This window comes from Amblyomma americanum, chromosome 1 (genome assembly GCF_052857255.1).
Source record: "Amblyomma americanum isolate KBUSLIRL-KWMA chromosome 1, ASM5285725v1, whole genome shotgun sequence".
Taxonomy (NCBI): Eukaryota; Metazoa; Arthropoda; class Arachnida; order Ixodida; family Ixodidae; genus Amblyomma; species Amblyomma americanum.
In genome coordinates this window covers 452,286,835-452,402,446 of record NC_135497.1, presented here as the reverse complement: position 1 = coordinate 452,402,446, position 115,612 = coordinate 452,286,835, and the positions used below count along the sequence as shown (strand labels likewise).

At 45.4% G+C, this 115,612-nt stretch overlaps 3 protein-coding genes, 2 long non-coding RNA genes and 1 pseudogene across 12 annotated transcripts; 2 read left to right on the top strand and 4 right to left on the bottom strand.

Annotated features, from left to right (window-relative positions):
- The first annotated feature begins 9,952 nt into the window (after positions 1-9,952).
- On the top strand, positions 9,953-15,322 carry LOC144125773 (uncharacterized). Its single transcript, XM_077659461.1, has 4 exons — positions 9,953-10,132; positions 12,316-12,358; positions 12,467-12,540; positions 13,571-15,322. Exons 1-4 carry the CDS (start codon positions 9,953-9,955, stop codon positions 15,173-15,175), a joined length of 1,902 nt encoding a protein of 633 aa, XP_077515587.1. The 3' UTR covers positions 15,176-15,322.
- A 375-nt stretch (positions 15,323-15,697) lies between these two features.
- LOC144115976 (uncharacterized) lies at positions 15,698-17,737 on the bottom strand. Its single transcript, XM_077650618.1, has 3 exons — positions 17,102-17,737; positions 16,643-16,848; positions 15,698-16,482 (listed from the first exon to the last, which is right to left on the bottom strand). The coding sequence occupies exons 1-3, from the start codon at positions 17,714-17,716 to the stop codon at positions 15,981-15,983; spliced, it is 1,323 nt and encodes a 440-aa protein (XP_077506744.1). The 5' UTR covers positions 17,717-17,737; the 3' UTR covers positions 15,698-15,980.
- An 18,580-nt stretch (positions 17,738-36,317) lies between these two features.
- LOC144115975 (uncharacterized) lies at positions 36,318-74,876 on the bottom strand. Of its 6 annotated transcripts, none has more exons than XR_013311638.1 (4): positions 74,472-74,876; positions 45,158-45,285; positions 42,132-42,293; positions 36,318-38,279 (listed from the first exon to the last, which is right to left on the bottom strand). It is a non-coding gene; the product is annotated as an uncharacterized LOC144115975 (long non-coding RNA). The 6 variants fall into 6 exon arrangements; XR_013311637.1 differs by lacking the exon at positions 74,472-74,876 and adding an exon at positions 64,777-66,734; XR_013311635.1 differs by lacking the exon at positions 74,472-74,876 and adding an exon at positions 64,772-66,732.
- LOC144115972 (uncharacterized) lies at positions 36,318-109,730 on the bottom strand. 3 transcript variants are annotated; one of them, XR_013311632.1, is made up of 5 exons: positions 109,433-109,730; positions 108,705-108,832; positions 105,667-105,828; positions 101,284-101,799; positions 36,318-37,753 (listed from the first exon to the last, which is right to left on the bottom strand). It is a non-coding gene; the product is annotated as an uncharacterized LOC144115972 (long non-coding RNA). The 3 variants fall into 3 exon arrangements; XR_013311631.1 differs by lacking the exon at positions 36,318-37,753 and having other exon boundaries at positions 92,586-101,799; XR_013311630.1 differs by lacking the exons at positions 36,318-37,753; positions 109,433-109,730 and having other exon boundaries at positions 92,586-101,799; positions 108,705-109,276.
- Positions 55,308-56,127, bottom strand: LOC144104387 (uncharacterized; annotated as a pseudogene).
- A 4,061-nt stretch (positions 109,731-113,791) lies between the features above and the next one.
- LOC144104383 (uncharacterized) lies at positions 113,792-114,399 on the top strand. Its single transcript, XM_077637351.1, has 2 exons — positions 113,792-114,020; positions 114,187-114,399. Exons 1-2 carry the CDS (start codon positions 113,822-113,824, stop codon positions 114,327-114,329), a joined length of 342 nt encoding a protein of 113 aa, XP_077493477.1. The 5' UTR covers positions 113,792-113,821; the 3' UTR covers positions 114,330-114,399.
- Positions 114,400-115,612: the final 1,213 nt, after the last annotated feature.

Here is a 115,612-nt window from a genome sequence, read left to right as displayed (position 1 = left end):
AGGCGAAAATACGTCCCCGAATCGCTTTCTCTGCAGCGGCTGCAGAAATATGCCCTAGCCGCTGAGGTTATAGAAAAGAAAGGAACGGAGCGAAGAGCGGAACGGCTGTGAAAGAGAACAACTAGGCGAGGAGGCGGAGGAAAAGAGAAAATAAAAGGAAAGAGGAAAAAAGAGGGCGAGGAGGGTACAGGAGGAGGAGAGGCGCCGTTGCGAGAGGGGTTATGCAACGCCAACGAGGAAAATGATGTAATCAACACAGCAGCTGCAGTACGCGAGACGATATGACGCAGGATACCAACGCTGCTACTTGCACCGCCGCTACATTCGCGCACTCGCTTTCCTGCACAATGGCGTCGTAGCACACTGTTGCCAGAACACGTTACAGCTTTTCTCAGTGTTGCTGGCATTTATGCAACTCGTCTCTTGCGTGGGTTCGCTCCAACAATTTTGTTTTTGCCATCCGCTTTATTCTTGTCGCCTGTACCTTAAAATACACAATTTCTAGATTCCAATATAGCGATGATTCTATGGGATTAATGCGGCCACCGCGATAGCAGCGAAGAAGCGCGCGCACGTACCGCATCTTCGCACGCTCCAGGCATGCTCCCTTTTCATTGCTAAATCCCTTTCCACAGACAGCTGCTCAGGCTAACCGAGACTCATCGCAGTGCGTTTCTGAAGGACGGTATTTGCTTACGTCAGCTTTGTCCCTCTTTCCCTTATACAGTATTGTGCGTTTTTATCGCTGACACTTTCAAAAATTTCCCCGCCTCAACCGCTGGCTCGTTTGCGGTGAAACTGCACACAGAGCTTGCGTATTATGGTAACTTTTGTATCGTAGGAAGTTTGACAACGGTACTTACTTAGCTGAGCTGTGCATGATGCGAAAACATAGTCGTCTACGTAGAGATCGGCAACCAAAACCCGCAGACGACGCTTTTTCGCTAGATAGATAGATACTTGAGGCCTTGCCCTTTGTAACGGGTGGGCACCACTAGGTTGGGCACCCGGCCAAAAAAAAACAAAAAAAAGCAAGAAGATGGAAGCACACAAGGAGAGAAAGATAAAACGCACAAAAAAAGGAAAAAGAAGAAAAAAGAAAAAAACACGCAAAGGCTAAAGTCAGGAGGTTGGGGGGGGGGGGGGGGTTCGCTCATCGACCTCGTTCACTTCCGACTCTGCGGCTTCGCGCTTTTAAACACAGTGCTCCACCAAAGAGTTAGTCGACGCTTGGTTCGCAGCACCCCCTCGCTCTTGACCTTGGAGCTGTCTCCTTCGTCGTCCACTGCAGGACCGTGAAACCCGAGCGCCTGTGGGAATGTGGTGCCCTCTGTCGGCATTGGATGGAGTCTCTGGCACATCACCAGGTGCTCGATGGTTTCCTCCGCGTCGCCACACACTCGGCATATTGCTGCCTGTGCTTCTGGTGTTGCGTCGAAGTGACGGCGGTACACCAGTGTTCGCAGCGCTCCGGCACGGGCCTCAAACAGCAATGCGCTACCCAGGCCGTTGTCAAAAATCTTTTCAGGTCCGATGCTGTTTTTGCACTCGCGGTACACTGCCAGTGTCGGTTTTTCCGCGAGCGCCTGCAGCCATTGGCGATTCTCTTTTTCCTGGACCCGTCTCCTTGCCTCCTGTTTCCATGCCGTTGCCGATTCGGCACTTATGGGTGTCTGGAAAAGTCCATACTTGCCTTCTATCTTGTGGAGGCGCTTCACCCATGTAGTGCGTAGGCATGTCGCAGCGAGGTATTCAAAGACCCGCCTTGCCCATCGGTTGTGGCTCATGAACTGCAGTCGACCGCGGTACTCCAGCTTGCTGCATGCCTCCCTTGCCTCAAAACTAGACCATCCCAGGTCGCCTTGAATGGCTGCATTGGCCACCCGTCCATGACATCCGACTGCAGTGCGGCCGACCTCTGTTTGTCTGCGCTCTAACCAATTTCTGGTGGCTGATGGGAGGCAGACCACCGCGTTGGCGAACGTGAGTCCTGGCACGTGCGCGAGCTTCCAGAGGTCGCGGACCATGGTGTACTGGTGGCACCCCCACAGGCACCGACGTCGGAGGATGCATTGCGCTCGAAGTGCAGATTGACGGACCTTGGCCTCGTGCAGTCTGAACATGTCAGTCTCAGCACACAAATTTATGCCCAGGTATTTATACGATCTGTCGACTTTCAGGGTCTTTTCATTCAACGTCAGCGATAGCTGATCATTCGCCTCGCCTGCCAGCTGAAGGGTGGCAGTGGCGTCATCTGTTTGCGGTAGTGCAAAGCGTAACGACAAGGCCGTCGAGGAGAGCGTTGCAAGGAGCGCGGGCCGTTTGAATATGCCGTTCCTGTCGTTTCGTCTGCTTCTACTGAAGCGCTTACAACATTTTCGACTAATTAAGCGGAAAAATATCAGAACAAATGATTTAACGAGGCTTTACCTTTTAAAGAATATTGTTTGCAATGCTCGCCTCGGCGGCCTTGTCGCGACGGTTTCCACTGCCCAAAACAGATGGCGCCACTGCCGGTTCTCAGCGCAAAAGCGTCGTCTACGGGTTTTGCTTAGCCGATCTGTCGTAGACGCTTACGTTTTCGCATCATGTGCGCCTGAACTAAGTAAGTACCATTACTTGCTACGATACAAAAGTTACCATAATACGCAAGCTCTGTGTGCAGTTTCACCGCAAACGAGCCAGCCGTTGAGGCGGGGAAATTTTTGAAAGTGTCAGCGATAAAAACGCACAATACTGTATATCACGTTCATTCTACTTGATCGCCATTCATTGGGGGCTTTGCCATCCACTACCATTTTGTTCACTACCTCTACTAATGTTTGCTTGGCTTTTGGTCCAAGCTTTTATATTAATATAATCGGAATACCATCTGGTCCTGTCGACGTGTCACTAGCAACCTTTTCTTGTAACGCGAGCGCATGGTTGCGCTCTCTGGAGGGTCACTGCGTCCGACATGGCCGCGCATCGAAGCGAAGTGGCAGATGACGCGAAGCGCCACGCCCAGGTCAAACTTCTGCGCCACTCGGCTGCGATGAGTGGCCGTGTCGGACGCAGTGGCCCTCCAGTGAGTGCAGCCACGCACTCGCGTGTTCAGAGTGGACGACCCTGTACGTATGGGACCGCTGCTCGCTTCGACCGACGGATGCCTCGGGGACTGCAGAACCACGTACCGTGCCTGATCGTATTTCTGACCATTGCCACGCGTTGTAAAGAATTCACATTACTAACTTGCCTATACTCTGCGCAAATCAGGACGAAAGCTCGGAACGGATGAGCGCACATATGGCCACTCGATCAGCCCATAAATTACGCGAAATGAAAGCGTATTTTCATACGGTCAATTACGACAAGATTTTCCTGAGAAAGCTTCGAAAAGACTCATTTTTCTGGAGCGCCTTCGAAGGCACAGGCACTACACAAGTGCGAGCACACAAACCACACAAGCGTCCTTGCACAACGAATGTGCCACACCACATGTCCAGAGCATCCAGAGGCCGACCAAACAAGCAGGTGATGCAAAAGGCCCGCACGACCGCGATCCACAAATCTCAAATGACGCCAAGCCAATCTGTAAATCCATGGGTGAAAATAACGACCTGACATTCGCCGACGCGCGATTAGAGTAGCGCAGTCTTAACAAAAGACGATGGCTAGGCTTATGGCTAGTCTTATACCCCTGTTACACGGGCGTTTTCAACGGCAGTTCAGTTGATTCTCAGTTGAACTGAACGGCAGTTAGCGGTGTTACACGGCAGTGCTAACTGCCGTTGAAATCTCAACGGCAGTTGAGTTCGACTGAGATCGGGGACCCCAGTTATATTCTAGAGCACTGTACCCCAGGCTGCGTTCCAATACTCTAGACGTCTAACAAGACGTCTAGTGTGACGTCTAGGAAGCCGTCTACAGAATTGGAACGCGTCCCAAGATGGCGGCTGTCCGGCTAGACGTCTAAGTAGCCGTCTACTTGGGAGTATTGGAACGCAGCCCCAGTTGAACGGCCAACTGACAAGATGGCGACCTACAGACCGAAAAACTTGCCCTCTTACTGGATTGTCTTGGCTCAGTGTGCTTCGAACCCGCAAATTTCTACCGCAAAGCAAAAAGTACACAAAAATAATTGTCACTATAGTAAAGAATATATACACTACGATCATTTACAACAAGAAAAAATGCACACTGCATTTTTTCTTATTTAAACTTCGCTCTAGACGCGAGGACATGTGGTTAGAATGCGAACTGAACTGAACGCGAAGTGCTCGTGTAACAGCTGGCGATTCCAGTTGAGTTCAACGGCAGTTGAAATCCTCAACTGGCGGTTAACTGAACTGTCGTTGAAAACGCCCGTGTAACACGGGTATTAGCCTTTGATGGATTCTACGTAACTTTGCAACGCGATAGTGTATTTTTTCTACTCGTTTTCCATTACTTTAAAAGTAATGCAAAACGACCTCTTAACAACACAACTTAAGGCCCATTGCGTTTTTTTTTTTTGCACTTCTCCGATACGATGCACTGGTTACTACTATTACCTTTGAATGGGTGTCTTCCGTGCGGGGCGACAGAGTAAAATAAAATATCTTCCCGTATGATTACTTAGCGATGCAGCGCTGGCCAGACACATTTACGCCAATCAACCAAATGATCAGGCAGGTTTTCGTAAAGGACACTCAACAATAGACCATATTCACTCTCAATCAGACGATAAATATGCAGATTACAATAGCCTAAGCTTCATTGATTACGAGAAAGCATTTGACTTGGTGGAATTGCGGAATTAGGGTGTGGAAGTCTGAAAATACGGAGATACCTGTAGCGACTGCATAGCTACTGCTGTCCCCCATAAAGTCACCAATTAAATTCCGATAAGGGCGTTGGGCAGGGAGACAACCTCGCCAGTGCTATTCATTGCCCGTTTGCAGAAATTCCGAGGCCTGCGTCGAGAACAGGTGGGTATAAGTGCCAATGGAGAATACCCAAGTAATCCAAGATTCGCTGATCACATAAGTCACTCAGGAGATGAACTGCATAGCATGATCAATGACTTAGGCAGAGCAGAACGGTGGGTCTAAAAATTAACACGCACAAAACTAATCAACAGCCTCACAAGGAAACAGCAGTTCACGACTGGTAGCAACATGCTGAAAGTGGTAAGGAAATAGTGTACTTAGGGCTGGTAGTGCCCGCTGATCCAGATCATGAGAGGGAATTAACTAGAATAAGTATGGGGTGAAGCGCATATGGCAGGTTTGCTCAAAAAATGAATGAGAGTTTACCAATATCCCTGAGGAGAAAGGTATACATCAGCTGTATCTTAACAGTACTCACCTGTGGGGCAGAAACACGGAGGCTAACTAAAATGGTTCAGCTTAAAGGTGCACTAAAAAGGATTCTGAGCTCATCCCTTTACCGCGGGAACTCGACCTACACTCTCCGAGCACTCTTAGAAACCTCGGATTATTGTCGTCTGCGACAGATTTCTCCACTGAATCAAATAAAAAGTCCTGGATCCCGACCTTTTCTTGAAGTCGCCCACGAAAGGAGGAGGAGTCAACCAATGCGTGGAGGACCTTTCAGCCAGCCGATTTCGCTTTTATTTTGTTCTTTAGGTTTTCACGAATAGTTTCAGTCGCAGAGAACATAGCCGCTAATTACGACCACGAAAAGAAAATTAAGCGTGGACTCTGTTTTGTGTATCAGTCCGCCGATGGCAGAGTGGCAAGCCACCACGCGATTGGCTGAGAGGCACACCACGCGTTGCTTAACTCCTCCCATCCTCGTAGGAGAGTTAAAATAAAGGCGGCAGCCGGGAAGCTTAATTTGATTTAACAGGGAAGTTGTCTGCACAGGACAACAATTCGAAGTTGCTAAGAATGTCTGGAGCATGCAGATAAGAGTTCTCGTGGCAAAAAGATGAGCTCAGAATCCTCTTCAGTGCACCTTTAAGTTAAGAACAACGCAGCGAGCTATGGGAAGAAAAATGATAGGTGTAATGTTAGATGACCGCCCCCCCTTTGTCACTTGGTGGCTGACTTCTGGCCGAGCTTGCCACACTGAGTGGAGGGCATCTCCGAGACTGAAACCACCACCCCCACATGCTCTAAGGGTGTCTGGAAGCACATGCAACAAGTATGCATCAGTGACAGTGTGCCCTTGGGAACAGAGCGCTGTCACCATCGTAATCGCTATAGGGAGGAGGGAAGAGCTTCCTTGGCCGCCGGCGCTGCTGCACGATGCTTCCTCGTGTAAACGCAGTTTCCGTCCATTTGTGTCTTCTTAAGCTGGGCACGCAGTGTAGGCCTTGGCAGCTTGTCACACTGATGTGCGCCGATAACGTCACATCACGTGCTCATTTTTTGACAGGAGCTCTGGCAGGTGTGGCATGCTCGGCAAACTTGGCAGAGCGCCAAGACACTGTGTGCCCTGAACAGAAAAGTCTGCGGCAGTGGCTACATGCATGGGGGAATACGTGGGAAATGTGGGTGTGTTCTTTTGGCATTTTTTTTGCCAGTCTAGATATAACAATTGGTTGTAACGATCGGATTTTTCGATTTTGTCAATATTTTTATAAGTCGATTGCACAGTACAAGGAAACAGAATATCACACAAGAGTAGGAACACCAGCAAACATCTGTTTGACACATAAAAAAAAACTTAACACATAAAAACATGTGTTGCCTGCTTCTCAACAGGTGTGTATACATTTTGAAACGATGTGATATTCTTAAAAATCTAGGGAGGCCACGCTCCGTGAAGCAGGCCTTCCGTGGGAGCCAAGAGGTGGCTGCACTGACGCTCACGAACGCCCCTCATTGGTCTCTCCGCTGGCGTAATGTTGGTGTGTCCTTTTGGCATTTTTTTGCCAGTCCAGATATAACAATTGGTTGTAACGATCGGATTTTTCGATTTTCTCAATTAAATAAGTGGATTGCACAGTACAAGGAAACAGACTAGCACATTAGAGGAGTAGAAACACCAGCAAACACAAATATGCACCCTATTCACGAGTATGCCTGTAGCTCCAGAGACCCTTCAGATACGTCAGACGAAAAAAACTTGAAACATAAAGGAATCTGCTGCCCGCTTCTCAACAGGTGATTTAACATTTTGAAACGATGCGATATTTTTAAAAATCTAGGGAGGCCTCTGCTCAAATCAAGACAATACCTGCAGCCACTTATCAGTATTTCACAACATTCTATACTCTAGAACAAGAACCAATATTTAAAAACCTAACTTATACATACATTCACATGTACCAACCATTTTTTAATAGTTCATGAATACACTTAAAGGATAGAGAACGGTCGTCACACAACTGCAACAAGGTCATGGAGGAGTTGTGGCACTTTTGTGCTCTCTCTCTTTGTGGCCTTTTAAGTGGTGCTTTTCTTTATAACGCATAGGGCAGAGGTCGCACTGAAAAAGTCTTTCACCAATGTGCGCTCTCATATGTCTCGCTCGGGTTGAGTACTGTGCAAAGGCCATGGGGCACATCGAGCACACGTATGGCTTCTCCTGCGTGTGGGTACGTATGTGATCGACAAGCTCACTTCTATGCGCAAAACGTTTTTCACAGTAATCGCACTTGTAGGGCCGGTCACCTGTGTGGGTGCGGATGTGCGTAATCAAATTGGTCTGCTGTGTGAAACTGCTGTTACAAAAAGTGCATTGGTAAGGACGGTCACCTGTGTGTGTACGAATGTGTGCTACAACGGTTCCCTTTTTCGCAAAGTCACAGTTACAGTAATCACAACGGTATGGGCGTTCACCAGAGTGGGTGCGGAAGTGTTCCAACAGCTTGCTTCTTGAAACGAAACTTTTGCCGCAGGAGCTGCACTCGTGTCGCATCTTGCTGCCGAGGTCATGTCCCTGCCAACGTAAATTTCCTCCAGGAGGTCCACCATGCTCGTTCACGCTTCCCAAGCCTGCAACTGAAAGGCGGGGTATTTTTAGTAAGGCACAGGATCTTAATTATCAGACATCACCTCACCTGCACCTTAAACATGTAGTGCCAAATTCATTAGGCTGACTCAAGAACTGTTTTGGAACAAAACTGCACTTTCTAGGGGCTCAGGTCTCGTGCTCTCATGAGCATTATGCGATAGTACCAAAAAGCAGGCAGCATTAAAGGAACCTTTCGGAAATATTTTCATCCCACAGCTCTGCAACAAAACTAAAGAGCACCTAAGGATGTTGGCTCAGGGTTCATTCTACCACCTTGGATTGCAATGAATACATGACAGCTGACATATATGAGCACACAGCACTGAAATACATTTTTGAAGAGAATAAGAAAAATTAAATCAGACGGCAACACTTTCTCTTGATGCACCCTGCTTATTGTGCAATTCATCAAATGCCTAAAGGTGGGTTAGAATATCTGAGGGTGGAAACTACAAACCTAAAGCAACAGACAGTGTTATGGTGGTGCCAATGTTATGTACATGATCAACTATAAACATCAGTTGCTGATGCTGAACCACAACAAAACAGACTACTCAGTACAACCAAATGCAATAAAATGCACAGAAGGAACATGCTTCGGTTCCCACTAGTTTGCAAAACAAAAGTGGATTCAGGAAAATGTACAGTTACTACGTTTATGGGCGAGGTTTATCATTAATGCCAAACTAAAGCACAATAGGAAAAAACGGCAAAGAATTAAGCTGGAAGGCAGTAAAACCACCACAATATAACAAGAAAAGACATTTGCAGAAACTGCAGCCCCTGCAGCACAAGAAACAAGCTCAAAGATGATACACAAAAGGTACAGACCGCCAAATGGCTACTTATTCCTCTGCATGCGTCTTTCTACTAAAGCCTTTTGCATTTGGTGAATAAACATGGAGAACCACTGTGCTGTGCCAAATGATCATAAATATTGCTGTACACTCATGCCGTTTTCTGCATACTCAGACACAATATTGCACACAGCATTGTTCACAAAGCTCATCATTCAAGTGTAAGAAATGGCGTAAGGGGACACGGCCTCATGCAGCACACAGTGTGCACAGACATTAGGCATCGAGATCATTGTTTCCACTACTCTACAGCTATCAGTAATAAGTTATTGGGGATCAGAATGCTGGGAGAAGTTATCTTGATTCTTCCAGTGACAGCTTGTGTTATTTGGCTTGCCAATGATGACCTGCAAAATGAAAGAGGAAAGCAGTTAAGCGCTACAAAAAAAAAGACAATAGAAGCAGTGGTACTAATATCTTCACAAATTCAACAACCATAATTTAGCAGCCTTGAATGGATTTGAAGGGCAGATTAGTTAGCTACAATGAAAGTGGTACTAAGGGACCTAACAGGGTGGTAGCGGTGACCGAAATGCATTTGGTAGCAGAGAGGAATGGTTCCTTTGTACAACAGGAGTATATTTGAATTAATGCCTAGCGAGACTTTACAGCATAAACAGCTAGTCTGTGCTATTTCAGAATGTAAGGACTACTGACCATAAAAAGATTGATGGCAGAACACATGTAGCACACACCATTTCAACCACTTCCTTCTTGAAAGCATGATACTATGCAACGTTGATTCGCAGCAGTTTTTCTACCCTATAAAACAGCAGCGCATGCAGAGTAACTTAACTCATGCAGACGTGAATACCAGAATCAGACCACACATTAGATTTCAAATGTGTGTGCGTCAGTGCGTTTTAACTTCCTTAACACTGTACTTTGAGTCTCAATAAAATGCCAGTTTCACACATAAACATGACTCACAACCAAACTAGCCCATTTCTGGAAAGTTTGAGTGCAACAGAGTTAATGACTAAGCTGCAAGAACCATTTACACACTCTCCCAACAAGGAAAAAATGAACGGTCAGCATGTCTGAGACACCTAGATGCTCTGGAGCTCCTGCAAACAAGAAAAAAGCAATCAATCAGTACCATGCTTTCCTTACGCTGTTATGCTTAGTGGCTTAGTACGAGCAACGTAATGGCAGCAGAAGGCAGCGGTTGCTTGTCAACGCTGCCGCAACAGAAAAACACAAGGGAAGGAACCAGCGAGGAATTCCCTGCAGATGCATGTAGAGAGCTCACAGAGCGACTCAAGCGAGGACAGCCTCTGCTTCCTACTCGAGATGTCGCAGCATTGGCTATGGTCGGCGGCTACTTGGCAAGAGCTGTACAAGAAAATATCGATTGTGAGGAGAGCGTCAGCAAAGCCAAACGCCTCGGCGCCCTAGGACTCGCTGATAAAGCACCAAGACCGCGGTGGACTCGCCTACCCATCTGGACAACTTTTAGCGGTTCTCTACGCATTAGAGAAATTTATCTGCGTTCTTCTCGCAAGAAGGCACATGAATCACCCTTTGAAGGAGGCTGTGAGTAATGCCGCTGCAATACTCCGCGAGCGCAAAACCTTCATGTGCTCGACGCCAGGACACCAAGAGAACCTGCTACAACTGTTGCTGACGAAGTTTTTTCGCCCAATTTTCACAAATTTTGCAATGAAGGCGACAGACAAACACGACATGGCTAAAGTGTTTGAAATAAAACCGCTGTCACGAAAGACCCTCAAACTGTGAGCTATGATCTCACAGTTAGGCACTTTTTGGTGAAGGGCTGGCTCTCCACAACATGTTTTGTGTTGCTTACTTCCGGTGCACATTGTGTACAAACATCAATTCAACGTGCGATTTTATTTAATAGTTCCATGTCAAATACGAACGCCAAACGTGTCTCCACGCGCGCGCGCAAGCAGCGTTGTCGCGTCGTCTACTCTGGGACTGGGTATGTCCAGTGACTCTACTGGGTATGGGTTGGCAGCGCGATCTGGTGGCGGGCGCATGAACTAGGCGGTACGGACGGCGCGCTTTGTTCCTCCCCTCAGTGGGCGGGCATGAAAACATATAGGAGGCTATGGCCCGATGTAAAGGGTTCAGCCGTATCCATCCATCCATCCATGCATCCATCCGATAGTGATAATGGCTGACAACATGGAGGAAAGAAGGAACAATAAGGAAGACCTGAAGAAGTTGTTAGACATATGCAGTACAGAGGGAGATAGATTAGGCTTCAAGTATGGAAAAATCTGCAGTCATGATATTTAATGAAGAGGGCGGCGAGCATAGAATACAGGAGTTTGTGCTAAAAGTAGTGAATGAGTATAAGTATCTTCGGGTGTGGATAAATAACAGTGCTGAGTATCTGACAGAGCATGAAAAATATGTAATGAATAAAGCTAGTAGGAATGCAGCTGTCATGAAAAATAGGGCACTGTGGAATTACAAACGGTATGAGGTGGTAAGAGGGATCTGGAAAGGGGTGATGGTCCCTAGCCTGACCTTCGGTAATGCGGTCCTGTGTATGAGGCCAGATGTTCAAGCAAGGCTGGAAATTAATTAAGCAACGGGGAGTAGGGAGGTTAGCTTTGGGAGCACATGGCAATACACCAAATCAGGGGGTACAGGGTGATATGGGATGGGCGTCTTTCGAGAGCAGAGAGGATAGGAGTAAGATAGCATTTGAGGAACGATTGAGAAAGATGGAGGAAAAGCAGTGGGCTAGGAAAGTTTTCAGATACCTGTATATAAAGATTGTTGACACGAAATGGAGAAAGCGAACTAGAAAATTGACAAGCAAATATCTGGACAGCAGTAAGGGGGCAAATCAGCAATTATCTGTTAAGAAAAAGGTTAAAGAAACAGAGAGAGCTCTGTGGAAAACGACGAAATCTGCACTGGGAACATACCGGACCTTTAAACAGCAAATTGTCAAAGAAAATATCTATGATAATTGTAGGGGAAGCTCTTTGTTGTTTAAGGCCAGGACTGGAATTTTGCGGACTAAGACGTATAGAGTCAGGTACCAGGAGATAGACACTTTGTGCACTGCGTGCGGAGAGGAGGAGGAAACGGCTGAACACTTTTTTCGGGCTTCGAGCAAGAACATTTAGTTCATTAACGACAAAAAAAACAGGTTTTTGGATGTCTCAGAGTGTAGAAAATGCTTAAAAAGTCTAAGCTGACTTCCTGAAAGAGGATTATCAGTTTCGATTTCGAAATCTAAAAGCGTGCTGTGCAGCTCGTTCTATTATGCCGCTAGGACCTTTCGTCTGCTGCATAACCAGTAGCTCATGGATGGTTTGCAACAAAAGGAATATGTTCGAAAAATCCATATTGGAGGAGGAAACGATTGAACACTTTATACTTTTCTGTAAAGAGCTTCACCCTACATTGGAAAGCAGCGGGGCTGATTTACCCAAGGCATTGGGGTTCAAGGACAGTGATTGGAAAGTAGATTTTAAGCGAGTAGAAGTAACCAAACGAAGGTTATCTGATTGGTGGCTTTCAGTAGCACTATGGCCGGTCGGCGGGAGGAGCGTGCGATCGTGTTGCACGTGAGTAATTTGTTTTTTCTATCTTTTGGTATGCACATACTGAGTGATTGTTATCTGACACTCGACATTCCGTTGTCAACTTCCTTGCGCCCGAATATTTTGTGTTAGCAGATAACCCAGGACTAGCGCTGAGCCCGCTTGCCCGGCAGTGGACCCAAAGGGAAAGACTCATCTGTTTTTTCGTAAGTTCTGCTCAAAAGCTCTGTGCAGCTGTTCAACAGAAAAGAGCTTGCGCTGAGCGTGTTTTATATATTTTGTCAACCCAGCCCAACGTAGCTCATGCTCATGAATTACCAGCTTTTGCGTGCTCCCGAAAATGGCGGGAAACTTTTGACAACAGTCCAGTTGAACTAACCGTTTGTGCGATGAGTTTTGTACGCGGTCCGATTTTTTGTGGCCCCGCCGCTGGGAAAGTCTGTAGAGTGTTGACTTAATGCTGCACTTTACAATTGTGTGCTGCTGTTACAATCCGCCTTCTAAAACAGGTGCAAAAATGGCGGCGAGATAAGCGGTTACGCTTTGGTGTCTGCACCGCGAAACATGTTCTTTTAAATTCAAATTTATTTCACAAAACAGGACTTTAAAAACTAAAGTTTGTTTGTTTATTCAATTTTGTTAACTTTTTTATAGTTTTATACTTTGCTGTAAAAAGTATTTGTAATTCATATAAAACGAATTGAAATGAGCCACTTTATTAATAAAGATGTACACATTAGAAGTGATTGACTGCATTAAAAAAGTCTGTTCATACTGTTTCAATGCTAGTAATCATGCTCATGAACAGAGCTCAGTCAACAATTCATACTGTGGCACGATTGGTTTAGGTTACTGAAATTAAACGTTTTAAGGCTGGGTATGAAGGGAACGAGCTCAGCCTCACTGTGCTCTACATAACGTCCTAAAATTGAAGAGTTTGTCAGAAATCTGATCCGAGTGCAAGAAGTTGGAGACTTGGGGGGGGGGGGGGCACTGCTCCCTCTGGAGAAATGTTGGCGGGCAACCGGCCCCCCTGTTCCGGAGTCCCTCTGTTTCAAACAGTGAGGGAAGTGTCTGAGAAACAAGGTATGCATGGTGCAGTTAAGTTGTTGTTTGCCTATTGTGTTTCTCTCACGACATATGCGGTCGTGGTGAAAAGAAGGAGAGAGGGATGTTTGTGTGCAATGGACAGCTGAGAGTCATGACAACAGACATTAAATAATGTTTTATTTTCAGGTCTCCTACCACCGGTTTCCAAAAGAGGCAGACACCTACAGGAAATGGATAGCAGCCATCAAGAGGGATGAAGGGCCACTTTTTACTGTCTCAAAGGCGACAAGGGTGTGCTCTCTCCATTTTGTTGAGAGCGACTTTGTTGCTAATGTTGCAAATGGACACCGGCATTTGCACCAGGCCGCTGTACCATCAGTGTTCCCATTTAAAGAAATGAAAGCTGCAAGGAAGCCACCAGCCAAAAGGGCACCATTGCAGAATGTGCGAGCACCAAGAAGGAAGAGGCGAGTCGTGGATGTACAGCCTGCACAACGCAAAATGCATCTGAGCGTGAACAGCTCGTTAGATGAAGACTTGGTTGACATGCAGAATAAGCAGGCAGCTTACGAAGGAACGGATGACTTCACTATACAAGAAAACTTGAGCCACATTGCCAACAGACAGCGGGAATCTCCTGGGAAAACAGTGCGGAGCAGTGTTTGTACCTGCAATGAAACAATTGCACTCTTGGAAGAGCGACTGAAATCATCCAAGGCAAGAGAACTGGAAGCCAGAGCAGAGGTCCAGGACCTGAAACTGCAATTAATATCGAAAAACAGTGAAGTAGACCTGCTTCGCAGGGAACTGGTTCTCGCGCAGAAAAACATCCAAAAGCTGGAAGAGGCACCTCCATTTGGTATAGAACAATTCAAAGATAACAATGACGATATTGAGTTCTACACAGGCCTCCCAAGCTACAATCATTTTCTCTCCCTCCTGAACTTCCTGGATGTCGGCAAACATGGAGAAAACATCATTCGCTACGAAGCCAACAGCTGTGGGCTTCGAAGTACTGAAAATGTTGGAAGGCCGCACAAGATCACTGTGGAAAATCAAATCTTCCTGGTACTTGTGAAACTTAGAGTTGGCCTTTTGCATAAGCACCTCGGCCATCTGTTTCACATCTCTGTCAGCACAGCGTCAAGAATTTTCTCCACCTGGATTGATTATATGTTTTTGCAGCTGACAGAGATGACACTGTGGCTGTCACGGCAAGCAGTCGACGCAGCCATGCCACCAGCCTTCAGAGAAAGGTACCCGTCCACACGCGTAATATTAGATGCAACAGAAATAAGATGTGACGTGCCTACATCTTTTGTCACACAGTCACAAGTCTACTCAGCATACAAGTCAACCCACACATTGAAAGGACTTGTAGGAATTTCCCCTCACGGCGTACTGACATTTGTTTCCGAACTGTACACAGGAAGCACTTCCGATAGAGAATGTGTGGTACAGAGTGGATTTTTGAACATGCCATTTGATCCAGATGATTCTGTAATGGCCGATAAAGGATTCAAAATAGCAGACCTTCTAGAGAGCAAGAATATTAAGCTCAACCTGCCGCCCTTTCTCACACGCGGGCAGTTTACTCCTACAGAAGTCGAAGAAACCCAAGAAATCGCTGCCATCAGGATTCATGTGGAACGCAAGATAAGAAAAATCAAGGGCTACCATATATTTGACCATTTAATTCCAATCACCTTGGTACCCTTAGTAAATCAGATGTGGACGGTGTGTGCAATTCTTACGAACTTTCAGCCACCACTCCTAAGGGACGCAGAGTGATATGCGATTTCAAGTGTATTGTGCACAGTATCTGTGCATGTTACTGCACTAGACAAATGTATTAGGGGAATCCCCCAAGGTGGAGTAAATTTGTAATAAGGGAGTAATTACTCATTGTCATCCACCCAAGCGTAGCCATACGGCTACGAAGGACTCGGAAACTTCGTAGTTAAAGAAAAATTCGTCCTGGTCCGGGGTTCGAACCTGGGACCACCGCTTTAACGGAGCAGTTGCTCTACCAACTGAGCTAACCGGGACGGTAAGCCTATGGTAGGGCGAGACTGAATTGATTAATAACTCGAAGTGGGAACAGTGTTAGACAAATGTTTTAGGAAATCCCCCAAGGTTACCCAAGGACGAATTTTTCTTTAAGTACGAAGTTTCTGTGAAAGCTGTATAGCTTTCCTTTGTAGCCGTATGGCTGCGCTTGGGTGGACGGCAATTAGTAATTACTCCCTTATTACAAGTTACTGCACTGTGGCAGTAGCTTCCTGAACAGTTTTTCATGTGGGCAATAAACAATGCTTTTTCCAAACCACTTTATTTACTGAATGGAAGTTCTGTCTTGTCTAGGCAATACATCCTCTGCAAAGTGCGTTTCCTCCACATTATTTCAGCTGGAAAATTAAAATGTGCGTCATTACCCGCTGCAGTGGCTCAGTGGTTACGGCGCTCGGCTATATTACAAGTAGCCGTGTTGGTAATGGCAGATATCATTGACTGTATCCATTCTCTCACACTGAGAGCCAACCTGCTTTTTTATATTTATGCACAGTGAGTGAATTCAAGGTTTTGTTGGCTTCATTCACCTCAGACTAAGTCCAGAGAGATATGGCAGAAGTGTAGTGAAGTAGAATTCGTCCAGTACCCGTCTGACATTCTTCCACTCAGTCGGCTCGAACCTTATCCTTTCAATGAGAATGAAATGCCTTCCGAATACCACAAAGTCACCCCAACCTAACTGGGAAATACCCATCTGCCCCGAGAACTGGTAAAAATAATCGTGATCTCTTTTCAGATGTGGCACATTGTCAATCAAGCTGCTACAAAAATCAGCCGCCAGAAGTTCATGTGCCTTACAGTCCCGCAGACTATAGGGGCACTTAATTTCAACAGCTCCATAGGAGCCTTCTACTGAATCATATACGATCGAGGCGAGGCACCCAACCATGTCGGGCGAGGCACCCAACCATGGGAAGTCCGGGTTAACAAGGAGCCCGCAGCTGGTAACAACAGGAGCGTGGCCCATTTTTCTGAGCACATCTTCATACCGCTGAGCAGCCACAGCTTCCATTTTGACTCCGTAGCTGAAAAGAATTGTATAATTTAGATGATGTACTGAAAATAGATTTAATTTTCTTCTTAAGTCCTTTTTACCATCAACATGCATGCAAATATTATACTACACAATATATGTCATCAATATTATAGACGGATTCATGTGAACCGAAAGAAAAGGATACTTACTTGACTGCAGGGACCCTCGAAAGTTCTCTGGACGCCGTAATGTTCTCAAGACCCTTGGTAGTCCATGGCGACTTTCGCTTCATTACGTGCCCAAATTTAGATGACGTAAGGCGGAGTTTTCGTTCTTTCTGCCACGCTGCACTTTTGGCTTGTTGCCGAGTGTTTCTTTCCAGGGCTTTTGCTGCCTCTGTCGTCACAATGATTTCCTGCGTTGTGATAGGCCAACCCATGCAAGAGCAACACATTTTGGTTCCTACTGTTGGTGTAAAATGGACTAGATGGCTTATCACTAAAGATGTAGAAGAAATACCTCACATTCACCTGTTACACAAACAATAAGGGAATAGTAACATTCTCTTGCATCCACACCTTGAAAAATGAAGCGCTGGCTAGCTAGTGCTCTGAACATAGCAGCCGCCGCACCAAAAGACACTAATATGTCAATTAGCACTCACTGACCTGCACAATGCTGTTTCCATTGAGGTATGCTGGAGGAAGCCATGCAGTTGTCTCCTCGAAGCATTTCCAGGCTGGGATATTTTCGACCGTAGTTAGTGCAGCATTTTCCAACCCGGAGGAGAGCACATCGAATCCGTGGGGCACCAAGGACATCTGGTAGCTCTGCGGCGATAGTGACGAAACGACCCCGAACCTCGACTGTCTTGACTCCCCTTCATCTGTTAAGAGAAGGCCTTTAGCGAAGTCGTTATCGGGGTCACACGCGAGGAGGTCCAACGCTAATCGCCTCTTCGCGTCCTTCTGCTGGGGGCGAGTTCGACGCTGCACACGACGCTCCTTTGGCAGAGCAATCCTCGGAGTGCTGCGTCCACCCTCCTTCACACTGCGCCAGTCGACTGACTGAACAGAGCACCCTTTGACTGCGCTGCCCCGAGGTACCCTCCACTGCTGGGGCAAGTCTGTACACGCCAACGAATCTGGCGCCTCGGTGAATCCCCTTGACTGCAGTAGCATGATGGTGCGCAAGACGGCGAGCAGGTGGTTGCAGGCGAGCTTTCCTGCAGGGCACTCACAACAGCCGTCGACGATATGAGCCGTGTCGTCGACCGCAGCCATCACGGCGTATGGCGCCGAATTTTTTTTTGCGCTTTTTTCCCCCTCAGCACCAATAACCAAACCACAAGCAGCAATTTTCAGGGGGAAAGTTGGCAGTGCCTTAACTTGAATAACCCTGGAATTCAGCGGGAAGCTTCTGCGCGCATGGTTACCCATCACGTGGCTTCACATCACCCCATCGGGTGCTCTTAAGGTCAACCCAAAGGGCACCCCAATGTCAAAGGTCAACTGAAGGTCATGGGTAAAGGTTCGACGCCATAACTGTGCCACATACGTGACCCACTGCTGTCGTTGGTTGAGGTGAAGGTCGTTGTGCTGCCTATCCGAAAACTGCTTTACTTAGTATAATGATGTTTTTCGATAAAAAAAATAAGTGAAATGAATCATGTGACTTTCGTGTCTGAGTAATCTCAAGGGTGATCACAGCAGCATCGCCTTTCCGGAAAACGCGCTGTTGTGGTCAACTAATCACTGGCAGCCGTTCTGTTTGGCGATAAACTTGCACTGTAGTGCGATGTAAGCGCCCCGTCATTTCCACACTTTTCGAACACAGTCATGTAACTGTGCTCCCATTTAAGATTTGCATCGCTTAAAACAGGACGGCGACGGACGGATTTTTGTTGGGTAAGAACACCCGTGGTGCCGTAAAAAACCCCACAAAGTTAATTTTCAATTTTGTTCACCCTCAGTGGTCGTAACGCCAACTTCTCTACAGCTCTCAAAAAGCACGCCTCAGCTGCCTTGTTTACTGCAGTACCGAGACGCGCGCGAGCCGACGGCACGCGAGTCCTCGTTGGCGTTCCATAACCCTCCTCGCTGCTCCGGCCCCTCCTCCTCTCCCCCACCCACTCCTCTTTCCGTTTACACTGCGCCAGCTCTTCCGAGCCTACGGCGCAGGCCTGCCAACCCTAGGGATTTTCTCCTATATCTAGAGAATTTAAACGTTTAGGGGAAAAATAGATTAATATATTATTGTTGTAATGTAGGGAAATTTTACTTTCTGTATGGGTCATTTTTATTTTTCCGTGTGAATAGGCTCCTTATTCACACTTTCTTGACCACCTTGATTTTGAGAGTCTACCAATGCGCCATCTGCACGTGCGGAAAGCATTGATGGGATCGAGGTAGCGGGGTCGGGCAGGGTGGAGGTACGAGGATGACGGGACTCAGGAAGACATTGGGGGACAACAATATATTTATTCTATTTACATGGTGAATCAAATGCACGGACTGTACAGGGATGATGAGGGAAGCGCTGCAGAGAAGAGCTCTAAAGACTCAATGAGGCAGACGGGCGCCCTGAAATAAGGCTTTGCCTCTACAAGCTTCCCTGTTCGCCGCACTGCAGTGCAACAGAGTTTTCTCTCTGATCAACCTGATGAGAACAAAGACTAGAAACAGATTGGCGACGCAAACCCTGGAAGCTACCCTTCACGCCAAGCGGCTTCTAGGAGGAGCCAACTCTTATGACTTTGCAGTGAAGGAACACTTAATTGGCCTTCTGAAAAAAGACATATGTAGATGCATGAGTGAAACGCAGTCGGAATGTCAACTGAATTACGTGCCCTGTGCACAAAGTGGATTTGCCTCGCTGTTTGACTGCAGTCGGTGAGCGTAAGTGTTCACGGCGAGATTTCGCGGGCGTAAGTACGTCCGCAATAGCTTTCTCTACGCGACCTATGTTTTTTTTCTGTCGCGTGGTGTATGCTTGGCCCTAATACTTGACTACGGGTAGTTTGTCTCGCGTTATTGCTCGTTGGACCACGATTCGAACGCGTTCCGAAGGCGAAAATACGTCCCCGAATCGCTTCCTCTGCAGTGGCTGCAGAAATATGCCCTAGCCCGAAGGCGAAAATACGTCCCCGAATCGCTTTCTCTGTAGTGGCTGCAGAAATATGCCCTAGCCCGAAGGCGAAAATACGTCCCCGAATTGCTTCCTCTGTAGTGGCTGCAGAAATATGCCCTAGCCCGAAGGCGAAAATACGTCCCCGAATCGCTTTCTCTGTAGTGGCTGCAGAAATATGCCCTAGCCCGAAGGCGAAAATACGTCCCCGAATCGCTTTCTCTGCAGCGGCTGCAGAAATATGCCCTAGCCGCTGAGGTTATAGAAAAGAAAGGAACGGAGCGAAGAGCGGAACGGCTGTGAAAGAGGAGAACAACTAGGCGAGGAGGCGGAGGAAAAGAGAAAATAAAAGGAAAGAGGAAAAAAGAGGGCGAGGAGGGTACAGGAGGAGGAGAGGCGCCGTTGCGAGAGGGGTTATGCAACGCCAACGAGGAAAATGATGTAATCAACACAGCAGCTGCAGTACGCGAGACGATATGACGCAGGATACCAACGCTGCTACTTGCACCGCCGCTACATTCGCGCACTCGCTTTCCTGCACAATGGCGTCGTAGCACACTGTTGCCAGAACACGTTACAGCTTTTCTCAGTGTTGCTGGCATTTATGCAACTCGTCTCTTGCGTGGGTTCGCTCCAACAATTTTGTTTTTGCCATCCGCTTTATTCTTGTCGCCTGTACCTTAAAATACACAATTTCTAGATTCCAATATAGCGATGATTCTATGGGATTAATGCGGCCACCGCGATAGCAGCGAAGAAGCGCGCGCACGTACCGCATCTTCGCACGCTCCAGGCATGCTCCCTTTTCATTGCTAAATCCCTTTCCACAGACAGCTGCTCAGGCTAACCGAGACTCATCGCAGTGCGTTTCTGAAGGACGGTATTTGCTTACGTCAGCTTTGTCCCTCTTTCCCTTATACAGTATTGTGCGTTTTTATCGCTGACACTTTCAAAAATTTCCCCGCCTCAACCGCTGGCTCGTTACGGTGAAACTGCACACAGAGCTTGCGTATTATGGTAACTTTTGTATCGTAGGAAGTTTGACAACGGTACTTACTTAGCTGAGCTGTGCATGATGCGAAAACATAGTCGTCTACGTAGAGATCGGCAACCAAAACCCGCAGACGACGCTTTTTTGCTAGATAGATAGATACTTGAGGCCTTGCCCTTTGTAACGGGTGGGCACCACTAGGTTGGGCGCCCGGCCAAAAAAAAAACAAAAAAAAGCAAGAAGATGGAAGCACACAAGGAGAGAAAGATAAAACGCACAAAAAAAGGAAAAAGAAGAAAAAAGAAAAAACACGCAAAGGCTAAAGTCAGGAGGTTGGGGGGGGGGGGGGGGGGTTCGCTCATCGACCTCGTTCACTTCCGACTCTGCGGCTTCGCGCTTTTAAACACAGTGCTCCACCAAAGAGTTAGTCGACGCTTGGTTCGCAGCACCCCCTCGCTCTTGACCTTGGAGCTGTCTCCTTCGTCGTCCACTGCAGGACCGTGAAACCCGAGCGCCTGTGGGAATGTGGTGCCCTCTGTCGGCATTGGATGGAGTCTCTGGCACATCACCAGGTGCTCGATGGTTTCCTCCGCGTCGCCACACACTCGGCATATTGCTGCCTGTGCTTCTGGTGTTGCGTCGAAGTGACGGCGGTACACCAGTGTTCGCAGCGCTCCGGCACGGGCCTCAAACAGCAATGCGCTACCCAGGCCGTTGTCAAAAATCTTTTCAGGTCCGATGCTGTTTTTGCACTCGCGGTACACTGCCAGTGTCGGTTTTTCCGCGAGCGCCTGCAGCCATTGGCGATTCTCTTTTTCCTGGACCCGTCTCCTTGCCTCCTGTTTCCATGCCGTTGCCGATTCGGCACTTATGGGTGTCTGGAAAAGTCCATACTTGCCTTCTATCTTGTGGAGGCGCTTCACCCATGTAGTGCGTAGGCATGTCGCAGCGAGGTATTCAAAGACCCGCCTTGCCCATCGGTTGTGGCTCATGAACTGCAGTCGACCGCGGTACTCCAGCTTGCTGCATGCCTCCCTTGCCTCAAAACTAGACCATCCCAGGTCGCCTTGAATGGCTGCATTGGCCACCCGTCCATGACATCCGACTGCAGTGCGGCCGACCTCTGTTTGTCTGCGCTCTAACCAATTTCTGGTGGCTGATGGGAGGCAGACCACCGCGTTGGCGAATGTGAGTCCTGGCACGTGCGCGAGCTTCCAGAGGTCGCGGACCATGGTGTACTGGTGGCACCCCCACAGGCACCGACGTCGGAGGATGCATTGCGCTCGAAGTGCAGATTGACGGACCTTGGCCTCGTGCAGTCTGAACATGTCAGTCTCAGCACACAAATTTATGCCCAGGTATTTATACGATCTGTCGACTTTCAGGGTCTTTTCATTCAACGTCAGCGATAGTTGATCATTCGCCTCGCCTGCCAGCTGAAGGGTGGCAGTGGCGTCATCTGTTTGCGGTAGTGCAAAGCGTAACGACAAGGCCGTCGAGGAGAGCGTTGCAAGGAGCGCGGGCCGTTTGAATATGCCGTTCCTGTCGTTTCGTCTGCTTCTACTGAAGCGCTTACAACATTTTCGACTAATTAAGCGGAAAAATATCAGAACAAATGATTTAACGAGGCTTTACCTTTTAAAGAATATTGTTTGCAATGCTCGCCTCGGCGGCCTTGTCGCGACGGTTTCCACTGCCCAAAACAGATGGCGCCACTGCCGGTTCTCAGCGCAAAAGCGTCGTCTACGGGTTTTGCTTAGCCGATCTGTCGTAGACGCTTACGTTTTCGCATCATGTGCGCCTGAACTAAGTAAGTACCATTACTTGCTACGATACAAAAGTTACCATAATACGCAAGCTCTGTGTGCAGTTTCACCGCAAACGAGCCAGCCGTTGAGGCGGGGAAATTTTTGAAAGTGTCAGCGATAAAAACGCACAATACTGTATATCACGTTCATTCTACTTGATCGCCATTCATTGGGGGCTTTGCCATCCACTACCATTTTGTTCACTACCTCTACTAATGTTTGCTTGGCTTTTGGTCCAAGCTTTTATATTAATATAATCGGAATACCATCTGGTCCTGTCGACGTGTCACTAGCAACCTTTTCTTGTAACGCGAGCGCATGGTTGCGCTCTCTGGAGGGTCACTGCGTCCGACATGGCCGCGCATCGAAGCGAAGTGGCAGATGACGCGAAGCGCCACGCCCAGGTCAAACTTCTGCGCCACTCGGCTGCGATGAGTGGCCGTGTCGGACGCAGTGGCCCTCCAGTGAGTGCAGCCACGCACTCGCGTGTTCAGAGTGGACGACCCTGTACGTATGGGACCGCTGCTCGCTTCGACCGACGGATGCCTCGGGGACTGCAGAACCACGTACCGTGCCTGATCGTATTTCTGACCATTGCCACGCGTTGTAAAGAATTCACATTACTAACTTGCCTATACTCTGCGCAAATCAGGACGAAAGCTCGGAACGGATGAGCGCACATATGGCCACTCGATCAGCCCATAAATTACGCGAAATGAAAGCGTATTTTCATACGGTCAATTACGACAAGATTTTCCTGAGAAAGCTTCGAAAAGACTCATTTTTCTGGAGCGCCTTCGAAGGCACAGGCACTACACAAGTGCGAGCACACAAACCACACAAGCGTCCTTGCACAACGAATGTGCCACACCACATGTCCAGAGCATCCAGAGGCCGACCAAACAAGCAGGTGATGCAAAAGGCCCGCACGACCGCGATCCACAAATCTCAAATGACGCCAAGCCAATCTGTAAATCCATGGGTGAAAATAACGACCTGACATTCGCCGACGCGCGATTAGAGTAGCGCAGTCTTAACAAAAGACGATGGCTAGGCTTATGGCTAGTCTTATACCCCTGTTACACGGGCGTTTTCAACGGCAGTTCAGTTGATTCTCAGTTGAACTGAACGGCAGTTAGCGGTGTTACACGGCAGTGCTAACTGCCGTTGAAATCTCAACGGCAGTTGAGTTCGACTGAGATCGGGGACCCCAGTTATATTCTAGAGCACTGTACCCCAGGCTGCGTTCCAATACTCTAGACGTCTAACAAGACGTCTAGTGTGACGTCTAGGAAGCCGTCTACAGAATTGGAACGCGTCCCAAGATGGCGGCTGTCCGGCTAGACGTCTAAGTAGCCGTCTACTTGGGAGTATTGGAACGCAGCCCCAGTTGAACGGCCAACTGACAAGATGGCGACCTACAGACCGAAAAACTTGCCCTCTTACTGGATTGTCTTGGCTCAGTGTGCTTCGAACCCGCAAATTTCTACCGCAAAGCAAAAAGTACACAAAAATAATTGTCACTATAGTAAAGAATATATACACTACGATCATTTACAACAAGAAAAAATGCACACTGCATTTTTTCTTATTTAAACTTCGCTCTAGACGCGAGGACATGTGGTTAGAATGCGAACTGAACTGAACGCGAAGTGCTCGTGTAACAGCTGGCGATTCCAGTTGAGTTCAACGGCAGTTGAAATCCTCAACTGGCGGCTAACTGAACTGTCGTTGAAAACGCCCGTGTAACACGGGTATTAGCCTTTGATGGATTCTACGTAACTTTGCAACGCGATAGTGTATTTTTTCTACTCGTTTTCCATTACTTTAAAAGTAATGCAAAACGACCTCTTAACAACACAACTTAAGGCCCATTGCGTTTTTTTTTTTGCACTTCTCCGATACGATGCACTGGTTACTACTATTACCTTTGAATGGGTGTCTTCCGTGCGGGGCGACAGAGTAAAATATCTTCCCGTATGATTACTTAGCGATGCAGCGCTGGCCAGACACATTTACGCCAATCAACCAAATGATCAGGCAGGTTTTCGTAAAGGACACTCAACAATAGACCATATTCACTCTCAATCAGACGATAAATATGCAGATTACAATAGCCTAAGCTTCATTGATTACGAGAAAGCATTTGACTTGGTGGAATTGCGGAATTAGGGTGTGGAAGTCTGAAAATACGGAGATACCTGTAGCGACTGCATAGCTACTGCTGTCCCCCATAAAGTCACCAATTAAATTCCGATAAGGGCGTTGGGCAGGGAGACAACCTCGCCAGTAATTAAATTCCGATAAGGGCGTTGGGCAGGGAGACAACCTCGCCAGTGCTATTCATTGCCCGTTTGCAGAAATTCCGAGGCCTGCGTCGAGAACAGGTGGGTATAAGTGCCAATGGAGAATACCCAAGTAATCCAAGATTCGCTGATCACATAAGTCACTCAGGAGATGAACTGCATAGCATGATCAATGACTTAGGCAGAGCAGAACGGTGGGTCTAAAAATTAACACGCACAAAACTAATCAACAGCCTCACAAGGAAACAGCAGTTCACGACTGGTAGCAACATGCTGAAAGTGGTAAGGAAATAGTGTACTTAGGGCTGGTAGTGCCCGCTGATCCAGATCATGAGAGGGAATTAACTAGAATAAGTATGGGGTGAAGCGCATATGGCAGGTTTGCTCAAAAAATGAATGAGAGTTTACCAATATCCCTGAGGAGAAAGGTATACATCAGCTGTATCTTAACAGTACTCACCTGTGGGGCAGAAACACGGAGGCTAACTAAAATGGTTCAGCTTAAAGGTGCACTAAAAAGGATTCTGAGCTCATCCCTTTACCGCGGGAACTCGACCTACACTCTCCGAGCACTCTTAGAAACCTCGGATTATTGTCGTCTGCGACAGATTTCTCCACTGAATCAAATAAAAAGTCCTGGATCCCGACCTTTTCTTGAAGTCGCCCACGAAAGGAGGAGGAGTCAACCAATGCGTGGAGGACCTTTCAGCCAGCCGATTTCGCTTTTATTTTGTTCTTTAGGTTTTCACGAATAGTTTCAGTCGCAGAGAACATAGCCGCTAATTACGACCACGAAAAGAAAATTAAGCGTGGACTCTGTTTTGTGTATCAGTCCGCCGATGGCAGAGTGGCAAGCCACCACGCGATTGGCTGAGAGGCACACCACGCGTTGCTTAACTCCTCCCATCCTCGTAGGAGAGTTAAAATAAAGGCGGCAGCCGGGAAGCTTAATTTGATTTAACAGGGAAGTTGTCTGCACAGGACAACAATTCGAAGTTGCTAAGAATGTCTGGAGCATGCAGATAAGAGTTCTCGTGGCAAAAAGATGAGCTCAGAATCCTCTTCAGTGCACCTTTAAGTTAAGAACAACGCAGCGAGCTATGGGAAGAAAAATGATAGGTGTAATGTTAGATGACCGCCCCCCCTTTGTCACTTGGTGGCTGGCTTCTGGCCGAGCTTGCCACACTGAGTGGAGGGCATCTCCGAGACTGAAACCACCACCCCCACATGCTCTAAGGGTGTCTGGAAGCACATGCAACAAGTATGCATCAGTGACAGTGTGCCCTTGGGAACAGAGCGCTGTCACCATCGTAATCGCTATAGGGAGGAGGGAAGAGCTTCCTTGGCCGCCGGCGCTGCTGCACGATGCTTCCTCGTGTAAACGCAGTTTCCGTCCATTTGTGTCTTCTTAAGCTGGGCACGCAGTGTAGGCCTTGGCAGCTTGTCACACTGATGTGCGCCGATAACGTCACATCACGTGCTCATTTTTTGACAGGAGCTCTGGCAGGTGTGGCATGCTCGGCAAACTTGGCAGAGCGCCAAGACACTGTGTGCCCTGAACAGAAAAGTCTGCGGCAGTGGCTACATGCATGGGGGAATACGTGGGAAATGTGGGTGTGTTCTTTTGGCATTTTTTTTGCCAGTCTAGATATAACAATTGGTTGTAACGATCGGATTTTTCGATTTTGTCAATATTTTTATAAGTCGATTGCACAGTACAAGGAAACAGAATATCACACAAGAGTAGGAACACCAGCAAACATCTGTTTGACACATAAAAAAAAACTTAACACATAAAAACATGTGTTGCCTGCTTCTCAACAGGTGTGTATACATTTTGAAACGATGTGATATTCTTAAAAATCTAGGGAGGCCACGCTCCGTGAAGCAGGCCTTCCGTGGGAGCCAAGAGGTGGCTGCACTGACGCTCACGAACGCCCCTCATTGGTCTCTCCGCTGGCGTAATGTTGGTGTGTCCTTTTGGCATTTTTTTGCCAGTCCAGATATAACAATTGGTTGTAACGATCGGATTTTTCGATTTTCTCAATTAAATAAGTGGATTGCACAGTACAAGGAAACAGACTAGCACATTAGAGGAGTAGAAACACCAGCAAACACAAATATGCACCCTATTCACGAGTATGCCTGTAGCTCCAGAGACCCTTCAGATACGTCAGACGAAAAAAACTTGAAACATAAAGGAATCTGCTGCCCGCTTCTCAACAGGTGATTTAACATTTTGAAACGATGCGATATTTTTAAAAATCTAGGGAGGCCTCTGCTCAAATCAAGACAATACCTGCAGCCACTTATCAGTATTTCACAACATTCTATACTCTAGAACAAGAACCAATATTTAAAAACCTAACTTATACATACATTCACATGTACCAACCATTTTTTAATAGTTCATGAATACACTTAAAGGATAGAGAACGGTCGTCACACAACTGCAACAAGGTCATGGAGGAGTTGTGGCACTTTTGTGCTCTCTCTCTTTGTGGCCTTTTAAGTGGTGCTTTTCTTTATAACGCATAGGGCAGAGGTCGCACTGAAAAAGTCTTTCACCAATGTGCGCTCTCATATGTCTCGCTCGGGTTGAGTACTGTGCAAAGGCCATGGGGCACATCGAGCACACGTATGGCTTCTCCTGCGTGTGGGTACGTATGTGATCGACAAGCACACTTCTATGCGCAAAACGTTTTCCACAGTAATCGCACTTGTAAGGCCGGTCACCTGTGTGGGTGCGGATGTGCGTAATCAAATTGGTCTGCTGTGTGAAACTGCTGTTACAAAAAGTGCATTGGTAAGGACGGTCACCTGTGTGTGTACGAATGTGTGCTACAACGGTTCCCTTTTTCGCAAAGTCACAGTTACAGTAATCACAACGGTATGGGCGTTCACCAGAGTGGGTGCGGAAGTGTTCCAACAGCTTGCTTCTTGAAACGAAACTTTTGCCGCAGGAGCTGCACTCGTGTCGCATCTTGCTGCCGAGGTCATGTCCCTGCCAACGTAAATTTCCTCCAGGAGGTCCACCATGCTCGTTCACGCTTCCCAAGCCTGCAACTGAAAGGCGGGGTATTTTTAGTAAGGCACAGGATCTTAATTATCAGACATCACCTCACCTGCACCTTAAACATGTAGTGCCAAATTCATTAGGCTGACTCAAGAACTGTTTTGGAACAAAACTGCACTTTCTAGGGGCTCAGGTCTCGTGCTCTCATGAGCATTATGCGATAGTACCAAAAAGCAGGCAGCATTAAAGGAACCTTTCGGAAATATTTTCATCCCACAGCTCTGCAACAAAACTAAAGAGCACCTAAGGATGTTGGCTCAGGGTTCATTCTACCACCTTGGATTGCAATGAATACATGACAGCTGACATATATGAGCACACAGCACTGAAATACATTTTTGAAGAGAATAAGAAAAATTAAATCAGACGGCAACACTTTCTCTTGATGCACCCTGCTTATTGTGCAATTCATCAAATGCCTAAAGGTGGGTTAGAATATCTGAGGGTGGAAACTACAAACCTAAAGCAACAGACAGTGTTATGGTGGTGCCAATGTTATGTACATGATCAACTATAAACATCAGTTGCTGATGCTGAACCACAACAAAACAGACTACTCAGTACAACCAAATGCAATAAAATGCACAGAAGGAACATGCTTCGGTTCCCACTAGTTTGCAAAACAAAAGTGGATTCAGGAAAATGTACAGTTACTACGTTTATGGGCGAGGTTTATCATTAATGCCAAACTAAAGCACAATAGGAAAAAACGGCAAAGAATTAAGCTGGAAGGCAGTAAAACCACCACAATATAACAAGAAAAGACATTTGCAGAAACTGCAGCCCCTGCAGCACAAGAAACAAGCTCAAAGATGATACACAAAAGGTACAGACCGCCAAATGGCTACTTATTCCTCTGCATGCGTCTTTCTACTAAAGCCTTTTGCATTTGGTGAATAAACATGGAGAACCACTGTGCTGTGCCAAATGATCATAAATATTGGTGTACACTCATGCCGTTTTCTGCATACTCAGACACAATATTGCACACAGCATTGTTCACAAAGCTCATCATTCAAGTGTAAGAAATGGCGTAAGGGGACACGGCCTCATGCAGCACACAGTGTGCACAGACATTAGGCATCGAGATCATTGTTTCCACTACTCTACAGCTATCAGTAATAAGTTATTGGGGATCAGAATGCTGGGAGAAGTTATCTTGATTCTTCCAGTGACAGCTTGTGTTATTTGGCTTGCCAATGATGACCTGCAAAATGAAAGAGGAAAGCAGTTAAGCGCTACAAAAAAAAAGACAATAGAAGCAGTGGTACTAATATCTTCACAAATTCAACAACCATAATTTAGCAGCCTTGAATGGATTTGAAGGGCAGATTAGTTAGCTACAATGAAAGTGGTACTAAGGGACCTAACAGGGTGGTAGCGGTGACCGAAATGCATTTGGTAGCAGAGAGGAATGGTTCCTTTGTACAACAGGAGTATATTTGAATTAATGCCTAGCGAGACTTTACAGCATAAACAGCTAGTCTGTGCTATTTCAGAATGTAAGGACTACTGACCATAAAAAGATTGATGGCAGAACACATGTAGCACACACCATTTCAACCACTTCCTTCTTGAAAGCATGATACTATGCAACGTTGATTCGCAGCAGTTTTTCTACCCTATAAAACAGCAGCGCATGCAGAGTAACTTAACTCATGCAGACGTGAATACCAGAATCAGACCACACATTAGATTTCAAATGTGTGTGCGTCAGTGCGTTTTAACTTCCTTAACACTGTACTTTGAGTCTCAATAAAATGCCAGTTTCACACATAAACATGACTCACAACCAAACTAGCCCATTTCTGGAAAGTTTGAGTGCAACAGAGTTAATGACTAAGCTGCAAGAACCATTTACACACTCTCCCAACAAGGAAAAAATGAACGGTCAGCATGTCTGAGACACCTAGATGCTCTGGAGCTCCTGCAAACAAGAAAAAAGCAATCAATCAGTACCATGCTTTCCTTACGCTGTTATGCTTAGTGGCATAACAGCTGACACAAAAATGCAGTTGCGTTCAGCCTATCGCATCAGTTCACAGCCAAGTAACGGCTTCAGAAGGGCATTAAGAAGCACTTAGTTTTTGTTAAAGCCACAGACTAAGTTGACGAAAGTGCATGTATGCAGATAAAGTAGCATGGCAGTATTTCTCAACTCAAAGTAATGGCCACTTACTCCATGACATTAACTCAAGGCTGCTATACCGAAAAGATGCATGGCCCCACAGTTAGTTTCCCCAGCGGTAAAGATACAAACACACCGCAAAGTCTCAATGCTAATGTGAGTCAAACTGCAGAGGCATGATGTATGACAAAATTGTGAACTGACAAAACACAAGAGAAAATTTTCTACCAGCAAGTGCAATACACATACACATAAATGATCCATCATGATGCCACACAGCAACAGACATAAAATGGCAGATGACAATAACTTGAACTTCTGAGTTGGGTTTTTAAAACTGCAATTGTGTAAGCTGCAACAAGTGAAAGGCTTGCTGTAACCGGTAAAAGGCTAAACATCTGAGAGCAGTGGCCAGCACAGCAAGTGCTATGGATGTGAAAGCTGACATGAATGTGCAGTCTTGCATTGATAACAGTGAGAAGAAGTGAGTACACATGTTGAAATGCCACCAAAGTTTGGCAACACTACAATCCTGATTATTAAACAGTGAAACTGCGTTAACAGGATTATAGAATTTTCAGAAAACGTTACAAACATGAACAGTGACACACAAAAAATGCCGATTTTTTAGAAAGTGAGAAGGAAAGAAATGGAAGAATAGCATGGTTATCCCTTTTCTATCTTTCTCAATAAAAATTAAGAGAGCTCCTGAATCGGACACACAAACCATGCCACACCAGATTCCGGCTACGGTTCTGTGCCTACTTGCACTCCCCACTAATGCCACTAGAGCACCCACATGCAAAGGGCATTACAAAAACAGCTTGCAGGCTAATCCTTTATGCTGCAGGGTACCTTCTTGTTGCACTCCTTTTCACGGAGCTCCCACAGAAGCCCATGCATTCTTGGAGGCTATCATCTCATATGTGTGCCTAAAATCCTATAGTACACCGCTAGCTGTACAAGAAGTGTTGACGACATTTGGCACCTCGTGCAGTAGCAACTGTGCACCAGATGAGCACAGGTGCAGAGAAGGGGTAGACTGACCTTTACACAGGTGGTGCTATGTACTCTAATGGTTGGACAGACACAGCACTCCAGACGTCAAGAGACTACACTAAGGTCAAAAGGTAACCATACAATGCATTTTATACATTATAAAATGCAACAGCTCTCTTGGCATTATATGCGAATTCATTTACCAGAGCCAAATAATGTTTTCCCACAAAACTAACTTGCTGTAAGAACAGTAAGGCACTCTGTTTTTTCCCTCTAAATGTATGCACCAGGCACACATGCAGAGTTTAAACAGGTCAGCTTTGTTCGTAAAAGCAATAGTTTAAATTAACCCAACAAGCACTGCCCCAGTGGAACAACAAGCAGTGTCAGCCACACGTCACAATTTATATTTCAGCCATGCACGTGTGAGGTTCAGCTGGCTAATGTCCTGTGGGCAGAAAATATTTAAACAGCACCTGTGTGCCCTTGTATGATAAATATGCATAGATATTTTTAACAAGGAGCTTGTCGACACAAGAGGAAGGTGGCCAAGTGAACCACTGACACAGCTCAGCTGGCAATGCTTGTCAAATTTAACACTGCTAAAAGGCATCTGAGCTTTGTGGAAAAGCGTGCTCTTTCACTTTATCGGATTTCAATCTTTTTTTCACTTTATAGGATTTCAAATATTTCTGCTTGCACACCTTCAAAAGTGGCACTGACATGGGTTTTCACCCGTGTACTAGCATGTGACAACAGGTGTAAAGGTGAGCCAACAGGCTGCTCCGTTCCATGGAAATAAGTCTCAATAGCATGCACGGTCGTCACTGCGGATGTGTTGTCAGCTGGCTTCTCATGTTCAAGATTCCGCTGCACTGGTCCAGCTGCTTTCCTGCATTAACCTGGAAATTCTCACAGAGGTATTCTGTCACTGCAAAGTGAGATAACGAAGCCTGTGTTAGAAATAAAGAACTATTTCCCTTATGCATTGTTTTTTTTTTTTCTGTTTGAGTCAATAATTTTTTTTATACATCAATTCCGTCGTGTCTGGTTCTGACATTTGCTTGGAATGCACTTGTGTTTTCTATTTTGTACCTTTAGTTCCAAGTTTGTGTCAGTTACCTTCGTTTTTGCACATCTCCTCTCCAATGTACAAGTGCACCTTGATTATAAACATTTTCAATGAAACGAGCTGCCGCAGTGGCTCAGTGGTTATGGTGCTCTGCTGCTGGCCCGAAAGATGCGGGTTCCATCCCGGCCCCGGCGGTCGAATTTAGATGGAGGCAATATCCCAGAGGCCCGTGCCATGCGGGGTGGTTGAAATTTCCGGAGCCCTTCACTGCAGCTTTCCTCACAGCCCGAGTCACTTTGGGATGTTAAACCCCCGTAAACTAAAATATTTTCAACGAAACGTGGAGCTCCTCCTTATCACTGCTAACTTTGCTCAGCAGCCACAAATGAGTAAACGCAGAACCATGACACCATGTTTAACGTCTCAATTTTGAAACAAAAGCGATAATTTTCGTCAATGATGGTATGCAGCTTATGGCAGCAACTCAGCTAACAAAGAGCTCAGCAGCAATGAGAGAAGTGGGTAGACATAGTGGCCAAGTCAAAGGTTAAATATTGCCACTGATGAGCAACACCACCAGCATGAGACAACAGTAGTACGATGTCACAAGTCTGCTCCAAACAGAACTCTTTCTCAAGGACAACGGATCAGTAGAAAGTTGCGACTTGTGCAACAATACGCGGTCATTGGTTGCACTTGCACTGTCAAGTAAGCTCTCCCGTGTCCATTATCAAACACACACACACATAAACAAAACAGAGAATTGTTACCACGAAACAACTGCAGAAGAAATTGTCTCACAAGCCTACTCACAACTGCATGCTAATTTACGATAAATTGGTTTGGTTTAAGGGGCTCAACATCCCAAAGTGAGTACGGCTATGAGGGACATCATAGTGGAGGGCTCCAAATAACTTCAACCACATGAGGTTTCTCAACGTGCGCTGACATCGCACAGTACATGGTCCTCTAGCATTTCACCTCCACTGAAATGCGACCGCCACTCCAGAGATCGAACCAGAGTCTTTTGGGACAGCAGCCCACCGACACAATCACTCGGCCACCTCGGTTAATTTAGGATAAATGTTCATCTGAAGAGTAGCCGAAAAGTTCTACGCAAATCTGTACAGTAGCCAATGTAATCATAGCGTTAATGAGAGAAACAGTAGCGCAGAGCAATGTGTCATCCTGCCAGTAACGAAAGAGCAAGAAATCCTTAGGAGCAATGCAAAGGGGAAAAGCAGCTGGGGAGGATCAGGTAACAGCAGATCTGTTGAAGGATCGAGGGGAGATCGTTCTAGAAAAACTAGCCACCCTGTATATGCAATACCTTATGACCTCAACCGTACCAGAAGCTTGGAAGAATGCCAACATTATCTTAATTCACAAGAATGGAGACGCCAAGGACATGAAAAATTATAGACCGATCAGCTTACTATCTGTTACTTACAAGGTATTTACTAAGGTAATCGCAAATAGAGTCAGGGCAACCTTAGACTCGTAAAGGATATTCCACAATAGATCATATTCACACTATCAATCAGGCGATAGAAAAATGCGCAGAATATAACCAACCTCTATATATAGCCTTCATTGATTACGAGAAAGCATTCGATTCAGTGGAATCCTCAGCAGTCATACAGGCACTGCGTAATCAGAGTGTAGAAGAGCCTTATGTCAAAATACTGGAAAATATATATAGCAAATGCACAGCTACCATAGTCCTCCATAAAGTCAGCAATAAAATTCCAATGAGAAAAGGCGTCAGGCAAGAAGACATGATCTCGCCAATGCTATTCACCGCCTCTTTACAGGAGGTATTCAGAGGCCTGAATTGGGAACAGTTGGGAATAAGAGTAAATGGAGAATACCTAAATAATCTGCGATTCGCTGATGACATTGCCTTGCTGAGTCACTCACGGGGTGAACTGCAAATCATGATCAATGAGTTAGACAGAGCAGAATGCTGGGTCTCAAATTAACATGCAGAAAACCAAAGTGATGTTCAACAGTCTAGCAAGGCAACAGCAGTTCACAATTGGCAGTGAATGCCTGGAAGTGGTAAAGTACTTAGGGCAGGTAGTGACAGCTGATTCGGATCATGATAGGGAAATAACTAGAAGGATAAGAATGGGGTGGAGCGCATGGGGTGGAGCGCATATGGCAGGTTCTCTCAGATCATGAATGGCAGTTTACCAACTTCCCTGAAGAGAAAAGTGTACAACAGCTGCATCTTACCGGTACTCACCTACGGGGCAGAAACGTGGAGGCTAACGAAAACAGATCAGCTGAAGTTAAGGACAACGCAGCGAGCCATGGAAAGAAAAATGATAGGTGTAACGTTAAGAGACCGGAAGCAGGCAGAGTGGGTGAGGGAACAAGCACGGGTTAATGACATCCTAGTCAAAATCAAGAGGAAGAAATGGGCTTGGGCAGGGCATGTAATGTGAATACAAGATAACCGCTGGTCCTTAAGGGTAACAGAGTGGATTCCAAGAAAAGGCAAGCGTAGCAGAGGGCGGCAGGAGGTTATATGGGCGGATGAGATAAAGTTTGCAGGCAAAGGGTGGATGATGCTGCAAAAGACAGGGTTAATTGGAGAGACATGAGAGAGGCTTTTGCCCTGCAGTGGGTGTAAAAAGGCCGATGATGATGATGAAATGTTCATTGCTGAATTCACCCTTTTCCCCTTTTTATAGTTTTATAGGCCCTTTCAGATTAAATAAAATAAACGTAAATGAAAGCGAGACGGAGCTCAGGCCAGCAAAGCTTTGCTGGGCTCAATGCATATTGAAGACAAACAAAGAAGCTAAGCCTGAAAAAATAATAAAAAAATAAAGAAACAAAAATAAACAAAACAAGAGTCAAGCACAGAGTCACACGGGTATTGATTGATAAGCAACAGCTCAAAACATGTATGGAATGCTAGTGCTTGTTCTGTGCATGTCTCCCTTATGTCTAAGTCTTTTGTGCTGTTGCTTAACAATGTATTACCAACTCGCCCATCTAGCTATTCTGCAGGCTAATCGGAATGTCTACAGGACATTTCAGCCACCACGCCACACCTTTTGGTAGACTTAGAAGCATCAAGTGAGAATGGATAATCTTTCTGTTTGCACATGCCAGAAAAGAATATTCAGTCTCTTCGATTTGTGACAGCACTGTGGCCTGAACAATGGTCACAGTGCCTATTCAGTCTCTTCGATTTGTGACAGCACTGTGGCCTGAACAATGGTCACAGTGCCTTGTTGCTAAGCTCCAGAGATGTGGAACTACCTCCAGGCCCTATATGGAACATCATTCCAACACTGGGAACTATTCCTGAGATGGCAAAAGGAAACAAAAAACACTGACCGACCTTCAAAACTAAAACAAGAAGGATCAAGTCTTGCAAATCTCCAGCAAAGAATGTTTGTCATCGAGGACACCAAAGGACTATAACAGACATTTAAAAAACCCTAAAAAAAAAAACAGCAACAAAGGGGGTGATTTATAAAACAGATGCAATTGAAGAGTCAAGGATGCAAATCAGGTTTCAATGTCGCTTGAATTTAACAACAGAAGTCGAGGATGTTTCAAAGTAAACAACGCTGAATCAGACTCTGTTCAACCTAATTCAAAGTAGCAAGAGCACAAAATACAGGACATGGGCAGAATACAGTGGCACTTTGCAGCAAATGGCAATGCCCCTAACATTCGATAAACGACTTGAGATGATAAACACTGTCAAAAGGTAGGACCAATAGCATCTACACATGGAAGCTCAGAAGTTCCTGATAACCAGCGACAATAAAGACTCCCAGAATTGCAATACTCGACTCAGAAAGTGAAGTCGATAAACTCTGCTCAAATGGAACTGCAATCTTATCCACAGTAAGTTGTAGTTGGCACGAAACTTGGAAATAATTTTCCTTCTTGTCTGCAAGGAAAGAGGATCACAGTACAATAAGGCAGCCGTACCAGTTAAAACCAACAAACTGCAGGCAGTACACCAAACCATTTCTAGTTCCGAGGCCTGCCTATCAAGACATATTTCTCGCCACCCAACATGCACCTCATTCGGCCATCTATGATATGAAAGGGCACCTCTCTGGTGTATGCATCGGTCACCACCCTCATTTTTGTCAGCTCCAAGGCCGCGCATGAGGCAGCTCCAGCACAGCACTTCTGGATATGCATCTATGCGACCCCTGGCTCTTCCAAAGACTCGCTTAAAGAGCAAGAGATTTCTGACAACTAAGCAAGTAAAATACAAGGTATATGATGGCACCCCAAAAGAGCAGCACGCTTTGAAAAATGGAAGGAAGGCTGGATAGTGGGTGTGAGGTGGCATCGCTCTGTGTGGTAAACCTTTGATAAATGAAAGAAAGTTTGCATACCTGATATATACGACACCTATTTGCTGTATTGTCAGCTCAAATGTGTCCATTTGCGAGATTGCACAGCGAACAAAAGTACTAGAGAGTACCAGATCACTCTCTTCTAGAGTTTCACCAGTCCTCACGTCAAACTTGACTCTATTACACTCTTTATAGTAAAATGTGTGGCATGGAATTGAACGCGGCAACAAACACCAGTACCTGGCCTGTAAATAAAGACCCGCTAGTATCTACACAAAGTACAGTCAATATTGCACTTGGCAGCTATACTTGAAGATAGCTGCCGCCTCACATAAATGCCATCTGTGACAAATCTACAGGAAGATGTCTTATCTCCAGAAAACGGCTCTGTAAGGCAGCATCTGGAGTTGGATTAAATGCCAATAAAACTCTTGTTTGTCCTTAGAGTAAACAGATATAGTTCGGGCCTCATATCAGAAAACCTTCCCAGCCAAAAATTTACCCAGTGCTATCCTTGAATCTGGAATACCCATTACAAGACATAAGAGCCAATTCTAGCCAAACAGAATCTGAAGGCACCATGCAGTGATGCAAACTCATGTCATAATCGTAAAAAAAAAACCCTGCACCCCCTTTTCATCATGTACCTGTTAAATGGGTTGATTGTGCCCTTCATGTGCGTTCAGCGAGCAGCACCTCTACTTTTGTTTTCGTCTCGCAGCTATAAGCACAAATCACATTTAAGCCACTACAAAAACCTGTATTGCAGCTAAAACAATGCATAAATCCAAAGTGAAAATGTAATAAAGCATGAAAATGTAATTAAGAAATGTTTGAAAGAAAAACCTGACACATGGCTCTTTCACGTTTGCTTTCTCCCTTGCTCCCTGTTCTTTAGCTTTGCACATTCATGCAACGAAAGCCCAACATGCCCAAAAATCACAGCGCAGCAAACCGAATAAAATAAGACAAATGTGCTAGACAAGCAACCAATGCAAGCATTTGAAGGAACTCAAGTGTGGTGCTATACTGCACACAAACTCTTTGCTGGTGCCATTATTTGATTACAAGGTAAATACTGGGCCCCTGCATTAAACACTGCACAAAGCACACTTCTTTCACAAAATCTAAATGGTGGGCATCCACCTGAAGGCCATAGCGTGGCTATGGCTGTCAAGTGGATGCTCACCATTTCTACACGGCACACTGGTTTGCCTACAAGGATCACTACAAGTGCTAGAAAAGGAAAATACAGTAATAACCAGCCAGGTTGTACCTGAGTCTCGCTGCACTAAGTAGTTTTATGGCCATGGCCAGCTTTTCTCCTCGTTGCTGATCAAAAAAGCAACATGGACGCCATTTTGCAAATGGTAATTTTCAGGGATATACGCAAATCAGCTTCGAAATTCACGGACACTCCATGCCATTTGTGCAAACCATAGACATTTGGCATGCTCAACACACAAGAAATGTGCTTAGCACACCTATTAGGAGTGTGCCAAGCACACCCCTGCATCAAGGCATCGTGTGAAAATGTTGCCCCCCAACCAAGCCACAAGAGGGTGCCTCATACTGAGTACGTGTTTGGTCCTGCTTTCTCCACGTTCTCATGCAGAATCCAGAGAACGGCAGCGCTTTTAAACGCCCAGCCTTAAGGCCTTGCAAAGACAAACCCACTGCTGCCCACTTAAAATTTTGTCTAAACTATGTCAACAGTCTTATTTACTGCAGTCCTTGAAAGTGAACAGGTCCCATGTGCACTCTTGAATCTTGTAGGATGACCTAATCTTCACTCAAGGCACAATGAGACCACTCTCTTCCTCTGCAAGTACAAGCACTGGCACAGGGACTACACCGCAGCATGCCAAGTGTTCACTCCTGCTGCAGGTAGAGAAGGTACTCCTTCTGCAACGACTGGGGGATCTCTGTCTGGTGGATGGCCTCCGGAGACACAATGCACCGACGAATCTCTTGGAAGCATTTCTCCTTCAGTGAGTACACTGCATCAAAAAAGGGCAACTCTGCACTCAAAAAGATTTTCAATGACCAAGTATGCAGTGCACAACATGGAGAAACAGATGGGATAGTCTCACAAATAATTTTTGTCTCAGACTTAAAACTACTTAAGTGCACACCCCCTTTCAGCCATGTTATTACTGTAAGGAGAGGGAAGTGCAAAACTGCAGAGGCCCTCCACATTAAGAAACGCATGCATGGGCACTCAGCGAGGACTAGGATAGGTTTCTTGTGCCTGATGCAATTGCCTATTCTTAGCAAAAAAAAAAAAAAAAAACACTGATCTTGCTTCACTACAAGTCATACAGCCAGTGGCTGCCTACTCTCCTTTTTTTAAGAGCGTTCCCTACCAGTTCCCTTTCATCTGAACAACCTTTCTCCCGACATGCATCGTCATCGTCATCAGCTGGACTACGGCCACTGCAGGGCAAAGGCATCTGCCACGTTTCTTCAATTAACCCTGTCCTTTGCCAGCTGCAGCCACCGTGTCCCCGCAAACTTCTTAATCTCATCTGCCCACCTAACTTTCTGCCGACCCCTGCTACACTTGCCTTTTGTTGGAATCCACTCAGTTACCCTTAAGAACCAGCGCTTACCTTGCCTTTGCAATTACATAGCCTGCCCAAGCCCATTTCTTCCTCTTGATATTTCGACTTGAATGTCATTAACCCGCATTTGTTCCCTCACCCACCGTGCCCACTTTTGGTCTCTTCACGTTACACCTATCATCGTTCTTTCCATGGCTCACTGTGTTGTCCTCAACCTAAGAAGAACCCTTTTCTTTAGCCTTCACATTTCTGTGAGTACCGGTAAGAAACAGCTATTGTATAAAATCTCAAATCCACATAAATCTTCAAACAACAAAGACAACATTTTTGAAACTTCATTTAGAGACCCATGGCACCTTTTAACCTATTTCAAAACCAAAAAAGATACAGGAAGGGGGCAGTTTCCCCAGATATCCCATTAACAAATTTTGACGAAAAAGTGTGCAAATTATACCTGCAATAACTAAGACAAGGATCCCCAAGTGCAAGTTTCAATAAAATTCACAATACTCTTGAACAGCCACAACACTAAGCCAATACAAATGCACCATCATGTACCTCATACAAACGGAACAGAAAAATTGCAAATTTCAGGGTTTAACCTCTCGGGCGCCAAATGGGATATGAGGGATGCCATTGTGGAGTGCTCCGGATTAATTTAAACCACCTGGAATTCCTTAACATGCACGGGCATCATACAGCACGAGCATTTTTGTATTTTGCCTCCATTGAAGTACAGATGCTGTGGCCAGGACCGAACCCATGACCTGGGATCACCAACCAAATGCCAAACACACAGAGCCACCACAGTGGGTGGAACAACTAAACAAGTGAAAACAATAAAACCTCAGGAGGCTTTCTTTCTTTCACTCATGTCATGGCGAAAACGACGAGAAACTTGCACGGACAGTGCACATGCCCAAAAACAGATTTTCCCAAGTTAGATGTAACTCTTGCCAGCAAATGATATGCACCCAAGAGGACACCCCTGAACTTGCAATGTAGTCCAAGCGTGCATTACTGCAAGTCAAGATCAGCAGCACTCTGGCTTAGCGCAACAATCCTGCTAATCGGGACAGCATACAAGAACGCTTTGGGTCTACGACCCTACACCACAGACGACAAGCTGGAAGCCCTAAACGTTCATAACACCTTCGAAGATATACAGACACCCATCCTACTATCTCAGAGAGAGCGCCTTGTCAGAACAGAGACAGGCAGGGACATATTAACAAAAGTAGGCTACCTTGCAGACCTACAGCTTATTCAATCCAGAGTGAATCTATCGCCAGAACACAGGGTGCGGGTACATGTAGCCCCAATACCAAAGAATATGCCATCCACACAGGGGAAGGCAGAAGAAAAGCCCAGATAGACTATATCCACCGAAAAGGGGTACGGAGCGCTAAGGCAGTCTACGTAGACTCAGCTATGCACCCAAACAAGTCAAGGGCTACACCAGTGGCGGCCATAGTAAACGTTAATCTCCTAGAAATCATGAGCATGACACTCACGGAATGCACAGTCACCGAGGCAGAAGCCGCAGCGATTGCACTAGCCATTCAGCACGGGGATGCCACAAACCGAGAACTACACATAATCACCGACTCACTGGTGGGATGTCGGCTCCTCTTAGAAGGACGAATACATAAGAGGCTGCATAAACTAACAAACTGTAGCACCTCCTCTGACCCATCGCTCAACCAACAAATCACCTGGATACCAGCGCACTCAGGACTCGAGGGCAACGACGTCGTGGAGAGCATAGCTCGAGGATCTGCAAACCGATCAGGCTACACACACACACACACGACGCCCAACTAGACATGACACCAATACCTACGGCCTATAACACCAGATTACAACAGTTTCGATCAATGTGTCAACTCCAGCCCCACCACACAAGTAGCTGAAAGCATAGGGGGCTAGGGACTGGAGGCAGCTCGAAACCAACGCCGTCCCAAATTTTCATAAATACAGCATAATATTCCCTGAACACTACAATGACGCATGCCCGTGTTGCGACGAGACACCCACAGCATACCACGTCATGTGGAGCTGCATTGGCAAAAAACCAGACAACCTACAAACACACTATGCACGAAGGAGCAGTGGGAGGCCTCTCTGTCCAGCTCTGACCCGACGATCCAGCGCAACCTGAGGTCTCTTTGATTTGGCTGCACTCGCTGCACTAGATCCTTGGAGTTCTGCGCCGATGCCGCCAGAGTGCAGAGTCAGTTCAAGTGCAGCTTGGCAGTGGCTGCTTCCAAAACAAACGAATGGTCGAGTGCAGGCCTGATTGTCTGCTAGCCTTGGCGTCGCTACCAAATTAGAGCCAACCGCGTGCCGCCACAATCCCGAACCATGTTAAGAATTTTTCAAGCAGGAAATCCCAAGGAGTGTCGCCATGAACCAACCCCAAGAAATTTAATTAATATTCGTTTCATATAAAAAAGGAAGGTGCTGCACGTATACATGCAGAAGATTTACGAATATGCGCTAAAATGCTGCCCATGAGGCTCGACCTGACCGCTTAGGTTTACAATTATGACGCCATGAACAGTTCCTCACCTCTTCCGTTCAAGGGAGAACTGAGCGAACTGTCATTGTTTCATTTAAAGACTACAGTCATATCTTGTTCACTTCTCCGACCTACACATGGGCGCCGCTATATTACTGCACTAGAGCTGCCCTTCCACTCGGGAGAGTGCAAGCCAGCCAAGAACTCGTGCTGCACTATTCTGACTTTTGCATAACGAAGACGAAAGTGCAGCAGGTGCACGCTCCACTGGCAAAACGAATGCAAAAGTGCTGCACTCCTTGAACCGGCGCAGAAAGTGCAGCCAAATCGAAGAGACCTCTGGTGTCCCAGGCAAGAGAAACAGCCATGACCACTGGAGTCCTGACATAAGGACACCACCCGGTGCAGAAAATTCTCAATAAATGTTTCTTCTACTACTACTACTACTACCATCCATGGTAATGGGACACTCGCTTGTTTTATTCCATGAGCTGAATCACATTCAGTGCTTTTTACATGCAATCATATTCTTCATTCAGTCAGTTATTTGCCCCTTTCCACATGACATCAAGTGTGGTGTTAATGCGGTTTCTGGTGGCATTAAATGCAACTGAAGCTATCTGCCTAGCTCAGTTTCGTCATGTTGGCCACAGTCAACCCTACAAAATTACCTGCACTGTCACCCCGACACATCTGCCAGTTGTTCATTCTGCCACTCAAACCTGTCCGAGAGACCCTCCAAAGCATGGAGGCCAAGAGGTCCGTACCAGGAGGGGTGATGGACACCACCAAGCGTCTAAACTGAAGTCGTCCACCGGGGCCAAAGCCTGAAGGCACAGGTGGTTAGAACACTTCCTTGTGATGCACTACCAGGCGGTCACGAGTCGCGAAAGATCCACAGGTGGTTCACAAATGTCCACATGCATAGCCTGGAACAGCAACAATACACATCACCATCTATGGTGACCAACCGCTCCAAGCAGTGCCAGCAGCAACAGTATGCATCAGAACTAAAACTAGGTAGCAGTGAAAATAATCACCTACACAAAAGGCCTGGCTGACTGGAATTTTCCACTCAAGCTGCAGTCTTGCAGCCAAGTTAATCTCTTACATATTATCTCAACATCACCAACTAAGATGACAGCAAAAAGGAGCTCGTAGCAGTTTCAAGCACAGACAGAAAAAAGCACGCGATTTCACATGAATGAAAACTATCTGCCAGAGAAAATTTTCATGCTATCTGTCACAGTGATCCTTTTTCCTTATTACTGACCATCAACCTCTAACACTGTTCTAACATGTGCCAAACAGGCTAGTGTTCCTCCTTGCGTACAGGTCTTGCACATATGGAAGAAGCAGCCATATAAGCAACATGCAAACAACTAATTCAGTACTGCTCTTTGAACACTGTACTCTGCCTTGCAAACTTTTTTTTTTGATAGACCAACACTAAACATCAAATCTGCCCTCCAAACTGTATCTGCACTACTAATGACTCCAATGTATTTAAAGAGCCTTACCAAATAAATTATCTCATTTCTCATTTTGTACTGAACACATACTCTGCACAGTCCCAAAGCACCTCTGCTCTTGATGGCCCAAGTGGACTCCTGGAAGAATCTTTGCCTTGGAAGGTAGACTCCCGTCAACCCATCCAATATTTCTTTGAGAACATTTGTTGAGAGGAAAAAATGCTGTGGTCTATATGGCTCAGGCCACTGTTTCCAAGAATAGTTTTTAGAAGATCTAGCACATATTCGTGCAGAGTACACAGTGAGCCTGACAGATACAGAGAACTTGCATACAGCCTCAAAGTACTTCACATAAACAATGCAGTGGCCAAAATATAACAGATCATATTAAGATCCCTCACAAGCCCAGTCATGAGCTTGAAACACTTATGAAAGGAAGCATAGCAGAGGTGGTCCCTTTTAGACACTGAAACTCAATGTCCCTTTAGATCATTGAACATCAATAGAACGTAGCAAAAATGTTTGCTTTCATGGGATGTAACATGAAAAAGAGACTCAGGCTATGAGGGTCACCATAGCGGACTGCTCTGGATAATTTCAACCACCTGGAGTTCTTTAACATGTATTGACATTGCGCGGGCCTCTAGCTTTTCGCCTCCACTGAAAAGTGACCACCAAAGCCGGGATTGAACCTGCGTCTTTCATGTCAGCAACCAAGCACCATAACCGCTCAGCCACCACAGCGGCTCAGCATAGCAAAAACAGTCTACACGAAAGCATTCATTTTAATTCAGACAAAATTTATGAAGTCTTTGGTTTTTCACTGTCTAAAACAAAGCTTCAAGTACTATTTTTGAAACCTTCAACATACTTTATTTCTGAAAATCCAGTTTTTATTCACGTTCAATCGCTGGCATGGTCCCGGCATTCAACCACCAGTTGCGGCCCCTCTCCAGACTTGTGGTAATATTCATTAAACTCTGCACATAGTTAGCACCAACATCATGCAATATATGACACATGAAAGAGCAGCTAATACCGGTCTTTCTGCCAATCCGTTTATCCCCATCTGCACCAACGTACACTTTTCCTGGCAGCTATCGTCGACACCCAGATTGTGGCCATGACATCACATGCAAACTATCTGTGCAGCTGCGTAGTGATTCATTGTGGTTTGTCTTTTTTTTTTACTCTTCTCTATTGCCAGCACAGACATTGAAAAGTAACAGGAACTGGCTGAGACTTCAGCGAAAATTCTTTAGTTTTCCAGTGAACACCTGGCCACCATTCACTAGCATCACAGAACTCAGGAGCTCATTGTGCTCACTACAACCACAAGGTCAGCCCTCTTCAGTTGGTCACACAGGGAGGAGCCATTCTGGCACAGGTAGCCAGTGGCAGCCTCCAAAATTAGCTGCTCCATGTCAAAGGAGCCTTTGTCAAAAGTACAGAAACCAAGGGGTTTGCTTCTGGGCCATGCTGTCTGGCTCGTTAGGCATCGCCAGTGTTCCAAATCTCTTGAAAGTGGGAGGTACACTCGCCCTCCTAAATACAGAACTTCTAATTAAGGATGCCACAAGAGCCCCACTACACACAAGAGCTCCTGAGGTCTACTTTAGACAAAAGCTGTATCTGAACATTGCAAACACATGTGCAGAAGCTGCAAAGTGTGGCACTTCTTTGACACTGCCCCAATCCAAAACATCGAATGAGTGGCCTCACTGCACTCAAGATCGCAGCCATTAACACCTCAAAAGAGTACCAATCATGGAAAAAAAAAAGCATCAGGACACCATGGTGGAGGTAAATCACCCAAGTTTTCCCCGAGAAAGGGAAAGCTTCACAGCCCCCACACATTGTTCATGTATTTCCACAATGCCATTAGTACACATAGGTCACAGACCAGAGAACGTTTCCTTTTTATGCAAAGCGCTGAATAATCACACAACCACAAGCCAACTAGAGCAATGGCATTTGGGACATCAAGGAAATGCATTTCCGCAGGCTTTCAGTAAAACAGGTAGCACTGCTAATTGGGCGACTTATGGCTTGCAAAAATACACGACGTACACTTACTGTCCAATTTCTCGCACTCTTCCAGTACTCCATCTGCAAGGCCCTGAACTACAATGAGCAAAAACTTTTTTTGAATCTGCACTACTGAATAAATGAAAGCATCAGTAAGATGAGACATGGAGATACCATCTTTACTTGATCCCAATCTCACTATTACTTTCATACAATTCAAAGTTACCTAGCGTCCGCCACCACACCTGAGCAACCTGCATATGAACGCACCATATTTGCGTCTTGGCACTTACTTGATTTGGACTCAGGCTCCTGTACTTGACTCCCCGAACCTCGTAGTTGAGACAGATGACGTCCACCTCACGGCGTGTCTTGTTCACAAAAAGCAAACGAAGCTCCTCTGCTTCCCCAGCCATGAATGCTGCAATTAAGAGAAGCCATGCCTTTTGTCTCGCTGTTCGCATCGCCAAATGGGCAACATGCCGGGCAACGGGCAAACTGTCTAGAAAGGTTTGCCCCACTGCTTGCTGGAGCTGGCTGGAATAACCTGGCAGCTACTTGCACACGGCAGCGTCGTGTAGACCTTGCACAGGCAATTCGAAGATTTGTGATATATAACAATCAGCAGAACAATGCCACGGCCTTTTCCGCAAACTCCGGTGCTGGTTCCTATGCACAAGGAAGCCACGTACTGTAGTTGAGAAACATCTTGCCTTCACGCACGGCTCGATCGGTCAGCGCGTGTTACTTCAGTCCTAATCATATCATTCAGCTGTTCGTGCAAAGAACTTTAGGCACAGTTCATGACATGTCAATTCTTGCAGCAGCAACAAAAAGTTAACAAACAGCAACATGACCGTTTTTTGTTACGTTGAACAAAAGTACAAACGTGCACTCGAAACATGCAACACCGTCATCACCTTTGTGCGGTTAGCCTAAACCATGCAGGAAAAAAACTCTGGAGGAAGCATCCGTTGAGACGCTCGAAGCCTAGTCATAAAAAGCAAAAAGCATACAAAAAGAAGAGTCAGTACCCTCCCCGTGACATCACGTGATGGCGTGCAGTGATTTCTATGAGCGCGCATGCGCGCACGAGTGCAGGAAAACTGAAACCATCTACCGAAACTACCGTTAGGAAACACTTTGAACGCGCTCAGGCGGGCGCCGCATCACGAAGTGCTGCGTGCCCTGGTGCAGGAGCTGCACAGAAATAGTTACGTCGGAGGTTTCGTTCCACCGGTGAGTGAATATTTCTTCAATAGTGCTGCGGTGAAAATAGGCGCCGTGGTTCTGCACGGGAAAGAATCGAATGGGTATGAATGGGGATTATTTTTTCAATACTGCGCGACAGGTTTTCGAACGACCGTGCAGCCAGATAACGGTGGACTGACGCATTGCAACGTTCGGATAATTGGTTGCCGACAAAATGGAGCGTTGTTTGCTCCCTGCATTTTCGTGCAGGGGACTTCAAGGCTGCGACAGGGAATCTTCGCTGACTGACAGAAAGTCCCGTGTCACCGCTTACTCTTGCTTCAGCAGGTAGCATGCGTGTAGACAAATTAACAGCAGTGTTTATGAGCGATTAGCTGACTGACATCTTTTCGTGCTTCGTAACCCTAATATTTCAGTGAGAGTGAATACTTCTATAATATGCACGACTGGAATATGCATATATGCAAAATTTTGTTGCATCAATTGTAAGCAGCACGTTCAGAACTGTCGCGGTATACCACATGACACCTGACACGACAACGTCTGTCGACCGCCCTACGTGGTTATGCAATGCCCCCTGAAGAACATGCCTGAAGCGTCTTTTCTGCCCGCCGTAGAGCGCGTACCCGCCCTATGGCGGCGCTGCGAGATGACCCCTTAACCGTGTAATTAGGCTATTGAGTCGACGACTAAGATACGGGGTGATGGAAGTCAACAGGGAAGTGTACGAGGTTAGGCCCCACCCTTTTGCACAGGATGGCATCCAAGCTACAGTGGTGCCACTGGCAAGAAGGTGGGTAGTAGGATAGGTCGCCAGGCAACAGCTTTTTTGGGGGGACCCAGAGCTCTGAAGGAACCAGTGTAGAGAAGGAAGAATTAAGATAAAAGGGACAATGGAACCATAGGGGAAGAAAGAGACGCAAGCGCCAGGGCCAAGTCAATTCAGATATAGGTTTCATTAACATGCAAGGTGGCAGGAATACACTGAAATGGGAGGAAATAAAAGAACAGTTAAGGCAGGAGGAATTACTGGTATATGGTTTAGTGGAAACACATCTTAGAGACATGGAGCAACCACCCTGTAAACCAGACTACGCATGGGAATATTGCAATAGAACAGAGGGCAGCAGAAAGGGAGGTGGAATTGGGGCATTCATTCATAAAAGTATGAATTTTCAAAGGGTTAGACTGGGATGCAAGGAACATTTATGGCTAAAAGGAACAGTGGCAGGCAAGCAAACACTCCTTGGCTTTGTATACCTGTGGACAGGGGCTAATGCCAAAGAGGAAAACAGGAAAATGTTAGAATGTATTGCAAGCGACATTGATGAGCTAGGAGGACAGGGCGAGATAACTATATTAGGCGACATGAACGCACACATAGAAGACCTGGATCGGTACACGGATTCGACAGGAAGCATGCTGCAGGACATGTGTGACAGGCATGATTTAGTTGTATGCAACAGCACCGAGAAGTGTGAAGGGCTCATAACATGGGAGGCGGGGAGTCTGCACTCGACGATAGATTATGCACTAATGTCACAGAGGATGTATAACAGATTAGGGGTAATGAACATAGATGAAGATGGTTCCAGAAGTCTAGGTAGTGACCACAAGCGTATCAAGTTGAGCTTCAGAAGAAAAAGCAATGTAGGACTGAAGCGAGATGAACAATCAGGGGGGAATTTTTACTCAGAAAAGCAATTGGGAGCAGCAGCCAAACAAATCGATAAAGTAATTTTTGAGGATAGTGAAACAGAATGGACTTATACCAAATTAACTCAATTACTGGAGCTAGAGCTAGCTAAGGTGCGAGTAAAGCTAAAAGCGAAAAGATGCAAACCCAAGAGTTGGTGGGATGAGGAGGTCAAGAGGGCAAAAGAGAAGCGCCAGGAAGCGTCCAGGGAACACAGATATTCCAAGAAGAAGGGGGAACCAAAATCCGAAGTAGACAGAAAATGGGATACCTTCATAAAGTGTAGAAGGGACGCATCCTATATGATTAATGAGAGAATTAGAAGGGTGCCCAATGGATGTCAAAAGTAAATAAAAAGGATAGAAAAGCAGCCCAAAAATTCTGGAAACATCTAAATGCAATGAGTAATAAGACTAGGCTAGAACAAAGGTTTACTGTTACAGATGAGGGTATTCGACTAGAAGGGGATGAAGCAATAAAACAGATAGGAACAAGGATGACGGAAAAATTCACAGCAAAGCACGTGGTACAAAATTTATCGAAGGAGGATAGACCGGTTACAGCAATAGCTTCACTTGAGCAAGGAGAGTGGGAAAGGGCAGAGAAGAAGGTTCCTAGTGGCACATCAACAGGACCAGATGGTATCCCGATTATGTTGATAAAGAAGTTAGAACCAAAATCCAAGCAAACATTAATACAAGTAGTGAACAAAATGATAGTGGATGAGAAAGTCCCCGATGAATGGTGATTAAGTAGAATGAGCATGATATATAAGAGAAAGGGGGACAAAGCAGACGTAAGTAACTATCGTCCCATAACAGTGACATCTGTGGTTTACAGGGTGGTGATGCAGATTATAAAGGATAGACTGCAGGCTTGGGTGGAGAACGAGGGGGTGTTAGGGGAACTACAGAATGGGTTCCAGAAACAAAGGAGGTTGGAGGACAATCTGTTTTCATTGACACAGTATATAGAAATTGTGGAAAAGGAACACAGGCCCTTATGGCTAGCATTTCTGGATATTAGGGGAGCCTATGACAACGTTACTCAGGAGCATTTGTGGGACATACTGGGCACATTGGATGTGGAAAATGGAGTAATTAATCTTTTAAAAGATATATATAGAGGTAACAGAGTGCTCATAAAATGGGGAAAAAAATGTATCAGGGCCTGTAGAGATACAGCGGGGGCTTAGGCAAGGATGTCCTCTGTCCCCTTTGTTCATGTTGTACCTGCAAGGGTTGGAGATCAAGCTAGAGGGGAGCGGACTAGGCTTCAACCTTTCTTTTTTCAATCAAGGGGAATGGATTAAACAGTCATTACCGGGATTAATATACACAGATGATATAGTGCTAATGGCTGACATCAAGAAAGACTTGCAGAAGTTGATAGACATATGCGGTACAGAGGGAGATAGATTAGGTTTCAAGTATAGTAAGGAAAAATCTGCAGTCATGGTAATTAATGAAGAGGGCGGCAAGCATAGAATACAGGAGTTCGTGCTAAATGTAGTGAATGAGTACAAGTATCTTGGGGTGTGGATAAATAACAGTGCTGAGTATCTGACAGAGCATGAAAAATATGTAATGAATAAAGCTAGTAGGAATGCAGCTGTCATGAAAATAGGGCACTGTGGAATTGCAATAGGTATGAGGTGGTAAGAGGGATCTGGAAAGGGGTGATGGTCCCTAGCCTGACCATCGGTAATGCGGTCCTGTGTATGAGGCCAGATGTTCAAGCAAGGCTAGAAATTAAACAACGGGGAGTAGGGAGGTTAGCATTGGGAGCACGTGGCAGTACACCAAATCAGGGGGTACAGGGTGATATGGGATGGGCGTCTTTCGAGAGCAGAGAGGCTAGCAGTAAGATAGCATTTGAGGAACGATTGAGAAAGATGGAGGAAAAGCAGTGGGCTAGGAAAGTTTTCAGATACCTGTATATAAAGAATGTTGACGCGAAATGGAGAAAGCGAACTAGAAAATTGACAAGCAAATATCTGGACAGCAGTAAGGGGGCAAATCAGCAGTTATCAGTTAAGAAAAAGGTTAAAGAAACAGAGGGAGCTCTGTGGAAAACAGGGATGCTAACGAAATCGGCACTGGGAACATACCGGACCTTTAAACAGGAAATTGTCAAAAGAAAATATCTATGATAACTGTAGGGGAAGCTCTTTGTTGTTTGAGGCCAGGACTGGAGTTTTGCAGACTAAGACGTATAAAGTCAGGTACCATGAGAGAGACACTTTGTGCATTGCGTGCGGAGAGGAGGAGGAAACGGCTGAACACTTGATACTTTTCTGTAAAGGGCTTCACCCTACAGTGGAAAGCAGCGGGGCTGACTTACCCAAGGCATTGGGGTTTAGGGATAGTGAAGGAAATGTGGATTTTAATAGGTTAGAAGTAACCAAGCGAAGGTTATACGATTGGTGGCTAAAAGCAAGACAGGAGTAAAATTTCACAAGACATGGCTAGGTGGCTTGAGCCACCGCCCGATTTAAAGGGTTCAGCCGTATCCATCCATCCATCCTTCCATCCTAGCAGACGACACGCAGTCAGCACAGAATTTTTTTGTGACTGCCGTTGCAGCAAAAAGTATGCCTTCTGGTGCGCTGTTTCTTATATTATTTGTGTGGTCTGTTAAGTGTTACCGTTTGACAGGTGACGTGTCGATGACTGCAGTTGCTGGAGGGAGTAGCGAGCGAAAATGCATTGCTGTTGCGTTCCGTTTTGCATGTTCAGTTAGCGAAACAAGAAACCCAGCGCTTCGTTCCATGAAGCTCCTGCCGACTTAGAACTCCTGGAAAGACGACTCAATGTAATTCGAAAAAAAAACAACAAAAAAACTGGCAGCTAAACACAACATCAATTTATTCTGCAGTTTGTAGATTGCATTTACAGCCAAGGAAATGCTACTGTCGACAGTTTGACTGCCCATCAAGACTGGGGTGGACTCTTTTACCTGACGTCAGCGCTCCTAAGAGTGTTACAGGGCCTCAAGAAGTTCGTCGATATCATGCTCAAAGACCGAACCCATCTTCAAAGGCCACTGGACACATGCTTGCTCTAAAACTAGTGTGAATAAAATAGCAGGTTCGCCTGTCCCGACCTGTGAGAACAAGATAGCGGCCACAGGGACGCACCACTGCATATTATATGCAAGAAGTTCATCAAACTGTTGCTAACAAACCATGCACTTCACATAACAGACATGCAATTAGGAATTAACGCAGTTGCAAAGATATACAACAAGAAACCTCTTTCGCGAAAATTCTTGAAACGGCAGTAAGAATTAAACGATTTCCGCCGCCTTCATCGCACCGACGCATGCCATTTTTCCTTGTAAGTGCGCACGTGCCTGTGCCTTCCAGCACAGTTTTTTAAATATTCACACGTCGCTTGCCATGTCTGATGCTCGATCCCCTTGTTCCAGTAGTCATATGCACTTGCTGGTCATTTGGAGAAATCCGGTCAGTCAGGCCTGCTGTGTTACTCCCAAAGTCACTGTTTGTGTGTGCATCACACAGGAAACCCATAGGGAGCTGTGTTTCTTGCGAAAAGAATAGAGAAGAGGGGCATGGGTTTATTTGAAATTTGTCAACGTTATTCAGGGAGGTACCGTTCGGCGAAAGCTCGTCGGAGAGATGACCAGAAACATCGCAGGCTGGGCCTCCCAAGATCTGCTTCATCTGATCGAAACATCTCTCGCAATGCTCCGCAGCAAGATTGTAACAGGCGCGCTTCGCAAAGTTCTAAGAACGTTAGATATAAGGGATGTGCCCCCTGCGGGCCAACGACTCCCCAGGCATGTTACCACGATGTCTCCGGCTTCCATCCATTGAGCGCCATGCAGTCCTCCTTTGACACGGGTCACCTGGCTACAGTTGAGAGCTCAGGTAATTCCGGACTTCCTCCAGTCCTTATTCTATCTCATGGATTACTTTCCCTTTTTTGCTTGTCCAAAGTAGTTGATTTCTTGCCATTAATTGGCAACAGTACAATACAACCAGGCATCATGCAGTGTAAATACTTATTTTGCGGCATTTTTAGCTATTGCAAGCACTTGTTGCAATACGCATGTTTCGAACATGTTCCTTTTGTTGTAAACCGTCCAAAAGCTACTGGTTATGCAGCAGACAAAAGGTCCTAACGACACGATAGAACGGCGTGCACAGCATGCTTTTAGATTTCGAAATCGAAAGTGATGATCCACTTTCAATATTATGTGGAAGTCAGCTTAGACTTTTTAAGCATTTGCTGCACTCTGAGACATCCAAGAACATGTTTTTTGTCATTAACAAAATAAAAGTTGTTGCTCAAAGCCCGAAAAAAGGTTGAAACAGAATGATCGGGAGCCACGCATTACAGTCTCCCAGCCATTGAAACCAAAATTGGATGGATGGATGAATACGGCTGAACCCTTTAAATCGGGCGGTGGCTCAAGCCACCTAGCCATGTCTTGTGAAATTTTACTCCTGTTTTGCTTTTAGCCACCAATCGTATAACCAGCGCTTGGTTACTTCTACCCACTGAAAATCTACTTTCCCTTCGCTATCCTTAAACCCCAATGCCTTTGGTAAATCAGCCCCGCTGCTTTCCACTGCAGGGTGAAGCCCTTTACAGAAAAGTATCAAGTGCTCAGCCGTTTCCTCCTCCTCTCCACGCGCTATGCACAACGTGTCTATCTCGTGGTACCTGACTCTATACGTCTTAGTCCGCAAAACTACCGTCCTGGCCTCAAATAACAAAAAGCTTCCCCTACAATTATCATAGATATTTTCTTTTGACAATTTCCTGTTTAAAGGTCCGGTATGTTCCCAGTGTCGATTTCGTCAGCATCCCTGTTTTCAACAGAGCTCTCTGTTTCTTTAACCTTTTTCTTAACCGATAACTGCTATTTGCCCCCTTACTGCTGTCCAGATATTTGCTTGTCAATTTTCTAGTTCGCTTTCTCCATTTCGTGTCAACATTCTTTATATACAGGTATCCGAAATCTTTCCTAGCCCACTGCTTTTCCTCCATCTTTCTCAATCGTTCCTCAAATGCTATCTTAACTGCTAGCCTCTCTGCTCTCGAAAGACGCCCATCCCATATCACCCTGTACCCCCTGATTTGGTGTATTGCCATGTGCTCCCAAAGCTAACCTCCTTACTCCCCGTTGTTTAATTTCTAGCCTTGCTTGAACATCTGGCCTCATGCACAGGACCGCATTACCGAAAGTCAGGCTAGGGACCATCACCCCTTTCCAGATCCCTCTAACCACTTCGTACCTATGGTAATTCCACAGTGCCGTATTTTTCATGACAGCTGTATTCCTACTAGCTTTATTCATTGGATATTTTTCATGCTCTGTCAGATACTCAGCACTGTTATTTATCCACACCCCAAGATACTTGTACCCATCCACTACCTCTAGCATGAACTCCTGTATTCTATGCTCACCTCCCTCTTCATTAATTACCATGACTGCAGATTTTTCCTTACTATACTTGAAACCTAATCTATCTCCCTCTGTACCGCATATGTCTATCAACTTCTGCAAGTCTTTCTTGATGTCAGCCATTAGCACTATATCATCTGTGTATATTAATCCCGGTAATGACTGTTTAATATATTCCCCTTGGTTGAAAAAAGAAAGGTTGAAGCCTAGTCCGCTCCCCTCTAGCTTGATCTCCAACCCTTGCAGGCACAACATGAACAAAGGGGACAAAGGACATCCTTGCCTAAGCCCCCGCTGTATCTCTACAGGCCCTGATACATTTTTTTCCCCATTTTATGAGCACTCTATTACCTCTATATATATCTTTTAAAAGATTAATTACTCCATTTTCCACATCCAATGTGCCCAGTATGTCCCACAAATGCTCCTGAGTAACGTTGTCATAGGCTCCCCTAATATCCAGAAATGCTAGCCATAAGGGCCTGTGTTCCTTTTCCGCAATTTCTATATACTGTGTCAATGAAAACAGATTGTCCTCCAACCTCCTTTGTTTCCGGAACCCATTCTGTAGTTCCTCTAACACCCCCTCGTTCTCCACCCAAGCCTGCAGTCTATCCTTTATAATCTGCATCACCACCCTGTAAACCACAGATGTCACTGTTATGGGACGATAGTTACTTACGTCTGCTTTGTCCCCCTTTCTCTTATATATCATGCTCATTCTACTTAATCACCATTCATCGGGGACTTTCTCATCCACTATCATTTTGTTCACTACCTGTATTAATGTTTGCTTGGATTTTGGTCCTAACTTCTTTATCAACATAATCGGGATACCATCTGGTCCTGTTGATGTGCCACTAGGAACCTTCTTCTCTGCCCTTTCCCACTCTCCTTGCTCAAGTGAAGCTATTGCTGTAACCGGTCTATCCTCCTTCGATAAATTATGTACCACGTGCTTTGCTGTAAATTTTTCCGTCATCCTTATTCCTATGTGTTTTATTGCTTCATCCCCTTCTAGTCGAACACCCTCATCTGTAACAATAAACCTTTGTTCTAGCCTAGTCTTATTACTGATTGCATTTAGATGTTTCCAGAATTTTTGGGCTGCTTTTCTATCCTTTTTATTTAATTTTTCCATCCAGTGGGCACCCTTCTAATTCTCTCATTAATCAAATAGGATACTTCCCTTCTACACTTAATGAAGGTACCCCATTTTCTGTCTTCTTCAAATTTTGGTTCCCCCCTCTTCTTGTAATATCTGTGTTCCCTGGACGCTTCCTGGCGCTTCTCTATTGCCCTCTTGACCTCCTCATCCCACCAACTCTTGGGTTTGCGTCTTTTCGCTTTTAGCTTTACTCGCACCTTAGCTAGCTCTAGCTCCAGTAATCGAGTTAATTTGGTATAAGTCCATTCTGTTTCACTATCCTCAAAAATTACTTTCTCGCTTCAGTCCTACATTGGTTTTTCTTCTGAAGCTCAACTTGATACGCTTGTGGTCACTACCTAGACTTCTGGAACCATGTTTATCTATGCTCATTACCCCTAATCTAATATATATCCTCTGTGACATTAGTGCATAATCTATCGTCGAGTGCAGGCTCCCCGCCTCCCATGTTATGAGCCCTTCACACTTCTCGGTACTGTTGCATACAACTAAATCATGCCTGTCACACATGTCCTGCAGCATGCTTCCTGTCGAATCCGTGTACCCATCCAGGTCTTCTATGTGTGCGTTCATGTCGCCTAATATAATTATCTCGCCCTGTCCTCCTAGCTCATCAATGTCGCTTGCAATACATTCTAACATTTTCCTGTTTTCCTCTTTGGCATTAGCTCCTGTCCACAGGTATACAAAGCCAAGGAGTGTTTGCTTGCCTGCCACTGTTCCTTTTAGCCATAAATGTTCCTTGCATCCCAGTCTAACCCTTTGAAAATTCATACTTTTATGAATGAATGCCCCAATTCCACCTCCCTTTGTGCTGCCCTCTGTTCTATTGCAATATTCCCATGCGTAGTCTGGTTTACAGGGTGGCTGCTTCATGTCTCTAAGATGTGTTTCCACTAAACCATATACCAGTAATTCCTCCTGCCTTAACTGTTCTTCTATTTCCTCCCATTTCAGTGCATTCCTGCCACCTTGCATGTTAATGAAACCTATATCTGAATTGACTTGGCCCTGGCGCTTGCGTCTATTTCTTCCCCTATGGTTCCATTGTCCCTTTGATCTTAATTCTTCCTTTTCTACACTGGTTCCTTCAGAGCTCTGGGTCCCCCCAAAAAAGCTGTTGCCTGGCGACCTATCCTCTACCCACGCTCTTGCCAGTGGCACCACCGTAGTGAATGCCATCCTGGGTAAAAGGGTGGGGCCTGACCTCGTACACTTCCCTGTTGACTTCCATCACCCCGTATCTTAGTCGTCGACTCAATAGCCTAATTACACGGTTAGCCTCAACGACCCTCCTTTCCGTTTCGCCAGCCTGCCTCTGGACCTCTGGGATTGTGCATATGGTCACATGCACACTCTCAGAGGCCTCTCTAAGCCTACGCATCCCCACTTCCAACTGCTTCTCAAGATTCTGGCTCCTCCCCTGCAGCACATCATTGAGACCAGCATGGATAACGACAAGGTGTTCGCCATCTATGCTGCCCCCCACCACCTCCCGGGCTTTGGCCATTGCATCTACCATGCACTTCCCCGACTGAGCCTCCGCCTGCACCCGCCTGTCCGCCTTCACTGCCGTCAGAACGCCTCCCTCAACCCTTGCTACGTTTGAGTCCCCGACCACCAGAACCCTCCTGCGCCCTAACCGTTCACTTCCTAACAGAGACTGTTGGCCTCCGGATCGCTCTAGCTGTCTCTCCTGCCGCCATACGCTATTGTCGCGAGTCTCCATGCCCGTTTTTACCTCTTTCTCACTCAAAGCTTGCTGCGCTACACCACTGTAGGATCGACTAGCCTCGTCCCCAACCTGACACTGCTCCGCACCGGGGTGCCCTGCCGGCCGCGACCTGAACGCTTCTACCTGCTTTTCTAGCTGGGTCCGCTTTTCCCGCTCCTCTTTCATCTCGCCCACAATTCGCTCCAACAGGGCGGCATTTTCCTCCTCCTTTTTAAGCGACTATGCGACCTGAGTTTCCAGCTTAATCCGTGCCTCTCGTTCTAGCTTCAGGTCCCCACTGAGTTCCTTGAACCTAGCTTCCCATTCCCCTTTCAACGCCTGAACGGCGTCATTTTTTCATCATCATCAAAGGATCATGTTTTAGCGTCGCGTCGCGGCCAGTCTGCGCAACATGGTGGCGATCTCGGGGCCCATTGAAATCGAGGAGACGCTTCAGGTACGTTCTTCAGGAGCATTGGGTTATGCCATGCTAAAGTAAGGCTAATAGCACACATCTAGCTGTCATTCACAATTGCAGTGCTCAGCTTAAAATCTATGCAACAATTATCAATCCGCTCTGTCTATGCATGAATACATACGCTAGTTCGCAGACACTCTGGTTTTCAAAGGACATGGTGTTGTAGAGGACGAGGAGAGGACACGCCGGCGCCGCTGGGGGTCGGACATACGAGACGCTTCAGCATCCGCGCCCCTTGTCAATAACTTGAGATGCCTGCCACCTGCGCGGCGCGGCAGCATCAGAACGTTTCTCTCTCTCGTAGGCTCCGCGCTCTCCTTACGAATTCGTTTTGTGAAGAACAAAGTACTCAGTCTGCTAGGAATCTCCACGCTTTATTAGTATACAGTGCAATATCGGTGTGAAACCAGTTTTACATATCATAATCATTTCACTACAGTGAACATGAGTGAGCAGCGCACGTCTCCCTCCTCTTCATGTCGGCAACTTAATATTCGCTGAATCTCAACATTTCGGTGAAAGCCTAGCTCAAACAAACGTTCTTTCCTGTACTGCTCTGAAACAGCTCCTTTAGTGGCGTCGTTTCCGCAGAGTGTCGTCGTTTTTTGTCCATCGATAGCCGATAAATTCGAAGGCCAATGGGCTAATAAACCGTACGCGCGTCAGGGCTGCGACTCCTCCTCTTGCAGCTTAGCTCCCACTGTTCATTTTCATCACGAAAAGCGTGTGTGTGTGCGCGTGCATGCGTTTGCGGACGAGGCGCGCGCTTTGAAACAAACCGAACCCTCGCCTCCCAAAGCTGCCGGCAGCGTTCATGAGGTCTGCGAGTATGCCGGCCTGCGAGGATGGTTATTAAGCAGTAGCACTCACGCATGCACGCACACACGCGCGCACACACACGCACACGCACACACACACACACACACACACACACACACACACACACACACACACACACACACACACACACACACACTTTCGGTTTCAAGAGGCGTTATCTGGTTCTGTTCGATTCGGACGAGGTACGCGGTCTTGCGCGGGCATCGCTGTCCCTTTTTTGCGCGAAGGCCAATAAAGGGCGTGGTTTACGGAAAGGAAATGCAAAAAGAAAGTTCGGGCATTTTCGTCAGTCGCATTAGTTTGGCCTGCCGCGCACGCACTGATCAGCGATTCCTTAAGACATATTCAGCACTACTAGCTGAAAAAAATTAAAGGTGCATTGAAGTCTCCTTCCGTTGCCTCCCGTTACTTAGTAATGTAATTGGTCATTGATGGTAAAACTAGTTATGAATTTAACACTAATTAATCATTAAATAACATTTAATTGTTAATTTTTATGATTTCATTCCAAATATTTATTTTTATTAATTATAAATCAAATGATTTCATTCTTTATTTAATTAAATTTATTTATTTTTTATTCATTCATTCTCTATTTATTTTAATTAAATTGATTGATTATTGGGGGATACTAAACCTTAAATATTGAGGTGTTTCCTGTGCACGAAAAGCGACTGCCCTCGTCACTGCACTCGCATGCAACGATGGCACGATCTTCCGCAAATGGATGACACCGGTTACCGCTGAGCAAAGACTGCATTGTGAAAAAAATTGAAATGACACAGACGCACAAATGGCCCCATTTGTAGGTACAGATCTCGTGTCCGGCTGAGAGCGGACTTTCTCATTATGGGATACCTTAGGCCTGAACGCACAACACCGATCGTCCTGTGGTTGCGATACGCGTGATGCTCGCAGTGTACCCTAACCAAAGCAGAAGCGGGAGGCGTACGTTGCACATGAATAAAATCCGATCTGCTGGTGTCTCTATCAAGCATGATCAGTCCACTTGCTGCGAATTTCTGGGTACAATTCATAAGCGACGCGCGACGGTCATGTTCGATATAACTGGGCTCAAATGTACATCATACTTTTAATTTTCCAGCATTTTTTGCCAATCAAAGAGATTTGGAAACTAACCTCCACGTGCCACAATGCTTCCATGTCAACGTTCTATTGTCCCGAAGTGCTCCAGATTAGAAATTTTAGCGCTGAAAGCACGGCGTTCCTGAGCTCTAAAATGCTCCAAATAGAAAACTTTCCGTTCTAAAAATTGCTCCAAATTCTGATTTAAGAACCTGCCGCACCGTGTAATGCGACTTCTGAAGCACGCATCAAAGCATGTTTCATTATGCCATAACAGCAAGCGTGTTGTCTTACTACATGCTTATTTTCTTCTGTGCAGTCACACACCGGAGAACCTTCGACAGCAGCTGCAGCAACGGCAAGTGGACAAGAAGTTCTGCATGAAGAGGATATTATACAAACAAGCCTGCAGCCCTTAAATGAACCAGTATGTAAACCTGTGCAAATTCGTCTAGTGAGAGTGAGATCAAGATTGGCCTCTTCTGAGGGCATTGCAGAGGTCTAATCAATGCAGCGAATTTCTTTGAGGACTATAACAATTAATGCAATTTCACTGGCACAACACACATGCACAAGGGAGCGTATTTCGGACCTTTCTACAATTACACTTTGTGTAGCACTCACCATGCTCTTGCATTGCTTGTCACTGCACTTATTTTCCAGTTACTTTAAAGCTATTAAGTTGCACTGCATACTATCTCGTGCTGAAACAAGAAGCTTAGAAACATTACACAGTCAAAAAATAGGTAAAATTACCAGCGTAGAAATGCTTAAGACAGCACTTTTATGTGGCGAATTTATCCCAACTTACAGTTGCTTGGCCAGTGTTTTGCGATTTCGCAAATGCGTTTTATGAGGTATGTATAGAGACCGACATGAATGTTTGCACTCGTAGTTCAATTCTAAATTCTTTGATATTATCTCATTCTGTTGCTCTTATAGCTGCAGGTGCAGTATCTGTGCGATGCCAGCAGTGTTGCTGAAATTGCTGGTCCCTCACAAAGCGACCTGGAAGGCACAACTACTGCTCTTTGCAAAGATTCGCCACTTGCAGAGCAACACAGTGTTTCGCCAGAGGAGATGGCAGCAGAACAACTGAAGGAACAAGCGGTCCTGATAGAGTGGGAAACAGGTTCTTCAGGAGCCATATCTGCCGAAGAGGAAATACCAATTCCTGTGCCCCTTCCGATACAAAAGAAGCCTTGCCACAGGCAGCTGCCCTTCAACCGCAACCAAAGCGATTGCGAAGCTGCAGTGAGTTATAAAAAACTTAACTGCTTCATTTACACGTCTGCATTATGCAAAAATATGCTACACTATTTGCCTATGCCAGTTGGCCAATGAGCGCAACCCACTTTTGCAACCTTTCTATTTCCTAAGTAATGTAATAAATTTTTATTATTTTCCTTGTTCTCTTTTAAGGCTGTGGTCTGCAGCTTCATGCAGTTGTTTTTTTTTGGTAGCATTCTGAGCAGAAAGGTAAAGTTGACTTGCTTTTGTGTGTCCTCACGGCTACTAGACATTACTTGCTTTCACTCAAAGCAACAAGTCGAAGAAAGTGGGACCCCTGTTATCCCTGTTTAGTACACAAAATGGATCATTAACTACTTCAGGGACATTATACTTTGAAAATTTTTAGTTGGATGTTACATGTTGAATGTTGCAATCAATTGCATCCTGGATTTTGAAGTTTTCGGTATTAACAGAAAGTGAAGGAGGTTCTGTGAGGTTGCACTTCAGAATTCATAGATAGCTCTGTCAGGAAAATGATATCATTTTCAGACCTAAGCAAAAGTGAGGCTTTACATTATAAATCAAGAGTTATTCTTGAAGCCTGGGTGCTCAAATAAATGCAAAGAAAAAATCTGGCAGTTCTTCTTTCCCATAATTTTTGTTCGATGCCTCTGGCCTTCGGAAGCATGCCACAATCGCTTATGATGCACATTTCGTTAAATACAAATGTGATGCAGTGTATGTTTGTTCCAAACTTGAAATTATCTCAAAATAAAGCAATCAAGCTATGTGGCCACTGAATGCAAAAATCATATTTAGACTAATGAACTAACTTGGAAGGCTGAGTGCCCCTACTATTACAAGTTCTTGAAAGGCGACACTGAGGTGACAGAGAATACTTTCTCATTTTTGACGGCATGCCAGCTGCAAAATCTATATCAAGTTAAATAACTGGAAGCTCATTCCCTCCAGCCCTATTCTGCCTACCGTACAGCTTGATTATGAAAAGCATTTATTTGATGTAAACTTATGAAAAAGTATCTTGAATTTTTGAGAAACGTTACTTTACAAGTCATTATTGCTTTAGTATTTTAATATGTCCATCGCCTTTCCTAGCAGGCTTTCTGTGAGAAGCACTTTAGTCTTAAATGTTTGCTCTCATAAGCCAAGTAGTGTTCATGGCACAACCCCCATTAAATTCCCACCATTTTTTTTGCATGAGCTCAGGTTTTCGTGGTAAAAAAAATTGCTCACCATTACTTTTTTGCCTGTGTATACTCAAACTTGGGGTGATACATGCAATCATGTGTTCAACATATCAATAAAGTGCAATGAGAAAATTCTTGATATATGTATGTGCTATTATTGCCAGCCTCCAGCAATGCAGGATACCCCTGAAAAGGCATTCCTATGTCGTCAGGTGAAGCGCTACGCTGCCATCTATGTCTCCAGTAAAAAGAAAATAAAAAGACTGCAGCAAGCGCAGCGCAGTCTTCACTGCAAGGTTGCTCACCTTTCAAGTGTGATTGATTATCGATCAAAAAACTAAATTCTGATTGAGTAAAACATTACTGCACTCCAAAGCCTTGCAGGCTCTAAAGAAAACCTATTGATGCGTCACATTGTGCAAAAATCAGGCAAACCACATTCAATGGCCTACTCTTCTGAGTTAAGAGCTTTTGCATCAACTTTGCATTTTTATTCACCTAGGTCATATAACTATGTCAGGGCTGTTTCTGACACATGTTTGCCTCATCCGAAAACATTGTCAAAATGGCTTGAGCATATTGATGGCTCTTCTGGATTTTCTAAACAAGCACTGGCTGCACTTGGAATGAAAGTGGAAGAAAATTCAAAACTGGGTCATTCTACACTCTGCAACTTGGTTGTAGACAAAATGGCGATTAGGCGACATGTCGAATGGGACGGTAAGAGAGGGCAGGTGGACATGGGAACTGAAGTGAACGATGACAGCTTCCCCGTTGCTAAAGACTCCTTTGTTGCTATGCTGGTGGCAATCAATGAGAGATGGAAGCTACCATTAGGGCACTTCATAGTTGACGGCCTAGGAGGTGAGCAACGATGTCCTCCAGGCTACTTCTCTTGCACACGAAAAGGGCGCACATGTAGTGAGTTTCACTGCAAATTTTTCTATGTTGCACAACCTTGGTTGCAAGCTTGACTTGGAAGAGCTGAACACTGCTTTTCCTCACCGTGTGACAAATCGGCCAATATGTTTTATTGGATGCTTGCTACATGCTTAAACTTCTCAGAAACACACTATGCTACAAAAAAGTTTTAGAAAATGCCAAAGGAGGCCTAATAATGTGGAAGCACATCAAACAGCTGCACGAGTTGCAATACTCAGAGGGACTGCATTTGGCAAACAAACTGAGACAATCCCACATCAACTGGAAATCTCAGCCAATGAAAGTATCCCGTGCAGCACAGGTATTCAGCACATCTGTAGCAGATGCTATTGAAGAATGCAGGGCACTAAACGTAACAAGCTTGCGAGATTCTGCGGCCACAGAGGAGTTTATAAGATATGTGAACAATGTGTTCGACATTCTCAACTCGCAACACCTGAAACAAAGAGGCTGGAAAAATCCTCTGTGCCCTGAAAATGTGGCTGCTGTCACCACATACTTGCAAAAAGCAAAAGAATACTTTTCCTCTATTCGAGACCCAGCACAAAAAAAAAGCTGATCACAGAAACTAACAGAAAGACAGGATTTATTGGCCTTTTAATTTGCATGCAGAGTGTAATTTCCTGGTACACTCATTTAGTTCAGGATAATGCAGTATCAGCATACTTGCCTACTTCGAAACTGAGCCAGGACCATCATGAACCGTTTTTTGCAACGATACGTTCATTCGGGTGCCGTGATGATAATCCAACTGCACGGCAGTTTGCTGCAGCATTCAAGCGCCTTATAGTGCAAAATGAGGTGAAAGATGTTGCCAGTGGAAACTGTCTTCCACTTGAGCACATCAGCATTCTCTACGTGAGCTCATCTGTGAAGCCATCTTCAACAGAAGTAATAAACATGACCACCACTCGCTAAAGGCTAACAGAAAATGAGCCTTCTGTTGAAACAATGCCGAGTATTATTGAAGAGCATGTTTACTGCTCTGATCCAGGCAAAATTTCAGAAACTGCAGAGGTTGTTGTTTCATACATTGCCAGATTTGTAGTAAGGAATCTACAAGCGAGTCTGAAGTGTCATGAGTGTGTATCTGCATTAACCGCATCACGTCATGATAACAAAACCTACTCCCTGATTCGAAGGAAATCGCATGGTGGCTTAATCTACCCTTCAAAGGATGTCCTCACAATGTGTCAGCAATGTGAGAAAGAACTGCGTCGAGCCATAGCTTGTACTCCTTTGAAGTCACGAGGGCTTGCAGATAAGGTTGCAGTAGCTGCACTGACAGCATTTATAGGTAAAGACCTTTTTAGAGTTCTTAAGGAACACGATTGATAACCTTCCGCTTGAAAACCACTCATTCCACCTTGTGAGGGCAATTGTAGAAAAGTATCTATACATCAGGATGCACTATCTTGCCAAAATGGCCACAGAGCGACTTCACCTAGAAAAGGTGAGAAAAAAGCACACAAAGCTGACACAATTAAAAGGTCAATAGTTAAAAAAATGATTGCAAAGGAAATACAGCGCTATGAGGCACAGATATTACTGCAGTAACATCTTTAAATCATTGGCTATCAGCCCTGTCAAGCCACTAAGGCAGTTTTCTTGCGGCTGCTTCCTGTCTTGAGGTCAGTGAAAAATATATATTGTTAATATTAATTACCAAGCATTGACTTATTAGCTGTTAGCTGGATATTGTGTTACATGATTAACACAAATTTTTTCAACAAAGTGTCTTCTTTGTGTTTCATATGATGCTTGCAGTACACACTAACATGCAAGCTTTGAATGCATGTCGAGGCTGTTGCATTGTTCTTCAATGCTAAATGTTGTATATTGTTCAAGAGTTCACACAAAGTGTGGGCAAGCAATGTTATTGTCTTTGCTACCCTCGTCAAACTACACATGCATCATAATGCATGTTACTGCGTTTTTTTAAGCACACAGCACTTCTACAGTCCAATTGTACATAATTATGTACAGTTCTCGAAATTTTGTATAATAGCCCTGAAATAAAATTTCTTGCTTACTGCTTCATGCATTGCCGTTTCGGTTCGTATTGCACCACAACGTGCATCTGAGCATAAGGTTTAATTTGATCACACGCATGTTTGGCATATAATGTGCTGCGTAATTACACGCTCGCCGTATAATGCTTCTCTGAGCTAAACTGGTGAATCGTTCGAGCTCAAATTTCGCACACAAATGAAATTTGGTCTCCAGTATTAATGTTTTAAGCCACATGTTTGGAGGGTACTCGCTTGATTACATTAAAGAAGTCGCATATTTGCATCGTCTACGGCGACGGCGAGGCAAAACTAGCCACAGCGCGCGTGTAACTTCGCAATGCCCTTCACTGAGAGCAGCACAGATAACCCCAGCAATCGCCTGATTCATTGGGTTTAGTTAACGAGGGTTCAAGATCAACTGACCGCCTGAGGATCGTTAACGTGCACCGATACACGGGCCGCTGCATTTCGCTACCACTGAAATGCGGCAGCCGCGACTGGGATCGTAATTATCCACAGTAATGCGCGAACGATTGCCTCGTTTCTTCATCTCTGGAGCACGTGTGTCTTAAAATCCCAAGCAAACAATTTTCGGCAGATCCTTTCCCGCGTTTTATGCTGGAAGACGGGGAAAGGTGTCCATGCTAAGGCAACGCTGCCGCGCGTCATCACAGGCGGACGCCTTCAGTTACGTGTTTCCCTATGCAGCCATAGTACAGTGAAAATTTAAGCAAAAGTACGGAGAGAGAGCCATCGGAAAGAGTTGCACGGCTTCGTAAACACTCGGCTTGCGAAGCCTCGCCGCGTGATGTCACGCTCCCTCCTAAGTTTTTTTTTTTTTTTTCCCCGTTGGCCTAAACCCCTAATCACCTAAAAGCATACCTTACTGCATCAAAAGGCAAAATGCGAATGCCTGCAGGGTCACATTCCACTCGTCGCGCGCAATAACCACTGCACTACAACCGCTGGGCTACAAAGGCATTCGGGTTATCCGAGCAGAACACTGTATCAGAGATTCAACACGCAGCTCAACTGCTAACGAAAACAGCCAGCACACATCGAACGGCGTCTGGATGGATGGATGGATGGATGGATGGATGGATGGATACGGCTGAACCCTTTACATCGGGCGGTGGCTCAAGCCACCTAGCCATGTCTTGTGAAATTTTACTCCTGTCTTGCTTTTAGCCACCAATCAGATAACCTTCGCTTGGTTACTTCTAACCTCTTAAAATCCACTTTCCCCTCACTATCCCTAAACCCCAATGCCTTGGGTAAGTCAGCCCCGCTGCCTTCCACTGTAGGGTGAAGCCCTTTACAGAAAAGTATCAAGTGTTCAGCCGTTTCCTCCTCCTCTCCGCACGCAATGCACAAAGTGTCTATCTCCTGGTACCTGACTCTATACGTCTTAGTCCGCAAAACTCCAGTCCTGGCCTCAAACAGCAAAGAACTTCCCCTACAATTATCATAGATATTTTCTTTGACAATTTCCTGTTTAAAGGTCCGGTATGTTTCCAGTGCCGATTTCGTCAGCATCCCTGTTTTCCACAACGCTCTCTCTGTTCCTTTAACCTTTTTCTTAACCGATAAATGCTGATTTGCCCCCTTACTGCTGTCCAGATATTTGCTTGTCAATTTTCTAGTTCGCTTTCTCCATTTCGTGTCAACATTCTTTATATACAGGTATCTGAAAACTTTCCTAGCCCACCGCTTTTCCTCCATCCTTCTCAATCGTTCCTCAAATGCTATCTTACTGCTAGCCTCTCTGCTCTCGAAAGACGCCCATCCCATATCCCCATGTACCCCCTGATTTGGTGTATTGCCATGTGCTCCCAAAGCTAACCTCCCTACTCCCCGTTGCCTAATTTCCAGCCTTGCTTGAACATCTGGCCTCATACACAGGACCGCATTCCCGAAGGTCAGGCTAGGGACCATCACCCCTTTCCAGATCCCTCTTACCACCTCATACCTATTGTAATTCCACAGTGCCCTATTTTTCATGACAGCTGCATTCCTACTAGCTTTATTCATTACATATTTTTCATGCTCTGTCAGATACTCAACACTGTTATTTATCCACACCCCAAGATACTTGTACTCATTCACTACTTTTAGCACGAACTCCTGTATTCTATGCTCGCCGCCCTCTTCATTAAATATCATGACTGCAGATTTTTCCTTACTATACTTGAAGCCTAATCTATCTCCCTCTGTACTGCATATGTCTAACAACTTCTGCAGGTCTTCCTTGTTGTCAGCCATTATCACTATATCGTCCGCGTATATTAGTCCCGGTAATGTCTGTTTAATCAATTCCCCTTGCTTGAAAAAAGATAGGTTGAAGCCTAGTCCACTCCCCTCTAGCTTGGCTTCCAAACCTTGCAGGTACAACATGAACAACAAAGGGGACAGAGGACATCCTTGTCTAAGCCCCCGCTGTATCTCTACAGGCCCTGATACATTTTTTTCCCATTTTATGAGCACTCTGTTACCTCTATATATATCTTTTAAAAGATTAATTACTCCATTTTCCACATCCAATGTGCCCAATATGTCCTACAAATGCTCCTGAGTAAAGTTGTCATAGGCTCCCCTAATATCCAGAAATGCTAGCAATAAGGGCCTATGTTCCTTTTCCGCAATTTCTATACACTGTGTCAATGAAAATAGATTGTCCTCCAACCTCCTTTGTTTCCGGAACCCATTCTGTAGTTCCCCTAACACCCCCTCGTTCTCCACCCAAGCCTGCAGTCTATCCTTTAAAATTTGCATCACCACCCTGTAAACCACAGATGTCACTGTTATGGGGCGATAGTTACTTACGTCTGCTTTCTCCCCCTTTCTCTTATATATCATGTTCATTCTACTTAATCGCCATTCATCGGGGACTTTCTCATCCACTATCATTTTGTTCACTACCTGTATTAATGTTTGCTTGGATTTTGGTCCTAACTTCTTTATCAACATAATCGGGATACCATCTGGTCCTGTTGATGTGCCACTAGGAACCTTCTTCTCTGCCCTTTCCCACTCTCCTTGCTCAAGTGAAGCTATTGCTGTAACCGGTCTATCCTCCTTCGATAAACTATGTACCACGTGCTTTGCTGAAAATTTTTCCGTCATCCTTGTTCCTATGTGTTTTATTGCTTCATCCCCTTCTAGCCGAATACCCTCATCTGTAACAATAAACCTTTGTTCTAGCCTAGTTTTATTACTCATTGCATTTAGATGTTTCCAAAATTTTTGGGCTGCTTTTCTATCCTTTTTATTTACTTTTGACATCCATTGGGCACCCTTTCTTCTAATTTTCTCATTAATCAAATAGGATGCGTCCCTTCTACACTTTATGAAGGTATCCCATTTTCTGTCTACTTCGGGTTTTGGTTCCCCCCTCTGCTTGGAATATCTGTGTTCTCTGGATGCTTCCTTGCGCTTTTCTATTGCCCTCTTGACCTCCTCATCCCACCAACTCTTGGGTTTGCATCTTTTCCCTTTTAACTTTACTCGCACCTTAGCTAGCTCTAGCTCCAGTAATCGAGTTAATTTGGTATAAGTCCATTCTGTTTCACTATCCTCAAAAATTACTTTCTCGATTCTTTTGGCTGCTACTTCCAATTGCTTTTCTGGGTAAAGATTTCCCCCTGATTGTTCATCTTGCTTCAGTCCTACATTGCTTTTTCCTCTGAAGCTCAACTTGATACGCTTGTGGTCACTACCTAGACTTCTGGAACCATCTTCATCTATGCTCATTACCCCTAATCTGTTATACATCCTCTCTGATATTAGTGCATAATCTATCGTCGAGTGCAGACTCCCCGCCTCCCATGTTATGAGCCCTTCACACTTCTCGGTGCTGTTGCATACGACTAAATCATGCCTGTCACACATGTCTTGCAGCATGCTTCCTGTCGAATCCGTGTACCCATCCAGGTCTTCTATGTGTGCATTCATGTCACCTAATATAATTATCTCGCCCTGTCCTCCTAGCTCATCAATGTCGCTTGCAATACATTCTAATATTTTCCTGTTTTCCTCTTTGGCATTAACCCCTGTCCACAGGTATACAAAGCCAAGGAGTGTTAGCTTGCCTGCCACTGTTCCTTTAACCCATAAATGTTCCCTGCATCCCAGTCTAACCCTTTGAAAATTCATACTTTTATGAATGAATGCCCCAATTCCACCTCCCTTTCTGCTGCCCTCTGTTCTATTGCAATATTCCCATGCGTAGTCTGGGTTACAGGGTGGTTGCTCCATGTCTCTAAGATGTGTTTCCGCTAAACCATATACCATTAATTCCTCCTGTCTTAACTGTTCTTCTATTTCCTCCCATTTCAGTGCATTCCTGCCACCTTGCATGTTAATGAAACCTATATCTGAATTGACTTGGCCCTGGCGCTTGCGTCTATTTCTTCCCCTATGGTTCCATTGTCCGTTTGATCTTAATTCTTCCTTCTCTACACTGGTTCCTTCAGAGCTCTGGGTCCCCCCAAAAAAGCTGTTGCCTGGCGACCTATCCTACTACCCACCTTCTTGCCAGTGGCACCACCGTAGTGGATGCCATCCTGTGCAAAAGGGTGGGGCCTAACCTCGTACACTTCCCTGTTCACCTCCATCACCTCGTATCTTAGTCGTCGACTCAGTAGCCTAATTACCCGATTAGTCTCCACGACCCTCCTTTCCGTTTCGCGAGCCTGTCTCTGGACCTCTGGGATTGTGCATATGGTCACATGCACACTCTCAGAGGCCTCTCTAAGCCTACGCATCCCCACCTCCAACTGCGTCTCAAGATTCTGGCTCCTCCCCTGCAGTACATCATTGAGACCAGCATGGATGACCACAAGGTGTTCGCCATCCATGCTGCCCACCACCACTTCCCGGGCTCTGGCCATTGCATCCACCATGCACTTTCCCGACTGAGCCTCCACCTGCACCCGCCTGTCTGCCTTCACTGCCGTCAGAACGCCTCCCTCAACCCTCGCTACATTCGAGTCCCCGACCACCAGAACTCTCCTGCGCCCCAAACGTTCGCTTCCTAATTCCATCTGTTGGCCTCCGGATCGCTCTAGCTGCCTCTCCTGCCGCTGTACGCTATTGTCGCGAGTTTCCAAGCCCGCTTTAACCTTTTTCATTTCGTTCTCATTTTTCTCACTCAATGCTCGCTGCACTACAGCACTGTACGATTGACGAGCCTCGTCCCCCGCCTGACACTTCTCCGAACTGGGGTGCCCAGCCGGCCGCGACCTGAGCGCTTCAACCTGTTTTTCTAGCTGGATCCGCTTTTCCCGCTCTTCTTTAATCTCGCCCACCATTCGCTTCAACAGGGCGGCATTATTCTCCTCCTTTTTAATCAAATCGGCGACCTGAGCTTCCAGCTTAATCCGTGCCTCTCGTTCGACCTGCCAGTCCGCATTAAGTGCATTAAACCCAGCTTCCCATTCCCCTTTTAACGCATGAACGGCGTCCCCAAACCGCTTGCACATCTTACACACGAAGCTAGCCTCATCCGCCTCGGCTAAGCTCCCGAACCCAGTCTCATCTAAGTAACACCAACGGTCGCACTCCTGGCACTGTACTAACTCCCCGTCCTCGTCCTCCTTAACTTTCCTAGCTTGCCGACCCATCGTCCGGCCGGCTACGCCTTGTGAAAGCCCGCCAAAATTCCTATGCCGATAGCCCTCGACCCTGCGCAACGTAAAAACCCGCTAAAAATTATTCTCACACACCTCCGCTGGCCTCCCTACCCTTAACTCGGTTTAAAACTACCGCCCGACAGCATGTATACAAGTGTAAATACCAAAAACACTTAGCTTCGGACGTAGTCGCTGCAGCTCCCAGCCACGTTGCTCCCACGTTGCCACCTCCTCTCCACCGCCACCGGATGGATGGATGGATGGATACGGCTGAACCCTTTACATCGGGCGGTGGCTCAAGCCACCTAGCCATGTCTTGTGAAATTTTACTCCTGTCTTGCTTTTAGCCACCAATCAGATAACCTTCGCTTGGTTACTTCTAACCTCTTAAAATCCACTTTCCCCTCACTATCCCTAAACCCCAATGCCTTGGGTAAGTCAGCCCCGCTGCCTTCCACTGTAGGGTGAAGCCCTTTACAGAAAAGTATCAAGTGTTCAGCCGTTTCCTCCTCCTCTCCGCACGCAATGCACAAAGTGTCTATCTCCTGGTACCTGACTCTATACGTCTTAGTACGCAAAACTCCAGTCCTGGCCTCAAACAGCAAAGAACTTCCCCTACAATTATCATAGATATTTTCCTTGACAATTTCCTGTTTAAAGGTCCGGTATGTTTCCAGTGCCGATTTCGTCAGCATCCCTGTTTTCCACAACGCTCTCTCTGTTCCTTTAACCTTTTTCTTAACCGATAATTGCTGATTTGCCCCCTTACTGCTGTCCAGATATTTGCTTGTCAATTTTCTAGTTCGCTTTCTCCATTTCGTGTCAACATTCTTTATATACAGGTATCTGAAAACTTTCCTAGCCCACCGCTTTTCCTCCATCCTTCTCAATCGTTCCTCAAATGCTATCTTACTGCTAGCCTCTCTGCTCTCGAAAGACGCCCATCCCATATCCCCCTGTACCCCCTGATTTGGTGTATTGCCATGTGCTCCCAAAGCTAACCTCCCTACTCCCCGTTGCCTAATTTCCAGCCTTGCTTGAACATCTGGCCTCATACACAGGACCGCATTCCCGAAGGTCAGGCTAGGGACCATCACCCCTTTCCAGATCCCTCTTACCACCTCATACCTATTGTAATTCCACAGTGCCCTATTTTTCATGACAGCTGCATTCCTACTAGCTTTATTCATTACATATTTTTCATGCTCTGTCAGATACTCAGCACTGTTATTTATCCACACCCCAAGATACTTGTACTCATTCACTACTTTTAGCACGAACTCCTGTATTCTATGCTCGCCGCCCTCTTCATTAAATATCATGACTGCAGATTTTTCCTTACTATACTTGAAGCCTAATCTATCTCCCTCTGTACTGCATATGTCTAACAACTTCTGCAGGTCTTCCTTGTTGTCAGCCATTATCACTATATCGTCCGCGTATATTAGTCCCGGTAATGTCTGTTTAATCAATTCCCCTTGCTTGAAAAAAGATAGGTTGAAGCCTAGTCCACTCCCCTCTAGCTTGGCTTCCAAACCTTGCAGGTACAACATGAACAACAAAGGGGACAGAGGACATCCTTGTCTAAGCCCCCGCTGTATCTCTACAGGCCCTGATACATTTTTTTCCCATTTTATGAGCACTCTGTTACCTGTATATATATCTTTTGAAAGATTAATTACTCCATTTTCCACATCCAATGTGCCGAGTATGTCCCACAAATGCTCCTGAGTAACGTTGTCATAGGCTCCCCTAATATCCAGAAATGCTAGCCATAAGGGCCTATGTTCCTTTTCCGCAATTTCTATACACTGTGTCAATGAAAATACATTGTCCTCCAACCTCCTTTGTTTCCGGAACCCATTCTGTAGTTCCCCTAACACCCCCTCGTTCTCCACCCAAGCCTGCAGTCTATCCTTTATAATTTGCATCACCACCCTGTAAACCACAGATGTCACTGTTATGGGGCGATAGTTACTTACGTCTGCTTTGTCCCCCTTTCCCTTATATATCATGTTCATTCTACTTAATCGCCATTCATCGGGGACTTTCTCATCCACTATCATTTTGTTCACTACCTGTATTAATGTTTGCTTGGATTTTGGTCCTAACTTCTTTATCAACATAATCGGGATCCCATCTGGTCCTGTTGATGTGCCACTAGGAACCTTCTTCTCTGCCCTTTCCCACTCTCCTTGCTCAAGTGAAGCTATTGCTGTAACCGGTCTATCCTCCTTCGATAAACTATGTACCACGTGCTTTGCTGAAAATTTTTCCGTCATCCTTGTTCCTATGTGTTTTATTGCTTCATCCCCTTCTAGTCGAATACCCTCATCTGTAACAATAAACCTTTGTTCTAGCCTAGTTTTATTACTCATTGCATTTAGATGTTTCCAGAATTTTTGGGCTGCTTTTCTATCCTTTTTATTTACTTCTGACATCCATTGGGCACCCTTTCTTCTAATTTTCTCATTAATCAAATAGGATGCGTCCCTTCTACACTTTATGAAGGTATCCCATTTTCTGTCTACTTCGGGTTTTGGTTCCCCCCTCTTCTTGGAATATCTGTGTTCTCTGGATGCTTCCTTGCGCTTTTCTATTGCCCTCTTGACCTCCTCATCCCACCAACTCTTGGGTTTGCGTCTTTTCCCTTTTAACTTTACTCGCACCTTAGCTAGCTCTAGCTCCAGTAATCGAGTTAATTTGGTATAAGTCCATTCTGTTTCACTATCCTCAAAAATTACTTTCTCGATTCTTTTGGCTGCTACTTCCAATTGCTTTTCTGAGTAAAAATTTCCCCCTGATTGTTCATCTTGCTTCAGTCCTACATTGCTTTTTCCTCTGAAGCTCAACTTGATACGCTTGTGGTCACTACCTAGACTTCTGGAACCATCTTCATCTATGCTCATTACCCCTAATCTGTTATACATCCTCTGTGACATTAGTGCATAATCTATCGTCGAGTGCAGACTCCCCGCCTCCCATGTTATGAGCCCTTCACACTTCTCGGTGCTGTTGCATACAACTAAATCATGCCTGTCACACATGTCCTGCAGCATGCTTCCTGTCGAATCCGTGTACCCATCCAGGTCTTCTATGTGTGCATTCATGTCACCTAATATAATTATCTCGCCCTGTCCTCCTAGCTCATCAATGTCGCTTGCAATACATTCCAACATTTTCCTGTTTTCCTCTCTGGCATTGACCCCTGTCCACAGGTATACAAAGCCAAGGAGTGTTAGCTTGCCTGCCACTGTTCCTTTTAGCCATAAATGTTCCCTGCATCCCAGTCTAACCCTTTGAAAATTCATACTTTTATGAATGAATGCCCCAATTCCACCTCCCTTTCTGCTGCCCTCTGTTCTATTGCAATATTCCCATGCGTAGTCTGGGTTACAGGGTGGTTGCTCCATGTCTCTAAGATGTGTTTCCGCTAAACCATATACCATTAATTCCTCCTGTCTTAACTGTTCTTCTATTTCCTCCCATTTCAGTCTATTCCTGCCACCTTGCATGTTAATGAAACCTATATCTGAATTAACTTGGCCCTGGCGCTTGCGTCTCTTTCTTCCCCTATGGTTCCATTGTCCGTTTGATCTTAATTCTTCCTTCTCTACACTGGTTCCATCAGAGCTCTGGGTCCCCCCAAAAAAGCTGTTGCCTGGCGACCTATCCTACTACCCACCTTCTTGCCAGTGGCACCACCGTAGTGGATGCCATCCTGTGCAAAAGGGTGGGGCCTAACCTCATACACTTCCCTGTTCACCTCCATCACCTCGTATCTTAGTCGTCGACTCAATAGCCTAATTACCCGATTAGTCTCCACGACCCTCCTTTCCGTTTCGCGAGCCTGTCTCTGGACCTCTGGGATTGTGCATATGGTCACATGCACACTCTCAGGGGCCTCTCTAAGCCTACGCATCCCCACCTCCAACTGCGTCTCAAGATTCTGGCTCCTCCCCTGCAGTACATCATTGAGACCAGCATGGATGACCACAAGGTGTTCGCCATCCATGCTGCCCACCACCACCTCCCGGGCTCTGGCCATTGCATCCACCATGCACTTTCCCGACTGAGCCTCCACCTGCACCCGCCTGTCTGCCTTCACTGCCGTCAGAACGCCTCCCTCAACCCTCGCTACATTCGAGTCCCCGACCACAAGAACTCTCCTGCGCCCCAAACGTTCGCTTCCTAATTCCATCTGTTGGCCTCCGGATCGCTCTAGCTGCCTCTCCTGCCGCTGTACGCTATTGTCGCGAGTTTCCATGCCCGCTTTAACCTTTTTCATTGCGTTCTCATTTTTCGCAGTCGATGCTCGCTGCACTACAGCACTGTACGATTGACGAGCCTCGTCCCCCGCCTGACACTTCTCCGAACTGGGGTGCCCAGCCGGCCGCGACCTGAGCGCTTCAACCTGTTTTTCTAGTTGGATCCGCTTTTCCCTCTCTTCTTTAATCTCGCCCACCATTCGCTTCAACAGGGCGGCATTATTCTCCTCCTTTTTAATCAAATCGGCGACCTGGGCTTCCAGCTTAATCCGTGCCTCTCGTTCGACCTGCCAGTCCGCATTAAGTGCATTAAACCCAGCTTCCCATTCCCCTTTTAACGCATGAACGGCGTCCCCAAACCGCTTGCACATCTTACACACGAAGCTAGCCTCATCCGCCTCGGCTAAGCTCCCGAACCCAGTCTCATCTAAGTAACACCAACGGTCGCACTCCTGGCACTGTACTAACTCCCCGTCCTCGTCCTCCTTAACTTTCCTAGCTTGCCGACCCATCGTCCGGCCGGCTACGCCTTGTGAAAGCCCGCCAAAATTCCTATGCCGATAGCCCTCGACCCTGCGCAACGTAAAAACCCGCTAAAAATTATTCTCACACACCTCCGCTGGCCTCCCTACCCTTAACTCGGTTTAAAACTACCGCCCGACAGCATGTATAAAGTGTAAATACCAAAAACACTTAGCTTCGGACGTATTCGCTGCAGCTCCCAGCCACGTTGCTCCCATCAGACCGCCGCCACTGCATGCGCCCCCGTCGGCGCATACAGCTAGTGTGACTTTATCTGGTCGCCTGCGCTTGCTCGCGCAGACGGGAGTTTCACCTCCTGTATAGTCTTGCTCCGTGGCCGTGGCTCAGTAAAAGTGAGCAGCGGTTCTTTTGGAGAGCCCGTTCTCTCTAGCGAGACACCCCCGCGCCCCCGATTGCTGCACATCCCCGAACCTTCACCACTTTCATCGCGTGCGTTTTCCAGGTCGTCTACGTAAATAAATCTTCTCCCTATTTGTGCCACTTTATTTTTTTTGGACGTTCGTGCAAAAAAACCAGACCAACGTTACTAGATGCAGACAGATTACGTTTGGCGGGAAATTTGATATCAACCAGACCGTCAAAAAAAGAAAGGTAAGGGATATGAGAGTGTTTTTCACGTTTGTCGGGCACCGCGGCTTGGAACGATTATGAATAATCGAGATACAAGTTTTTTTTTTTTCCGCACTTAAAACAAAATATAGCCTAGATTTACATGTGACATCTTACTCTTTGCGATTCTACATGATTCTACCAATGCGACTGGGGCTATGAGGGGCGCTGTAGTGAAGGTCTCTAAATAATTTCCACCACCTGGGGGTCTTTAAATGCACTGACATCGCACACTGCACGAGACTCTAGCATTTCGCCTCCATAAAAATGCGGCTGCCATGGCCGGGATCGAACCCGCGTCTTTCGGGTCAGCAGCTGAGAACCACTGAGCCACCACGGCGGCTTGCAAGTTTGTAATTAATGACTAAAGCAAAACACACACAGTGAAATGCTTCCCACGAATTAGTTCGAGACTTATCGTGAGAGACTGATGGGATAGAAAAAAATTTCTACAAATACACGTGATTAAACATAAAGTGTAAACTTGATTATTAATTAATGACGTAACATCTCACTCTGCACCCTGCTCTTTTTATGCTGTCTGTTATATTAACGGAGGATAGACCCCCAATTTTGGTGGCGTATGTTTTTTTTTATTTTACAATGATGCGGAAGTTTCTACTATGCATGAATCACTACGTGGTATTCGCCTTGGACTGCTAAATAATTTATAATCGAATTTTGCTGTCAGGCTGTTCCGGTTGCAGTTTCAACAGCCGAAGGATAGCTGTGACGTAACTGCTTCATCTTTTTAATCTACTACTGCGCTGAAGCTAGCCTTCAAGAGCCGCAATGACAATGAATGCAGGAGCAGCGATTATATTGCAGTTTTTAGTTGTCTCACGTGGCCTATAACCACACACTGATGTCAGAGTCACCATTTGACTGTTGAAACCGAAGCAGCACGAGAAAGAAATTAGATTGTGAAATATTTATCGGTTGTAGGAGAATACCACGTGGTAATCCATGTATAATAATGCCCTATGCATCACTATACAAACAAGAAAACACGCTCCAAAAAGATGGATGCCTATACTCCTTTAACCAAATATCAACTCTACTTAAAGATACAGTGCAATTAAGTGCAAGGTTATGATAGAGTAAGTGCGAATTTCACCATAAATTAAAGTTGCTTAAGAAAAAATAACGCTTCAGATATGCAAAAAATGATTGGCATGAAGTCCTTCAGGGATTGTATCAAACACAGCTTAAAATAGATGTTGGATTGCAATTGCCACAGAGTCAATCCTGGCTGGTTTCAGTAATGTGGTGTACAGAACAAAAGGTGCAATTTTCCCCAAACAATGAACAAAACATCTGTGTGCTGTTATGCCAGTGGTGAGGCACTGAGGCCACTGCACTCAGTACTGCAGTGCAGTGCAGTGCAGCACAAAGTATTCGTGGCAGAAATTCCTTTCTGGGCTGAGGAAACTAATTAAAGTGTGTCTGGATGCTGGCAGTGTTGGAGCAATCATGTTAGAGGTTATTAGAGCACTAAGTTGCTTCTACAACTGTAAGCGCACGCGAGCCGAGATCGAATGCAGTAATCATATCGGTGGCCACAATTATGACTACCTCAATCACCAAGACAATTTCTATTATTGCTGATAAACATGAAAAATTTAATAATAATAATAATAATTGGTTTTTGGGGAAAGGAAATGGCGCAGTATCTGTCTCATATAAAGGAAAGCTGATTTCAGTGGGATCAAAGAATAACTGTTATTGTGATGAGAATGTGGAAATGCTTGCAACTCGTAGGCTGTGGGATCCGTTAAAGAAATGGTATCATTAATAGAAATGTTTCTTCTTTCACACATCATATTCATTGCAATAAGCCATGTGTAACGACATTTTACCGTGATGAACAGAAAGATTAGGTTGTTTTCAAGGTGTCACCTTTTTCCTAATTTTCAGTTGCATTCACAAATGAAAGAGTTTAGTGGGTTTCTTTTCTAAAGAGATGCACACAGCACATATCGTGCATCTTTCCTGTCTATGTGATTTCAGCCAAAAGGAAATGTGGAAATATGTCCGAAAGAAAACAAATGCTAAGGAAGCTATTCCAGATGTTATCAACGGGATAAACTACGCTGCAGATAAAGAGCTGAAAGTTTTAATGCATATATTACAGTTGGCTTCCTCACAACCTGTGAGCACAGCCACGGCCTAGGCCGGAGGCGGCGGAATAGCTAACACTTTTTTTCCGCATGCACAAAAATGAAGTAGCATTTTTTTAACATTGCATGTAAAGATGCACCATGTATACTCTGCCCACAGTCTCAATTGTATATCCAACTTTGCCCTCAAGAACAGTGCGGTACGTATCTATTGCTCCTTTTCATTACTGATCATATTCCCTTTGACAAGGTGCTTATCACCCGAATCGAAAATGAAACATAATTTTACTACAGAAAAGCAGTGACAGAACAAAAAAATGTATACACAGGGCTATTTTACTAGCATATCCTATAAAGCAATGATCCAATTAAAATAACTTTTCTCCAACGTAGCATAGCTAGTTCTAGGGCAGCTTAACATGCCAAAAAAATCTTTTAACATGGCTTGAAGCATACCTGCCACAGCTTTCTCAAAGAAAACAGTGCTTCAATCTAGACAGCGAGTGTTCATGTGTGTACATGTGCACTGTCGACAGCAGCCCTGCAGAGGTTCATTTTGGTTCTTCTGCTTGTCCAAGGGCCTAGCTGACCATACCAGCAGCCAAGTTACCGTTGCATTTACTGCAAAAGCACTTGTGCAGCGGACTGTCAGATATCTATTACAGAAAGATGCTCTTTTGTAAGTGTGCTGTCATTTGTGCAAGATGGCTAACAACTTGTCTAAATGAAATCTGATATCTCACATTCACTGCTTAATGGCAGCCTATGCTTACAAATCACGTCATGCATGGAACCTGCTCATCAGTTGCGATATGCATTTATTTGTTTCCCTCGCAGCTCTTCCTGTAATGCTCATGTCCATCGCCTAATGTTGAAGGTTAATCGGGAAATTTCAGGCATTTCAAGTAGTAGCACGTAGACTCTTCTTATTTATTCCACGACAACAGAATATAAAAATTCAAACAGATAAAAGGACCGTACACTTCTTGTGGTACAAGGTAATCCACTTGTAACGATACCGGATATAACGTTATATCGCTTATAATAATCAAATGTTTTAGATTTACCATTTTCCCATTGACCCTTTGTAAAAATAAACAATTATAACTATGCAATTATTGGCGCAATAACGGATACAACAATAAAATTCTGGTCATCCAAGAGGTGTTTACCACAAAAATCTGCCTGAAGGATAAAAAATGAAACACTTTGAAGAGTATTACATGAAAACTCGTCTTTAAGGGGCTCTGAAAGGGGCTCTAATAAAGTTGTGGTATGTCTGGGATGTTAAAACATGCCGAATCACGAATATTATCCAGTTAGAATTTTTTTAATGCGCTCTGTAGAAGCTGGGCTATCTCTAGTCAGAATTTGAATTTCAGCGTCTTCGCGCCTTTCCCTCTCTCGTCACTTTTTGCTGATGGACGGTTGGTGCACCTTCGCTGGCCCCACCTCCGGGGGCGAAGGTTCCTGACCCACCTGAGCTACATAGTAGCTGCCTGACATCTGAAAGAATCTAACCATTAATCATCTGTATATGGAGAGGGGTGCGACCATGAAAAAGTCGCCAGAATGGGCTTGCCAACTTTTGCACGTGATTGTGGGTTCTCTGCTGCGTGTAGAAGTGTCTTATTTGGCTCAGGAGTTCATGACAACGCAATGCAGTGCATGAGCGAGTTGATTTGCTTTCCTTGGAAGGAGTTTCAGAGTGCCACAAGCGGACCAGCATGGCGAAATCCATGAGGGGCTATGAGTGCATCACAAAAATCGGTGTACATTTGGAAAGTTGGCATGGTTTGGAAGGAATCTCGCTCGTGCATGCCGTAGACGATTCGAGAACTATGGAAAAAAACTTCAATCATTGCTGACAGAGAGCACGTAACCTTGAGCATGTTGAGTGATGCCCTCTCCACTTCGCTCGTGCGTGGCGATGCCGGGTCGGAAAGAAGTGACCCAAGCTTTCTGGAAGAGCGCTATACTGCCGACGCTATGTGTACGTGTGCGCCTGCCTTGGTGCAATGTTACAAACAGACGCAGCACACCCTATATAGGAAGGGCATTCACGCCGTCAGTGGACCCATGCCGCAGTCCTAGCTTCGATGAAGTGCTCCTGCACGACTCTTGGGTCAACACCTCCGACGCCCAGCCATAGACCAGTGATGGAAAGCACGCCAGTCTTTGGACTGACGCAGAGCCCGGTGAACAAACTGCGTTTACGTTGTCTCTCTCTTGTGTTCGTACACTGTTCCTGAAAGATCTTTCTTCTACTGTAGCCTCTCTCTATAGTGTTACATTGCATGTGCTATATTGTTTTACAGACCACTTTGTATGTGTTACGGTAGCTGTCAGCCTCTCGTCAACACTGTAGAGCTCCTCTATGATGCGGGCTACATCCTGGTTGACGGCCAGATGATTGAAAGCTTCTATGAAGACGTAGAATTGGCAATGAACAAAGTAAAACCACATTACTCTGTACTGATGGCCAACTTCATTGCAAATGTAGGCAAAAAGCAGGTCGGAAACCAGGCGGAAGGTGACTATGGCATAGGCTCTAGGAATTGCAGGGGGAGTTATTAGTCTAGTTCGCAGAGAGAAATAATTTTCGGATCATGAATGCCTTCTTCAGGAAATGAGAAAACAGAAAGTGGACGCGGAAGAGCCCCAGTTGTGAGACTGTGTTGTGTTAAGGCCATGCGCCGAGCACAAGGTGTAGAAAAGTTTTATGCAGAATTTTTAAAAAATGTTAAAAGTGATCAGTGGTGTGGAGGGCCTAAAACTTTAGTTTTACTACCTAGTGATGCCAAAGGGAAGACATTCGAAAAATGGCCACAAGTGAAAGCTTTACAAATAGTTGGGCAACCTCTGCAACCATCGATCCTTGGCTGGGCAAGGATGCCGAGACTTTTAAGCAATCTAATAAAGAGAGTGTGGCTGAGGTGTGGTTAAAAAAAAGTGTGCTTGTAATAAATTGAGTATATTTTATTAAATCTACAATTCGCTTAAAACACCTGCTCTCTTTAAAAGCATGTGAAATGTCAACAAGTGCATATTCGCCTAAGCGCAAAGTTGGATGGAATGGTACGTGTTCATTAGAAAAAACTGTAAAATGCTTTTTCCTCAGTGTTTCGAGTTTACTGCTTGAAAATAAAACATGATTTACAGTTAGCTCGTCTTTGCATAATTCACATCGGGGGTTGTCTTGTTTCGTCAGCAGAAAATTATGTGTGAGGTGTGTGTTTCCTACATGAAGACAGTAGATAATCACTTCCGTGAAACAATGCTGGTGGGTGTGCAGGTCTTCCATTCACCTAAAAGTGGTTTTACAAAGTGCAGTTTGTTATTTGCTTCATTCTTCCAAGTGGAGTGCCATTTTTTCCTTACTTCACGATGTACTAAGTTCATGCAATCTTTAAAGGGAATATTTAATTTTTTATTTGCTTGCCATGAGCTTGAGCAGCGCAGAGGTCTGCTCTCTCATTGCCTTTAATTCTGACATGGCTCAGTACCCAGCAAAGTTTTATGTTCTGTTTTTGAGCTACGGCTCAAGGACAAAACAATATCACCAAGCATTGGAGTGATTGCATTTATAGGGTAAGTATACACTGGGGGTGTCTGTGTAAATAATGCTCCCCTTTGTGTAGTTCTCATTTACTATTTTTCTTATAGCTATGCGCACAGTGTAACATTCGGCTGTGAAGATAGATGCACACTGTTTTAAGTATTATTTCCTTCTCATTCCCTCATAATATTGCACTTGCTGCATATATGCATCTGTTTTTGAACCATCAGTATAAAAGCCCGCGAAAGTATTGTATTTTTCCTCGAGTGCAAGAAATTCTTGTACTAAATGTTATTGTGGAGTTTGCTTTTTGTGAAACTGTGTAAGAGTGAAATCGCAAATTGGAGGAAAATTGTATTATGGAGGCAGTGGATCTCGTCTTCGCACAACGCTAGGCAATGTACGCCGAGATTCTGGGAAATCTCTTCAAAATGCAAGAGCAGTGGCCTCGTAGTTTGCGGTTTGTTGTCGAACAGTGTTCTAGATGGGCACTTTGTAACTATTTGGTGAGAGATATGTTTTGGTAGGGAACGAATTTTTCGAATGTAACGGCATGTGAGCATACTTCTTGCCTGTAAGTGATAGCTCGTTAGCATCAACAAAAGGACTGTTTATGGGTGACGTCCTGTATGCACCAATGAAAAAACGCGAACCTAAACTATGTACTGGATCGAGTCGTTTAAAGTACTATGGTTTCGCTGACCTATACACTATACATCCATAATACAGGGTAGAGCGTACTACAGAGCGGTAAATTTCTAAGAGACATGTTCTATTGGCCTCCCAGTGTTTTCGTGACAGTACTTTGAGTATGTTCAGGGATCGAGTGGCTTTCTTTTTCAGTGCGTTTATGTGAGCTAGAAAAGTGAGTTTTCTGTCAAATGTTATGCCTAGAAAATTATGTTCATTTTTTAAGGGTCGCTCTGTTTTGTTCAGGTGTAGGGTGGGATTTGCCTGCAAGCGTGGTTAGAGAGAAAAGAATGGCCACCGTTTTCTGCAGAAAAAACCGGAAACCCTTTCTGTCTGCCTATGTTGTCAGTTTGTTTATTGTTAATTGTATGTCTTTCTCATGCTGATATGTTGGAGGAGATGCAAGCTATCTGGAGACCATCTACATAGAGTGAATACATAATGGACCTTGGGATTACTTTACTAAGAGAGTTCATTTTACAACAAAGAGTGTTGTGCTTAAAATACACCCCTGAGGTACTCCATTTTCCTTATAATAAAATTTCTCAAAAGGGTTGAGTCAATAGGCAGACATTAAATGACCGGTCAGACAGGAAGTCTTTCAGGGAGTTGAACACTCTGCCAAGGATGCCGAGCACAGTTACGTTCTGAAGAATCCCGAACCACCAGGTCGACTCATATGCCTTCTCTAAATCGAAAAAGAAAGCAAGACAGTGTCGTGTACAAAAGCTTCTCGGGCAGTATTTTCAAGACTGATTAGGTGATATGTAGTGGAGCATCCCTTTTTAAAACCACACTGATGGATATCAAGAAGTTCACAGGATTGAAGGGCAACAGTTATTCTTATAATCGGGACACTTTCAAATGATTTGGCGAGGCAACTGGTAAGGAATATGGGTCTATAACTGCTAGGGGAGGTTGCTGGCTTCCTGGGTTTAAGAAACGGTACAATAGACTTTTCCATGCCGTGGAAATTTTCCCCGATGCCCAAACTTTGTTAAAAAAGTCCTGAAAGTGCCTCTACGGCAGAAGCAAAGACCACCTTCGGTAGTACTTGCTTCTCTGCTGTGATGTTGTGTTTTAAAAATGATTGTGAAGTGTGATGAACTAGAAACTGCAGAAAGGTATTCACCCAAAATGCTTGCCTGTTCTTTTATATTTGTCTGTATGCCAGGGGCTATCAGAAGGGGAACTGTGAAAGGGGAGTAGCTGAGCTTTCGAACTTTCTCCCACATTTGTTTTGATGTTGCTGAGCAGTTTATAAACGAAATGTACCTTTGCCGAGATGTTTTTTCAGCACTCAATGGTTACATCGGGCTTTCTATCTCACCTTTTTAAAGTTTAATAAATCTCCTGCGTTGGATACCTACGAAAAATTCCCCAAGCTTTGTTTTTTCTTTTTTGCTTCTCTAAAATCTTCTGTGTACCATGCTTTGTGATTTTGTTTTACTACTTCACAGAACTGAGGGTTGGCTAGTTGTGCAGCAGTAGTAATATAGTTTGTGAAATGTTCATTTAGTTTATCTACACTGAGGTTGTTGGTAACTTTTTTCTGGGCTGGCCTTTTCTTGGAACAGTGCCCAGTCGGCTAAATGCAGCTTCCAACGTCGTGGTTTTGTTGGGATGAATTCCAGTGAAGATTAAGTGCTTGGGATTGCGCTAGTTGGAACGTGACAATATGTAAGACATGCACTGCTTAATCAACACGAACGGTTAAATGCAAGCTACCAACTGAGACTTTATTCCATTGCAGTGGAAAAAAGAAAAGAGCATTTGAGAAAAAAAACTGACAAAAAGAATAAGAGGGGAAGAAAAGACAACACTGAAGTACACCAGAGGCACATAAGAAATTCACATGGCTGCCAGTTACGCATGTGCATAAGTCAGGAGAAGTTTATATGGTTATGCAAAACTCCAAGCTGAGGTTGACAAGGACTTGTTTGCTGATCATGTTTTCTTTTCGAAAACTTAATTTTTTGCTTCTGCCGTATTTGCTAACAGCGTAGTGCACTTCTGCGTTTTTCTTCCCCTCTTATTCTTTTTTGAAGGTATTTGTGTCACATGCTTGTTTTCTTTTTTTCCCCACTCGAATGGGATCAAGTCTCAGTTGATAAAATGCGCTTAACCGTTCGTGTTGTCTTTAACTCTGTCCTTGTCAACCTAAGCAGCCCACGTCTTGCATTTTGCGGCGAAGATGTTAAGCCAATTAGTACAGGTAGATGATCACTTCCATGCCGGTTGTCTACGAAATCCCATTTAAAATCTAAAAATAGAATGCAAACTAAAAGATAAATCTCTCCTTTTTCCTGAGCTAGGCGAACAATAGGTTGGTTTTTCTGGTGTTTCATGGACAAAGGCTATTACATATTATAAAATCTACAAGTTGACCTCGAGTGTCAGTTCTACCACTACCCCAAAAGCTGGAGTGTGAAATAAAATCTAATGTTAAATATGGCTCTGGTAGCTGTTTAAAAGCTCTTATAATTCGTGAATGGTTACATTAAGATGTGCCTCCAGGTATATGCAGCACAGTGTAATTGTTTTAAATGTGTGTAAAATGGCCGCCACAGCTTCTGGCCTGGCTTTGAGCATATGTTCTTGACCTGCAACTCCATTTTTAACTATGATGGCAACGCCACCCAAGAGCCTGTTCGTCTGCTTTCGGTCGCAGCGGAAGACTTTCGTTTTTAAGAATCTGTGTTTTGAACCCAAGTTCGTCTCTTGTAAACACAAGGTCACAGGTGAGTGTGTGGCTAGGATGTCTCTTTATCAAGAACCCTGCAATTCCAATGCATAAAAGTCATCTTGTAATATAAGTGTAGAGAGAAAAACTAAGTGTTTTCAGGCTTTTTTTTTTTTTGTCGATCTAAGGAGCCCCGCCATCCATCCGATGCCGACGGCACAGGGCTGCCTTGACTGGTGTCCATCGCATCCTCGGATATGCTGGACAAATGTGTAGAACGCATGGTTCTTTTCGTGTTGGGGGGGCGTCTCCACTTGGGGAGTGGCCTTTAGGTCCACTGACCTGGAGGTCCGCCCAGCCTATTTAATGGGTGGTGGTGCAGCGCAAGCTGCTGCCACCAGGGGCATGGGTGGCCCTGCTTCAGGCTCATCTAGTGCAGCCTGGCAGGCGCCAAACGCCGCTACGATGGTGTGCCCTGTTGCACCACAGTGGAGTAGCTTGCATTTTGCACCGAGAGTACTTTCCATGCTTCTCTGAATGATGTTTTTTTTACTTTTAGTGTTTCCTGGCAGCTCTGCGAACTGTGGCCGTATCTCTGGCCTATGTAGCATCAGCATGGATCGGGTATGGTCTAAGTTTGAGCTTTGTGTAGCCTACCTACACAGAATCAGGAAATATACAAGAGGTAAAGGTGAGAACATTATGCTTAGTTGGTGTCTCGGGGTTGTTGCGGCATTTTTATCCGATAGAGATTAGTAACATTTTGGTCTTTCATTCGTTCCAGCAGTTGTCTTGCTTTTAGGTATTTTAGGTCATCATCAGAAATCACTACACGAACAGTGTCTGCAATATCCGACAGCTTCTCTTGTTGATGATAGTACAGAATTTCCAGAAGCAGATCTCCATTTGCTAACTCTTTGATCTTGTAACCTTGCTCTATGGCGTCGGTTAGGGTTCTTGAAACGAGGAAAGGTGACGCGTCAGTTTTTACAGGGTCTTCACTGTGTACTGCATGGCAGCGTGGGAAATTTGTCTTGCTGACAAAGAATTGAGCAGTCACTTCGGTGTGACCTCTTTTTGGAGGACGATCGGCGGAGAACAAGAAATGAGCCATGAAATATGTTTGCTGCTCGGTCACGATGCCAGCCACCCACCACAGAGCGCCTTACCCTCGCCAGCTGTACACCCCAACTATCACACAATATGGCGAAAGAGAGGGTACAGTCTGCCACACACCATTAACTCTAGCCAGCAGGAAAAAGGGAGAAAAACGAAGGAAGTAGGAGACAGGAAAGTTGTGAGATTGGAAAGTGAAAGATGAACTGGAGGACAGGAAAAGGCGACTGCTGATTTCCCCTGGTCGGGCCAGCCTGGAGGTGTCTAATGGCGAGAATAAAAATGAAAAACACTTCATGATATGTCATCCTGGCATCGTGCAAGATGTGGTCCTCTGAAAGGTGCGTTGTAGCGACCACAGAATGGCAAAGTCTTGAACCACATGAATAGCGCAGAAGAGACACGAAGGACTGGAAAAAATGCGCAGAGAGGTGCTAATTGCAGTCTCGAAATAGTTTGACTTGAAGAGGGAACAAAAGAAACTAGTTGAGGGGAAGCCATTAATGAATTGGCAATAAGGGGATCGGGAAAAATAGAGGAATTCAGGATATCGCTGCAGAACAGATTTTAACAGGCTTTAACTGAGGAAGACTATCTTATTGTTCAAACAACTAACGATAATCTCACAGCTATAATTGCGGAGTGAGCATAGAAGTAGGTGGCAGGATGGTTCCACAGGATACCGGCGAACCATCTCAGGAGGCTAAAGATCTGATTAAGAAACACCAATGAAATAAAGCGTCCAACTACAGAGTTACTAAATCTGTACATGGTAGTAGATGTAAGGAAGGTCAACATGGAGAGTCGAGCATGCACTAAAGAAGAGGTAGCCTAAAAGCGGCGCAGGGGAAACTAGGCATAAGTAAAAACCAGATGTTTTATGGGGTGTTTAATGTCCCAAAGATACTCACGCCATAAGGGACGCCGCAGCAAAGGGCTCCGTAAATTTCGACCACCTGGGGTTCTTTAACATGTGCTGGCATAGCACAGTACATGCGCCTTTAGCATTTCGCCTCCATCAAAATGCGGCCGCCAAAGCCGAAATAGAACCCGCGTTTTTCGGGTCAGCAGCCGAGCACCATAACTATTGAGCCTCCTTGGCGGCTGGCAATGCAAAGGGGGAAAGCACCTGCTTAGGATCGGGTAACAGCTGATCTGTTTAAGGATGGTGAGGAGATTGTGCTAGAAAAACTGGTCACCATATATAGACAATGCATTATGACCCGAGCATACCAGAAGCTTGGAAGAACACTAACATTATCTTAATTCATACGAATAGGAGACGTCAAGGACTTGAAAAATTACAAACTGATCAGCTTACTGTTTGTTGTCCACAAGGTAATCATTAAGGTAATTGCTAATAGAGTCAGGACTACAACAAACCAAATGATCAGGCAGGTTTTCGTACAGGACACTCAACAATAGACCATATTGACACTATCAATCAGACGATAAATATGCAGATTATAACCACCTATATATAGTCTTCATTGATTGCGAGAAAGCATTTGACTGAGTGGAACATGCAGGCATTGCGGAATTAGGGTGCGGAAGTCTGAAAATACTGGAAGAGACCTGTAACGACTGCATAGCTACTACTGTCCCCCTAAAGTCAGCAATAAAATTCCGATAAGAAAGGGCGTCATACAGAAAGACAATCTCGCCAATGCTATTCACCGCCTGTTTGCAGAAGTTCCGAGGCCTGCGTCGAGAACAGTGGGGAATAACAGCTAATGGAGAATACCCAAGTAATCCGAGATTCGCTGATGACAATGCCTTGCTAAGTCACTCAGGAGACGAACTGCATAGCATGATCAATGAGTTAGGCAGAGCAGAATGGTGGGTCTAAAAATTAACATGCAGACAACTAATCTTCAACAGTCTCACGAGGAAACAGCAGTTCACAACTGGTAGCGACGTGCTGAAAGTGGTAAGGGAATAGTGTACTTAGGGCTGGTAGTGACCGCTGATCCGGATCATGAGGGGGGATTAACTAGAATAAGAATGGGGTGGAGCGCATATGGCAGGTTCTCTAAAAAAATGAGCGGCAGTTTACCAATATCCCTTAAGAGAAAGGTATACATCAACTGTATCTTACCAGTACTCACCTATGGGGCAGGAACGTGGAGGCTAACTAAAATGGTTCAGCTTAAGAAAGGATCCTCAGCTCATCCCTTTACTGCGGGAACTCGACCTACCCACTACGAGCACCCTTAGAATTCTCGGATTATTGTCGTCTGCAACAGATTTTTCCACTGAATCAAATTATAAACGTCCTGAATCCCACCCCTTTTTTTTATCTCGCCCACAAAAGTAGGAGTCAACCAACGCGTGGAGTACATATCAGCCAGGCGATTTCACCTTTTTTGTTTTTCAGGTTTTCACGAATAGTTTCAGTCACAAACATAGCCACAAATGACGACCACGGAAAACAAAATAAGCGTGGACTCTGTTTTGTGTATCAGACCGCCGATGGCAGAGTGGCAAGCCACCACGCGATTGGCCGAGAGGCACACCACGCGTTGCTTGGCTCCTCCCACCATCGTAGGAGAGTTCAAAAAAGGCGGCAGCCGGGAAGCTTAATTCGATTGAACAGAGAAATTGTCCGCACAGGACAACAATTCGAAGTTGCCAAGAATGCCTGGAGCATGCAGATTGAGTTCTTGGGGAAAAAAGACGAGCTGAGAATCTTCATTAGTGCACCTTTAAGTTAAGAACAATGCAGCGAGCTATGGAATAAAAATACGTGTAAAGTTAGACCAAGCGGGCAGAGTGGGTGAGGGAACAAACGCGGGTTAATGACATCATAGTCGAAATCAAGAGGAAAAAAATGGGCTTGGGCAGGGCACGTAATACGAAGGCAAGATAACCGCTGCTCCTTGAGGGTAATGGAGTAGATTCCAAGAGGAGGCAAGCGTAGCAGGGGCGGCAGAAAGTTAGGTGGGCGGACGAGATTAAGAACTTTGCGGGAATACAGCGGCTGCAGCTGGCAAAGGACAGGGTTAATTGTAGAGACATGGGAGAGGCCTTTGCCCTGCAGTGGGCTTAGTAAGGCTGATGATGATGCTGATGTATGTGCTGCTACGAGTGATTAGAAATCCTCTGTATTGTCACTTTGCTAAATGATGTTTTGTTTGCGAACTTCAGAATCCAACCCATTCTCTGGCTTGCAGCCTGTGAAAACTGGGAACGAAACGACCACCCCTCCTTTGTCACTTGGTGGCTAGTTTCTGGCTGAGCTTGCCACATTGAGTGGAGGGCATCTCCGAGACTGAAACCACCACCCCCACATGCTCTAAGGGTGTCTGGAAGCACATGCAACAAGTATGCATCAGTGACAGTGCGGCCTTGGGAACGGAGCGCTGTCACCATCACAATCACTGGAGGGAGGAGAGAAGAGCTTCCTTGGCCACCGGTGCTGCCGCACGATGTTTCCTCGTGCAAACGCAGTTTCCGTCCATTTGTGTCTTCTTAAACTGGGCGCGCAGCGCAGACCTTGGCACTCCGTCAAGCTGATGTGCGCCGATAATGTTACGCCACGTGTTCATCTGTTGACAGAAACTCATGCTCGGCGAACTTGGCAGAGCGCCAAGACACTGTGCGCCTCTGACATACGTGTCTGTGGCAGTGGCTACATGCATGGGCCAATGAATACGTGGGAAATGACGGTGTGTTCTTTTGGCATTTTTTTTTGCCAGTCCAGATATAAGAATCGTTTGTAACAATCAGATTTTTCAATTTTCTCAATATTTTTATAAGTCGATTGCACAGTACAAGGAAACAGAATATCACATAAGAGTAGGAACACCAGCAAACATCTGTTTGACACATAAAAAAAAAAACTTAACACATAAACGCATGTGTTGCCTGCTTCTCAACAGGTGTTTATACATTTTGAAACGATGTGATATTCTTAAAAATCTAGGGAGGCCTCTGCTGAAAGCAAGAAAATACCTGCAGCCACTTATCGGTATTGCACAGCATTCTATACTCTAGAACAAGAACCGATATTTAAAAACCTAACTTAGACATACATTCACACGTACAACCGGTGGTAAAATAAGCCGGGGCATGCGAAAGGCGGCCAGAATCATAAAATCGCATCGCCGCGCCATCTGACGTTGCACTTCTGGTGTCGAGACATCACAGTGTGTGTGCGCATCCTTTCATGCTTGCAGCCATATCTTTTTGCCGCCTGCAGTGGACTAGCAGATAGCAGGCAGCGTTCGGCGGTGGGGGCCTACCTCATGCTCGCACTCTGACGTGTGCCCGCCGAACTGCGAGCATTACGCTCTGGATAAAGAAAGCAATCGCTACCGCCAAACACTGCATAAAATCAGCTAGTTCGCTGCAAGCAAGAAAAAAGAGAAAGCTGCGAGCATAAAAGGACGCGCACGTACACTGCGATGTTTCGACACCAGAAGTGCAACGTCAGACGGCACGACGAAGCCGTTTTATCTGATTCTGGCCACCTGTCGCATGCCCAGACTTATATTACCGCCGGTTGTACCAACCATTCTTTAATAGTTCATGGAGGAGTGGTGGCTGTTTTGTGTTCTCTCTCTTTGTGGGCTTTTAAGTGGTGCTTTTCTTTATAAGTCATAGGGCAGAGGTTGCACTCGAAACGTCTTTCACCAATGTGCACTCTTATATGTCTCGCTCGGGTTGAGTACTGTGCAAAGGCCATGGGGCACATCGAGCACACGTACGGCTTCTGCCCCGTGTGGGTACGTACGTGCTCGACGAGCGATTTTTTACGTGTAAAACGTTTTTCACAGTGATTGCACTTGTAAGGCCGGTCACCTGTGTGTTTGCGGATGTGCTTAATCAAATTGGTCTGCTGTGTGAAACTGCTGTTACAATGAGTGCATTGGTAAGGACGGTCACCAGTGTGTGTACGAATGTGTGCTACAACGGTTCCCTTTTTCGCAAAGTCACAGTTACAGTAATCACAACGGTATGGGCGTTCACCAGAGTGGGTGCGGAAGTGTTCCAACAGCTTGCTTCTTGAAACGAAACTTTTGCCGCAGGAGCTGCACTCGTGTCGCATCTTGCTGCCAAGGTCATGTCCCTGCCAACGTAAATTTCCTCCAGGAGGTCCACCATGCTCGTTCACGCTTCCCAAGCCTGCAACTGAAAGGCGGGGTATTTTTAGTAAGGCACAGGATCTTAATTATCAGACATCACCTCACCTGTACCTCACACATGTAGTGCCAAATTCATTATGCTGACATAAGAACTGTTTTGGAACAAAACTCCACTTTCTTAGGGCTCAGGTCTCATGCTCTCATGAGCATTATGCGATAGTTCCAAAAAGCAGGCAGCATTAAAGGAACCTTTCGGAAATATTTTCATCCCACAGCTCTGCAACAAAACTAAAGAGCACCTAAGGATGTTGGCTCAGGGTTCATTCTACCACCTTGGATTGCAATGAGTGCATGACAGCTGACATATATGAGCACACAGCACTGAAATACATTTTTGAAGAGAATAAGAAAAATTAAATCAGAAGGAAACACTCCCTCCTGATGCACCCTGCTTATTGTGCAATTCATCAAATGCCTAAAGGTGGCTTAGAATATCTGAGGGTGGAAACTACAAACCTAAAGCAACAGACAGTGTTATGGTGGTGCCAATGTTATGTACATGATCAACTATAAACATCAGTTGCTGATGCTGAACCACAACAAAACAGACTACTCAGTACAACCAAATGCAATAAAATGCACAGAAGGAACATGCTTCGGTTCCCACTAGTTTGCAAAACAAAAGTGGATTCTAGGAAAATGTACAGTTACTACTTTTATGGGCGAGGTTTATCATTAATGCCAAACTAAAGCACAATAGGAAAAAAAGGCAAAGAATTAAGCTGGAAGGCAGTAAAACCACCACAATATAACAAGAAAAGACATTTGCAGAAACTGCAGCCCCTGCAGCACAAGAAACAAGCTCAAAGATGATACACAAAAGGTACAGACCGCCAAATGGCTACTTATTCCACTGCATGCGTGTTTCTACTAAAGCCTTTTGCATTTGGTGAATAAACATGGAGAACCACTGTGCTGTGCCAAATCATCATAAATATTGCTGTATACTCATGCCGTTTTCTGCATACTCAGACACAATATTGCACACAGCATTGTTCACAAAGCTCATCATTCAAGTGTAAGAAATGGCGTAAGGGGACACGGCCTCATGCAGCACACAGTGTGCACGGACATTAGGCATCGAGATCATTGTTTCCACTACTCTACAGCTATCAGTAATAAGTTATTGGGGATCAGAATGCTGGGAGAAGTTATCTTGATTCTTCCAGTGACAGCTTGTGTTATTTGGCTTGCCAATGATGACCTGCAAAATGAAAGAGGAAAGCAGTTAAGCGCTACAAAAAAAAGACAATAGAAGCAGTGGTACTAATATCTTCACAAATTCAACAACCATAATTTAGCAGCCTTGAATGGATTTGAAAGGCAGATTAGTAAGCTACAATGAAAGTGGTACTAAGGGACCTAACAGGGTGGTAGCGGTGACTGAAATGCATTTGGTAGCAGAGAGGAATGGTTCCTTTGTACAACAGGAGTATATTTGAATTAATGCCTAGCGAGACTTTTCAGCATAAACAGCTAGTCTGTGCTATTCCAGAATGTAAGGACTATTGACCATAAAAAGATTGATGGCAGAACACATGTAGCACACACCATTTCAACCACTTCCTTCTTGAAAGCATGATACTATGCAACGTTGATTCGCAGCAGTTTTTCTACCCTATAAAACAGCAGCGCATGCAGAGTAACTTAACTCATGCAGACGTGAATACCAGAATCAGACCACACATTAGATTTCAAATGTGTGTGCGTCAGTGCGTTTTAACTTCCTTAACACTGTACTTTGAGTCTCAATATAATGCCAGTTTCACACATAAACATGACTCACAACCAAACTAGCCCATTTCTGCAAAGTTTGAGTGCAACAGAGTTAATGACTAAGCTGCAAGAACCATTTACACACTCTCCCAACAAGGAAAAAATGAACGGTCAGCATGTCTGAGACACCTAGATGCTCTGGAGCTTCTGCAAACAAGAAAAAAGCAATCAATCAGTACCATGCTTTCCTTACGCTGTTATGCTTAGTGGCATAACAGCTGACACAAAAATGCAGTTGCGTTCAGCCTATCGCATCAGTTCACAGCCAAGTAACGGCTTCAGAAGGGCATTAAGAAGCACTTAGTTTTTGTTAAAGCCACAGACTAAGTTGACGAAAGTGCATGTATGCAGATAAAGTAGACAGCACAGGAGCATGGCAGTATTTCTCAACTCAAAGTAATGGCCACTTACTCCATGACATTAACTCAAGGCTGCTATACCGAAAAGATGCATGGCCCCACAGTTAGTTTCCCCAGCGGTAAAGATACAAACACACCGCAAAGTCTCAATGCTAATGTAAGTCAAACTGCAGAGGCATGATGTATGACAAAATTGTGAACTGACAAAACACAAGAGAAAATTTTCTACCAGCAAGTGCAATACACATACACATAAATGATCCATCATGATGCCACACAGCAACAGACATAAAATGGCAGATGACAATAACTTGAACTTCTGAGTTGGTTTTTAAAACTGCAATTGTGTAAGCTGCAACAAGTGAAAGGCTTGCTGTAACCGGTAAAAGGCTAAACACCTGAGAGCAGTGGCCAGCACAGCAAGTGCTATGGATGTGAAAGCTGACATGAATGTGCAGTCTTGCATTGATAACAGTGAGAAGAAGTGAGTACACATGTTGAAATGCCACCAAAGTTTGGCAACACTACAATCCTGATTATTAAACAGTGAAACTGCGTTAACAGGATTATAGAATTTTCAGAAAACGTTACAAACATGAACAGTGACACACAAAAAATGCCGATTTTTTAGAAAGTGAGAAGGAAAGAAATGGAAGAATAGCATGGTTATCCCTTTTCTATCTTTCTCAATAAAAATTAAGAGAGCTCCTGAATCGGACACACAAACCATGCCACACCAGATTCCGGCTACGGTTCTGTGCCTACTTGCACTCCCCACTAATGCCACTAGAGCACCCACATGCAAAGGGCATTACAAAAACAGCTTGCAGGCTAATCCTTTATGCTGCAGGGTACCTTCTTGTTGCACTCCTTTTCACGGAGCTCCCACAGAAGCCCATGCATTCTTGGAGGCTATCATCTCATATGTGTGCCTAAAATCCTATAGTACACCGCTAGCTGTACAAGAAGTGTTGACGACATTTGGCACCTCGTGCAGTAGCAACTGTGCACCAGATGAGCACAGGTGCAGAGAAGGGGCAGAGTGACCTTTACACAGGTGGTGCTATGTACTCTAATGGTTGGACAGACACAGCACTCCAGACATCAAGAGACTACACTAGGGTCAAAAGGTAACCATACAATGCATTTTATACATTATAAAATGCAACAGCTCTCTTGGCATCATATGCGAATTCATTTACCAGAGCCAAATAATGTTTTCCCACAAAACTAACTTGCTGTAAGAACAGTAAGGCACTCTGTTTTTTCCCTCTAAATGTATGCACCAGGCACACATGCAGAGTTTAAACAGGTCAGCTTTGTTCGTAAAAGCAATACCAATGGCAATGCAAAGTTTAAATTAACCCAACAAGCACTGCCCCAGTGGAACAAGAAGCAGTGTCAGCCACACGTCACAATTTATATTTCAGCCATGCACGTGTGAGGTTCAGCTGGCTAATGTCCTGTGGGCAGAAAATATTTAAACAGCACCTGTGTGCCCTTGTATGATAAATATGCATAGATATTTTTAACAAGGGGCTTGTCGACACAAGAGGAAGGTGGCCAACTCAACCACTGACACAGGTCAGCTGGCAATGCTTGTCAAAGTTAACACTGCTAAAAGGCATCTGAGCTTTGTGGAAAAGCGTGCTCTTTCACTTTATCGGATTTCAATCTTTTTTTCACTTTATAGGATTTCAAATATTTCTGCTTGCACACCTTCAAAAGTGGCACTGACATGGGTTTTCACCCGTGTACTAGCATGTGACAACAGGTGTAAAGGTGAGCCAACAGGCTGCTCCGTTCCATGGAAATAAGTCTCAATAGCATGGACGGTCGTCACTGCGGATGTGTTGTCAGCTGGCTTCTCATGTTCAAGATTCCGCTGCACTGGTCCAGCTGCTTTCCTGCATTAACCTGGAAATTCTCACAGAGGTATTCTGTCACTGCAATGTGAGACATTGAAGCCTGTCTTAAAATAAAGAACCATTTCCCTTATGCATTGTTTTTTTTTCTGTTTGAACAAATTATTTTTTGTATCCATCAATTTGTGTCTGGTTCTGACATTTGCTTGGAATGCACTTGTGTTTTCTATTTTGTACCTTTAGTTCCAAGTTTGTGTCAGTTACCTTCGTTTTTGCACATCTCCTCTCCAATGTACAAGTGCACCTTCATTATCAACATTTTCAATGAAACGAGCTGCTGCAGAGGCTCAGTGGTTATGGTGCTCTGCTGCTGGCCCGAAAGATGCGGGTTCCATCCCGGCCCCGGCGGTCGAATTTCGATGGAGGCAATATCCCAGGGGCCCGTGCAATGCGGGGTGGTTGAAATTTCCGGAGCCCTTCACTGCAGCTTCCCTCACAGCCCGAGTCGCTTTGGGATGTTAAACCCCCGTAAACTAAAATATTTTCAACGAAACGTGGAGCTCCTCCACATCACTGCTAACTTTGCTCAGCAGCCACAAGTGAGTGGACGCAGAACCATGACGCCATGTTTAACGTCTCAATTTTGAAACAAAAGCGATAATTTTCGTCAATGATGGTATGCAGCTTATGCCAGCAACTCAGCTAACAAAGAGCTCAGCAGCAATGAGAGAAGTGGGTAGACATAGTGGCCAAGTCAAAGGTTAAATATTGCCACTGATGAGCAACACCACCAGCATGAGACAACAGTATGACAATGTCACAAGTCTGCTCCAAACAGAACTCTTTCTCAAGGACAACGGATCAGTAGAAAGTTGCAACTTGCGCAACAATACGCGGTCATTGGTTGCACTTCCACTGTCAAGTAAGCTCTCCCGTGTCCATTATCAAACACACACATAAACAAAACAGAGAATTGTTACCACGAAACAACTGCAGAAGAAATTGCCTCACAAGCCTACTCACAACTGCATGCTAATTTACGATAAATTGGTTTGGTTTAAGGGGCTCAACATCCCAAAGTGAGTACGGCTATGAGGGACGTCAGAGTGGAGGGCTCTGGATAATTTCAACCACATGGGATTCTTCAACGTGCGCCGACATAGCACACTACATGGTCCTCTAGCATTTCACCTCCATTGAAATGCGACAGCGGCTTCCGAGACCGAACCAGAGTCTTTCGGGACAGCAGCCCACCGGCACAATCACTCGGCCACCTCGGTTAATTAGATAAATGTTCATCCGCAGAGTAGCAGAAAAGTTCTACGCAAATCTGTACAGTAGCCAATGTAATCATAGCGTTAATGAGAGAAAAAGTAGCGCAGAGCAATGTGTCATCCCGCCAGTAACGAAAGAGCAAGAAATTCTTAGGAGCAATGCAAAGGGGAAAAGCAGCTGGGGAAGATCAGGTAACAGCAGATCTGTTGAAGGATCGAGGGGAGATCGTTCTAGAAAAACTAGCCACCCTGTATATGCAATACCTTATGACCTCAACCGTACCAGGAGCTTGGAAGAATGCCAACATTATCTTAATTCACAAGAATGGAGACGCCAAGGACATGAAAAATTATAGACCGATCAGCTTACTATCTGTTGCTTACAAGGTATTTACTAAGGTAATCGCTAATAGAGTCAGGGCAACCTTAGGCTCGTAAAGGATATTCCACAATAGATCATATTCACACTATCAATCAGGCAATAGAAAAATGCGCAGAATATAACCAACCTCTATATATAGCCTTCATTGATTACGAGAAAGCATTCGACTCAGTGGAATCCTCAGCAGTCATACAGGCATTGCATAATCAGAGTGTAGAAGAGCCTTATGTCAAAATACTGGAAAATATATATAGCAAATGCACAGCTACCATAGTCCTCCATAAACTCAGCAATAAAATTCCAATGAGAAAGGGTGTCAGGCAAGGAGACATGATCTCGCCAATGCTATTCACCGCCTCTTTACAGGAGGTATTCAGAGGCCTGAATTGGGAACAGTTGGGAATAAGAGTAAATGAAGAATACCTAAATAATCTGAGATTCGCTGATGACATTGCCTTGCTGAGTCACTCACGGGGTGAACTGCAAATCATGATCAATGAGTTAGGCAGAGCAGAATGCTGGGTCTAAAATTAACATGCAGAAAACCGAAGTGATGTTCAACAGTCTAGCAAGGCAACAGCAGTTCACAATTGGCAGTGAGTGCCTGGAAGTGGTAAAGTACTTACGGCAGGTAGTGACAGCTGATTCGGATCATGATAGGGAAATAACTAGAAGGATAAGAATGGGGTGGAGCGCATGGGGTGGAGCGCATATGGCAGGTTCTCTCAGATCATGAATGGCAGTTTACCAACTTCCCTGAAGAGAAAAGTGTACAACAGCTGCATCTTACCGGTACTCACCTACGGGGCAGAAACGTGGAGGCTAACGAAAACAGATCAGCTGAAGTTAAGGACAACGCAGCGAGCCATGGAAAGAAAAATGATAGGTGTAACGTTAAGAGACCGGAAGCAGGCAGAGTGGGTGAGGGAACAAGCACGGGTTAATGACATCCTAGTCGAAATCAAGAGGAAGAAATGGGCTTGGGCAGGGCATGTAATGTGAATACAAGATAACCGCTGGTCCTTAAGGGTAACAGAGCGGATTCCAAGAGAAGGCAAGCGTAGCAGAGGGCGGCAGGAGGTTAAATGGGCGGATGAGATAAAGTTTGCAGGCAAAGGGTGGATGATGCTGCAAAAGACAGGGTTAATTGGAGAGAAATGAGAGAGGCCTTTGCCCTGCAGTGGGTGTAAAAAGGCTGATGATGATGATGAAACGTTCATTGCTGAATTCACCCTTTTCCCCTTTTTATAGTTTTATAGGCCCTTTCAGATTAAATAAAATAAACGCAAATGAAAGCGAGACGGAGCTCAGGCCAGCAAAGCTTTGCTGGGCTCAATGCATATTGAAGACAAACAAAAAAGCTAAGCCTGAAAAAAAAAATAAAGAAAAAAAAAAACAAGAGAGAAGCACAGAGTCACACGGGTATTGATTGATAAGCAACAGCTCAAAACATGTATGGAATGCTAGTGCTTGTTCTGTGCATGTCTCCCTCATGTCTAAGTCTTTTGTGCTGTTGCTTAACAATGTATTACCAACTCGCCCATCTAGCTATTCTGCAGGCTAATCGGAATGTCTACAGGACATCTCAGCCACCACGCCACACCTTTTGGTAGACTTAGAAGCATCAAGTGAGAATGGATAATCTTTCTGTTTGCACATGCCAGAAAAGAATATTCAGTCTCTTCGATTTGTGACAGCACTGTGGCCTGAACAATGGTCACAGTGCCTTGTTGCTAAGCTCCAGAGATGTGGAACTACCTCCAGGCCCTATATGGAACATCATTCCAACACTGGGAACTATTCCTGAGATGGCAAAAGGAAACAAAAAACACTGACCGATCTTCAAAACTAAAACAAGAAGGATCAAGTCTTGCAAATCACCAGCAAAGAATGTTAGTCATCGAGGACAACAAATGACTATACAGTAAAAGCTCGTTAATTCGAATTCCAAGGGGCCACCAGGCCAGTTCGAATTAACCAAAATTCGAACTAACGAAAGTGAGCAAAAATGGACGCGTTTGATGCCCGGACGCGTTCGCTTGCCACCAGCGCAGCTGTCCCTTTTAAATGTTACTGTTCTGTCGGGCTGGAGCTTATAAAACAAAGCCGTCTCATCAGCATTGAATATATCTTGTGCCGAGTAGCTTTCTAAGTACTGCTGCAGAGCACCGCTTCGCCACGTGGCACAAGTTCCTGCGTCCACTTCTTTGGCTTCTCCGGACAACACCTGGAAGACAAGATTATGTCTGTCTCGAAAGCGGTGAAACCATCCTTCGGAGGGGACAAAATCTTCCACATTCATGCGCAGGGTGAAATCGGCCACCTTCGCCATGATAATTTGGTCGCTCAGTAGAATGTCTGCGCTTCTCATTTCCTTCACCCACGTGACCACAGCGGTCACAATTTCCGGATACTTGGCTAATCGGAGCCTTTTTTTTGTTGCTGGCGAAATCTTCGGCTTCGTAGGCATCCTCGATGGCCTTCCTATTTCGGACGTCGGTCGACAACGTGCTTGGTGGCATCCCGTGCTTTTTCGCGATTTCCACTTTGCTGGCCTTCCGTTCGTCCACCTCGCGTAAAATCGCCACTTTCTCCTTCACCGTCTTAGCGCAGTATTTCCCACGCGAACACATCTCGCGGACACAAGCTCACAGCAAGCGGCGTGCAAAACGAGGGCTAAAACACTAAAACGTCGTTCCTCGAAGCAGTCGCGGCAGGAAAGACTGGTTAGTACTTGTTCCAGCACCCTAGCGGCGCCCCGATGGTTTTGCCATCTATCGTTCTGCCGTGAAAGCTTCCAACGAGGGTTTTCAACAGCGGCGCTTGGCGGCGCGCAGTTCGAATTATGGGTGGCGGCGCCAATTTTTGAGTGAATTAACGAGCTGTTACGCGCATAGACTTCTATGCACTGCGGACCGGACCACGATGACTATTTCGAAATATCCAAAATTTCGAATTAACGAGTTGTGAATTAACGAGCTTTCACTGTAACAGACATTTTAAAAAAACCTAAAAAAAAGAACAGCAACAAAAGGGGCGATTTATAAAACAGATGCAAATGAAGAGTCAAGGACGCAAATCAGGATTCAAAGTCGCTTGAAGTTAACAACAGAAGTCGAGGATGTTTCAAAGTAAACAACGCTGAATCAGACTCGGTTCAACCTAACTCACAGTAGCAAGAGCACAAAATTCAGGACATGGGCAGAATACAGTGGCACTTTGCAGCAAATGGCAATGCCCCTAACATTCGATAAACGACTTGAGATGATAAACACTGTCAAAAGGTAGGACCAATAGCATCTACACATGGAAGCTCAGAAGTTCCTGATAACCAGCGACAATAAAGACTCCCAGAATTGCAATACTCGATTCAGAAAGTGTAGTCGATAAACTCTGCTCAAATGGAACTGCAATCTTATCCACAGTAAGTTGTAGTTGGCACAAAACTTGGAAATAATTTTCCTTCTTGTCTGCAAGGAAAGAGGATCACAGTACGATAGGGCAGCCGTACCAGTTAAAACCAACAAACTGCAGGCAGTACACCAAACCATTTCTAGTTCCGAGGCCTGCCTATCAAGGCATATTTCTCGCCACCCAACATGCACCTCATTCGGCCATCTATGATATGAAAGGGCACCTCTCTGGTGTATGCATCGGTCACCACCCTCATTTTTGTCAGCTCCAAGGCCGCGCATGAGGCAGCTCCAGCACAGCACTTCTGGATATGCATCTATGCGACCTCTGGCTCTTCCAAAGACTCGCTTAAAGAGCAAGAGATTTCTGACAACTAAGCAAGTCAAACACAAGGTATATGATGGCACCCCAAAAGAGCAGCACGCTTTGAAAAATGGAAGGAAGGCTGGATAGTGGGTGTGAGGCGGCATCGCTCTGTGTGGTAAACCTTTGATAAATGAAAGAAAGTTTGCATACCTGATATATACGACACCTATTTGCTGTATTGTCAGCTCAAATGTGTCCATTTGCGAGATTGCACAGCGAACAAAAGTACTAGAGAGTACCAGATCACTCTCTTCTAGAGTTTCACCAGTCCTCACGTCAAACTTGACTCTATTACACTCTTTATAGTAAAATGTGTGGCATGGAATTGAACACGGCAACAAACACCAGTACCTGGCCTGTAAATAAAGACCCACTAGTATCTACATAAAGTACAGTCAATATTGCACTTGGCAGCTATACTTGAAGATAGCTGCCGCCTCACATAAATGCCATCTGTGACAAATCTACAGGAAGATGTCTTATCTCCAGAAAACGGCTCTGTAAGGCAGCATCTGGAGTTGGATTAAATGCCAATAAAACTCTTGTTTGTCCTTAGAGTAAACAGACATAGTTCGGGCCTCATATCAGAAAACCTTCCCAGCCAAAAATTTACCCAGTGCTATCCCTGAATCTGGCATACCCATTACGAGACATAAGAGCCAATTCTAGCCAAACAGAATCTGAAGGCACCATGCAGTGATGCAAACTCATGTCATAATCATTAAAAAAAACCCTTCACCCCCTTTTCATCATGTACCTGTTAAATGGGTTGATTGTGCCCTTCATGTGCGTTCAGCGAGCAGCACCTCTACTTGTGTTTTCGTCTCGTAGCTATAAGCACAAATCACAATTAAGCCACTACAAAAACCCATATTGCAGCTAAAACAATGCACAAATCCAAAGTGAAAATGTAATAAAGCATGAAAACGTAATTAAGAAATGTTTGAAAGAGAAACCTGACACATGGCTCTTTCACGTTTGCTTTCTCCCTTGCTCCCTGTTCTTTAGCTTTGCACATTCATGCAACGAAAGCCCAACATGCCCAAAAATCACAGCGCAGCAAACCGAATAAAATAAGACAAATGTGCTAGACAAGCAACCAATGCAAGCATTTGAAGGAACTCAAGTGTGGTGCTATACTGCACACAAACTCTTTGCTGGTGCCATTATTTGATTACAAGGTAAATACTGGGCCCCTGCATTAAACACTGCACAAAGCACACTTCTTTCACAAAATCTAAATGGTGGGCATCCACCTGACAGCCATAGCGTGGCTATGGCTGTCAAGTGGATGCTCACCATTTCTACACGGCACACTGGTTTGCCTACGGGGATCACTACAAGTGCTAGAAAAGAAAAATACAGTAATAACCAGCCAGGTTGTACCCGAGTCTCGCTGCACTAAGTAGTTTTATGGCCATGGCCAGCTTTTCTTCTCGTTGCTGATCAAAAAAGCATATGGACGCCATTTTGCAAATGGTAATTTTCAGGGATATACGCAAATCAGCTTTGAAATTCACGGACACTCCATGCCATTTGTGCAAACCATAGACATTTGGCATGCTCAACACACAAGAAATGTGCTTAGCACACCTATTAGGAGTGTGCCAACCACACCACTGCATCAAGGTATCGTGTGAAAATGTTGCCCCCCAACCAAGCCACAAGAGGGTGCCTCATACTGAGTACGTGTTTGGTCCTGCTTTCTCCACGTTCTCATGCAGAATCCAGAGAATGGCAGCGCTTTTAAACGCCCAGCCTTAAGGCCTTGCAAAGACAAACCCACTGCTGCCCACTTAAAATTTTGTCTAAACTATGTCAACAGTCTTATTTACTGCAGTCCTTGAAAGTGAACAGGTCCCATGTGCACTCTTGAATCTTGTAGGATGACCTAATCTTCACTCAAGGCACAATGAGACCACTCTCTTCCTCTGCAAGTACAAGCACTGGCACAGGGACTACACCGCAGCATGCCAAGTGTTCACTCCTGCTGCAGGTAGAGAAGGTACTCCTTCTGCAACGACTGGGGGATCTCTGTCTGGTGGATGGCCTCCGGAGACACAATGCACCGACGAATCTCTTGGAAGCATTTCTCCTTCAGTGAGTACACTGCATCAAAAAAGGGCAACTCTGCACTCAAAAAGATTTTCAATGACCAAGTATGCAGTGCACAACATGGAGAAACAGATGGGATAGTCTCACAAATAATTTTTGTCTCAGACTTAAAACTACTTAAGTGCACACCCCCTTTCAGCCATGTTATTACTGTAAGGAGAGGGAAGTGCAAAACTGCAGAGGCCCTCCACATTAAGAAACGCATGCATGGGCACTCAGCGAGGACTAGGATAGGTTTCTTGTGCCTGATGCAATTGCCTATTCTTAGCAAAAAAAAAAAAAAAAAACACTGATCTTGCTTCACTACAAGTCATACAGCCAGTGGCTGCCTACTCTCCTTTTTTTAAGAGCGTTCCCTACCAGTTCCCTTTCATCTGAACAACCTTTCTCCCGACATGCATCGTCATCGTCATCAGCTGGACTACGGCCACTGCAGGGCAAAGGCATCTGCCACGTTTCTTCAATTAACCCTGTCCTTTGCCAGCTGCAGCCACCGTGTCCCCGCAAACTTCTTAATCTCATCTGCCCACCTAACTTTCTGCCGACCCCTGCTACACTTGCCTTTTGTTGGAATCCACTCAGTTACCCTTAAGAACCAGCGCTTACCTTGCCTTTGCAATTACATAGCCTGCCCAAGCCCATTTCTTCCTCTTGATATTTCGACTTGAATGTCATTAACCCGCATTTGTTCCCTCACCCACCGTGCCCACTTTTGGTCTCTTCACGTTACACCTATCATCGTTCTTTCCATGGCTCACTGTGTTGTCCTCAACCTAAGAAGAACCCTTTTCTTTAGCCTTCACATTTCTGTGAGTACCGGTAAGAAACAGCTATTGTATAAAATCTCAAATCCACATAAATCTTCAAACAACAAAGACAACATTTTTGAAACTTCATTTAGAGACCCATGGCACCTTTTAACCTATTTCAAAACCAAAAAAGATACAGGAAGGGGGCAGTTTCCCCAGATATCCCATTAACAAATTTTGACGAAAAAGTGTGCAAATTATACCTGCAATAACTAAGACAAGGATCCCCAAGTGCAAGTTTCAATAAAATTCACAATACTCTTGAACAGCCACAACACTAAGCCAATACAAATGCACCATCATGTACCTCATACAAACGGAACAGAAAAATTGCAAATTTCAGGGTTTAACCTCTCGGGCGCCAAATGGGATATGAGGGATGCCATTGTGGAGTGCTCCGGATTAATTTAAACCACCTGGAATTCCTTAACATGCACGGGCATCATACAGCACGAGCATTTTTGTATTTTGCCTCCATTGAAGTACAGATGCTGTGGCCAGGACCGAACCCATGACCTGGGATCACCAACCAAATGCCAAACACACAGAGCCACCACAGTGGGTGGAACAACTAAACAAGTGAAAACAATAAAACCTCAGGAGGCTTTCTTTCTTTCACTCATGTCATGGCGAAAACGACGAGAAACTTGCACGGACAGTGCACATGCCCAAAAACAGATTTTCCCAAGTTAGATGTAACTCTTGCCAGCAAATGATATGCACCCAAGAGGACACCCCTGAACTTGCAATGTAGTCCAAGCGTGCATTACTGCAAGTCAAGATCAGCAGCACTCTGGCTTAGCGCAACAATCCTGCTAATCGGGACAGCATACAAGAACGCTTTGGGTCTACGACCCTACACCACAGACGACAAGCTGGAAGCCCTAAACGTTCATAACACCTTCGAAGATATACAGACACCCATCCTACTATCTCAGAGAGAGCGCCTTGTCAGAACAGAGACAGGCAGGGACATATTAACAAAAGTAGGCTACCTTGCAGACCTACAGCTTATTCAATCCAGAGTGAATCTATCGCCAGAACACAGGGTGCGGGTACATGTAGCCCCAATACCAAAGAATATGCCATCCACACAGGGGAAGGCAGAAGAAAAGCCCCGATAGACTATATCCACCGAAAAGGGGTACGGAGCGCTAAGGCAGTCTACGTAGACTCAGCTATGCAACCAAACAAGTCAAGGGCTACACCAGTGGCGGCCATAGTAAACGTTAATCTCCTAGAAATCATGAGCATGACACTCACGGAATGTACAGTCACCGAGGCAGAAGCCGCAGCGATTGCACTAGCCATTCAGCACGGGGATTCCACAAACCGAGAACTACACATAATCACCGACTCACTGGTGGGATGTCGGCTCCTCTTAGAAGGACGAATACATAAGAGGCTGCATAAACTAACAAACTGTAGCACCTCCTCTGACCCATCGCTCAACCAACAAATCACCTGGATACCAGCGCACTCAGGACTCGAGGGCAACGACGTCGTGGAGAGCATAGCTCGAGGATCTGCAAACCGATCAGGCTACACACACACACACACGACGCCAAACTAGACATGACACCAATACCTACGGCCTATAACACCAGATTACAACAGTTTCGATCAATGCGTCAACTCCAGCCCCCATCACACAAGTAGCTGAAAGCATAGGGGGCTAGGGACTGGAGACAGCTCGAAACCAATGCCGTCCCAAATTTTCATAAATACAGCATAATATTCCCTGAACACTACAATGACGCACGCCCGTGTTGCGACGAGACACCCACAGCATACCACGTCATGTGGTGCTGCATTGGCAAAAAACCAGACAACCTACAAACACACTATCACAAACACACTATGCACGAAGGAGCAGTGGGAGGCCGCTCTGTCCAGCCCTGACCTGACGATCCAGCGCAACCTGAGGTCTCTTCGATTTGGCTGCACTCGCTGCACTAGATCCGTGGAGTTCTGCGCCGATGCCACCAGCATGCAGAGTCAGTTCAAGTGCAGCTTGGCAGTGGCTGCTTCCAAAACAAACAAATGGTCGAGTGCAGGCTTGGTTGTCTGCTAGCCTTGTCGCTACCAAATTAGAGCCAACCGCGTGCCGCCACAATCCCGAACCATGTTAAGAATTTTTCAAGCAGGAAATCCCAAGGAGTGTCGCCACGAACCAACCCCAAGAAATTTAATTAATATTCGTTTCATATAAAAAAGGAAGGTGCTGCACGTATACATGCAGACGATTTACGAATATGCGCTGAAATGCTGCCCATGAGGCTCGACCTGACCGCTTAGGTTTACAATTATGACGCCATGAACAATTCCTCACCTCTTCCGTTCAAGGGAGAACTGAGCGAACTGTCATTGTTTCATTTAAAGACTACAGTCATATCTTGTTCACTTCTCCGACCTACACATGGGCGCCGCTATATTACTGCACTAGAGCTGCCCTTCCACTCGGGAGAGTGCAAGCCAGCCAAGAACTCGTGCTGCACTATTCTGACTTTTGCATAACGAAGACGAAAGTGCAGCAGGTGCACGCTCCACTGGCAAAACGAATGCGAAAGTGCTGCACTCCTTGAACCGGCGCAGAAAGTGCAGCCAAATCGAAGAGACCTCTGGTGTCCCAGGCAAGAGAAACAGCCATTACCACTGGAGTCCTGACATAAGGACACCACCCGGTGCAGAAAATTCTCAATAAATGTTTCTTCTACTACTACTACTACAACTACCATCCATGATAATGGGACACTCGCTTGTTTTATTCCATGAGCTGAATCACATTCAGTGCTTTTTACATGCAATCATATTCTTCATTCAGTAAGTTATTTGCCCCTTTCCACATGACATCAAGTGTGGTGTTAATGCGGTTTCTGGTGGCATTAAATGCAACTGAAGATATCTGCCTAGCTCAGTTTCGTCATGTTCGCCACAGTCAACCCTACAAAATTACCTGCACTGTCACCCCGACACATCTGCCAGTTGTTCATTCTGCCACTCAAACCTGTCCGAGAGACCCTCCAAAGCATGGAGGCCAAGAGGTCCGTACCAGGAGGGGTGATGGGCACCACCAAGCGTCTAAACTGAAGTCGTCCATCGGGGCCAAAGCCTGAAGGCACAGGTGGTTAGAACACTTCCTTGTGATGCACTACCAGGCGGTCACGAGTCGCGAAAGATCCACAGGTGGTTCACAAATGTCCACATGCATAGCCTGGAACGAGCAACAATACACATCACCATCTATGGTGACCAACCGCTCCAAGCAGTGCCAGCAGCAACAGTATGCATCAGAACTAAAACTAGGTAGCAGTGAAAATAATCACCTACACAAAAGGCCTGGCTGACTGGAATTTTCCACTCAAGCTGCAGTCTTGCAGCCAAGTTAATCTCTTACATATTACCTCAACATCACCAACTAAGATGACAGCAAAAAGGAGCTCGTAGCAGTTTCAAGCACAGACAGAAAAAAGCACGCGATTTCACATGAATGAAAACTATCTGCCAGAGAAAATTTTCATGCTATCTGTCACAGTTATCCTTTTTCCTTATTACTGACCATCAACCTCTAACACTGTTCTAACATGTGCCAAACAGGCTAGTGTTCCTCCTTGGGTACAGGTCTTGCACATATGCAAGAAGCAGCCATATAAGCAACATGCAAACAACTAATTCAATACTGCTCTTTGAACACTGTACTCTGCCTTGCAAACTTTTTTTTTGATAGACCAACACTAAACATCAATTCTGCCCTCCAAACTGTATCTGCACTACTAATGACTCCAAGGTATTTAAAGAGCCTTACCAAATAAATTATCCCATTTCTGATTTTGTACTGAACGCATACTCTGCACAGTCCCAAAGCACCTCTGCTCTTGATGGCCCATGTGGACTCCTGGAAGAATCTTTGCCTTGGAAGGTAGACTCCCGTCAACCCATCCAATATTTCTTTGAGAACATTTGTTGAGAGGAAAAAATGCTGTGGTCTATATAGCTCAGGCCGCTGTTTCCAAGAATAGTTTCCTAGAAGATCTAGCACATATTCGTGCAGAGTACACAGTGAGCCTGACAGATACAGAGAACTTGCATACAGCCTCAAAGTACTTCACATAAACAATGCAGTGGCCAAAATATAACAGATCATATTAAGATCCCTCACAAGCCTAGTCATGAGGTTGAAACACTTATGAAAGGAAGCATAGCAGAGGTGGTTCCTTTTAGACACTGAAACTCAATGTCCCTTTAGATCATTTAACATCAATAGAACGTAGCAAAAATGTTTGCTTTCATGGGGTGTAACATGAAAAAGAGACTCAGGCTATGAGGGTCACCATAGCGGACTGCTCTGGATAATTTCAACCACCTGGAGTTCTTTAACATGTATTGACATTGCTCAGTACGCGGGCCTCTAGCTTTTCGCCTCCACTGTAAAGTGACCACCAAAGCCGGTATCGAACCTGCGTCTTTCACGTCAGCAACCAAGCACCATAACCGCTCAGCCACCACAGCGGCTCAGCATAGCAAAAACAGTCTACACGAAACCATTCATTTCAATTCAGACAAAATTTATGAAGCCTTTGGTTTTTCACTGTCTGAAACAAAGCTTCAAGTGCTATTTTTGAAACCTTCAACATACTTTCTTTATTTCTGAAAATCCAATTTTTATTCACGTTCAATCGCTGCCATGGTCCCGGCATTCATCCACCAGTTGCGGCCCCTCTCCAGACTTGTGGTAATATTCATTAAACTGTGCACATAGTTAGCACCAACATCATGCAATATATGACACATGAAAGAGCAGCTAATACCGGTCTTTCTGCCAATCCGTTTATCCCCATCTGCACCAACGTACACTTTTCCTGGCAGCTATCGTCGACACCCAGATTGTGGCCATGACATCACATGCAAACTATCTGTGCAGCTGCGTAGTGATTCATTGTGGTTTGTTTTTTTTTTTTTACTCTTCTCTATTGCCAGCACAGACATTGAAAAGTAACAGGAACTGGCTGAGACTTCAGCGAAAATTCTTTAGTTTTCCAGTGAACACCTGGCCACCATTCACTAGCATCACAGAACTCAGGAGCTCATTGTGCTCACTACAACCACAACAAGGTCAGCCCTCTTCAGTTGGTCACACAGGGAGGAGCCATTCTGGCACAGGTAGCCAGTGGCAGCCTCCAAATTTAACTGCTCCATGTCAAAGGAGCCTTTGTCAAAAGTACAGAAACCAAGGGGTTTGCTTCTGGGCCATGCTGTCTGGCTCGTTACGCATCGCCAGTGTTTCAAATCTCTTGAAAGTGGGAGGTACACTCGCCCTCCTAAATACAGAACTTCTAATTAAGGATGCCACAAGAGCCCCACTACACACAAGAGCTCTTGAGGTCTACTTTAGACAAAAGCTGTATCTGAACATTGCAAACACATGTGCAGAAGCTGCAAAGTGTGGCACTTCTTGACACTGCCCCAATCCAAAACATCGAATGAGTGGCCTCACTGCACTCAAGATCGCAGCCATTAACACCTCAAAAGAGTACCAATCATGGAAAAAAAGCATCAGGACCCCATGGTGGAGGTAAATCACCCAAGTTTTCCCCGAGAAAGGGAAAGCTTCACAGCCCCCACACATTGTTCATGTCTTTCCACAATGCCATTAGTACACATAGGTCACAGACCAGAGAATGTTTCCTTTTTATGCAAAGCGCTGAATAATCACACAACCACAAGCCAACTAGAACAATGGCATTTGGGACACCAACGAAATGCATTTCCGCAGGCTTTCAGTAAAACAGGTAGCACTGCTAATTGGGCGACTTATGGCTTGCAAAAATACACGACGCACACTTACTGTCCAATTTCTCGCACTCTTCCAGTACTCCATCTGCAAGGCCCTCAACTACAATGAGCAAAAACTTTTTTTGAATCTGCACTACTGAATAAATGAAAGCATCAGTAAGATGAGACATGGAGATACCATCTTTACTTGATCCCAATCTCACTATTACTTTCATACAATTCAAAGTTACCTAGCGTCCGCCACCACACCTGAGCAACCTGCATATGAACGCACCATATTTGCGTATTGGCACTTACTTGATTTGGACTCAGGCTCCTGCACTTGACTCCCCGACCCTCGTAGTTGAGACAGATGACGTCCACCTCACGGCGTGTCTTGTTCACAAAAAGCAAACGAAGCACCTCTGCTTCCCCAGCCATGAATGCTGCAATTAAGAGAAGCCATGCCTTTTGTCTGGCTGTTCGCATCGCCAAATGGGCAACATGCCGGGCAACGGGCAAACTGTCTAGAAAGGTTTGCCCCACTGCTTGCTGGAACTGGCTGGAATAACCTGGCAGCTACTTGCACACGGCAGCGTCGTGTAGACCTTGCACAGGCAATTCGAAGATTTGTGATATATAACAATCAGCAGAACAATGCCACGGCCTTTTCCGCAAACACTGGTGCTGGTTCCTATGCACAAGGAAGCCACGTACTGTACTGTAGTTGCGAAACATCTTGCCTTCACGCACGGCTCGATCGGTCAGCGCGTGTTACTTCGGTCCTAATCATATCATTCAGCTGTTCGTGCAAAGAACTTTAGGCACAGTTCATGACATGTCAAGTCTTGCAGCAGCAACAAAAAGTTAACAAACAGCAGCATGACCGTTTTTTGTTACGATGAACAAAACTAAAAACGTGCATTCGAAACATGCAACACCGTATCATCACCTTTGTGCGGTTAGCCTAAACCCCTAATTCCCCTAAAAGCAGGGTAGTCATTTTACTGTCAACGGCGCCGCGCGGCTACAAAAGCATAACTTACTGCATCAAAAGGCAAAATGCGAATGCCTGCAGGGTCACATTCCACTCGTCGCGCGCAATAACCACTGTACTACAACCGCTGGGCTACAAAGGCATTCGGGTTATCCGAGCAGAACACTGTATCAGAGATTCAACACGCAGCTTAACTGCTAACGAAAACAGACATCGCACAGCACACGGGCGCCTTAGCGTTTTTCCTCCATAAAAACGCAGCCGCCGCGGTCGGGTTCGAACCCGGGAACTCCGGATCAGCAGTTGTCGAGCGCCCTAACCACTGAGCCACCGCGGCGGGTCTGGGAGCATATGGCACAGTGCTGCCAACCTCGAAAGCCACTTCTCCCCCAAATTTTCACTCAAACTTCCCTAGATTTCCCTAGATGCGAAAAAAATATTCAGGCATGGAAAAAAGGTGCGTAGTTGAATTGTGAACTCTTATTTCGCAGAGACCCTCTTACCACACTTTGGTAGCAACTTTGATTACAATAACACATTGATTTCCCATGCAAACTCGCGTACCACGTGATCACGGGTAAAGAAAACATTAGTTAATATCAAAGCCTAATAAATCCTGGCCTAAGCTTTGAAATGAACGAAAATCTTCCAGTGAACACTTACGCTCACCGGCTGCAGTCAAAGAGCGAGGGAAAATCCACTTTGTGCCCAAATGTTGGCGTGGACAAACAAACGCTAAAACATAGGACACGTCATTCGGGTGGCATCCCGACTGAGTTTCACTCCTGCATACACATTTCTTTTTTCATGAGGCCAATTAAGCGTTCTTTCACTGCAAAGTCATAAAAGTTGGCCCCTCTTAGAACCCGCTTGGCGTGAGGCGTAGCTGCCAGGGTTTGCGTCATCAAGCTGTTTCTGGTCTTTGTTTTCATCAGGTTGATCTGAGAGAAAACTCTCTCCACTGTTGCACTGGAGTGCGGCAAACAAAGAAGCTTGTAGACGAAGTCGCTCTAGAGAGGGAACATTGGGCTCCCATCTCCTTGCCAGGCGTCTCTCACTCGTTTCCAAAAGCGTTGAACGCTCGCATCTGCCGGCAGGTCCATTTCTCTATTGCGGAGCAGTCTCCATTCTGCTTGAATTTTGTTCATTTCTCTTTCTGGCACCACAAAAGGGAATGATGTGGCAAGTGGGGCTATTGAATAAATCCGCTTTTCGATGACAACTTGCGGGTCGATTGCCTCCAGTCTCTTGATCTGGACGTTGTCCAATGGGAATCTGGTTAATATCTGGCTTGCCGCTTCAATATAAAATTCCAAACATCTGAGGCGGAAGTTATGAGTAATGGTTCGGTCTATGCCGTGAGGTTCCGACAGTGCCGACATCACTTTTCCGCCGAGGTATATCTCCTCAAGAGGTATGAAGTTCTTTGGGTCTCTGTACGGTACACGCTCCAACGCTACATCCCGGAAACAGATCGGCTTTATGTCACGCTAAGTCGAGGGCATCTCCTTTGTGACCGAGACCGCTACCCCCACACGCTCTAAGGGTGTCTGGCAGTGCACGCAAAAGTGCGCGAAGTGGTGACACACGCCTGCGAGGCTTCATATGAAGTCGCCTAAGCTGTTGTGAAAGAGCAACGACTCTTTCTGCTTGCATCCGGGTCGACTTGGGCCTCAAGAAGACTAACCACTTCACCTTCAACTGGCGAGTCACGGGGACTGGTTCTAAGAAGACTCGTCACGAATTTTTCTACGGAATTTCACCGGAACCCAGCCAAGAGAGTCCAACCTAGACCAGCCCTTCCAACAAGCAGCTCACCCTTAGATTAAGGTGCTGAAACAATTCGTTTGTAATTTCCTCTCTCTGCTCGATTGAATTTTTTTAACTGTTCTAATTGTGTTCTCATTTGATGTTACTGCTTGTATCGTTGTCCTAGTTTCCCTCTTTGTATGTTTATATATGTTTTACTAGATCTGTTTTTTTTAACCTCTCAATTGGCTTTGTTCTTGTATTTTCCTATGTACGAAGCCCTCCTTATGTAATACCCTGTGAAGGGGCGGGGCCTTAAGGGAAAAATAAATGATGATGATGATGATGATGATGATGACGTGGTGACGAAGAATGTGAGGTGCAGATTGACTGGAGTAGCAAAGTCAATCTGCTCCTCTGAAGCGGAGAAAAACCAGAATCCACCGTTCTCGCCGGCCTACAGAAGAATGGCTACACACGTGGCTTTATTCAGCGCGTTGGTCGCCAGTCAAGCTCAGAGGACAGGGGAACCAGCTAACAATGAGACAACGAAACGCGCGTGTTGTGCTTCTATATGTGAGGGGAACCAGCGAGGCACTCGCACGCATTCTGAGAAAACATGGAATCGACATAGGCTCACGAACCTGTTTCGACAACAAGCCGCTTCTTGCCACGACCGAAAAACCGTGTCCCAGAGAAAAACAACCAGGTGTCGTTTACAAAATCTTATGATCAAAGTGCCCGGCACCATACATTGGCGAAACAAAAAACCTCCACCAAAGAATAAGGCAACACAAAAATGACATCCGGCAAATGAATTCAGAGTAACTCCCTCGCCGAACACTGCGAGCGCGCCGACCACAGGATAGCCTTCGAGGAGGTGAGCGTCTTGGCCGTGGAGCCAAACAGGTTCAAGAGGCGACTGCGGAGTCATATGGCACATCCGGCTGACAAAGATGTCGATGAATAGCACTCCAGCAACACTCTCCTCCGCGTACGTTAGTGCAGGGAGTGCGCCACGCGCTAACAAACGGAGAACGAAGGCAGCAACCCGCTGCTGCTGGCACACTTTAGTCACCCCTGAAGAAGAGACCGCGTTGGTCCAGAAACCTTTGCTAAAGTTAAAAATATTGGTTGGCGTCAGTTTCCTCTAAACACGCCCAACTACCTTCAGCCGTGATTTCGAGGAATCGTGCTTCTTGGACAGCGTGCTTCTGGTACTGCTAAAGCTAGACTGTTCCAAGAACCGACCAGGAAATTCGAAGCAAAGGAAGCGTCCCAACTTTGCCTAGGCAGATGCGCCATCGACTCTGTTCAAGGGCGGTGGCCAGACATGTTTCTTAATGGGTAAAGAAGGCGGGAACCGGAGGCAAACCCTATTTCAGGGCGCCCGTCCGCCTTATCGAGTCTCTACCAGCGCTTCCCTCATCATCTCTGTACAGTCCGTGCATTTCCTTCACCATGTAAATAGAATGTCTTGTTGTCCCCCCAAAGTCTCCCTGAGTCCCGTCACCCTCGTACCTCCTCCCGGCCCGACCACGCCACCTCGATCCCAACAACGCTTTCCCCTCGTGCACATGGCGCATAGCAAGATTCTCAAAATCAAGGTGGTGAAGAAACAGTGAATAAGGAGCCGATTCACATCGAAAAATAAAAAAGACACATGCGGAAAGTAAAATTTCCCTAGATTACAACAAAAATCCCTTTCCCCCTAAACAAAGGTCAAATTCCCTAGATCTAGGGGAAAATCCCTAGGGTTGGCAGCACTGATATGGCAATACACCAAATCAGGGCGTACAGGGTGATATGGGATGGGCGTCTTTCGAAAGCAGAGAGGCTAGCAGTAAGATAGCATTTGAGGAACGATTGAGAAAGATGGAGGAAAAGCAGTGGGCTAGGAAAGTTTTCAGATACCTGTATATAAAGAATTTTGACACGAAATGGAGAAAGCGAACTAGAAAATTGACAAGCAAATATCTGGACAGCAGTAAGGGGGCAAATCAGCAATTATCGGTTAAGAAAAAGGTTAAAGAAACAGAGAGAGCTCTGTGGAAAACAGGGATGCTGACGAAATTGGCATTGGGAACATACCGGGCCTTTAAACAGGAAATTGTCAAAGAAAATATCTATGATAATTTTAGGGGAAGCTCTTTGTTATTTGAGGCCAGGACTGGAGTTTTGCGGACTAAGACGTATAGAGTCAGGTACCATGAGATAGACACTTTGTGCATTGCGTGCGGAGGGGAGGAAACGGCTGAACACTTGATACTTTTCTGTAAAGGGCTTCACTCTACAGTGGAAAGCAGCGGGGCTGACTTACCCAAGGCATTGGGGTTTAGGGATAGTGAAGGGAAAGTGGATTTTAAGAGGTTAGAAGTAACTAAGCGAAGGTTATCTGATTGGTGGCTAAAAGCAAGACAGGAGTAAAATTTCACAAGACATGGCTAGGTGGCCACCGCCCGATCATAGCCTCCTATATTTTTTCATATATCATATAGGAGGCTATGGGCCGATGTAAAGGGTTCAGCCGTATCCATCCATCCATCCATCCATCCATGCATCCACCCGTAGTGATAATGGCTGACAACATGGAGGAAAGAAGGAAAAGAGGAGAGGCTGCACGTCACATTTTTTGAAGCCGGAAGCGAGGACTCCGCCATGACACTTGGCCGTTTTCTCAGCCAATGGCATGCGAGCGCCGCGAAGATCAACGCGAGCGGCGCGAGCAGACGATTTCGCGCCGCGCCAGGCTGTCGGCAGCTGTCAGACACGGCGGAAAGTGAGACTTCTGCCCCCATTGACAACAAAGACGCTGCGATGCCCAGCTGCTGTGTTCCTGGGTGTCGGTCGCGCACGCCAGGACAAGAACCGGGCGTCACTTTCCACACGTAAGTATACTGCATTTTGTTTTCGTATTTAATTGACTGCGTAATGAGTAAAATGCATGCTCGCAGAACATAACGCACGACACGGCGTGAACGTGGTATTCGTACCGCCCCGGCCTTATTGGTGGCTCTTTGTCCGAGTGCGGTGAATAGTATTGTTTTCAAACAGGTTTCCGAAAGATCCAGAGCGAAGGAGGCAGTGGACTGAGGCCGTTAGACCAGGCCAAAAAGACTGGGAGCCAGCAAAATGGACCTGCGTATGTTCAAAACATTTCCTGCCCGAGCACTTCGATCGGATGTCGCCGCTCGTAGTTCGTATACGTGCAGATGCCGTCCCCCTTCAGGTGAGGAACCACCTTCTATACATTCTCAAGAGATTGGAAAGAAATGCTCTTATTGAGAAGGTGCTTTATTATAACTTGACTGCATAAGCCTGCGTTCAATATGATGTTTTAGGTGTTCGTGCAAGAAATAGAACGATTTGTGAATAAATGGCTTTAGCTAGACGTTATGATCGAGTAGCGCGGCTACAGTACTCCCGCACTGATAAAAAGTAATTGTGTCATTATACTCCTAAACTGGCTGCGGTTTATATATGGCTCTGGTGAAATTCTGCTTACTGTACATGATAATTTATTTATTTATTAGCTTACGCACTCCATCATTGGAAGAAAATAAAAAAAAGAGAGCATCGAGCACACCACAGTTTTCCTTGGGGCATCATTTCTATTTAATTATTACTTGTAGTGTGCAAATGTTTGCGCCTAGCAGTAGGCGGTGCATTTTTTGTTGTCATCTCGGCCATAGCACCTGGGAAGTGTCACTGAGAGAGCACTGTAATTCCTTAAAACTATAGTTCGTTTACAAAGGAAATCACAAAGAAGTTCCATAAGGCATAGAGCACCGTACGTATTTGCTCGCGTGATTTGCGCACGTTTTTTCTTTAATTAGGGCTCCAAAAAGAGGGTGCGCAATTTACGCGCAAGCGAGTTATCCGAACACGTCCTAAAAAAAAGGTTGGCACCCCTCGCCCCATGGCAACAAGGTTGACACGTCCCCCCCCCCCCCCCCCCTTCCCCACGCTATAGCTCCCCGCGGGGTGGCATGACATGACGGCACGTGCTTAGCTCAAAGCAATAAACGCCCAAAGATTCAATCGCGAAGTCAGCCATGGGAGGAGATAACGGGCAATAAAACGGGGCCCTTGCGTGTGGCCCGACTGACTAGCGGCAAACCGTATAGCAAACGGTACGGTAGAGTTTTGGATTCGGGCGCGCGCGCAACTGTTCGTCCGGGACAGCGACCGCCAGCGCGAGCAAGCCGGGTAAACGGCACAGTTCGCACCCGCGTACATGCTGGTGGTCTGGCTCAGCATAGTGCGCAGAATGTGCGAGTGGTTTTTTTTTTATCGGGTTAAAAATTTGAAACTTTTTGGGGTGCACAATCTATGTGCGGGCGCAAATTACGCGAGTAAATACGGTAAATGTCATACACATAAGGAAAAGGGAAGCATGAGACAAAGAAAAAAAGACAAAACACAGGCAGAAAGCTTGGCCAAATGTTTAGGGGAATCCCGTTTTCTTTTGCGAAGTTTC

What these genes read in the sequence shown, in the direction of transcription:
- LOC144115976 (XM_077650618.1), bottom strand. Translation starts at nt 17,716, where the DNA reads ATGGCTGCGGTCGACGACACGGCTCATATCGTCGACGGCTGTTGTGAG. An exon ending in ATGGAAACAGCATTGTGCAG is followed by an intron (nt 16,849 to 17,101) that starts GTCAGTGAGTGC and finishes ATCACAACGCAG; the next exon opens with GAAATCATTGTGACGACAGA. An exon ending in TCGAGGGTCCCTGCAGTCAA is followed by an intron (nt 16,483 to 16,642) that starts GTAAGTATCCTT and finishes AATTCTTTTCAG; the next exon opens with CTACGGAGTCAAAATGGAAG.
- LOC144104383 (XM_077637351.1), top strand. Translation starts at nt 113,822, where the DNA reads ATGCGAGCGCCGCGAAGATCAACGCGAGCGGCGCGAGCAGACGATTTC. An exon ending in CCGGGCGTCACTTTCCACAC is followed by an intron (nt 114,021 to 114,186) that starts GTAAGTATACTG and finishes GTTTTCAAACAG; the next exon opens with GTTTCCGAAAGATCCAGAGC.
- LOC144125773 (XM_077659461.1), top strand. Translation starts at nt 9,953, where the DNA reads ATGGCAGCAGAAGGCAGCGGTTGCTTGTCAACGCTGCCGCAACAGAAA. An exon ending in AGCGTGCGATCGTGTTGCAC is followed by an intron (nt 12,359 to 12,466) that starts GTGAGTAATTTG and finishes ATTTTGTGTTAG; the next exon opens with CAGATAACCCAGGACTAGCG. An exon ending in AAAGACTCATCTGTTTTTTC is followed by an intron (nt 12,541 to 13,570) that starts GTAAGTTCTGCT and finishes TTTTATTTTCAG; the next exon opens with GTCTCCTACCACCGGTTTCC.